Source organism: Notechis scutatus, chromosome 2 (genome assembly GCF_049901735.1).
Source record: "Notechis scutatus isolate UNSWTSFEM ecotype Mainland chromosome 2, rNotScu1.2, whole genome shotgun sequence".
Lineage (NCBI taxonomy): Eukaryota > Metazoa > Chordata > Lepidosauria > Squamata > Elapidae > Notechis > Notechis scutatus.
This window is the reverse complement of record NC_142010.1, coordinates 115,429,076-115,571,967: the sequence shown is the minus strand read 5'-3', so window position 1 is coordinate 115,571,967 and position 142,892 is coordinate 115,429,076. Positions and strand designations below refer to the sequence as shown.

At 40.5% G+C, this 142,892-nt stretch overlaps 6 protein-coding genes and 1 long non-coding RNA gene across 22 annotated transcripts in view; 5 read left to right on the top strand and 2 right to left on the bottom strand.

The window, feature by feature from the left end:
- The window catches only part of TMC6 (transmembrane channel like 6), a 34,079-nt gene extending 11,674 nt beyond the window's left edge, over positions 1-22,405 (top strand). For all 6 annotated transcript variants that reach the window (XM_026667302.2, XM_087953972.1, XM_087953968.1 and 3 more), the window contains 16 exons: positions 129-234; positions 393-486; positions 1,353-1,607; positions 3,919-4,112; positions 5,003-5,147; positions 6,457-6,609; positions 8,049-8,221; positions 8,735-8,816; positions 11,285-11,382; positions 14,061-14,156; positions 14,583-14,658; positions 15,249-15,382; positions 16,386-16,562; positions 18,941-19,019; positions 20,303-20,382; positions 21,616-22,405. In XM_026667302.2, the coding sequence (XP_026523087.2) occupies positions 129-234; positions 393-486; positions 1,353-1,607; positions 3,919-4,112; positions 5,003-5,147; positions 6,457-6,609; positions 8,049-8,221; positions 8,735-8,816; positions 11,285-11,382; positions 14,061-14,156; positions 14,583-14,658; positions 15,249-15,382; positions 16,386-16,562; positions 18,941-19,019; positions 20,303-20,359 (1,919 nt within the window). In that variant the 3' untranslated portion in view covers positions 20,360-20,382; positions 21,616-22,405. The remainder of the gene's footprint in view (positions 1-128; positions 235-392; positions 487-1,352; positions 1,608-3,918; positions 4,113-5,002; positions 5,148-6,456; positions 6,610-8,048; positions 8,222-8,734; positions 8,817-11,284; positions 11,383-14,060; positions 14,157-14,582; positions 14,659-15,248; positions 15,383-16,385; positions 16,563-18,940; positions 19,020-20,302; positions 20,383-21,615) is intronic.
- A 2,888-nt stretch (positions 22,406-25,293) lies between these two features.
- Positions 25,294-35,019, bottom strand: ARL16 (ARF like GTPase 16). 3 transcript variants are annotated; one of them, XM_026667313.2, is made up of 5 exons: positions 34,838-35,019; positions 33,975-34,033; positions 31,346-31,459; positions 27,130-27,245; positions 25,294-27,011 (listed from the first exon to the last, which is right to left on the bottom strand). In XM_026667313.2, the coding sequence occupies exons 1-5, from the start codon at positions 34,929-34,931 to the stop codon at positions 26,846-26,848; spliced, it is 549 nt and encodes a 182-aa protein (XP_026523098.1). In that variant the 5' UTR covers positions 34,932-35,019; the 3' UTR covers positions 25,294-26,845. The 3 variants fall into 3 exon arrangements, with proteins under 3 accessions (XP_026523098.1, XP_087810092.1, XP_087810093.1); XM_087953966.1 differs by having other exon boundaries at positions 33,975-34,040; positions 34,839-35,019; XM_087953967.1 differs by lacking the exon at positions 33,975-34,033 and having other exon boundaries at positions 34,872-35,019.
- Positions 35,020-35,049: 30 nt separating this feature from the next.
- Positions 35,050-46,646, top strand: HGS (hepatocyte growth factor-regulated tyrosine kinase substrate). 4 transcript variants are annotated; one of them, XM_026667305.2, is made up of 21 exons: positions 35,050-35,195; positions 36,570-36,654; positions 37,693-37,768; positions 37,920-38,012; positions 39,333-39,456; positions 40,060-40,112; positions 40,632-40,700; positions 40,856-40,980; positions 41,261-41,339; positions 41,436-41,534; positions 42,194-42,289; positions 42,701-42,739; positions 42,858-43,001; positions 43,336-43,546; positions 43,792-43,964; positions 44,076-44,216; positions 44,318-44,495; positions 44,609-44,742; positions 45,180-45,308; positions 45,512-45,607; positions 45,812-46,646. In XM_026667305.2, the coding sequence occupies exons 1-21, from the start codon at positions 35,159-35,161 to the stop codon at positions 45,923-45,925; spliced, it is 2,295 nt and encodes a 764-aa protein (XP_026523090.1). In that variant the 5' UTR covers positions 35,050-35,158; the 3' UTR covers positions 45,926-46,646. The 4 variants fall into 4 exon arrangements, with proteins under 4 accessions (XP_026523090.1, XP_026523089.1, XP_087810091.1 ...); XM_026667304.2 differs by having other exon boundaries at positions 43,333-43,546; XM_087953965.1 differs by having other exon boundaries at positions 35,058-35,195; positions 40,075-40,112.
- Positions 46,647-48,621: 1,975 nt separating this feature from the next.
- Positions 48,622-55,958, top strand: MRPL12 (mitochondrial ribosomal protein L12). The gene is made up of 5 exons (XM_026667314.2): positions 48,622-48,858; positions 49,869-50,055; positions 50,227-50,301; positions 54,320-54,454; positions 55,584-55,958. The coding sequence occupies exons 1-5, from the start codon at positions 48,806-48,808 to the stop codon at positions 55,698-55,700; spliced, it is 567 nt and encodes a 188-aa protein (XP_026523099.1). The 5' UTR covers positions 48,622-48,805; the 3' UTR covers positions 55,701-55,958.
- Positions 55,959-58,959: 3,001 nt separating this feature from the next.
- SLC25A10 (solute carrier family 25 member 10) lies at positions 58,960-77,120 on the top strand. The gene is made up of 11 exons (XM_026667311.2): positions 58,960-59,215; positions 63,477-63,596; positions 64,812-64,926; positions 65,017-65,065; positions 65,329-65,370; positions 65,724-65,767; positions 67,935-68,005; positions 72,970-73,062; positions 74,495-74,572; positions 74,815-74,871; positions 75,492-77,120. Exons 1-11 carry the CDS (start codon positions 59,126-59,128, stop codon positions 75,591-75,593), a joined length of 861 nt encoding a protein of 286 aa, XP_026523096.1. The 5' UTR covers positions 58,960-59,125; the 3' UTR covers positions 75,594-77,120.
- A 4,756-nt stretch (positions 77,121-81,876) lies between these two features.
- Positions 81,877-96,498, bottom strand: LOC113411994 (uncharacterized). Of its 4 annotated transcripts, none has more exons than XR_015747242.1 (5): positions 96,300-96,498; positions 90,677-90,717; positions 89,986-90,152; positions 89,515-89,591; positions 81,877-82,006 (listed from the first exon to the last, which is right to left on the bottom strand). It is a non-coding gene; the product is annotated as an uncharacterized LOC113411994 (long non-coding RNA). The 4 variants fall into 4 exon arrangements; XR_015747243.1 differs by lacking the exon at positions 81,877-82,006 and adding an exon at positions 88,955-88,972; XR_015747241.1 differs by lacking the exon at positions 81,877-82,006 and adding an exon at positions 89,123-89,244.
- Positions 94,757-134,104, top strand: GCGR (glucagon receptor). Of its 3 annotated transcripts, none has more exons than XM_087953959.1 (14): positions 94,757-94,884; positions 120,917-121,058; positions 121,149-121,257; positions 121,868-121,975; positions 122,738-122,853; positions 122,983-123,089; positions 123,741-123,894; positions 125,924-126,083; positions 127,351-127,411; positions 127,665-127,734; positions 130,590-130,678; positions 131,161-131,299; positions 131,409-131,450; positions 131,931-134,104. In XM_087953959.1, exons 2-14 carry the CDS (start codon positions 121,005-121,007, stop codon positions 132,228-132,230), a joined length of 1,509 nt encoding a protein of 502 aa, XP_087810085.1. In that variant the 5' UTR covers positions 94,757-94,884; positions 120,917-121,004; the 3' UTR covers positions 132,231-134,104. The 3 variants fall into 3 exon arrangements, with proteins under 3 accessions (XP_087810085.1, XP_026523095.1, XP_087810084.1); XM_026667310.2 differs by lacking the exon at positions 94,757-94,884 and adding an exon at positions 94,906-95,246; XM_087953958.1 differs by lacking the exon at positions 94,757-94,884 and adding an exon at positions 95,098-95,647.
- Positions 134,105-142,892: the final 8,788 nt, after the last annotated feature.

Here is a 142,892-nt window from a genome sequence, read left to right as displayed (position 1 = left end):
TACCTTTACCTTTAATCAAAAGTGGAGGAAGGAAAGCATCCTTTTTCTTTTCTGTAATCCAAATGTTTGCACTGGAGATGCAGCTGGGCTGCCTGACTTCTGACCTCACCTCTGCACTTCTTCCATAGCCAAGTATATTTTGCTGGTCAAAGAACTCCAGAACCTGCCAGTACATCAACGCAATCACATGCTGCAGATGATGCCGCTAAGCTTGGCTGAGAAGCGCAGACTCAGGTGAGTGCCTTTAATCCTTGTTAGTGTTCTGGCCCTAAGCTGCTTTTGGAGGATAGAATCTTACCTCACTGCTCTCCCTCCCAAAAACAACTTTTGCTATGTTTTAAGTTCACTTCTCCCCCTCCCTCTCCTCCCCTCCCCCCCCACCTCTCTTACAGACAGGATTCAAGTGGGCATTCAGGCACCTTGAGGAAACCCAAGCCAACGGGTCGCTTGTCTTACTGCAGCTGGATTAAATACCACATCCTCATAGTAAGCCATGTACCCCACTTGACTTTTATTGTGGCAGGTGAGAAATAAGTAGACTCGGAGGAGACTACTATGAGAAAGGAAACTTACTGGAGTCTTTCTGTGAAATTTGTGACTCTTCAGAGAGTTGGGAAAAGTATCCTGGAAGGTCTTTTTGTCAACTCTTGATATACTTATCAAGAAGGCATTAGCAAGTTTTAGGAGGATTTTTCTAGGTCACTGCATTGAATATGAAGCAGGGGGTTTGCTGTTTGCCAAATTCTGGTGAACAGGATGGGAAAAGTGGCTTTTGGTTCAAACAGGCTCAGAAAAATAGACTAGAGCTTTTGGGAAAATAGGAAAAGGGGCTGCTGTGGTCTCCTTGCCAAGAAATATAACTTGCCAGGCAAATAGAAATAATTCCTACTTGGAGGCGTGGGATGTTTCTTCACTCCAGTGGATGCAAATCCTTCTGTTCAGCAATCATTTTTATAGCACGAAAAGGAGGCGAAGAAGAAGTATGGCACTCCTTTTACCATCTGAATTCCTGGAAGACTTCTCTATCCACATATTTTAATGATTTTTTGCTAATAGTGTTCTGGGCTTGAAAAAGAGTCAATTAGCACACTTTTCCATTGTGCTAAATGTTGTTTCCGACATTTAATTTTTTGCAATGCTCCCTTCAAGGAGGTAATTGCCATCCCTATTTCTGCACAATAAGACTTGAGAGAGTTTCTCGTAATGAAGTCTGGGGTGACATGTTTTCTGATACATGTTGGACTACGCTATTATTTTCTGTCAGATAAAAGGGATTGGATAATTACTCCCAAGTCGTCCTCCTGCCATGTTTTCATCTGAAGTTGACTCTACTGTATCCATTTTTCTTGCAGGGCTTCCGGAATTTTTGGTACAATCTGCTGTCCTTCGTTCCTATTCTCCAGCCCTGGCATTATTCCCTCAAGGAGATCAGTGGCCGCTTTGGCTCTAGCATCCTCTCCTATTTCCTATTCCTCAGGACATTGCTCTTCTTCAATCTCTTTATGTTCCTCATCCTGCTGGTCTTTGTAGTTGTTGTGCAGGCTGCTTTCCCTTCTGCCATACCCAACAGCGTGGCTTTCACAGGATCGGATCTCTTAACTGGAGCAGTGAGTATTCCTGAAATCCGATAGCTTTCCTTTACTAACAGAACTACTCAACAGAGTGTATCACTAGCAGTTGTGAATACTTAGAGTGACATATTTTCCTCTAATCCATCCCGTTGCACAGCAGAAATGTTTGCTTTGCCCATGAAAAGATAGTTAAAAAATCCAGATAAAGCCTGATTCCTGCACTATGAGACAAAATGGGAAATATATAAGCTATTGGTGTCTATCAATTTTGCCTTTGACTTTCAGTCCATAACCTTCTACCAGGGTCAAACTTATGCTTGCCAATCTAACAGATTAAATTGCCATAGTGAACTACACACCTATTTACTTTTAGTCTGTCGCAACATGTCTGGATGGTTGGTAGATACCTGTTCACTACTAGTGCTTCTACTTGTAGTCTATATTCTGGAAATGTGAACTTGTCCAGAAACAAAAGAATACAGGAAATCCCCAGATTACAAGCATACCTTTAGCGAATGTTTGAAATTACGCAATAAGCGCTCCCTAGTGTTTACGAACAAGTCCCGAAACTACAAATCTTATAGCATCACGGCAGTTGTTTGCCCTTATGAACAACTGCAAAGGCTCTGCAACATTTGTCCTGAATGTTGCAGGCAGAAATGGAGACCTCTGGAGGTCTCGTCCAGCATGTTGCAGGCCAAAATAAAGGTTCGGAGGGGCCCCTCCGAAGCTCCATTTCAGCCTGGAAAGTGGCAGAGGAGACCTGCGGAGGCTCAAATGGAGCTGCAGAGGGGTGCACACAACTGAGAGCCTGGAGAGGAGACTGCTTACTAGATCTTCGCATTATAAGAGACCCAGTGTGGCAGTTTGGGTGGGGGGAAAGCAATTGTGGGGAGCATGAGATATTTCAATGGTTCGGGGAGGCCTTGGGTAGTCTTAGTCAGGCGGCCTATTCCATCACTACCCCCACCCCCCAGCCTTCTGCACCCTCATGTGCACTTAACGAGGCTTGCATTTGATTAACAAATGTGCGGCCGAAAGGAGGGAGTGATCCCTTTCAAGGTATGTGATTCACTCCCATGAATCCTTGGGTTATGAATAGAATGGGCTCCATTACGTAGAATAGAATAGAATAGAATAGAATAGAATAGAATAGAATAGAATAGAATAGAATAGAATAGAATAGAATAGAATACTTTATTGACCAAGTGTGATTGGACACACAAGGAATTTGTCTTGGTATAAATACTCTTAGTATACATAAAGAAAAGGTACATTCATTAAGAATCAAGAATCATAACATATAACACTTAATGATAGTCATAGGGTACAATCAACAATCAAATCATACTAGGAAACAGTCAATATAAATCGTAAGGATACAAGCAACAAAGTTACAGTCCTACAATCACAAGTGGGAGGGGATGGGTGATAAGGAGTGATGAGAAGATTAACAGTAATAGTACATTTTGTAAATAGTTGAACAGTGTTGAGGGAATTATTTGTTTAGCAGAGTGATGGCTTTTGGGAAAAAACTGTTCTTGTGTCTAGTTGTTCTGGTATGCAGTGCTCTATAGCGTCGTTTTGAGGGAAGGAGTTGAAACAATTTATGTCCGGGATGTGAGGGGTCTGTAAATATTTTCACAGCCCTCTTTTTGACTCGTGCAGTATACAGGTCCTCAATTGAAGGCAGGTGGGTAGTAATTGTTTCTTCTGCAGTCCTAATTATCCTCTGTAGTCTGTGTCTGTCCTGTTGGGTTGCAGAACCAAACCAGACAGTTATAGAGGTGCAGATGATAGACTTAATAATTCCTCTGTAGAACTGTATCAGCAGCTCCTTGGGCAGTTCGAACTTCCTGAGTTAGCGCAGAAAGAATATTCTTTGTTGTGCTTTTTTGACGATGTTTTTGATGTTAGGTGTCCATTTTAGGTCATGTGATATAGTAGAACCTAGAAATTTGAAGGTCTCTACTGTTGATACTGTGTTGTTTAGTATTGTAAGAGGTGGTAGAATGGGAGGGTTTCTTCTAAAGTCTACCGCCATTTCTACGGTTTTGAGTGTGTTCAGTTCCAGATTGTTCCGGTTACACCACAAGGCAAGTTGTATAACCTCCTGTCTGTGCATTTGTAACTCGAGGACTACCTGAAGTGTTTGGAATAGCCCAAGGGGTATAGTTACTTCTATGTGATGTTGGCATCTCTGTAAGACCACTTCCATGAATAATCTGTGGCTGTGATTTTAATAAAGAGTGAAATATTTCAGTATGGTTTCAGCCAGGGCCATCTTCAGGAAAGGATAACCCTCCAAAGGATCCAAAGGATTGACAATAATGTATTTTCTTCACAGGGCTACTTCAGTCACACTCTGATGTATTATGGTTACTACAGTAATTTCACACTGAATGCCCCTGATGCTTCTGAGGCTAATAGCACCCATTACAGGCAACACACGCGCAGCCAGATGTCCTACAATATGCCTTTGGCTTACCTCTTTGTTACTGGAAGCGCCTTCTTTGGAATCTGCTTTCTCTTGATCTACAGGTGAGATGAGATGCCTACTATCTTCCCTTTGCCTAAGAGCCCAGCTGATCCTTTCCTTTCTGCCTGGGATAAGACTCGCCTTCCTAAATGCATTTAATGTGTACTTGCACCCCTTTCAGGTAGGATTTAAATAAACATGACTTTCATCATTACCCCAAGTGGTTTCCTCCTACCTATCCATATTTATTTTTCTTGGCTGTGATTCTCAGCACCAGGGAGAGGAAGCTCTGCTGCTCACCCAGACTTTCGTATTTCAAGAGCCCTGCCCATCTGGACCAAGAGCAAAGGATTGTGGGACAGCTTAGTGGAACCAGAATATGGGATCGCCACTAAGAAAATAAAAGAAATGGTTTCCCAGAAATTAGCCTCACTGAATTTGTGAGGGATCTTATTTCTACAACGTAGGATTATACTTGCAAATCTTGTGTAATTTACACATACGTTATTTGAACATAAATATTGTCGATTGCTTCAAAACAATTTCAGACTTCTTAATGTGATCATTTAAAAGAGGGTTTAAATAATTAAATAACTTGATATTCATCATTTTCAAAATGCCATTTTCCCCCCCAAGAAATTGATATCAAATACTTTAACATTTCTGTTACAGGAATAGGTAACGATATTCCTATTATAGCTTTTCCAATGTTCTTAGCAATCTTGCCTCAGGCAATTACTCAAATTTATAATATGAAGCTTACTACAATCTTACGCAGGCATACCTGCCTATTAAATACAGTGAAATTTGCCTATAGCCCTGCCAGTCTTTCCACCAGACAGTTAATTCCATGTTTGAGTGACCACAAAGGCTCTTCCTTGGAGAACAGTTTAAAATTGATGCTTGTCTAACCAGCAAGATACTGATGGCTTTTCCCCCCCCCTCCTCATAGCGTGTCTCACTCCTTTGGGGAAAGTTACCGTGTAGGCAGTGCATCAAGTAACCTGGCAGTCAAAGTCTTCTGTTCCTGGGATTACAAAGTGACTCAGAAACGCTCAGTCCAACTCCAGAGTGAGAACATTCGCACCCATCTGAAGGTAAGTGCTGAACAGAGCTGTGCAGTCTGTGAAAATGGAAGAACTAAATTAACTGGGAAATAAAATCTCTAGGGTTAGTGGAACAAGAGAATAGAAATGAGACATCAGAGATTTATTTGAGAGTACATTTGAAAGATAGGGTGCAGTGTCTTTTAATGCTGAATACACCCAAATCTTCATTTTCACCAAAGTTTCTGCAAGTAGGTTAGCTATCAATTCAGGCTGCCATCCTGCCTGTTGCTACAGCCCTAGTGTGCAAAGGAAGGGGAGTAATCCCAAACTTCCCATTATACCCTTTGGCTGAATGCTTACAGTGTTTCAAGTTAAGTTCTAATCTAATTGGATGCTTGAGCTATTTTCTTCTTCCTTTTATGGCTAACTAACTCAACCATGCTAGCGATAGTACCATCCTGTGTGGTGCCAAAAATGTTTATTGCCCTTCATAATACAGGGCATTTTACTGAACAAGAATCAAACCTACTGCCCTGAACCTATGACATTCCCTGTCTCAACTACAGTGAGGACAAAGGAATTCTACCTGCAAGTAATAAATAGTCTTAGTGCATTTTACAGGGGGGACAAGAGAAAAACGGAGCGGCTTGTATGTACCAGTGTGCCTCTTCATTCTGAATCTGTAGGCGGAGAGAGCAATTTGCAGCTTTTGGCCTCTGCAAGCAGTCAGATCAGTCCTTCGGCAAGAAGCTATCTGCCCCTTACTTGGCAGGTCGAGTAGGGGAGAAGGGTGCAACTGCTAGTGATATGTCACTGACTAGATTATACTGCGTGGAAATTTGATCTTCATACCAACAACAGCAACAACAAAAATTTCCCACCCTGTCTGTTTAGCAACAGAGAGGACATGGGCAGAATAGGAAACCTGGCTTATTCATACTCAGTGGCGAAGCCTTCTCAGAGTCGTAGTACTGAGCATTAATAGAGAAATGTAGATTGCCTCCAAGGTAAGACGTTACATTCCCTAGAGGTTTCAATATAATTCGCCTGAAGCTTGTCTTTTCCTGTAATTGCCTATTTTTGTTTGCAACACATTCCCACTTAAAGCCCACAGTTCACTTTTGAAGCTCTAGTCCCTCTCCAGAGGTTTCCTTTACGAAAAATCAGTGCTGACTTCTCATTCATTGAGAATCTTCTTATGTTTAAGACGTAATTGTACTGTTATACTTTCATGATTGAGTCACGTGCTTAATCCCTTTTAATCATAAACTGAGCTCTCTCCCCCCTTCTCTCTCTCTCCCCCCCACCCACACTCTCTCTGTGTATGCATCCTGTTTTTCTTCTCTCTTTTTTTCAGGAGTGTCTGGCTGAGCAGAGGCTGGAATCCTGTTTAAGCTTTTCTAAGAAACTGCAGGAACTCGTAATCTTGCTGGTGGCCTGGACTGTATCCCTGAGCACTGTTGCAGGCACTGCCATTGGTATATACTACTTTTCTGAATACGTACACAAGGTATGTGGTATATGGTTCCCTGATCAGATACCTGCTCCTGCTTCCTGGGAGAGATTCATGAGAATGAGGTCATTTTCTGCAGCCTCTGAGAAAGGCAAGTCAAAACAGGCAAGATGGCGGTTGCAGCAGGAACATACAAAGGGGCAGGAATTCAGCTGCATAGCTGCAAATGCTGTCTTGCCTGTTTCTATCCTTCCTGGGAGATGCCACTGCTCAGGACACTTATACCAATAGCAGTAAGTCTTGAATTCATGCATTTACAGTACATATTGCCATAAGCACCTATCACAAAATCTTGCCGCCCCCCCCATCCCCAAAAATCTGCACAGGTTTGTCCAGGCAATCTCTGAAAATAAGACACAATTAAACTGAAGAAAAAAAATTAACAACAATGTTCATGGTCGGAAAGCTATTATTGGACAGATTAAAATGTAATTTTTACATCAATGAAGAAAATAAATGCATGTAATAGAGCATAGGTCAGGGTTGTAATAGAGTGATCTTTCCCGACGTTGCATTCTCCAGCCATATTGTTTTCTTGTTCCCATCGTCCTCAGCCAACATTTCATGCTTGCTTTGGCTGATGGGAGTTGTAACTATAGAGAACAAACACACTGTGGTTATACCTGGCTTCTATAAAATAACAATTATTGCGAATGAAATTAAACTCTTAGTTTCAACAGAAACATAATTGGGGCCAAGAGCATTGAGCTACCATCAGCCATCTCAACTGCAGTGAAAGAAGCTCCTTTTCTAAGATGACTGTATCAAATAATCAGTAGTTCTTCAGTCATCATGGAATTATGGCACATGCTCTGCTAACTTATTACGGCCCTATAGGGATTTGAGCAAAAGTTCCATTTGAGGGGAAATCTCCATGTTCCATATTGACAGTTCCATTTGTACTGAATGTGGACATTTTCCTGGTGGTTTCATGCATTCTTTGGGCATGTAATGCAATCGAGTAGCCAGGCAGCATAGTGCACTGATTAAGATGTTGGACATGGACCAGGGTAACCATATCTCAAAAGTCTGCTCAATCATGGAGCTCATTGCATGACATAGAGCCAATCACCTTAGCCTATCCCGATTGGCTTACAGTATGGTGTGGGGAAGCTAGTTTGGTCTAATGGTTAACACACCAGGCTAGAAAGCAAGAGATTGTGAGTTCAAGTCCCACCTTAGCCATGAACGCTATCTAGCTGATCTTGGATCAATCAATCTCTCTCAGCCCAACTCACCTCACAGGGTTGTTGTGGTAGGGAAAATAGGAGGAAGAAGGTGAGCTGCATATGTTTGCTGCCTCGAGTTATTTGTAAAAATAATAAAGATGGGATGCAGATAAAGAATAATAGCAGCAGGGAGGACTCTTTCTATGCTGTCTTGGTTTCCTAGTGAAAAAGTGGAATATAAATGCATGTGAATGATTTCCTCCTCAGGTTCTGCATGAAGAGTTTTTGAAAAACAGCCATGCTGGGAAAGAATTGTTGCTCCTGGCCCTGCCTCTGGTTGTGTCTCTCATTAACTTGCTTATGCCATATTTGTACAACTTCCTGGCTGCGTGGGAGAAACAGGAATCTCCAGTCCTGAAGGTGTACGTTGCCATTAGCAGGTAATACAAAATCTCACAGCTGAAATGCAGGGTGGACGGGGCTCAACTGCATCCCATTGTTGCAATATTATTAATCGTTTATAAAAAGGGAATTAAAAACCCATTTTCACCAGCAGCATTACCCAGGAAAAGCTCAGCCCTCGGTGCCTTTCTTTTTCATTCCCCATAAAACAATCTGTGCAATCCAGTCAGAAGCATGTGATAGGACAAGAGGCAGAAGTGAGCTAATTCATGGCATACATAATTTTGTAATAGAAAGGGCCATTTGTACCTTTGTTTGTACTGTGTAGCTAGAAAAGAGGAGGGACTTGGGGCTCAATCTGCTTCCTTCTTCTTGTTCTGTTCACATTTTGCCTCCTTGCACAAGTGCAGGATAAAAGAGGCCTTCCTTGCTCCAGGTGTCAGCTGGAGGGAGGCAAGAGAAGCAGGGCGAGAGAATACCCGATGATGATTCCTGTGATCTGAAAGTAAACTTTTTCTTAGGCAATGCTTCTATTTCTTTCCCCCCCACAGGAATTTAATTCTCAAAATGGTCATCTTGGGCCTGCTGTCCTACCGTTGGCTAAGTTGGAAAGTGACATCTTCAGAGATTCAGGTCAGTGCAGATCTGAAGTAATTGGGGACTGTTCCTGGAATGGTTCAAAAAGGGTTAGTGCAGGGGTGTTCAACCTTGGCAACTTTAAGACTTGTGGACTTCAAATCCCAGAGTTCCTCAGCCAGCTTTGCTGGCTGAGGAACTCTGGGATTTGAAGTCCACAAGTCTTAAAGTTGCCAAGGTTGGACACCCCTGGGTTAGTGGCTCTGCCCCTCTGGTTCAACCACGAATCAATGGTTTTAGGGGTTGAAGAACAAAGGAGCTTTTCTCTTGGTCAATCTAGTGTGCGTAGTTATGCCAGAATGACAACCCGTGACTGCCAGTTATGAAGAGAGAAAGGGCCTTTAGAACGTGAAGGAGTTCTGCAGTGAGTAGCTTTTCCCATTGAATAAGACTGGTCATCCAGACTAAGTGTGGCTTTTCTCTTGGGTCATAGGCTGTGGTGAGTGGGTTGAGGATATGAAATGAGCAAGCACACACACACACACACCCAATATGGGAAGAAGCAGACGGTTCCTTTTTCTTTGTGGGCACTTTTTGATAAAACTTGGCTAAGCTTATCTGGGAACTGAGAATACAATTTTCCGTGTTTCACTCGTTTTTGGTAATCAGGCTTTCCCAAATTGGCAGTGCATCTGGAGAGAGTAACAAAGAGATTGGGAGATTGCCAAACACCCGCCTTTAATGCAGCCAATTCTGTAGTATTATTAAACTAAATTATGCTTCCTTTTTATGGAGGAAAAAGACTCTTTGAGCTTTAGACTACAACCCAGATTCACTGGTACGGTATTCCAAAAGGAGTTCCTGCTCTTTCCAAGGCAAGACATTTCTTCCCAAGCCAATAAAATTCTTTCCGCATGGCAGGGAGGGATGGCTCTGATAGGCTTGGTGAGCGCAATACTTCCGATAAGGGAGAAGCTGGTGGGCTCAGAGCTCTGGAAAGATTCAGCAGGAGCATATTCAGCATCGCATCATGGGGTTCAAGTCCTTTTTTACTAGGCTTGTGAAGATTTGCATGCCAGGGAGAGGTATCTGAGCATTCCTGTGATATTGCAGTTAAGAGGACAGAAAAGGCGTAGTCCCCGGATTTGAGGGCTTGGGCTCCCGACCCGCTTCTTGCAGGAGCATCATTACCTAGCATCGATCATGGGGTTCAAGTCCTTTTTTATTAGGCATTGTGACAAGATTTGCATGCCAGGGAAAGAAGGGTACTCTAAAGAAAAAAAAAAGAAGAAAAGAGACAGGGGGGTTCCTGTGAGTTTATCGCCCCAGTTAAGGGGGAGGACAAAGTAGAGTTAAATTATAAGTGCTGTATTAATAGATATCCGCTGGTATAGTGTTGCCACTGAGACTTCCCATCTGAGGGATCCTTGGTGCTCCCTGAGCTCGCTTGTTTCTTGCAGACGTTTCATTACCCTAACTAGGTAACATCATCAATGCTAGTAACGAGTGCTGTTTCTCGTCAGTCTATATTCTGGTGTCTTGTCTGTCTGTGTGGGTGGGGGCAGTCTTAAGAGATTCTTTGATCGGGCTGTTTACTGATGGCTCTTTGGCAGTTTGTTGATTGTTGCTCTGAAGTTAACCTTGGAGTTAATCTGTGCTGACCTGAATGCTGATTACTGGTGGAGACGGACTGGAGTCTTTTTGTTCTCTTTTGGGCTGGTTGATTATCTCTTTTACATAGTCTGTAGATGCTGTTAATGTCTATGTGCCTCTTGATGGTTGATTTGTCAGAGTACCAGGCTTCTAGAAATTCCCTGGCATTTTTGGATTTAGCCTGATCTAGGATTGTCACATTTTCCCCATTGAAACTATGGTTATATCTGTCTATATGTTGTGAAATTAAAGAATGTTCATCATGTCTTCGGACTGCAGTTGGTGTTCGTGGATGCCTTCTGCTATGGATGCGTTCTGCCACTTCCCCTATGGCTGCAGTACATTCCAAGTTACAGTGCGCTTCCCTGCCTTTTCATTTGTATTACAGGCTCCTCAGTCTCTTCCTTTTGAATCAAAACTCTGGCCCAGGCCTTTTTAATGTTTCCTTCTCTTATGAACTCAGCAGCTTGCTCCTATATGCAAGCCAAGATGACACAGACAAAGAACATAAAGGGACAGCTCCTTAAGATCTATTAGGATTCACTTCTTTTTGTGGGAACCCAGAAGCACCTTCAAGCTTTGTTCTGTTCAAAAGGTAGTTTCTGCTCCAAATAAGCTGTGAGTTTTATAGAATGGTGGGACTTTGGCCTGAAGGACTACAGTCACTAGATGTTGAAAGAGATCCTACATTAAGCATTGTTAGCTTCCTCCAGGAGTAACCAGGTATCAAAGAACTGAGCACTACATCTTTGAGAGTTTGGTTTAGCCTGCTATTTGGTGTTCGTTTGACTTCCATAAAGGTGGTAGGGAAGGCTGAATGGAGAGAAGCTCACCTGCCTGCTCTGATGCAAATGGTGCTTACCTTTCCACAGTGCTGGGAAACCTTTGTGGGGCAGGAGCTGTACCGTTTGATGATGATGGATTTGATTTTCATTCTCCTGGATGTCATCTTTGGAGAGCTGATATGGAGGTAATAATTATAATGGAGGTAATGTGGATGCAATCAGGTGTTCTCCACCTGACTCTATCAAGTGGTGGGGCACGTACTTATTTAATGTAGACAACATACATAACTGTGATGACCCGGAGTGTAACACAAACGTAATAAAATCCAAAACGTAAATAAATGTCCTTTAATGCCTCCAACTTGGCCCCACTGTTCAATAATTCTCAGTTGGAGATAAAACTTACTCAAAAATAGTCTTTAAAAGAAAGCAATACAGTCCGAACTTAATGAGCAGACAGAGGTGAAATAAAAAAAAACCCAAAACAAACTACAATGAAGGAAATTCCACAGCAGACCAGGATAAGTAATTACCAATTTCAAGGAAATAACAAGGCACAGTCTGTTGGAAGAACTCCAATCAAGATAACTTCAGCCCAAAATAAAGCACGCTTTGCTTCTGGCAATCCTGTGTTGTAACCATCTCCTTTATATACTATTCTCCCTAGCTACAACCAATGAGGAGAATCATGGCCACTTCCTCTCTCGTAAGCCAAGTTGTTTCCTTCTCCGTTCCTCCCTGTGTGTCCTAGGATGAAGAGGGGATGGCCCCGGTTCTTCCTCTGACTGCCCAGCTGGGCTCTGCCCTTCCCCAGCCTTCTCTACAACCTCCGGAGCCACACCTCCACTCCCTATCGGCTGTTTCTCCTCTCCTTCAGAGTCTGACTCTACCAAGGGCATGACAAATACATAAATCTTAATACACAGATAATAAAAGAAATATGCAGTCCAGGTAGTCTCAACTTAACAACTGCAATTGAGCCAAAATTTCGCTTGCTAAGCAAGACATTTGTGAATCCTGCTGTTGTTAAGCGAATCTGGCTTCCACCTTAATTTTACTTATCGGAAGTCAACTGGGAAGGTTGAAAATGGGGATCACGTGACCCTTGGGGGACAGTGCAACTTCCATGCAGGCATGCCGATTACCAAGCAGGCAAATTTGGATCATGTGACTCTGGGGATGCTCCAACGGTCGTAAGTGTGAAAACTGGTCGTAACCCACTTTTTTCAGTGCCGTTGTAACTTCAAATGGTGCCTAAACAAATGATGGTTAAGTCAAAGACTGCCTGTACCACTCTGCTTATGCATGTTTATGAATAAGATTAAGGATATAGGATACATAGCTGTGAAAGAGCATAGGATGCTATCTTCAGGCATTAAAAATAAGCAAGAGATTTATCCTTTATTGCAATGGGAAGAAAAAGTTGATCCATATATTATACAGGTAGTTCTCATTTAATTACCACAATTGGGACCAACAACTTGGTCATTAAGTAAAACAGTAAAAAAAAAAAAATCACTTGACAGTGGCTACCATTTTACTTCTACTTTCCCTTGCTTTACAGCATCAGAAGGATATGACCACAAATGCCAGGTGAACCCAAATGGGTAGGGAAAGTTTCAAGCATTTTGAGTTATGAGGAAGCCAGGTAAAAGGGCAAATCTTATAGCCTTTTTACCCCCCCACTCCCCGCCCTTTAGAGGGCTCACCCAGGCGCTGGGATAGTTAGCAAGAAGAGAATTGATGTTTGTACTTACATTCATTGGAGAGGAAGAAATTACAAGAGAGTAAGCAGGCACAAAAGGTGGAAGACGCACCAAAAGGAATATGCGCCACAGGTAGTCATTGCTTAGTGAACCTCATTGGGACTGGAATTTCCATCACTAAGCAATGAGGTCATTAGGCGAAACATCATGTGACCGCACTGCTTAGTGACAGCAGTTTCAGTAATCCCACTTGTGGTTCTTAGATAAGGATCTTGTGCTTCTGCCCTTCCAAGCTGGCCTCTGCTTCAGCTCTCCCACCCACCCACTCCGTCTTCCCCATCTCTGCCCTTTTGATCCTATGAACAATGAGGCTCTGCAATAGCCATACTTTTGAAGACGCATAAATATCATTTGTTCAATCATAATTTCGAACGGTTGCTGAATGAATGGTTGTTAAAGGGGGATTACTGTAGCTGAAGTGCCAGCCGTAAGAGGCAAAGGAGGCAAACAAAAAACTTTAGTGTGAAACTGATTAAATTCAGGCAAGCTGATTAATTAAGGTCACAGAGCTGACCTTGTTGACATTCCATTAGCATTTTCTAAGGTGGGTGGCACTGCCTAGAAAAGCAGCTGTGGAAAAGAGAGCTTGTTTGGGCAATCTCTGCTGTGTGAAGGGAAGGGGTAGAAGAAGAAAAAACAAGTCACGCACAGGATAATCTTTACTGGCTGATCGTACTGATCAATAGAGACATGTAGCAAGAGAGACATGTAGCAAACATTGCAAAGTTGCTTTTTCATCACCATGTATCCCCAGCCTGTTGCTATCCAAGGCAGTTGTTAAAAAAGAACTACCTGCCATCCTAAATATAATTCTAATTATTGGACTTGTTTCAGAGTAAGCTCCAATAGAATTGTGTTGTTAACCCCTTATGAAGATGCTACTCCAGGTAAATAAATACCAACAAAAAGGGCCAACTCCTAAAGTGGAAGCTTTGAGGGTCTAAAAAATGTATCTTTTTTACTTAATAGACAAGTATTCCAGAAATGAAATAACTTGTTTGATATTTTGAATAAAAATAGAGGATTATATATAAATTATAGCAACACCAAAATTGATTTTTGAATTTGTAAGCTCGGCCTCTTCCCTCTTCTTTCAGGATCATATTGGAAAAGAAGTTGCAAAGTAAACAGAGGCCTGAATTTGACATTGCTAGAAATGTGCTAGATTTGATTTATGGACAAACCCTAACTTGGTGAGACTCTTTCTTTTCCTTCTGTTGGTTGTTTCCTGTTTTGTTCCTTATACAAAAAAACCCAATTACAAGCTTCAAAGTATGTTGATCTTTAGAAGCCTTGTGTGCATGTTATTTAAAATAATTTTACCCTGCCTTTGTCAAAGTTTTCGAAATACTTCCCAACACATTTATATATTTTAGTTTAAAAAATACATTAGATTAACCTCATGGAGACATGTATGAGAGAGAGAGAGACCCTTGGTATTCATTATAATGCATTATCATTGGCTTCTGTGGTCCATCCATCTCCATCTCTAAATCAAAGCTTTTGATTGCTTAAGCAAATGGGGTGAAGTGCAGAATTGTATCATTGTATTGCATCTTAATGAAATAACAGCTACGCAATATAATAACATTTCTTCATCTTCTTAATTTTTTTCCTAGGCTTGGCGTCTTCTTTGCCCCACTTCTTCCTGTGGTCCAAATCCTCAAATTGCTCCTGTTGTTCTATGTTAAGAAGGTAATTTAGTTGCCATTTTTCTTAGTTCTGAGGCACATGGCTTTACCTGGCAGCATACATGGACAAAGGACAGGAGTGTGGAAGTGGGTGCAATATTAGAGCCCTCCCCCCCTCCCCCGGTCAGGATAGAAAAGTTAGCAAATCACATTTAATTGGAGGAGCTATGTTGACCAGAAGACCATTTACAGAAATGGAAATCCATCAGGAGTTCTGGGCCAAGAGGAAGATGTTTATTTAAACACCCAGACACATTCAACAACATTCAGAAGCCGCAGTGAATGAAAGGCACTGTTACTTTGAGATGTAAATTAGAGTGTTTTTTTGTAAAATAATTTTTTAAAAATGCTTTGGGAGGTTACATTTACAGGAGAAAATATTTTGGCCATGGTTTATTTTCCCTTCCTTAAAATCACCCTACATTATTTATTCCTTTGTAGAGTTTAAGTTACCCTTAAAGCAGAGCAGAAGCATTTATTGTCTAGAGTTCACCTGTTTCAACATACGTATATACTGCATGTAAGTTTTACTCAAAAATTACAGCTCTTAGGAATAAGTAAAAATCCATGAATTTTCCTATGAATCTATCTTAGGTCAGCTTGATGAGAAATTGTCAATGTCCCAGTAAACCCTGGCGTGCATCTCACATGAGCACCATCTTCATCTCTTTGCTATGCTTCCCTTCATTCCTGGGTGCCTCCATATTCCTCTCCTATACTATCTGGGCGTAAGTAAATTTTCCGTGCAATATAACCTTGCGTTTACATTCCAGATGTGAAATATTTCAGACCAAATAATCATAACTTCCTCCTTCACATTTCTGTAATCTCCATACTGTCATCCTTTGTCTGATACAAAATAGATCCAGTTTTGGTGCTTTTAGGGAGAAAGGAGCTCTTACCGGCACTGTGTTGTAGAACTTGTATCTCCATCCCATATACAAGTTACCATGGCACCAAAAAAAAGTGTTCCTTTCCTCCTAAGAGGCCAGTCTTCTACCAATGCTAGTTCATTGGTACTCACAGCAGAACCATTTTAACACAATCTGTTGTCAGGTCAGGAAACTATAGACTGCACTTCTGATAAAGTGACCCTGGGATTATTCTGTCATTGCAATTTTTAGTATGATGTTATTTTAACAAAGCACTTATTTTTCTTTTGAAAAATGTATCTTAAGCTGCTGCAAATCGCTCTTTCCATTAGTGGAGATGTCACAATTAGATCTGTTTTATTTTCCATTCTCAGAACTCCAATTCACACATAGTTGCATATGCTGCATCTTTTATATATGTCTATGGAGATTCTCAGTCATCCAGGTCATGGTTATCCCAAAGGTGCTTTTTCAAAAGGCAACTGGACTTTGTTTTTTCGTTGAAGAGGTTTCACTTCTCATCCAAGTAGCTTCTTCAGTTCTGACTGTCAGAACTGAAGAAGCTTCTTGGATGAGAAGTGAAAAGTTTAAGAAAAAATGAAATCCTGTTACCTTTAGAAAAAGCACCTTTGGCACATCTTTTATACATTGTTAAATAAAGAAGGAACATATGTTAAGAGGGAAATTGCTTCTTATACGTTGATGCTATAAATTGTGTTTAATGAATACTGAAAACACTGGATTTATAATAAGCAATATAGATTACATATAAATCTATAAAATGAAGAATTAAATGTGGTAGTTACATGAGATATTTTTGCTTGACATTTTGATACTCAGCCTCTCTTTCCTCATACAGAATAAAACCATCAGAAATGTGTGGACCTTTTCAAACTTTTGATACCATCTATGATTCTTGGAAGGTATGGGTACTAAAACTGGAAGAATCCAATCCAAATATCACTTGGTTTACCTGGATCCATCAAAACCTCTTCCAAACTTCCTATTTCCTGTTGTTAATCATTGCAATGTTGATGTAAGTTGAAATGATAAATTTATTTATGTAAGCCTAGAAAATCATAAACACTTGTTAGCCATGGTGCATAGAATATTTTTGCGGATGTATGTATCATGCAATAGAGTGATTGAATACTATGTATAAGTTGATTGCATGCCATTTTTCAACCTAATGTAGCATTAGGATATATCAGAAGTTGTTGATGGTTTCTGCTGCTGGGTATGCAAATCAAACAGGTATAATTTGCCGTAGATTTTAGTTTAATATAATGTTTAGTTTGGTTTTATATGAACTTCTAGGAAGTTCATGAAAAAGTGTTAATTTGTCTTCTTCCAATCAATGTAAAAAGCCTTAAAAAGTTGACTGGAAATATTTAATAGAAAATTATTAATGATTTGGAAAAGTAAAATGGAGACTATATTATAGGAAGATGTATAAAATACGATTGATATTTTAAAAACTGCAAATTATGTACAGTATTAGTAAAGAGTTATAGAATGAACTGTCAGTTTACTTATTAGTTTACTTATTAGAAAGCTTTTAATAAAAAAATAAATTAATAAATATAATATGTATAACTTTAAGAGCCATGGTGGCACAGTGGTTAGAATGCAGCGCTGCAGGCTACTTCTGCTGATTGCTAGCTGCCTGCAGTTTGGCAGTTCGAGTCTCACCGGCTGAAGGTTGACTCAGCCTTCCATCCTTCCGAGGTCGGTAAAATGAGGACTCAGATTGTGGTGGCAGTGTGCTGACTCTGTAAAACCGCTTAGAGAGGGATGTAAAGCACTGTGAAGCGGCATATAAGTCTAAGTGCTATTGCTATTTTTATACATCTTTAATTTACATATTTGTAATTGTGGTAAATGTTAAATTAGTAATTCCTGATTCACAGTGTGATTCAGAATTAAACTAATTACTCAACATGAAATCCAGAGTTTTGAATTTATTACGGTAAAAAGAATAAATATTCTAAGGCTAATAAAGCAGCACGGTTACATAGAAAATTATGAATATGAGGTGATCTCTGCAGTAAAAAATAGTACAAGTATAATTATATTTAGTATTAAGTAAGTTTTTTTTAACATTAAGAAGCCCTGTTTGTTGAATAGTTTATGCAAAGCTAAGTAAAATACTTGAAATTTAGTTGAGATCATTTTTAATGTTAAAATGTATGATGTAAGATACAATTTATCAGGGGTGTCAAACTTAAGGTGCTTAGATTTGGCTCACTGGGACACCCTGGAAACAGGGAGGGACCAGTCCGCAGTGCCTCTGACAGCAGAAACAGGGCTCAGGGAGGCCCTGCAAGGCACACCCAGGCTCTGTTTTTGGCTGCAACGGCCTCCTGCATCCCTCTGCCAGCAAAAACGGAGGCCCAAGGAGGCTGCACGCTCTGTTTTCGCTGGCAGAGAGCTGTAGGAGGCCATTGCGGTCAAAAATGGAGCCTTGACAAGTGACATCAAGCTGGCCATAGTCTCTGGCCATGCACCCGCCCAACCCCCCAAGATCAAACACAACCCTGATGTGGCCCTAAATGAAATCGAGTTTGACACCCCTACATTATACTATTAAGATCTTAACATTTGCTGTTGCTTTTAACATTTACAATTTTATGTTTTGTTTGTTGAGAGTTTATATTTTTAATGAAAATTCAGGAACTAGAAAAAAGTTTATTTTTGCTGAACCGTTGATGTTTTGTTCACAAAGTAACTACTATATAATTACACACATAGCGAGGTGGCATATTTTATATACCTGCGTCTCACAATGTCAGCCCTATAAGATAGACCATAGTAAGAAATCATGCCATGTAGGTCAGTACTATTTTGATTGTGATAGCTACAGTAACAGATTCTTGCAAGTCTAAATGTGCTTCCTCACTTTATCTTAGTGTGAAGGAGCCTGTCTGAGATATGTGGGACGGGGGGGGGGGGGGGGGGGGGGGTGGGGGGGGGGGGGGGGGCCCCCCCCCCCCCGGGGGGGGGGGGGGGGGGGGGGGGGGGGGGGGGGGGGGGGGGCTTGTGGGTTTTCTTGTCAAACTCGTTCCTTGCAGTGGGCTCAAACTGGGCTTGTCTGATCATTGCCTTAGTATTGGCTCTTCCTCCTGTCCTTGAAGGCCACTCTAAATGCTCTCTACAAGCAGTGGGTAGAGGTCTCAAGATACTCACCAAAAGATATACGTATTTTAGATGTGCTGACTTATCTGGTCATAGATAACTGATTCCTCTTGTTCTTCTAAAGGACTGTGTTTTCTGTTCTACGACTGAAAATACTGGGCAAAGCCATTTCCCCTTGCCAATTCTCTTAGCCTTTTTGGAGCACGCATTGTTCTTTTCCTTATGTGTTAATTAATTTGTCAGCATAAATATCACACTATCCAACCTTGTGTTTTACAGTGCTGTGATCTACTTCACCATTGAGATGATAAAGGGTCTACGGAGTATCATTTCAATACTAAAGAGCCAGATTGCCAATGTGAGTACTAAAGGAGAGTGGTTCCCCTTTTTAAACAATCTTAATTTAAACATAGAGTAAAAAATAAACATTAGTAATTAAAAGGATGACAACAAAAACCCTATCAGAAATATAGAAGGTACCATAGCCTAAAGCAAATATTTAAAACTTGCATAAACTGAGATTATGTATGCACTCGTTTGAAACAAACAAATATAATGATCTGGATTTATTTTTATTGATTTTATTTATTAAATTGTTATGCAGTCCATCTCCCCTACAAGGTGGGGAAGCATGATGAGCAGAATTTATATCATCATTTACACAATTCCACATTTCCAGTGCCCTTATTTCCTCCAGTCCCAAAGCTACTACCAGTGTCCTTAGCTTTTCCCCTTTCTTATCTTCTCCCCTGAAACATTTCTATCTAAAACAAGTCCAGTGTATTCTATTTCCAGAGGAAACATACTTGGACACAACCTCCCCCCTCCAAAAAAAACAACAACCAAAACCCTAGCATTTGTAGGCATTTTGTATATCCTTATCCATTTTTAGTATTTCTATCTAAACAGACAATTTTAGGCAGGAATAATCTATTATGAGTTACATGATTACCCTGGCTAAAAAATGGAGACTAAATCTGATTTAAAATATTTTTAAACAAAAAAAAATCTTAAAGATATTTTACTGTGTTTATTCTCAGGCAATACTGTTTCCTACATTTGTAACAATCTCTAATTTTAAAAAAAGTTTGTTTGGTTTTCTGTTGTACTTTGTTATATGGCAGCTAACAAAAATATTCATTTCTAATGTTGCAACATTTTATTTGTCCTGAAAAAAAGAACAGAATTATACAGTTAATTATTAACTTACTGATTTCCTCAAAAATGTTCAGCCAAAATCGGTAACTAAATAGCAACTGCCAAAGTTGGTAATATTCACCAATTTAATTACAGTCCCTCAATTCAGCTTTACCTTGTGACTTTTTTAAGAAAAAAGAGCTTGTCTTCCTGCATGGCACAACTTACACTAGTTGTAGCTAGGTAGTTGAAAGGAGAGGGCTGCAAACTGTCTGGTGCCCAAAGCTCTACAGATAAAATGGACCTCCTACTCTAGGTACCTGAACTGCAATATGACATTTCCGTTCATACCTATTTTGCCAATCCTAAACTTTTAGCAATCAACTCTAGCATAAAAAACAATTAGCATTCCTATATTGTATTTTTTTCAGCGTTCATAATTTTCACATTCTGTTAAGAAAGTCAGTTTCCTACTGCTCATCTTAAATGTGTCTCTTATTCCAGGAAAGAGAAGACAAGAAGTTTCTCATTCAAAGACTTCATATTATATATGAAAAATGAAAGTACAACAGGGTGAAAATGAGGTAAGGCTATTTGGAACTAATACGGACAAGATAGGACAGGACAGCGATATGCCAAACAAGGGGACCAAGCAGTTGGCTAAAAGCTTTGCTCAAACTAGCAGAAGCCTATGCTAAATTCACAGTTAGTAGCCTCATATGTTACAGTTTTGTTTTGGGATTCTGCAATAGTTGCTTTCTGTTTTCTCTCTTTCAGTAGACCAAAATACCAAGTGCAGTTATGGGTTTTTCTAAGCCCCTTCAGTGTACAATACTATAACAAATTACCAAATTTTGGGCAGAAAATTACAAGCTCTGAAGCAAATAGATTTCAGAGGAAGGCACATTGGTCTTGTTTTTGTCATAAACACACACTCATGAGACTATCCCCAATATCCACCTTAAGATATTGTGCTGCCGATTGCAGGAACTTTCTCTGGAAGGAACATGACCTAAGCAACAACATGAACAAGTGGATGCTGAATTCTTGCTATGACTAACAACATTTTTCCTAATAACATTTTTCTTCCATTTAGGCTCAAGACTGAAAGTACTCCCTTCCATCAGAAGTATGGCAGGCATGGAAAAAAAGGATGGGAGTCTGGGAGAGGGGGAACACATTATAGCAGAAGTTTAGGCTAGGTTAAAGTTGAGGTTGAGGTATTCCTCAACTTACGACCACCATTGAGCCCGAAGTTTATGTTGTTAAGTGAGTTTTGCCCCATTTTACTACTTTCTTTGCCACAATTCTTAAGTGAATCACTGTGGTTGATAACTTAGTAACCTGGTTGCTAAGTGAATCTGGCTTCTCTTTGCTTGTCAGAAGGTCACAAAAGGGGATCACCTGACCCTGATACACTGCAACATTCATAAGTATGAACCATCTGAATTTTGATCACATGATCATGGGAATGCTACAAAGGTAACTGAAAAATAATCGTGTCACTTTTTTCAGTGGCATTGTTAACTTGGAATGATCACTGAATGAAGTTGAGGACTATCTGTATTTGTTTACTCTTGAGAACCAAGTCTTTAGATCCTCTATTCAACACATAGGATGCTAGAGGACATTATACAGTCATTCAAGTATTGTATATGCCTGGGATTTTATGAGGTTGGACTGTATTTTGCAAATTGGTATTTTGAGAACAAATGTAAAAAGGCAAGGTAAGCGTTGAAAAATGTGTTGTCAATAGGAAATGTATTGTTCATTACATTGACTCTAAAATCATCACTAATTTTCTTATTACATTACAGATCCATTTTCCCTTAGCATCTTTACCAGTGAATGTACCAAGTGAACCTTTCGCTGAAGGATTTCTTAGGAAAAGGAAAATAGATATGGGACTATCCAGAAAAGGTTTGATGAACATGTTCATGCTGCTAAAGACATCTGACGTTGACTCCCTTCACTTCCTGTATGTGAATGTCATCTACCTTTAGTTGAAGAAGTTATATTCTGTTTGCTGGCCATTCCAGTTTGTCTTCAGCCAAATGGTAACCTTACCTGAACCAGACTAAGAGCTTCCAGACTTCCTGAAGATTTTTACAGACAATTTTTATAACAGAGAAGTCAGATTTATATTTTATAATGAGCAATGGTCTAAGTACTTTGTTTTGCCAGGATTATGAAATCTGTGACCTCACATGGAAAGTGTAGAGTTACTGGAAAGAAATCTTTCTTACACAGGACATCATGGCTTAATATTATTAAAAATGACTGTCTTTAAAAAGTTCTCTAGTTGTAAATTATATTCCCTTTTAATTCATTTGCTACTAATTACCTAAATAGTGGTGAATAGTTGTCATTTGTTAAGTTCTCATAGTGTGCAGTTACTCCAACATGGCTGTGCATGCCTACGTTTTAACTCATATCCTTTGAATGGATTTTCACTTCAGGTTGAGCACTAATCTGTAGAGGAAATCTTAACTCTTTGCTACCTCATCTTTTATTTTCTTTATGGAACTAAGGTATACAGTTACGGGCCATTTTTCACAATTTCTATGTTCCAGGCAGTAAATAAAATCTGAAACTTTCTTTTTAGAATTGTCTGAGCCATAAGAGTCAGGTGAGTGAAAGGAGGTATGAGAGTGTGTGTCATGGTGAAACCAAAGGATGTTTTTTTTTAAATAAAAGTGTTGCAATCTAAGCCATGTGCTGAAAACTCATTGAAAAATTCTAGCTGCTCTAATGCCTTATGGAAATTAAGAAATTAAGAAAAGGAGTCTCACTAGATGGTACACGTATGTTATCCCACAATAAAATATCATGCCCTTTAGTCCAGCTGTGGAAAATATTTTCCCAAACGTGTTAACTGGCAGTGGAGCATCAGAACTAATCTCATTTCTGGATTTTTTTCCGGTTTGTCGGCTTTGCGAGTGGTAGGGATTCGCGAAGCTGCGCGATCCCTGCCGCACTAGCCATTTTTGGGGCTCCGATCCGAAAGGGTGCGGAGCAAGGCTGCCCTGCAGGGGCAGCTGAAGGTAGGGGGGATCCGGGAAAGGGTTTGGGGGTGCTGCAGACCCCCTCCCTAGCCGGCAGAACCTCCTTTTACCAAGACGGTGCAGCGGCGGTCCGTAATGGCCGCCACAAAGAAGCCGGCAGCTGGGCAAGTATGCGCTGGAGGAAGAGGAGAAAGTTTTTAAAAGTGAAAGTCTTCTTGGTCGACCCAGGACTCTAAGATATATTTAATTTAATTCCTGAAAATGATGGCTTTTTGGATGATTCTTTCCACAAGAGAAAATAAGCGGCAATTTTGAGGTGCTGAAAGGAAAGTTTACTCTCCCCCCCGACGGAATTAATAAATGGATATTGAGAAACCTGTTTTTTTTTCCAGGTAAAACTAGCTTTTTGGGATAAGTCGGAAGGGAGAGGACAAAAAATATATTTATCTGGTTGGATTTTGTTGGAGGAGATGCCTTAAGGATTTGAAAACAGAAATAAAATCTTAATAAGGCTTCAAAACACAGATTTGAATTTTCTTTTTTCCTTTGTCTGATACTACCCCTGGAAGAGAAAGGGGGAATTTTGGCTTGGCTTGGATTGTTTGAGGATTGTGGACTTTGGGATTGTCTTATTTTTCTTTTGGAATATTTTGGTTGGTGTGAGAAGAAAGAGGGAAAAAGAAAAGAAAAGATCTATAATGGCTTTTTCTTTTGAGGAACTGAGGGATGAATATGAGCAAACAAAAGCAGCCTGTAAAGATGGTATGGAAAAAGCTTTTCTTTTTTTAGAAATGGCATTGGTTAACTATGAACAGACAATACAGATGGAAGCTGAAGAACAACAAGAAGAAGATGAAGACGCCATCTTCAATGAATCCCAAAATTCATCTAAGAAAGAAGGAAGGAAGAAAGCGAGGAAAATGAAGGATTTAAGATCTAAAAAAACATTTAAGAAAGAGAAAAATATGATGCAAAATAAATACAATGATAGCAAACAAGAGAAAAAGGGAATACAACAGAGAAGGGATGCTGGCAAGACAGAGGTTAGACGAAGGGGGGGTAGGAAGATTTGGTGGGGGAAGAAAGAAAGGGGAAAGGCGGAGAAAAGCCACAAAGTTTTAAAATTAGATGGGAAAAGAGGAATCTTTTTTAGGGATAATGGGTAAAGCATATTTTTTTTTAAAAAAGATTCTGCAAGGTACACAAGATGGTATTGTAACATTTGTATTAGAAATAGAAAATTAGAATGGCTTAAGAGTTAATAAGAAATTAAAATGTTGAAATGTTTAATAATGATTGATTTTTAAAATGTAATAAAATATTGAAGGGAAAGGCAATGAGAATGCTATAAGATTTATTATTTAGATTTATTATTTAACTACGTATTTAGGAGGATATTATGTATTTAAACATTTTTGATTTTTTATTCTGTTTTTATTGTTACTAAAAGTAAAAATTAGTAGATAGAATGTACCAAGCAGAATCAAATTGGGTATTAGGTGTTATTTTAAATGTTAATCTAATTAATTTAGGGAGAGGATAGAAAGGCATCATACTCTGATTAGTGATTTCAGGAGAAATTCCTTTTTTTTTTTCATTATAAGGAATGAGATAGAGGGATAATAAAGGATGGGCAAAAGATACAAATATAATGATTTAAATTAAGATGGATTGAATAAGATAGAATTATGAAGAGTGAAATGTGTGGAGAAGTTTATATAGAAGATACAGAATGGTAAATAAAATAAGTAATGATCTGTAAGATGAGCAGGAATATAATTAAAGCCCATATAAAGAGAGGTACCTGGGGCCAAGTTACTTTACTAAAAGATTTTTTATATGTATGTTTGTGTCTGTTTATGTCTTTGAGAGTATTGGTGAAACCTTGTAGAAACATAGAAAGAGAGTGACGATAATCAAGTCAGAAAGAAATAGATGAAATAATATAGAAATGTATTGTATAAGATAAGGTTTTATCTGACTTGTTAAATCTATAATGGAAAAAGGTTCAAATATGTAATGGTTGATGATGATTTGTTTGTTTTTTGAAATTAATAAAACTTGCTTAAAAAAAAAAAAAAAAAGAACTAATCTCATTTCTGGACATGTCATATCTCCAATCTATCCATGTTGAATATTAAGGACAGTCTGTGCTTGCTTGAATTGATACAATTGGAAATGCTACTTTAACAATCAATTATGAAAGATGTTTCTGAATCAGAGGTTCAGAAAGCAATGTAACAGGACTAACATCAGCTCTACTTCTTGGAGGTCAGTGGCTGTCCCTTACCAGCCCTTTTTTGCTTATTCTCTGAGCCCAAGCTAATTCCTCAGGGAGACTATAATTTTGGCCTGCAAACTAAATATCTTCTAAACTTTAAAGAACAAATTACTAGAACAAAGTTACTAGTAAATTTCAATAAAATGAAAGTAATGATGAGCCTTGTACAGAGTGATGCTGTAAGAGCGGCTTAATCATTGACACAGTAGTTTTTATTCTATGAAATATTTATTTCAGATAAATATTTAAGTGTCTAATTTAGAGCATTGTCATAAAAACCCCAGTAAGAAAATATGGCAGCATAAAATAGGTTTGTTCATAGCATTCAGATACATTGAGTTCATAATTGACTGGCTTTTGGTATTGGGAATTCAGTGCAATTAAAGCTCCCATTAAACTGGGTGTTTATGGAGGGTGAACACAGAGGGATATAGCATGATGAGATAGGAGAGTCAGTTCTACTGGGTTGAATCTACCCATTTTGTGAGACAGGACGAGAATGTCACCTGTGTTCACCTCTAGTAAAACCATCTTTGTGATTGTCCAGCAGTAGGTGCAACCGAACTGAATGCCAGCATTCATTCTGTAAGTATTCTTTATTATACTTTTAACCCTAGTATATATTTGGTTTCTTATAAACCATTCAAAGACTTGAGAGTTACTGAATTGGAATAAGTAAATAAATGCATTCAAATAACTGGTTAGTGGCTCTGATGGAGGCCACTGATATCACAAGAGAATAACATGGAAAGCTGAGAAGATAAAAGTTTTAGTGAAAAGAGTGATAGAAGAGCTGAGGTTTAAACAGATAAACATCCAATATTGATAAGGCTCTCATCTCATTACATCTTAAACTTAATTGGTTGAGAGAACTAATTAGTTGTGCAGAACTGTAGAATTGCTACATTGCATATCCATTTTGTAATTCAACTATAATCTACTGATGTTTTTGCTGGTGATTCATGACTCAGCTAATCTGGCTCACATGATGGTATGAGCTCACCAAAAAGCTGAAATCCTAGAATGTGAGATTCTTGTGAGAAGAAATCAAAGTCAAGGAAACACAACAGAATAAACACATTTCTAATGTATCTCACAGAAAACCAATAGTATACAATACAGCAAACATTGTATATGGCATTTAATACAGTAGGTCAATGTTGCCCCTGCACACTGGTCTAGATGGGATTTCTAGCTGAGGAACAGCAGAGACTGCATCATTGGCAAAAGCTATCTGCCAAACCCCATCCAGTTAATACTTCTTAGGTTTGAATTTTTGGTTAGATCATTGTAGAAAACTACTGACAACTAAAACACAAGAGACTATGCACACAAAAAGGTACTCAGACTTGAACAATCTGGATTTCTAGTGTGTTATAGAACAGGATTTTGTTTGCTTTGTACTTCCATCAAATCTGACTTCATACAAAACACAGAAACATGAGTGAAATTAAATTTCATGCTGCCTACAAACCTGATTGGTACCTCTGTTAGAGCATATTTTACTAGTCATTATCTCAACTCTACAAATGTTCATCTAGAGAAAATGATACAATACTTTGTATATCATTACTGGGCTTACCATTAGAAGCTGCATTCCCTTTCAATGCATCTGCATGCAGTAGCAACAATCCAATTTGCCAGTTAAGAGGCAATCCACTGAATAATTTAAATGACATATTTCTACATCAAAGATTGTAATAGCAAAGTTGATCCGCTGCTTGCAGGAAACACTTCAGCTGGCGTTTCCAGATTCCAGCTTCAATCACGCAGGGTGGATTGAAACCACTTCATTACATCAGATAAGCCCCTGCCATCTCGTGCACTGATCTCAACCACAGTGATAACCTGTTTGGCACAAGCAATGATATCTTGGATTCGGAATAATGACTTCATCTCCATCAGGGACATGTAGCATGGTAAGTCTCTAGGATTCAGAATAGTGAGAAAAAAAATAGTTACACACCCATTTCTATTTGCCTGCTGAGCTGATAAAAGCCACTAATGTAAGTCTTCTGTGTGGAAATTCAGCTTAATTGTCTTACATTTTGTTGAAAATGAGGAGGACAGGAACTGATGTTAGCTGTTCAGCAGAAAGGACGGACAGAAGCTGGACACAGGATGCGGAAATCTGGGTAGGGTTGGCAGCATCAATCATATACTGCAGGAGACAGGGAGACAGATACTTAAACAATATCCTAAAGTACTTTATAAGCTTGTTTGTTCATTTCACTATTTGTGCCGTTTGCCATGGCAAAACTAGAAATACACAAAAATTTAGTACAATCTGAAATTTCCCCAAATAGACAATTTCATAGACAATAGGCTGTAAGACTACATTTTTACAACTCTTTAATCCTTTTATTCGGGGTGGAGTTGGGGCAATTGAATGGAGCTGACCGGATGCCCTTCCTGACACCTATGCAGAATTCTCATAGGTGTCAGGAAGGGTATCCGGCTATTAAACACATTAAACACTCAGCTCCATTCAGTCACCCAACTCCACCCCAAATAAATGGATTAAAGAGTGAATGCTAAATATAATATATGCATACCTAAGTATAAGAAATTTGTTTACCCTATATATATAACACATTACATACAGGTTTAGAATTACATTTTCTTATAAAGGAATGCCAATAGTCCCACCAAATCTGGCAGAAGGGATATTCCCCAAGTCCCATTGATTAAAGAGCATCACCTGGCAGGACCTAAGAGATGTGTCATCTTGTAGCATTGCCTGTCCTTTTGGAGCACCATTCCTCCCAATATTAGATCAGCCCCAAACCCAGCTAGTTTCTGCTGAGTCCTTAAGACCTGGCTTTTCTTTCACATGTGTGGCTGGGAAGTAGTTGTGATCATGAGCTGGGCAAATTTGTTACTGATTGGTTTAGCCTTTGCCATTTTTCGTTTTTGCTTTCCTCATGTGTTTTTATGTACTGAATTTTGTGTTGCACAAAAACAATCTGAAAGACAGTATTAGGGAATGATCATCCTGGAGACAATTTGAATCTATGTGGTTGCTGAGAGTCGAGAATCAACACTGACTTGATGGCACATAATCATTTTTATTATGTTGACGTTTTCATTGGATTGGTTGGCTATCTAGAGTCTTTTTATGTGAGACGGCACCATATAAATCTAATACATAAAACACTCTAGCCTAAGAAATAAGAGTCGGGAATTTATTAGCAACAATAGCCTGGAACATTTAGATACATACAATATATTAAATATAAGTTGAGATTATAAATCCAATTGACATGTCCCAAAACATCTAGAATAGTTTAAAAAATATATATACTGTAGTTGTAAAGTTAGTAACAGAGTTGTTAAAAGAATCTGGCTTCCCCATTGACTTTGTCAGAAGTTTGCAAAAAGTCATCACATGACCCCATAATATGAGCAACTGTCATAAATATGAGTCACTTGCCAGGCATCTGAATTTTGATCATATGACCATGGGGATGCTGCAACAGTCGTAAGTTTGAAAAATGATCAAGTCACTTAGAGTGGTCATGAAATAAAGAGTTGTAAATCAAGGACTACGTGTATTTATTTGACATTTTTTCCCACTTATAGCAAAAAAACTTTCAGCAGGTTAAAATCTTAATTGTAACAAAGTACCCATGGTGCCATTATAAATTTAAAATAAACAATACGCCAAAGTTAAAAAAATAACGTGAAGAACAGAAGAACCAGCAAACAGAAACAGTAAATAAATTGCAACAAATCAAAAACTTTCTTGAATAATGCTATATTCAGTAGTTACTAAAAGCTTAATAAAGTGGGAACTGAACAAATTTTAGGGGCAAGATATTCTAGAGCAATTTAATATGGTTGGGGCTTCATTTGGGGGTATTGTGGGTTGCATCCAGCCCTTGGGTTTGGCACCTCTGCTCTAGAGCTGCACTCTGTAGCTGCCCACCAACCACACTTTCAATAACCATGCCCCTCCCCACAAAAGGAAGAATAGAGACAAAGTGGTAGTGTCAAATGCAAATGGGTCCAGGGAGAGCCTCTTGAGGAGACACTCCACAGCCACTTTCAAGGCAGCTGACCTTAATTTCCTCTCTCACCCAATCTGTTCCCTCTCTTCCAGATACCAGAAGGAACCAAGAGGGATGAAGCACACAAGGGACAACCAAAAGAGCACCCTATCAATTTCATTAAAGTTCAAAGGATAGAACCCATTCCGGGTAACATGGCTAGATGGACCCACAAAGAACCAAGATTTTGATGAATCAGAGTAGCCTTCACAAAAAATTGTGTTAAATAGTCATAGGAGCAGCATACAGATAGCCCTTAACTTACAACTGGTCATTTAACACTGTTCAAAGTTATGACAGACTTCAAAAAAATCTACTCATGACCCATCTTCGAAATTACGACTGCCACTCCCCCTCACCTAGCGGTTGTGTGATTGGATTTCAGGTGCTTGGCAATCAGCTCATCCTCAGCATTCTCTGGTCATGTGATCTTGATTTATAATGTTTTTGCTATTTTCTGGGGAAAAAATGGCAAAAAACACCCATGGATATGCCGGATTTGCTTAATGACCATGTAGCTCACATAACAAGCATGTGTTTCACTTAACAACAGTGATGACTCACTTTGCAATAAAACAATCACAAAATCGAGTTAGGTCACGAGGTTTATGTTGTTTATATGACAGCAACAACTTGCAACCAATATTCTGGGTTCCACTGAGGTCCTAAGTTGAGGACTACCTGTATAGATCTTTCTGCCTTCCGTTCCCTAAATGTCTGTGCCAGTGCAAGAGGTCAGACTGAAAGGGGTCAGAGGTTTTATGGAAGCTATAAATCTTACAACAGTACAGGAATGTGAAAGCCCACAAAAAATAAACAAGGAGCCTTGTTTCCATGCAGACAAATCCAAGTTCCAGGAATCAGAGCTAAGTATACTCTTGTACAAATCCAAAGTTCAATCAGGGAATCAAAAACACTGACGAAAGTCAGGCCTAAGAATGAGAAGTTGCTCACCAACAGAAATCCGATCCCCAAGCCCTTCTTTTATAACATGATTCAGGTTTGTCTGTTTTCAAAGTCAAATGTCTTTTGAGGGCCCTTACGAAGCATTCGCCACCCTGAGAAGGCGAGAGTCCCCGATCACAAGGTGCCATTTAAGATTAATATTATACTACCATTGCCTGGGTCTTTAACCCAGAGAGCAGATTTCTGAGAGAGCAATGTCACCACCCTTGCACAACCAGGTTTTGGAAATATACAGTTCACTAGAGAGGCATGTTCATCAAGTTGTGGACAAGAAGTGTTTTACAAGGACTGCATTACAGCCGACAAACCTTTGCACTGATACATGTACAGTACCAGTAGGCCAGCTAAAGATCTGGACACCCTCTAGCCCAGTAAGTAGCTGCTCTACTTCCTCCCTTTTTCTGTCAAGCATCTGCCATTTATCTGCTCACTTATCTTCACCATCCTTCCGATTTATAACACTGCACTTTTTTTTTTGCCAACTCCAATATTACAGGATAAGCATGACCATAATCACCCAGAATCTTCAACTCTACCAAAAATAATTCTAAATAGTATTCTTCCAATCTGACCCAATTCTCCCTTTCAAAAAAACATTCCTTGTTTAGCACCATCTCTCAGTCCTTTGCGTCCATAATAAGCAGAAAAAACTGCTGTATCATTGACGGAAGTTAAAAGGCCTCTGTTCTGCGCCCCCCTCCCTTTAGCAGTCCTCTGAACTTTTAACTGCTGGCCAGCCCCAGAATAACCATACAGTCCTAACACTTAGACAAGCATTTCCCTGACTCCTTAAAAGAGCAGGAATCCCCCCCAGGATAAAAGGAGACACCATATATAGATATGAAATCCACATATCTGAGGATGATCTTCCTTTACGGATTTCACACAGGATCAAAACCCAAATTAGGAGCATCTGCACATCTGCACAGGAAGGACATGTGTTAAAACCAGCATGTTCACAAACCCCTTAGCACGCATCAAGGACTAGTGCCCCTATAAAACCAAGCCTCTGGACCCCATTTCTTATGCAGTCTACCCCCAAAAGCAAATCTCTTTGTTCTTGGGAATAAAATTGGATCTCTTTTCTCACAGTATGTCTGGATTTCATTTTTTCATTTGTTCGTGTGCCACCATGGCTTGCAGGACCTCAAACTATTATTCTAACATCATAAAAACTGGTTATAATCTTGTACATTTATTATAAAAATACCACTGAATTATACATAATGCATTGATGAACGCTCACCAAGACAGCATGGCAGTCGCTATAGTAACTGGACCAGATAGGACCCATGCATCCTCCTAGCTCTCGAATTGTGATCTTCTTTCCTATTGGGAGATCCGTAAGATTTGTGCCTACCTGCAAAAACACAATCATATATATACACAGATGTGCAAATGAATTAATGTGTAACATACCATAAACTACAATAGGTTTTATTCCCAAGAATGGGTGCACAAAACTGTAGATACTGTCTATTCTGTTAATAAGGTTCTTATCAGGGTATAGTAATCTAACTCTCCCAATTCTAATGAGAAAGAGCAAAATCTGAATATTTTTACATTAAAAGTTTTGGTATGCAATATCATAAAGTTGTTTTCAGGATCCTCAGATACCCGAGCCCTATCTTCAGTTCAAGTTCTGATATAATTCAGTAGTACCAGAAGGCCTTCTGCCTTCATTGTTGGTATGTTTTTCAGGATTTAAATATCCAAAAATATCCATGTCATATACATACTATTGAGCTATGACAAGCCTGACTAACATTTCCTCAGGTACTTGCCTTTTCCAAGACTGGAAAAAAACAGCAGCTGAAAAATCATGTTGGAGGGAACATGATAATAATTCAATTCATTTATTTATTTTTCACATTTTTAAACTGCCTATCTCCCTGAGAGATGGATATTATTGGTTAACTACATAATAACAAGCCATCAGTGGACGCATCCTATATCAACATACATTACAAAATATAATGGAAGGAAAATAATAACAATTGCAGAGGAGGTAGCAAAGGTAGCAAAGTTTGTCCCAGAAGAATTAATCCTGAGGGCCACCTACTGGCTTTAATTACATGAGGCTTTAAAACCTGCTTGGAATGAAGACATTATGAAAACAAGCATGAACATTGCAATAACATTGCAATAGTTACAATCAACTATAAAATTACAGTTAGAGCAACAAAAAAGTTATTTTTTAGAAGTAGCTGTAACCCTATAGTACAAGGATCTTCAAACTTGGCAATGACTTGTGGACTTCAATTCCCAGAATTCCTGAGCTAACATGACTGGAGGAGGAATTCTGGGAGTTGAAGTCCACAGGTCTTAAACTTGCCAAGTTTGAAGATTCCTGCTATAGTATTATGATGCACAATGTGAACTGAGCTTCATTTAAATCCTACTAGTAGATTAAGAGATTCTGGTAAAGAAACAACACATAAAATGGTATAGTGTGTACTGTCTAGTGAACACACTAAGCCAGGATTCACTATCTTTATTAGAAAATTTGTAAAGATTTAAAGTACTAACAAAGTAATTGGTGTTACTTCTTTTAGCAAGGACAACTTCCAACAAATGTTTTCTCTTTACAGAATTACAACTAATATATGATTGTGCTGTCTTACACAAACTTAAGGTGATGCCACATAGTATTTCAACTGAGTTCATGTCACAGCTTTAACTTGGATATTCCAAAATTCAGTTTCCCCTGCTTCAGTCATTTTGATGTAGATTTATAAATATTTTACTATTATTTCGTTGCATGATCCACATTCATTTAAGCATCAGCTCATGGACAGATACCCTGTCATTTTCCTGATGAATTTGCTGATACAGCTCAAAATTTGGTTTTTTCAATTATTGCAAGGTGAAAGCAGTCCTATTCTTTATGCACTCTTCTGTTAGAATGCAGTATGAAATCCACAAAAATCTGTCGAGCTCATAATTCACTTCTACAAACCTGTGTCATAGAGGGAAAGTTCCAAAAGAGGCAATCAACTTTTTACTTAATTGAGAAGAGTCCCTCAAACTCATACCTGGATTGTCATCAAATTAATTGAAATATCTAATTCAACTAGAATTTGATTATCTTAGGCTTCACATATTTTCCCCAGCAGAGATATTAAATACTGACTCAATGTCAGTAGACATGACACAGTGTGCAGTTTTCAGTATTGTTGTAAGTATAAAGGTATTAGGCTAGAAATCATGAAATCTAGTCTTGCCTTAGATATGAAGCCAACTCGGTGCCTTTAGGCAATTATTTGCTTAGACCTGGGAAGAAGGCAAGGATAAACCACTTCTGAAAATCTTGCCCAAAAAAACCCAGGGATTAGTTTAGGCAATTGCCAGGAGAGAAGGCTGACCTGAAGGTATAGAAAGAGAGCTTTCTCTATTATTTACTGAAAAATACAAACAAATCTAAGCATACAGCATGTGGTATCCTACACTGCGTCTACTATTAATCCACTAGCCTAGCAAAATATATTCAATACCTAAACAGCACACCATAGCCATTCCCTCAGCAGTTTGTACAGTTTGACTAACAATACTCAGCCACCAGATACACTGTGAGGAAAAGAGCCTAATGCAGAAGGCATATACCTCCCTCTTGCCCTATAATACTGAGAAAAGGGAAGGGAGAACAGAAAAGGCTGTTTAAGGGTATGTATATAAGAATGTTTGGATGAACCTGAGTCTCCTAATCCTATTTTCCACTGTCTCATATATTGTACTTGCCAGCTCCAACTATTTAGGTGGGCTCAATTCTAGAAACCAATCAACCCTGATCTATTCAAGCAACAGTAGTCAAAGAATTCCTTTCACTGGATTTCTTTTCACCAAAACCAGTGAACCAAACATAATAAAAGCCATACCGTTGGCAAAGTAGCTGGTGGGTCTCCAAGGTCCTTGGCACCATCTTTGGAGCTCAGCTGTATTTTTGAGCCATTAAGGAAGATGATAGGAAAGAATAACATTCAATACAGTAAGATACAGGTCGGATTCAAATTTTCCAGAATAGCCTTTCTCAAACCAATGCTCTCAGATGTCTTCCACTGCCTAGGTTTATCTGGGAATTACGGAAATATTTCTCAAAGATCACTATCTGGAAGATAGCAGGATATGAGTAGGAAAGGCTGCTCAAGAAGGAGATCCCATCTACACCCTTACCCAATACAGCAAGGACTAAATATTCTGGGTCAAAAAAACCTACGTTCCAAACGTCAAGCAGGCTTTTTTTTTAATTCCATCCCTCTCTCTGACACTTAACTCCACATGTTAGTCCCAAGATGGCACAAGAGGCCAACCCTTATAATTTTTTTTCCAGGGTGTGCATTTAACGATTTAATATTGTATTGCATGCTGCACTTGAAAAAGTAATGGCACCGGACAGAAAGCCATATTCCAAGTCTTCCTTTTGCATTTAAGCTTCATTAAAATTAAATAGAATCCATTACGGGTTTTTTTTTTCACTCTTACATTTAATGGATGACCTCTTCGGTCCCAGTTAAAATTACAATTTAGTAATCACAATTTAGTAATCACTTTCTGAAATCTCTAGAGGCCACCCACAGTCTGTGCATCTCTGCCCTGGCAGACAGGCAAGGCGCACCCACCACCTCCTTGGGCAAAAGCGTCTCCTCGCTCCTTTTCCCTTCCTCGCTAGGCACTCCTCTATTTCGTCCGCCTTTGACCCACGAGCCCCGCTTCCCCCTTCCTCGTCGGGACTCGAGGATATTCTGCAGCCGCTTCACCAGCAACGTCTTTCCCACCCCGGTCGCCCCAAGAAGCAGGCAGCAGAGAGAAGCACCACAGCTTCCCGCCATTCCCATAGCAACCAAGGCCAGACCGTCCGGTCGCCAACGTTTTTCGCAGCGTTCATTGCTTCGGAGCGACAGTTTGCTTCGTTCACGCTTCACCCAATCGCTAAGGCTTACCGCCGGAAAGCCCGCCTCTCCGCTGACTGGAAGGCGGAAGCGGGGCCTAAATTGCGGAGACGTCGGAAGGGGAAGAGCGGCGGCGGCGGGTCGGTCTAGCCTGATCTTCAGCGGGGAGCACAATGGGGCGAGGAGGTGGCACCTTCGAGCGCCTTTTAGGTACCGAGGAGGGAAAAGGGGACCTTTGGCCTAACCCTGCCTCAGAGCTTCGGCCTTCATTTTAACGCTCGTTCGGAGCAATAGGGCTGGGTTTCCTTGCTTCGACCTCCCTTTCTTCAGCTCTTGTGTGCAAAACACCTTTCTGTAAATCGCGCCTTCCTTTTCTGGGGTCTTTCGTGGCTCCCGAAAACCAATCAGGATTGTGAAGCATTTTCCCTTTCGGGTCTTTTATCTCTCTTTTCCCCCACCCCCCTCATGTACACCCATATTGATTGTCCTGTATTTATTGGTAGGATCATTGTCCTCGCTCCACCGATTGCCAGGTTGTACTTCATCGACAAAGAGGTCGACTGGAGTGATTAATAATGAGATATTGCCTAGTGTCATGTGATGGGATTGCAGAATGACAGTATTACACACTCTCTTTTCCTTTGCGCTTGATCCATTTTAAATGTACGGAATGATATAAATGTGTAATGAGAAAAAAAAAACCAGTCTCCGTCCTGTATTTGTAATTGTACAATGCTGCTGACCTCAACACTAACCTAGAATCAGGTTCTACAAGGTGACTCTGATTGTACCAGGAAATAACAGGCTAAGTACTGATGTGTTGCATTAGGACAAATATCAATGGAAAGAAAATCTACATCACCCCCTATCAATAGTTGACAAATTAACTGGTGTTTTTGCGTTGATGGGAAAAAGGCAATGATCAGTTATTCGTTTCCCTTTAAATATAACACTCTATTTGAATTTGGAGTGTTAGAATATACCACAGTATACCATTCCAAAATATACTTAAATAAATTCCTTCAAGAAATTGATAACATGACAGGGAAGGAGAAATTAAAGGTGAGCGGGTGATATGCCGAAAGTTTAAATATGTACAAAAGCAGTTACATGTAAGTAGGACTTATTCTACGTAAATGTGAAAAAGTATCAAAGTTTATGACAAAAGGAAGTTTGGAGAAAGAATTGGAAAGAAAAGGAAGTGAAGAGGTTATGATCTAAACTTGTTGATGGAGATGCTAGAGTGGCCTAATTAAAGAAGTCTATTTATTGGGGACAATAAAAATGAAGTAATTACAGGAAATATAAGATAACCGGGCAAATGATAAATGATATGGTTGGAGGAGCAAACGTTTATAGCTAGAGTTAGATTCGACAGCCAAGTTTTGCTGAGAAAAACTCTGTATAAATGCTTGCTAATAGCATATAGTAAATATCTGTAATAGCTGTAATTGTTTGTGATCTGAAGTTCTCATTCATCTCTAATAATTCTCATCAGAAGAAAAATCCTTTTGTCCATCAATTCTCTAATAGTGAATATAAATTTTAATTTGTGCTTGAATGACTTATCTTATTATCTTGCAGATAAGGCTACAAGTCAGCTTCTGCTGGAGACAGACTGGGAATCTATTCTACAGATCTGTGATATGATCCGTCAGGGAGATACCCAGTACGTGCTGAACTCTACCATCTTATAATTTCCCCTATTTTTATGCACTTTATTGACAAAAGAAGCATTATTTCATTTCAATTAAACTTTAAGCAAAGTATGAGTGGAAAGAAACATGCTGCTAACACAGGTATTTGAATCTAAGTTGATCCATTTTTCTAAAGCCAGAATTTCTGGTATTGGCTACATTGTATCTCTAAAGACTTTGTTGTTCTATAGACACTCTTAGGCCATTCAAACAAACCATCAGCTAGCACAGCGCTACATAGTGTGAGATCTCTGTATAACTCACCAAATCCTTGGCAGTCTCTAGATTGTTGATAAATTGTAAATTTTAATATCAAAAAGAAAAAAAAATACATAAGAAAGAATCATGTCAATGATAGTGCAGTGTTAATCTTAATATTTTAATATTAATTGTAATTTCATTTTTTTCTTGGGCCTTGCTCATTTCTGAAGTATGGATTTCAGGATGCTATTCAAAGCTGAGGGCTGCCATCACTCAAAAAAAAAAAAAAGATTGGTTGCTACCCTCCAGATATCATGGACTTCAGCTCCCATCAATGCTCCCCTTTCTCAGCCTGTTTTTGGCCTGTTTTTTTTTTTGGCCCATTTATTGGCCCGGATTTTGGCCTAGTTTGGGCCCAGTTTCAGCTGGCAGAGTGCTGCAGGAGGCCATGGAGGATGAAAATGAGGCACAGGGAGCCCGCATGCAGCCCATTTTAGCCACCAGGCACAGCGGGCTGGTCCCTTTATATTTCCAGGCTGGCCCCGTGGACCGGATTTAAGCACCCCGCAGGCCAAATCCAGCCCGTTCTAGGAGATAGCCATTTGGGATTTTTTTTTTTGTCTAGTCTAGTCATAATATGACTTTTTTTTTTTTGTCTTGACATACACACAGTCTCCTTCATCAAGTGTTTGCATTTTGTGGGTGATTATATTATGTTTCATGAGAGAAAAAATGTTCTCTGGCTTCAGTGTTTCTTGCACCTTTCATTAGACTGAACTGCTTCTCCTTCTTCCCCTATGATTTCCCAGGGCTAAGTATGCTGTGGGTGCAATTAAGAAAAAAGTCAATGACAAGAATCCTCATGTGGCGCTCTATGCACTAGAGGTAAGCAGAAGTATAATCAGGCTCCCAGGTGACTAGAGAGGTGTTCCTCATTTGGACCTGGGTGGTATGCATTGTACAGGAGATCCAAACTATTTCTTTGGAAGTCTCCTAACTTTATTTGGGAACCAACTTTTGTATATTTTTGATGCAGGTTTTGGAATCTGTAGTAAAGAATTGTGGTCAGACAGTCCATGATGAGGTGGCTAACAAGCAGACCATGGAGGAATTGAAGGAATTGTTCAAGGTAATAGCACTTAGGCCGTTTTTCTTTACAGTAAGCTAAACTACAGAAAAGCCTTATACTAGAGTGGGGTAGAATAGATTGACTTTGCTGTTCTTTTTCCCCTGAAGCTTTGTATTAATATTACATGACAAAAACTATCTTATATGACCTTTTTAAAAAAGTAAACAACACAGAAAAAATGCCAAAGTCCTAAAGTTTTATTTAAAAAAAAATCTGTTTAGACATTAAAAACTGTAATGACCTTATTCAAGTGTAGCATGTTTATGCATTTATATATACATATACCACCTCTAACATATTTCAATTACCTTGAAATAGTTTTAGAGCACAATCGTTTCCACGTCTGCACATGTATTTGTATAGCAAAGATTTCACCCTGAGTAGTTGTGCATACTTATATCAATGTATGTGTTACTGATGCTTTCATTGCTTGAATACACTATTGGATTGTTTTCTTATTATCATCACATTTTCTAATGCGTGGATTTTATCTACTAGTATGCCAAATGAAACTTAAACTTTCTGTGCTTCCACTGTATCTCTGAAAAAAAATCAGTGAAGAAAAATAAATGTTGGATAACAGTGCAGGTCTTGTACTCTGATTTGCTAGTTCTTAAAAATATATAGATTTAATAAGTATATAGTATACACAAGTGTAGTAATGTTCCTGTAGCTAAGTGGTGGAACAAATCTTTTTCCTAGAAGAACATTCCAAATTTAAATCCCGGTTTCTTTTGCACTATAGAGTAACATGACTTCTCCCACAAGGTCCGTTGTTATTGTTGCTCTCTTAACCCTAACCCTATCCAATTTAGATCTTGTCCTCATGATCTTTCCTGCCTTACAGTATTTCAGCCTCATTCCATCAATGATTCTTGATGGAGCAATATACCATTGTACAAAGTGAGAATGTGCTTGACTGCATCTTCAGTAATCCTAGTGTTCAGGGAAGAGTATTTTTCTACAGGAGCCTTTCTGTACCTTTGGTTTTTTTTTTAACTTGTTGCAGCAGGAAGAGCCTTACATGATTTTATGTTTGTGAGGTAAGAACAGTCGTTTGTGTACCAAAACACCTCTTAAAATTAGATATAAATGTCTTCAGCGAGAATACATTTTTAGGAAGAAATTGTTTTGGGTCCCTAGTCATATTGTACACATTTATAAGCAATGACTAAACAAGGGGAACAGTTGGCTTTAGCTTTTGCTGCTCTGAGGGATGATGCATTGTGTATCAGTATCATAACTCAAACAATGGAAGATTGCGAGCTCAGTTCTGCTGGCTACACAGTGCCTGATCTTGACCCTTCCTATTATCTGCAGAGACAAGTTGAAGCAAATGTTCGCAACAAGATCCTGTACCTGGTCCAAGCATGGGCCCATGCCTTCCGCAATGAGCCCAAATACAAGGTGGTCCAAGATACCTACCAGATCATGAAGGTAGAAGGTAAGGAAAGGCAAGTAGCCTTCCATTGTGGTATTAAGGCCATTTGTGTGGGTAATATGTCTGCAGCTGGGAATTTGGAGAAAAATCGGAACTTTCCATTTATTTATCAAATTTATATGGCCTGAAAACCACCTCATAAATTTACTGACACTACTGAAGTGCTGGTGGCAATTGCTCAGTGAGTTTCAAATACTGTTCATAGTTATTTCACTTCTTGGGCTTATCTCAGTCTTCTAATTCTGGAGCCATCAGATAAATCGGCTTTCAAATTCTGTCATTCTAATCCCTTCTGACTCCACAATTCTGGACATAGTGACAATCAAAAATCCCTTTGCCCTTGTTCATTGTCACACTGACATTCATGGGATTTACTGGTCAAGTGATTATCTGGAAAGATTCTGAAGAGTTCTTGCAAATAAATCATGCCCTGTAGCTCCCTATCTTTGAATGGTAAAAAAAGAGACTTTGGGGCTTTGCCCACATGAGGCAGAGCATAGGGAAACATGGAGACAGTTGCTCGTGTCCATCGTGTAGTCCTCAGTCCAAGATCCAGGGCCCAAGGTTTGGCATGCAAATGGCATGACGGTGTTAATTTACCTACAGGTCATGTTTTTCCAGAATTCAAAGAAAGTGATGCGATGTTCGCCGCAGAAAGGGTAAGTATCCCAGCTGGGAAAGTGGCTCACCATATTGGGGGAAATAATTTTGACTTTTCTGTAGTAATTACATCTTGAATGTGTAGCATATATTTGTTTTGTCTCTGGTTTGATACTGTTTCTAATGCTGAATGAATCAATCACTAGCATAACAGTTGGTTGAGGCAGGTGGTAAAACACAGCCTCTCCTTTTTTTTTTTTTTGCTGTCCATATATTAGGAATTTTCCTAATTCCTTTCTTCACCATTCATTACTTTACATCTGAGAGTGATTTGTGATTGCAGTTATATTCAGACAGACAGCTAATCTTTTTTCAACTTGCAAGTCAACAAAAAGATTAGTTCACACTGAGCTTTTACTGACCATTAACGACACATTATATCACTGGATGCATTTCCTTTATCTGTAATGTATTCTAGCATAGCAGTACTTTTGGAAAACTGCACATTTAGGATCAAGGCAAGGTGTTATAGTGGCCTTTTTTTGGTACTCATAACTGCTGTGCTTCTGTGCGATTAGGCTCCTGATTGGGTGGATGCAGAAGAATGCCACCGGTGCCGTGTTCAATTTGGGGTGATGACTCGCAAGGTGAGTACTACTGCATCCTCTGATCCTGGGATCATATGCTGAATGTGACACAGGGGTTTTGTTAGAGATACTGGGAGAGAAGAGGGCATTGGCATTTATGTTTTCCTACTATATGTTTATCTTGGATAATCGTGATTGTACTGGTATGTTCACAGCATCATTGTCGGGCCTGTGGGCAGATCTTTTGTGGAAAATGCTCATCCAAATATTCCACCATCCCCAAGTTTGGCATAGAGAAGGAAGTACGAGTATGTGAGCCTTGCTATGAACATCTCAACAAGTAAGAGCTTAGCTGTGGAAGAGGCTACTACATTGAGATTCTGAAAACAATAGCTGTCTGGGCACCTCTGCTTTCTGTTTGTGTGGATTCTGCGGTGTGGGATTTATAAAAATGGCCTACCTTCTATCCTACAGAAAGCTGTTTCCGGGAAAATTGCTAGTTGGTTCTTTGCAGATTATCGTTTAGTTGCCGCTGGGCCCCTCTGCTTCCTTTTCCCCATTCAGTTTAGCAAGAGGGTAGTTCAGCAGCAGTCATGACCTTGTCCTTTCTATCCATATAGGAAGGGAGAAGGAAAAGGATCTACTAGCACAGAACTTCCTCCGGAATACCTGACCAGCCCTCTTTCACAACAGTCCCAGGTTAGTCCATGCCTCTTTTAGCTCTCTACTCATCTTTAATTTAATTCATCAGTTCCACATAGTAGGTACGGTGATTGCTGTTTATTCTGCCCATAGCTGCCCCCAAAGCGTGATGAAACTGCCCTGCAGGAGGAGGAAGAGCTACAGCTGGCAATTGCACTTTCCCAGTCTGAAGCAGAGGAAAAGGAAAGGATGGTTTGTGTATTGATCGTGATTCTTGCAAGTTGTCATAACTTTCATTAGTCATAACTAATCTTCCTATGAATTCCTCATGCTTGGTTGCTTTGTGCCATTTGCAGAATTTATTTAGCAACTCAGGCTTCTTCTTGTGACAGCCTGTTGTCCAGTTATGAGAAATTGGTGCTAATGTCACTCTTGTCTCTAAGCCAATGGAAGCCCCTTAATTTCCAGATAGAAGTCTTTCTGATATCCTCTCTCACCTAATCTTCTGTTCACAAATTATCCAAAAATTGAATTCCTCAAGCCTTTTCAAACTGTGTTGTATTCAGAACATTATAATGTCATATTTCATTTTCTGCCATCTAGTTATCACAGATGTACTGTATTTTAATGAAATACCCTCATATATAAGATACTGTAGTTCTGGCCGTCAAAAGGATGCTCAACACTTCCTTGTAAAACTGTAATAATCCAGATTTGAAAGGAGAAACATGATTTGGAGTGTGCAGGGACACTTTTACATGTTGATAACTCCTTAAAAATGTGGTGTCTTCCTAGACTTTTGTGCAATCCCAGGTTTGATTTAAGAGAGTACCAAAGTGTGGTCTGAATTATTAGACAGCAAAAGGTAATTAAAGGTGGTAGTCTTATATCCTTTTACTTTTCCTCTGCAGAGGCAGAAAAGCACATACTCTACCTACCCCAAGGCTGAACCCACACCAATCACCTCTTCAGCACCTCCAGGCGGTACCCTCTATTCCTCTCCTGTGGTAAGAACACGCAGCCTTTGGCAGAGAAGAGCCAGCAGAGAAAGCTTTTGGACCCTTGCAGGATAAATACTTTTTAATTGGTTTCTTGTATGGGAGTCAGAGTCAGAGTCAGGTTTGTGAGATGGGCAGCTATATAAATCTGATCAGTCAATCCCAGGAATCAGTTTCAGAGCTTTCGGTGACTCTTACGCCACTTCATTTCTCATTTACCATGACAATTCAGTAGTATCTTGATCAGGCTAATGAAGGATATTTGGAGGATGTTTTTGTTCTCATCTGCCTTGCTTGAGCAGCTAATTTGCAATCTATTCTCAAGCATTTGATACATATTTCTAAAGGATAATTAGATTGTGGGATATTTTCATGATGTTAACCTTACTAAGAGTAAACAAAAAAATATGTCTTTTTCAGAATTCCTCTGCACCTCTAGCTGAGGACATTGATCCTGAGGTGAGACTCCAACCTTTCTAAGCTAATGAGCTGATCTAAATGATATCTGACAATAATTTGCTGGTTTGAATAATGTACTGACAATAAGTTGCTTTCATTTCTCAATATTTCTTGGCAGTTGGCTCGATACCTGAATCGCAACTTTTGGGAAAAGAAGCAGGAGGAAGTGCGCAAGAGCCCCACCCCTTCAGCCCCACTGTCTATGGGGGAGCCAGCAACCCAAGCTACTGAAGTCCCACCTGCCCCACTTACTGTTGTGGAGGTAGGAACAAAACCCTTCTGCGTTAGTACAGGGTCACTCTTTAAGCATCACTCAGATTCATCCACATCACTGTACGGTTTGGGGAATATTTATTTATGAACTGGGAGTAGCAGTGCTTTACGAATGAGTGCTAAGCTTTCTTTTTGGGAGTTGTGAGTTTGTTTCCTTGTGGGTGCATCTATTGTGGTGTGGGGATTATGTGGACAAACAGATATCGGTAGCCACCTTGAAGAACAAAATTCACTTTTAAAGAAGCCGTGCCAGGATTCTTAAGGTGGGAGAAGGAAGAACCTGGGACTTCTGGTCAGCGGTTTCCCATCTCTTTCCCCAGCAGCAATATCAGAACGGTGAGACAGATGAGAGCCATGAGCAGTTTCTGAAAGCTCTGCAGAATGCGGTCACCACCTTTGTCAACCGTATGAAGAGCAACCACCTGCGAGGGCGGAGCATTACCAATGATTCGGCAGTTCTTTCTGTCTTCCAGTCCATCAACAGCATGCACCCCCAGCTCTTGGAGCTACTGAACCAATTGGATGAGCGTCGCTGTATGTTATCAGAAGCTGTGTCCCTGATTTGATTGAAAATAGATTTAGGGTTCCCTCACCCCCTGTTGAATCTTAGCAACCTAAGTGACTGCTGCTACTTTTGGATTGGTGTGGGGTTAAAACAATCCGGTGCTTCCCAATCCTTCTGACAGCTTCGCTTCTGTTTTCCTCTTTAAGAGACTTGGGGAGGTGTGACTAGAGTGGGGGCAGCGATGAGATTCCAGCCTTGTCCTTCTTTTCCACAGTATATTATGAGGGACTTCAAGATAAACTTGCCCAGATCCGGGATGCACGTGGAGCCTTAAATGCCCTGAGAGAAGAGCACAGAGAAAAGCTGCGCCGAGCTGCAGAGGAGGCAGAGCGTCAACGTCAGATCCAGCTAGCTCAAAAACTGGAGATCATGCGGCAGAAGAAGCAGGTGAGGCTTGGGCCGTGATGTCCCATGCTTGTTTGGAGCAAGTATTCCTCTGCTATCTGAAAACATAATGACCACAGAGCCTAACATATCCTGTGCTGTTCCAACCTTTAGGAATATTTGGAGATGCAACGGCAGTTAGCCATCCAGCGCCTTCAAGAGCAGGAAAAGGAACGCCAGTTACGGTTGGAGCAACAGAAGCAAACAATCCAGATGAGGGCACAAATGCCTGCTTTCTCCTTGCCGTATGCGCAGGTATTTGAGTGGAAGAAGACTGGAGAGGCCAAGAATTTCTTTTGCGCTTCCCTTCCCTGCCTGTAAAGCTTACAGGAACTAATCTTGCTTTCTGTGTGTAGCTACAGGCCATGCCTCCTGCCAGCGGAGTGATCTACCAACCATCAGGACCCACAAGCTTCCCAGGCACCTTCAGCCCAGCCAGCTCTGTGGAGGGCTCACCCATGCACACTGTCTACATGAGCCAGTCCACCCAGGGCAGTACAGGACCCTACACTGCGATGCCTGTGGCAGGAGCAGGTAACGGAAGTAGAAGAAAGAAAAGGAGGGGGTGTGGATTTAGCCCAGCCCTTCACTGATAGACTACAAAGCTCAGCTCAGGATGATCTTCATCTCTTGTATGTGTGTTTCAGACCCCGGCATGGTGAGCACCTACATGTACACCACAGGCAATAATAATGCACAACCAGCTCCACAGGGACAGGCAGCGCCCACGACAAATCCTGCTTATTCTTCCTATCAGCCCACACCTACGCAGGGCTACCAGGTATGCTTAATTTTGAATAGCCCCCCTCCCTCACTTCACCCGAAGTCAGAAGATCAGTTCCTAGTGTTCTACTGGTTGGGTGAAGACTATAAGCCAGTGTAGTGCATTAACTCTGGGAGTTAACTGGGAAAATCCAGATTCAGATCCCTATTCAGACATGAAGATCATGGTGTCCTCCAGGGCTGGTCAAGTTCTCAGTTTAATTAAGGGGGATTTCTTGGCAGGATTAAATAAGGTTGAGATCCACATATTTTCTCTTCACTTACATGTGGAAAAAGCAGGTATTCCCAGCTTTTTAGAAGCAAAAGGCATCATATTTTGATTGTATGTTGAAGCTCATCTAGACTTTCTTTGTAAGTTTCTGGGTATCAAAATTTTCTGCTCAAAAGTTGCTATGTAGGGGGCATCTTGTTCCAGCTATCTTCTTTACCTTGCAGAATGCAGCTGCCCCTTCCCAAACGCAGACAATGCCTGCCATGACACAAGCGGCTCCCCAGTCTGGGGGTACTATGGGTTACATGGGCAGTCAGTCAGTGTCAATGGGATACCAGCCCTACAATATGCAGGTGAGGAAGCTGTTTCAATCACTGTGCTGTTTCCTTTGCTGAATACCATAAACAAGAAGGTTATCAACAGGAAGATTTATAGGGATTGTGTAATTATGTTTATAGAGATAAGAAAATTCATTTCTAAAGCCCAAGTGGCTGCATTTCAAGAAGGGCCGCTTGTTCTGGTGCAAAGTTTGACACCCTCTTTTTTTTTTTGCTAGAACCTTATGCCAACTCTCCCTGGCCAGGAATCTGGTCTGAGTAGCCTGCCACCCCAGCAGCCTTACCTGTCAGGACAACAGCCTATGTATCAACAGGTAAGTCTTTGACCAAATTTTCAATGTATTTTGTCCTCCCCTTTCCGACATACTAATGGATTCCTTGACTTTATTAGCATTAAGATGGTGACTCTACCAACCCTTGGGCTAAGGGAGCAAGTGCTGTTAATTCTTTTCTATAGGAATTTAACTGGAAGAAATGCTGTCTTTTTTTCGATGCTCACTTTCATTTATCTTTTGCAGATGGCACCCTCCGGAGGGCCTCCACAACAACAGCCTCCTCCCCAGCAGACACCTCCCCATGTGCAGCAAGTGCAAGGGGGAAGTGGAGAGGCTCAGCTTATTTCTTTTGACTAATCTTTTGGGTTACAAGGCAAGGGAGGGATGGGTTTCTAAAACATTGTAAAGCTATATCATTTCTTGGTCACTGCTGTACTTGCTACACCATTGCTGTTCCTTTGTGCTGTTCCTACAATGGGGAGAGAGGAGAGGAGAGTTGAGCCCTTGGTGTTGGGTAATTTCCCACTGTCTGCATTTTTCCATCCCACCTGTCTAAAATGCTGCTAGGATCAAGAATCTGTAACACCCTATATGCTGCTACTCAGCTGTGGAGAGATAGTGGCCCACAGCCCAACTCACCTAGCTTTTCATTACTTGGATAGCAGAGCTTAGTTCTCAAGCAGTCACTGGTATGTAGATCATTCAAGAAACTGTTCTCTTGTGGGGAAAATAGCATTTAAGCATGCTCAAGTCAGAATTTATGAGATCCAGTGTATGGCATCGCCCTGAGCCCGTATTCTCTCTCTGTCTCAGTGGTCACATCTAGCCAAACAAGTGACCTTCACTTTCCCCAGCACATTCTACTTCTTTCCTCACTAATTTTTGATATTTCTCCACCACTTCCTTCCATGTCCTCTGAGAAAACCCCCATCTTGAACACAGCCTATCCCAGTCAGTATGTTTTTTTAGTCTTCACCCCATCCAACATATCCATTACAACTTAGAAGATTTGTGTCTCATACTTAGTGGCTGGTGTAGACAGAATGGAATCAGTGACAATAAAAATAAGTATTTAAAACTTTCCAGTCTCTGCTTCTGTGACAGCCCTGTGCTGGTGTTTTAGTCTTTGCATAAATGTGCGTTCTACCAAATATGTCACTGGGTTGTGATTATTGAGGTTGCTCCCACAAGATATGCTATGTTCCAGGACTCAGGGAATTTTCACATATTTACCAACTGAAGAATTTGTAGAACTATCTAGCTTTATATTCAAAAGTTTTGTATCCAAACACAAGGGCCAGGGAGGTGCAGAGTCCTGCACAAATCCTTCCACTGGCCCACCAGGCCAATTGGAACCAGCAGTTTTCTGACCTTCAGAGGCTTCTTTTCATCTCCAGTTGGAGAAACATGACTTTCATGCTCTTAACATCTTGGACGATCTTCAGCCTGCATCAGCAATAGTTCATCTAGGAAAGGGAGCGTTGTTTTGAGAACATGTCTTCAACAATACTAAGCAGACTTGAGTCCTTGATGAGTTCATAAAATTGGATTCCCTATGTTTGGTTTTCTATTCCATGATATTCCAGGAAGTTCAGCATCTAACCATTGACTTTGGTATATTTCTGTTGAAAAGCTGCATTGATCTCTAAAGTAATAACAATAAAAGCCTTGGCAGTTAGGCCTTAACCTAACTGCACACGCTTTTGTGACTGCATTATGGTCTGCCTATCTGTTTCATGCATCTTATGATCTAAACATAGGTTGTCCTGAAAAGAATAATTCCTCAATCAATTTTTGATGGGAGCTATATAAAACACACTTAGAAAGGTTTTTTTTTTTCCAATTCAGTGATATTTAGTACTTCTGTGACAGGACTTGTATTTTGAATGCTACCATTACTATGAGAAAGTCAAAAAAATTCCTTCAGCCAATTTCATGTGATTCTTGACAGTAATACAGAAGTGGTTTGCCATTGCCTTTCTCAACTTTCCAGTGTAGCCTACACTACAGCTTTAATCTATCCAAGTGCTAACTAGGTCCAACCTTTCATTTTTTTCAAAGTCAGGGTTAGCTCCATACTGTCGCAACAAAGAATCATTAGGTGAAACTAAAAAGTTCTGCTATGGAAAATAATTTGGTTTTTTTATTTTTTTTAATGCTGTAATGAATGGACAGTGGCCATTAGTGCAATATTCTTACAAATCCCAACATATCAGTATATTAAAGAACAGGATATAAGGCAAAACTAGTATTTATTTTGTACCAGGTTGGTGATTAGATAATAAAATTGCCCTGTTTTTTTTTCTTTGGTCTTCACCCAAAAAGTGTTTTGTATACAAAACAGAAACCTCTCTACACAACTTTTTTATCAATATGTGCCAACAAGTACAGTACAGTAACTCAAATGCAATGTTTCCTGAAATAACCCTTTGTTCCAAGAAGACTGAAATTGACGTGCGGAAAAAAACTGCAAAAAAAAAACTGCTATAAGATGAACCGCAGGTAAAATGTGTGTCCACTTTCTCAAGGTCCTGTAATGGGTTTACTGCTAAAGAAATAAAATATAATAAAAATAACATTTCCATCTACTTCACTACCTTATGTCTGATCTATTGACTTCACTCCCTCGGGCAAAATTTTAAATTAGTCCTCCCTTGCGGAGCTGTTAAGAAGCTCACACAGTAAATCGTAAATTATAGTCTTCCAACCAGGGGTCTCCAACCTTGGCCACTTTAAGACTGGGAGTTGAAGTCCACAAGTCTTAAAAGTGGCCAAGGTTGGGGACCCCTGCTGTAAACCCTACAGGGAGCCTCATTCGTCCACCTGCGCACTGAAACCCCAGCTTGGAGTTTTTTTCCGCTTAAGCCTCCGAATTGCGAAATATTCTTTAGTTGCAAATATTACTTCGTTTCACTTTGTTCCCCGAGCGTCGCAATGGCAGCCGGGTAACAGAGTTTGGTACTGTGAAAAACGGACTTCCTGTTCCCATAGTTTTCATTTCTAACATGGTACGCTAGACGGGCCATTTGAATCGTCACATCCGCTTTACCATCGAGATGCAAGGCTGTGTAACGCTCTGTACATCACGGAGAGTCGAACTCGGCGGAGATTGGACGTTTCGTATAACCATAGAGAGATGCTCGGAGGGAGCGTCCCCGGCGCCCTTTGCGGTGTGCACGCTGCAGAAAGAGGGGGACCGTCGGTGTTTCCTTCCTGCCGCCTTTTGGAGCCGCCGGTATGGCCATGTTTCCCGCGGCCGGACTCGGTACCGCTCTCCGCCTGTTGCTGCGGTACGTAGGCCTAGGCGACCGATGTCCCAAACGAAGGGGAAGCGGGTGGGGACGAACTAGAGGCCTGAACGGCCAAATAAAGGTCATACGCCAGCCCCGCTTCTGCAGACTGAGCCCTTGCTTGTTGACGCGCGTATAATTGCAGGTGGGGCAGCGGAGATTTCTTTGGCTCCCTTTTAAACAAGCCCTCTCGATGTGTGGAGGGAAAATTTACTTTTCGATAAGTCCCGAAGCATCCCTGAAAGATCGGCTCTGGTTACCCCCAACTTGCTATGGGGGAAGAACCTGATGATGGGTGGACTCCTGTAAGCTGGGGTGAGGTCTGAACCAGCAACTTCGTAACTTAGGGCTCTGGCCGTTAGAGAATGGAAGCATCCAGGTAACATCCATAAATAAGTTATAATAGATCATATAGTACTTGTTGCTATTACTGCAAAAAAAATACTGATTTAAAGCAGGCCTATTTTATCGGAGGAATCTCTTATGAATAAAAATGCACATTTAAAATAAATTTACCCACATTAATCCCCAATTATTAAAAACAGCCTGTCCTTTGTCATGTTGAAGCATGCTAGCAAAGCAGATTAAGTTTTGTTAAAAAAAAATAATAATTATGCAAAATTAAAACATTAGACCCAGCTTAACTTTTGATAGGCTGTTTTAAATTACTTGAACTGCATCTTTTGCCATATGAAAACTAGTCATTATAAAGCTCCTACCATGTCATATTTCAGGCTATTGAACATATTTCTGAAACGACTATTCAGAATATTCCACTATTTCTGAAATGACTATTTCTAAAATGGAATTTGTCAAATTTTGCTAATAAAATGGCCGGGGAAGATTGGTGCATATGCACCAATCCATTCTGTTGTTCTCCCCCAGCCATCTTGGTTGGTCTTGCCTTGTTATCCCTCCTTTCTTCATCTGTTCAACAGATATTTTTCATTTGCATGTACCTGTGTGTTGGGAAACGTGAATGATAACTATTGTTATCTGATTTTCTACAGGCAGCATCGATCACAAGCTTGTGCTATCCGGATGCTGAAGACTACATGTTCAAAGTGTAGTGAAGTCTTAGCAAGTCCACATATGGATGATGCCCCAAAAGAATATTCACCCAAAATTCAGCAGCTAGTTCAGGACATTGCTAACCTGACTCTTCTGGAGATCTCTGACCTCAATGAGTTGCTAAAGGTACCATTTTTACATTGGGAACTGGGTGATCAAAGATTAAAAAGTTGTAGTAGATGCTTCCTGTTGTTTGTAGCTTCTTTTTCCTTATAGAGATGGATTGGGTTATAATCTCTGCTTCAGTATTACAAGTGATGTAAAAGATGGATAAAAAGATGTTTTCTATGTTTACAGAAAACTCTCAAGATCCAAGATATTGGACTTATGCCAATGGCCGGGATGATGCCAGCAACACAGTTGGCAGCACCAGTAAGCAATCAGCTTTATATCTTGTCATTTACCTGAATCAAATGGTAATTGTTTTTGGACAAGGGTCTGAATGTATCTGGTCAACAAATATACATTGTTCTTGAAGAGATAGGTATGAAACTTGCAAGCATGAAGGTAAAAGCTGCAGACAGGCTGCTTTCTTTATTTGGTATTTAAAAGAACTGCTGCATGATATAATGAAAATAATAGCACAGTTAGTATTTGTAATGATATGCAAACTGTAATAAACTCCTAAACAATTGGCAGTATAGAATAGGGCAAAAAGATTTATAAAGGATGTTCACGAGTTAAAGTTAGCTACTTCTCTATGCAGCTTTGTTTTAGTTAGCTGGATACTTTTCAGTCCTGAGGGTGATCCTAAGTTAAGCGGGATAACACATATTTATTATACTGGACTTAGCAGCCATTTTTTTCAGCTGTCCCTTTTAAATATTACCATATCTCTATTGCTCACTTAATAGTTTCCTACATATTCTTGTATATCATGCTTTTCTATTAAAGCTAAGCTTTGCATAATTAAATATGGAATGGATATCTTTGTAGTGCCCCAATTATTCTGAGATTTGCTTCCTGACTAAAAGATTGTCTGGATTTGAGTAAATCAAGTGAAAATATTTCTAAAACTTTAAGAAATCTCTCAAACTTAACTATTCCAAGTGGTTGCTTAATTTTACTCTAAAGGAGTTCCCAAAACAATCTCCTTTTAGCAGTTCTGGAAATCTGCCAAATTCAGTGGGATATCTATAGTAATTGTGGAGAGATGCCTTTTAGAGACTACTCCATTCTCCCTGCTGCTGCATATTATCCACATCAAGGTTGTTGTCTGATCTTCTCTCCATTTACTAAACAAAAAGGCACTAGCAGCACTTCTTTTCCTTTTATTTTTTCTTTTACATTTTGAAAGTATTTGGACTTTTACTGGGGTGGAATGGTGATAAAAATTTCAAAATGTGAAGATGCAATAAAAATTTGCCAAATATTAGTTTACCCAGGAACATTAAACCTGGATAAAACTATGGACTACAAAGTCTGCAGCATACTTAGCATACATAAGAAGGAGCCCACACTAGCTCCTGAATGAAATAATTCATTAGCAATTTTTGGAAATATTTTAACCAGCTCCATAGAGAAGAAAGAAAGAAACGGTCCTTAAAGTAAGGGGATTTTTCCAGATAAAATAGCGCATAGGACATCAACTTCTCAAAAAGGAAAATATATGTTTGGAATGTCTAGGTTAAGAAATTAAGAAAACAAGCTTTTTCAAGGATGGGGTTTTCTAATTCTATCCTCTCTTCTGTGACCTGATTCACGAAGACAAATCAATGAGTTTACTCTGTTTGGGGGGGAAACTTATTTCTTGCTAGTCAAAATTAATTTTTTAGCTCTTGTGATTATTCCTATTGCCTGGGGAAGATGTGAGTTGTCATTTGTGATTGGATTTAGGCAGCTTGGTTGCAGAGTGTAAAGTCACTGATCAGGCAAACAAAAAACCAGGATGAGATTTATTTCTTAATGTGGATGGGCAAATATGTTTTATTAGGTTTATCAGTGAAACGTGTATATCAAAGTTCTGGAGGAATGACAAAAGAAACAGAAATAATAAAGACTTGCATTACTTGTTTAAAATATCCATTCCCACTTAGAAATTCAGAGGGATGTACTTGATATACTGTGAGAGAACATTTGATTAAAACAAGTCACAGAAGAATAAATAATATTATTGTTGTCAATACATTCAAAATTTTAAAAAAGAATCCATATACGTTGCTAAGTGAAAAAGGCAAAACACTAACAAGTTGTGACCAGGAGGGCCTTTGCACAACTGCAGGTTGTGCACCAGTTACGCCCTTTCCTGGATCAGCGGTCCCTACTCACAGTCACTCACTCCCTGGTCACTTCCCGTCTTGATTATTGCAATGTGCTCTACATGGGGCTGCCCTTGAAGAGCATCCGAAGCGCCAGTTGGTGAAAATGCAGCGACCCACATGGTTTTATGCAGACCCCGGTTTGCACATGTGTCACCTCTCCTGCAGGAGCTGCATTGGTTGCCAATTTGCTTCCAGGTGCAATTCAAGGTGCTGGTTATCACCTTTAAAGCCCTTCATGGCTTGGGTCCGGGTTATCTAAGGAAACATCTCTTGTCAATCACATCCACCCGAACCATTAGAGCGAGGAGGCAGGGAATGTTGCAAGTCCCACCTCTGAGGGAGATACACCTGGTGGGACCCAGAAAAAGGGCCTTTTCCATGGTGGCTCCGTCTCAGGAACATCATTCCTCCAGAGATTAGAATAGCCCCCACTCTAGCTCTCTTCCGAAAGGCACTGAAGACCTGGTTTTGCCAGCAGGCCTGGGGAACCCAGAGAGGGATGGAGCCCATCAAATGGCTGGTGTGATCTGCTGTCGTCAGGGAGGGGGATGGGAGTTGGTTTTTGATTTTATGGGGTTTTTTGTTTTGTTTTTGCTTTTCCCAAATTTTGTTCTATTGTACTTTACTAATTTATTTGATTCTTTTTGTTAGTTTTTATTGTTTTTATTTTCATTTTTTTGTTTTAAATATGGTCTTACATTGTGTAAGTCGCCTCAAGTCGCCATGGGCAAATAGGCGGCAATATAAATTAAATAAATAAATATATAAAGTAACTAAGAAAAGATGATGATTAGTCAGCACTTATTTTGGCTCTCTTATCAGTGAAATGATGGATGGACAGGATTGCATTATAGGAAATTGGCTATTAACTTTGAATGAGTTTAAATCTATACAATCAGAGAAATTCCATCTTAGGGTATTGGTAGCTAATGGTCTGGGCTGAACATTATACTAGCTTTAAAAATCTTGGAGAATAAGCCATATAACTAGAACAAAGCAAATATTTTCTCTATGTTGAAAAAAATGAATGAGCAAATTATGGACCAGTTAGTCTGAATACAATTCCGATATTTGGGAAGATACATTTTATTGGATAATAGTGTAATGGCACGTAGGGATGACCTTTGGGGAGGACATGTACTTTCAAACTTGCAAGATTGATGTCAGCTCTGCAAGATTGTCCAGACAGGAAGCATACCAGCTGAATTAATTTTACGATAAGTGTGAGATGATGTTAGAAGAAGAGAGCCAATTTGACACAGTGGGTAAGATAACAGGCTAAAACCTAGACATGAACCCAACTGGGTGACCTTAAAACAGTCACTTTTCTCAGCCCTGGGAAGAAAGCAAGAAGGAAGGTAGGAAGAAGGCAAGCTATTTCTAAAAATCTTGCTTAAAAAATGCAGAGTAATCTAGGCAGTCGACAGAAGTCAAAAGGCACCCAATACACACACAGATGAATCTTGCAGATCTGAAGGTAGATTTCCCCCACCCACCCCCAGAAATCAACCTTAGAGGCCAAAAAACTAGACAGAATTCCTTCTGAGATATTTGCCATGTCCACATTTGTTCTGCAGGTTAACCTCTCTTATCCAACTGTGCCCTTGGTTGTGGCTCTTTCCTGTTTCTCAAGATCATTCCCACATACCATACATATAATTGACATAATGCTATACTTTGGTTATTTTTATTAAATAGGTTGGATGAAGAACTGAAAATAATGCTTAATACACTTTCAAAAAATGAAAAAATGGGGCAGATAGCTAACACCCTAAAAGACAGAAATAAAAATGTCCCCTTTTGATTCTATGATCATTAAGAAGAGATTATTGCATATAGTCTGGTACTCTTTTCTATAATGGAAAGCTAAAAAATTCTAAGAAGTCCCCATGTAGAATTTGAAAATAGTAACCATCAATTTCCTATTTGTGCCTTTAGTAGTGTCAGTTTATAATAACAAACAACAGTGTTATAGTTCAGTGCTAGCTTTGGGCCCTCCCCCATCTAAATAAGCCAAATGAAGTGCCAAAATAGTTGGATCCTTCTTTTACTGCTACCTTCTTAGAGACAAAGGGGCAGGCACTACCTACTGATTGTCAATTTGTTTTTCTTTCCTCTTCATTTACTAGGCAGAAGAAGAAGAAGTGGTTGAAAAAGTAGAAAAGGTCAATTTTACAGTGCGATTGACTGGGTTTAAAGCTGAAGACAAGGTGAAAGTTATCAAAGAAATAAAGAACCACATGGAGAACATAAACCTTGTCCAGGTAAAATGATTCTTTCCTATACTTGTTCAGATTTATACTATTGAGATTATACTACTATATGCATTTAATAGAAATATATGTGCTGCTTTTTGGAACCTGCCTTAAAGTGGTTTGTGCTAATAATACAAATCCACTAAAACAACAAAATAAACAAATGGTGATCAGCAAAGTTAACATTGGATGGACATATGCTTTATGCCTGCTTAAAAAACATCAATGAAGGGAGTGAGTTATACATCTTGTTCCACAGTTAAGTTCTGACACTAAAAATGCCATACCTTATGCTATTGATTTCCTTGGTGACATAAACTAGTGGAAACTTTAGTGATTACAGTTGATTTCTTAGCAAGGTCTTGCAGGAAGGCACTTTCCTTCAGATACTGTGGTCCCAAAAGATATAAAGCTTTATAGATAGAAATCAACATCTTACATTGTGCCTGAGAATAAATAAAGCTAATCTCAAGAAACGGAGTTAGTATAATATGGTCCATAAGAGGGATATTCTAAAATATGTTCCTTCCCTGAGCTGCCTTAGTTCATTTTTAAACTTAATTTCCATAGAACTCTTATTGTAATTTTTTGATGTTGCCAGTTGGGGGCAGAAATTGTAAGATTTGATGGAGAGTTCAAAAAAAAAAAGAAAAAGATTATGTGGAATGAGTAAAAGTAAAATTAGGATCCTCTGATATAGTGGCAACATGTCTGTCATGAATCATTAACTCAGTGGCATTTATTGAGAAAGCAGGGCTTAAAAAATGGCAGGATGGCAGAAAAGTCACAGCAATGCGAACCTGCACCCCTTGGGTGTGAATGTATACAAAGGCACTTGCATTTCAACATCACTTTCCCCTTCCTGCTCTTTTGCATGCATCTGCACCTTTCCTCCATGCAAATGAAGCTGGTAAAGCTCCAAAGACAATTTCCTCAAATCTTTGAATTCTGTTTACTAAACCCTAGAACCATAATTTAGGAAATGTTTCTTTGGGAAAGATTTTGGGGCTGCGCTGTCTCCTCAACTTCAAGAGGTAAGTAGAAAGTATATAGAGACCAAGACTAAGATTAGCTGAGGTTTCTTTCGAATGTTGTGCTATCCTTTTCATGTTCTGATTAGAGCCTCTCTGTCTCGCAGGCAAAGAAGTTGGTGGAATCTCTTCCTCAAGATATCAAAGTAAATGTTCGTAAAGAAGAAGCAGAAAAGATCAAATCGGCTCTAGAGGCAGTTGGAGGCACAGTAGTTGTGGATTAAAGAATCTGCCTACCTGCCAAAGGACTTGAAGCAGAGCGGGGGGAAGGACCCTCTGACTTGTATCAGCCACTCCTGCTGACTGGTGGTGGGGTACTGTGCGGTTCCAGGAAAGTTGCACTGCCCCGTTTTTTTTCTGCTGTGCAGTTTCCCATGGGGATGGCTCAGTGTGTAACAATTCTTTAGCACACCTTGCAGTCTGCTATGTGGTTAAAAACCTGTATTCATAACGAATATACATGATGGATAACACCTGTAAAACATGTGTGGTGATCCTTTCTTGCATGTTATTGGATTTTTCCCCATCCAGCAGGTTTCTCAAGTTTGTGCGGGTATTTGGACCGGTGTCTCTTACTGGCAAATTTAATCACTTTGTGGGAGGAGATGGGTGGGATCTTTGTAGATTTTGGGTCATAACTCTAAAATTGTCTTTCCAATAGGAGGTATAAGTGAAATTGATTCTCTTTTAATAAAGAAGGATAGCAGCTTGGAAATGTTAGCTTTCCCTGTTGTGATTTACTAAATTTAGTAGGAAAAAAAAAATTCCCCTCCCTGAAACGTTTCCAAATTTGAGCAAGTTAAACTTAGGTAGGGATAGTATATTCTGCAAGTTCCTTTGTATATCCAATACCAGGGAAGAGGGCTAGACCCACACCTTAGCCCCTGATTGATGTCTGTTCTCTTCTGTGGGTGGCCCTTTTCCTCTCCCCTGCCCTTAGTCCCTTTTGGTATGATTTATATCAGCACAGCCTACAACTATCTTTTCTTTGGCACTTGCTGGGTCTTGTGATATGGTGGTTTGCTCAACCTTGGCTCCCATTTGAAGTTTTAATATAAGTCATTGTTCAGGTCTAAATGAATATTCTTAGTTTGTTTTAGATCGTTCATTCAATGGAACAAGATGTGGTTTTAGTCCAATGTCCATGTAGTATTTTCATTTAAAGCCAAGCTAACGGGAACCTTGGCAGGCAAGAGATTGCCTAAAGGCAGCTTTTAAGGCACACTGTTAAGACTGATAGTTACAATGCTGCTTTTTCAGCTTTAACTATATTTTCTCCAGCACCTAAGAATTCATAGAGGATTTAAAATATGCAAATTTACATGACGGTTTAAAGGCAGGAAGAATTTGAGACTTTTTTTTCACTGTCATCTTTTTATGCTTTTCTTGAAGATAGCGTGGTAGTGGCTAATTTTTAGAGTTGGGAAACATGTTTTACTGACCAATAAATTTATTGGGCATTTTCCACTATAGTAATACAATAAACAATGCCAAATATTATACCTCCTCCAAAATGTACCTACACAAATGTATCTTCTGTGCTTACACACCTCAAATATTTTCAAGATTGCTGAAGCCCTGTAAATAATATTGCCCTTTTACAGATGCAACTATGGAGACCTAGAACGAATTTCAGCAAATGAGCACATTTTTAGCAATTATTCTGTCACAGATATTGCTAGCTAAGGTCTGGAACAATTATTGGAAAGCAGCAAATACATCCTTCAAGACTAGAATGATGATGATGATAAAAGAGTATGGATGGAATGTTTCATCCTAAATATATATTTTTTCTGTTGTCTTATGATCAAGGCAGTAAGTTTACTCAGAACATGTAAAACTATCCATTTTTCTTAATGCATTTGTGGATGCTCTTAAAGCAATTTGGAATGGTGTGCCTTCAGAAGTTATGGGTGGTCCATCACTAAAGGTTTTTAAGAAGAGATGGGACAACCAGTTCTCTGAAATAGTATAGGATCTGCTTGAGAAGGGGGTTGGACTAGACTTCCAAGTTCCTTCCAACTCTTATTCTATTAATTGAGAGAGTGAGCAAGTTTTTTTTTTACATAGAAGATAAAATTATAAATGGCATCCCTGGTTAAGTTGAAGAATTAACACCCTGCTACTGGAAAAAAAAATAGAGCAATTGTGTGCAAAATGTTTCCAATGTGTATTCCTTCAAGTTTGAAACAGGCTGTTAACATTTTGGGAGCATTTTGCACTTGAAACAGTTCTGAAATGATTGAGCCCATTTCAAAATTGTTTCAGATGCAAAACGGTACAACTGTGGAAGTTTTGCACAGCTTTATTCAACACCAACAGGAAATTATGCAATATGAATGCCCTCTTAGGAGCCTTAAAGATGACTTTGCTGCAGGATATATGATGTTCAGATTGCTATGCCAAAGGCAATGCAGTAGGCGTTAAAAAAGCTATAGCCAGATGATCTGCAGAACATCTGCCAAAGGAAGACTGATGTATACAGTATAACTATAACTATCTAAAGAGAACCAGCTTTGCAAGATGGAATTGCAGGAAGATGCTTTAAATTCAATAGTTTGGTGAAACAGCAATGCAATGCAAACTAATGCTGAATTTTTAATTTCCTACCAAACATTGCCAGTAAAAGGAGGGGGGAAGAAGACAGCAAGACTTGCTCCAAAACATACAGATTTTATGGTACCATAAATACATTTACTGGGGCATAAACATTTTAAGATTACAAGTCCTCTAACAAATGAAGAATGATCTTCAACAGGAATGAAAAAATTGAAATGGAGAAGCAATAATGCCTATATATTACCAGAAGATTAACCCCAAGTCAGCAATAACACTGATTTTTTTTCTGATCAATTGGATCAAGCAAAATGAACCCTGAAATGCCAGTTATTTGTTGATCACTGTGTTGTCCCAAGGGCCTAGCCTGCTACCTTGCACTGTAAAGCCTAATACCAACAAAGCGAAATAAAAACTGCACAATCGACTTAAATGTTAATTTCAAAAAGCGCTAATTCCATGGGCCTATTCCATGATCTCAAGTGTGCCTCCCTGTATGAAATTGAGCATAGGACAGCTCGCAGATTTGTGTAAAAGGCCATGCCAACTCCAAGAAAAGTGTTTATTTATTTAATTTCCACACTGCCCATCTCACCTAAGTGGGAGGTTTACAACCACAGATGAACTGGTGTGGAGAGTCTTTTTTTTGCCTTTTAGGGCTATTTGAAAAAACAAAAATCAATGCGGTCGCTCAGACTCGACACTTTCTTAATCTATCCCATAATGTCACAAAATAGTCTTTAGGCGGCCTTCTTACAAACGTGCATAGGAAAATGAGCTTGGCGATTTGGTCAAAACGTCTTCGGAGCCGCCTTAGACTTTAATGCCAGTCATCCTGGAAGCACGAGTCCCTCTCGCGAAAGAAAAGCCCTGGCGGGAACCTGCCCAGCCCTGGAAACACCTTGACCCCCTCCTGGAAGCTGCGCGCCTTTGGCCTCCCGGTTGTTCTTTTAAGCTCTCCCTCCTCCGTCGCTCTCGGCGTTGCCCGTTTAAGGCCGCCTCGGTAGGGCGTGCGGGGCGGAGGCTGGGCTTGCCGGATCCGAAAGACAGAGGGGAGGGGAGGGATCGACGAAGGCAACGTCTCGCCGGCAGGATGGCGGAGAAACGCGTGTCCCGCTGGTACTTCGGGGGCCTGGCCTCTTGCGGGGCGGCGTGCTGCACGCACCCGCTGGATTTAATCAAGGTGCGTCCGGCCAAAGGAGGGAAGCAAGGAAAGGAGGACTCTGACTTATTTGGTCGCTTGCTTGTCCCGCAGCCGATGTACAGCAGGCTGCGGTAGGGCTAACGAAGGTCTTCCCTGCAGTTGCGGTACTTCCTTGATCAGTTCAGGAGGCGGATGGCCGGAGGCGGATCCCCAACTGTTACCATGGCTGTAATGGTTGCGCAGCTGACATTTTGGCGCCCTTTAGTCGAATATTTGTAGCTGGGGTTGACATGAGAGGTCCTTGGGGCTCCCTGAGCTTGCTTGTTTTCTTGCAGATGTTTTTCGACTAGGTAAAAGTCATCAGTGTTAGTAAGGGGGTGCTGTTTTCTGTCAACTCCATCAATTCTGCTGACTAGCTTGTCAGCGCTGCCTGCTTCCATTCATCTCTTTGCTGTTGAGAAATGTACAGAAATCCCCAGTTTGCCTATGTGAGAGGCCAACAACAACAAGGAGAGCTGAACTCTTACCCGTGGCTGTGGTGCGATGCTGGGGCTCCCTCTTATTTGGCGATACGAGCTTTTCTTCCAGAAAGTCTTGGCCGAGGAGCTTTAGCGAGGAATTTGAAAGTGCCTTCAAGTTGTGGCAACGCCAAAATCGAGAGCATTAAGGCAAAGAAATATGTTCCTCTCCTTTTTAACATTTGTGTAGCTTTTCTACTTCCCACAATGCTTTAATAGTGATAAAATTGGGCAATACTTTCTTGCTTCAACTGCCAGAGAGTTGTTGGACTAGGTCATTGACTAAGGACTTCTGAAAGAACTTTTCAACTTTTCTGATCTAATTAATGTACTAAATTATTTCTTCACAAAGCAACAGATCTTGGTACTACCTGTAGTTTTAATGACTGCAACTTAATAACTGCAATTGAGCCCAAAATTTCTGTTGCTAAGCGAGACATTTGTAAAGTGAGTTTTACCCCATTTTACAACCTTTCTTGCCACAGTTGTTAAGTGAATCACTGCAGTTGTTAAGTTAGTAACATGGTTGTTAAGTGAATCTGGCTTCCCTATAGACTTTGCTTGTCAGAAAATCACAAAAGTGGATCAGGTAACATTGTCATAAATATGAGCCAATTTCCAAGCGTTTGAATTTTTATCATGTAACCATGGGAATGCTGCAACAGTTGTAAGTGTGAAAAATGGTCAAGTCCTTTTTTCAGTGCCATTGTAATTTTGAACAGTCACTAAACAAACTGTCATAAATTGAGGACGACTGGGATTTTTAGTAGTCCTCGGTCATTTTTTTTGGCTTGGAAACTTTATTGCATGATTGTGAGAGTCATCTTCCTGTCTTTGCATACAAGCCTCAGTTTAGTCGATATACCAGAATTGCACCTATAGCATTTCCCCTTGAAATACAGGTAGTCCTCGACTTACACAGTTCATTTAGTGACTGTTCGGCACTGAGAAATATGTCTTATGAACATGTTTCACAGTCACGACCTTTGCAGCATCCCCATGGTCATATGATCCAAATTCAGATGCTTGGCAACTGACTCATAGTTATGACCATTACTGTGTTCCAAGGCCCCCGTGATCCACCTTTTGAAACCTTCTGACAAGCAAAGTCAATGGGGAAGCCAGATTCACGTAACAACCAGGTTATTAACTTATCAACTGTGGTGATACGCTTAACAACTGTGGTCATAAAATGGGGCAAAACTCACTTAACAAATGTCTCAAGAACAGAAAATTTGGGCTCAGTTGTGGTTGTAAGTCAAGGACTGCCTGTAAAAGCAAATTAAGAGGATACAGTTAGGAAATATGTAACTTGTATGGGGAGGAAGTTCTTTGAATTGTAGATTTATTAATCATGTTTTTTAGGAGTTGGTGTTTAAACCATCTGAAGAGTAACAAATTGCTGCTCTTCAGGTTGCTTATATGATAAAATTTTATCTTTAGAAGATGAGGTGAATTTCAGAGCATGATAGTTTGTAGCCCTGTCTACGTGGCATTCTAAGAATGGTTGTTCTTAAGGCTGCCTGTTGTTGGGTTTTTTGGCCATGCTTGCCAGAAATTCAGGTACTTGTAACCCCAAAGCCTATGGAGGGCAACAGGCTGCAGAAGACTGAGTGAACAACAGTGGTATCCATAGCAGAACATTAACCATGCTGGTAATAGCTCTAGTATATTCTTGGGACACTGATCAAGGTCAACCCATAGAAAAGAATAGAGATGGCATAAATTGGCCAGGCTGTTCAATCTGTTCAAGGCAGTTTGCTTTGGAACAGGTGCTTTGAGGGCTTTGCACTTTCCATCTCTAGCCTCCAGAGCGTTTCCAGATCAAACCTGTTCTATAATCTCACTCATGCTTTCCTCTTCTCAGACATTTGGCACACTCAAATGTGGTCTGTGTGGAGGAAAGTTCCATTTGCTTGTCATTGCCAGGCTGTTGGCACCTTCAAGTCAGCACAAAGGTGCTAACTCCTGCAAAATTCCTCTTCTTCCTACATGTGTTCTCTCTGGCTAGCTGCTTGAGGAGCAAATTCCAATGTCATGCTTTACAATAGATACTTGAACTATCATTAAAAAAAATTAGTACAATGTCCATCTTAGTCAGAGCTAACTTTTCATTGCCCTCTCCTGACAGCTGATACTTCTGTAGCTTCATCTAATAACAGGGGTCTTCAAACTTGACAGCTTTAAGACTTGTGGACTTCAACTCCCAGAATTCCTTCTCCAGTCATGACGGCTCAGGAATTTTGGGAGTTGAAGTCCACAAGTCTTAAACTTGCCAAGTTTGAAGACCCTTGATCTGATATATATTCTCAGTACAGGCTACTTCAAGACATTGATTAGTTAAAAGTGGTTGTACTAGATATTACTCTTAATTGATGAACCAAAACTGATAAATGTCTCAGGGTTGCATCCGAGTGCCGCTTCCCAGCTACTCATTGGGCTTTCTGTCCTTAGGACTCCTCTTATACTGGGTGGAATGGAAGAACGTTTGTGCTGCTAGACTGAGAGTGCGTTTTCTCCTGGCATCTCACAGTACATACCATATATTCACCTCCTTGTCTTGTCCAACTCTTCTCCTTCTTCAGCAGGGTTTTCCAACCCCTGGGCCATGGCCCACTACCAGGCCGCTGTTCGAAACTAGGGCGTGGGGAAGATTGGGCAAGTGCTAAGGCAAGAAGCTTCACTCACGTGAGGGGTGGGCAAGTGCGTGCATGGGCGAAGCTCTGCTCGCACACATGGAGTTGTTTGTGCATGTGCGACACACACACACACACACACACACAATCGTGCCACTCCGCCAAGCTGGAAAGGTTGGGAACTGCTATTCTACAGGAGGAAGAGTAATCAGCAAGCCAAACAGCCCTGCTATGTTGTTTGATTAACTTTTGGGGCCTTTCACCTAGAACTTCTGTATGGTTGTATTATTAACTTGAGTTGTTCCATAGCAGCACAGGATATAATAATTATCTGGGAGCAACTTTTAAGTTCCCTGCTGCAGAACTGGATAGCTTAACAAGCTCTCCTGTGCAAACCTTGGGGTCCTTTGCACTGGCTGAAAGATGTGCTGTTAGCTTTTCACTATTAAAACATCCAAAGTTAACTGCTAATTAGATATGCAGTGAGGAATGCAGGACAGAGCTCTGTTAAAAGAAGAAGAAAGGTGAAATTGGAATGGTTGTGGCTGAGAGTTAAACCTTGGTGCTTCTGGCTAGATCGGGCATGTCCAACCCACAGGCTGCATGCAGCCCTGGAGAGCTAGGAATATGGCCCTACAAGGTAGTAAACCTTTAACACTATTATGTAAGTTATAACTATAATATATATTTTAAATGTGGTCCAAGACAATCCCTCACTCAATGCTGTCTAGACAACCCAAAAGGTTGGAAACCCATGGGATAGATATTTCCATTTGAACAGTCAACAAACCCTGTTAGAGAGGAAGGAAAGGAATCCAAATGTTTTTATCATAAATTTCTAGATCAAAGGTATTAGTTGTTATGTGAAACTGGAAAGACCAGTCATAGCTTCTGGGAATCTTTTGTCTTTAGGGCCAGGGCAAAATGTCCTCTTTAAGCACGAGCGAGTGGAATGCAAGCCCTGTTAATCCTTTGAGTACAAAGTTCAAAGTGAATGTTAATATGAGCTTGTGGGACCTTGTGATAGAGGCAGTCTTATGGGCTTCTTGCATCCAGAGTGTTTCAGTGCCTTATTTGGCCTGGGATGCCCCTCAGCAAATGAGATCCAGAAAACGTCAACTTGACCTATCTGCCACTTCTCCTTAGGTTCATCTGCAAACTCAGCAGGAAGTGAAGATGCGCATGACGGGGATGGCGTTACGTGTGATTCGCAATGATGGCTTTCTAGCTCTCTACAACGGGCTCAGTGCCTCGCTTTGCCGACAAGTGAGTGTTTTGGCTGCTGCTAAAATGGCTTGCCTCATCACCTGCCATCCTACTCGTTGTGTCCTGTGCCAGTTTGTTGCTTTCATCATCGGCAATGAGAATTCTGCACTTCCGTCCTGCATTCTCTCCCAAAAATCCACGTTGAGCATTCCGATGACATTCAAACTCCCAACCAGGCACTTATGAATTTTATGCACCCCCTGAAATTGTAACAAAATGTCAGTAAAATACTAATGATGGAAAATAGAATAGTGTTGACTACTCAAAACCATATTGGTAAACCAGGCAAACTAGGTATGGAAATTTCTGAAACAAACCCGCGTGTTTCCACAGTTTAGTAGAATATGTGCAGATGGGAAATCTGTGTGGTTTCAGAGTTTAGTAGGTAATACGTGTAGATGGGAATGAACTAGGAGCTGCTGCAATTAATTGTTTCCACTTCATAATATTTTGAGAGTGACAGCTTTTTCCTTCTGCACCTTAAGATCTTGGTTGGTTTTTTTTTTTTTTTTTTTTCACATACTACATAAACATCCTGCAGAGGGTGATTCTGCAGCCTAAATCAGTCATTCTGTATGATGCCAGTTGTAATGCTGGTGTTTGTGATTTTTGTCATTAAGCAAGATCTGAGGGGGAAAGGTAGGTTCACTTGCAGTCACACTTGCCCTATATTTTTACACACGTGACAAACGTAGCCGGGGTGACTTTTTTTAAAACAACATTAATACAAAAAACTGCAGGCAACTCTGTTTTTTTTCATCTTTTCACTCGGTTTTTTTTCCATCTTTTGGTGGGAAGGATGTTATGGTACAGAAGTAGAATAGGCATGTCACACTTGCTTAATAAACTTAATTTGCTTGTGCTTCTATTTACAAATAGCTAAATGTTATTGCTGCCCAATTTGAGCCCTGCAGTTAGGAGGACAGGTAAAGGAGGAGAGGGAAGAGATTGCGTGTGGCCTGTGAACAATGCGTATTTGTGATTCTGATGAGCAGTTATCCCAAAGGTGCTTTTTCAGGAGTCCACTGGACTTTCTTGTTTTTTCTTTGAAGACGTTTCGCTTCTCATCCAACATCTTAAAAGGAAAAAAACAAGAAAGTGCAGTGGACTCCTGAAAAAGCACCTTTGGGACAACCATGACCTGGATTACTGAGAATCTCCATAGACTGATAAAGCAGTTGCCGCTTCCTGTTGTGACTCTTTCTGCTTCCTCAGATGACGTACTCTCTCACCCGCTTTGCCATCTATGAGACGGTGCGAGACAGCTTGAGCCAAGGGGCCCAGGGGCCAATGCCCTTCTACCAGAAGGTGCTGCTCGGTGCAGTAGGAGGTGAGCTGGGCCTTGGCAAGTACAGAAACAAGGGTGAGGTCCTATCCGTCTGGGCAGCCCTTTTTCATCGGCTGTCTCCTTTGGTTGCAGGATTTACCGGTGGATTCGTGGGGACCCCGGCTGACATGGTGAATGTCAGGTCGGTTTTTCCTTCTTCTCCCCCAGAACTCAGTGGATTAATCTTCAAGAGTGTCCCAAATTGGAGGGAGAGAAAGGGATTTTATTTTGCCAAGAGCAAGGTTACAATTTGGGTGAAATATGAACTCTTAGCATTCTGTATACTGGTGTCTCTACTTCTTAACATCGTTTGGAGCAAACAGAGCTATACTTGGTGGGGTGTTTGAAGAGAGAGTGGTTCCCCCCCTCCCCACGCCTCAATACTGTTCTCATGTTCTTTTCCAGGATGCAGAATGACATTAAGCAGCCGGCACATCTGCGACGCAAGTGAGTATCGGGGCTGTAGTCAGATGCAAAAAGTGAACAAATATGGGAAGGCAAAGAAGAGCACTGGGGGAAGAAAGGGCTATGAGGCCTGTCTCCATTTAAAAAAAAACTCTCTTGAATATGCAGGACCACAGAGGGACAAAATTGATCTTCAGATGTCCATTCCCACAAAGCTAAGATCTCTTTTAAATTGGTGGCAATCTCACTACAAATGCCCAAGTCCCATCTGTCAGAGCCGTCAGGCAGAAAATGGGATTAAAAGTCTTTGATAGTAGCCAGCTGAGGTAGTGAGCGCTTGTCAGAATTACATGGATATTGATGAAAGCTGTTGATTATCTCGTCGTGTTTTCCAGCTACTCCCATGCCTTGGATGGCCTGTATCAGGTGTTTCATAAAGGTAAGAATGTAGTCAGTATAGCCGAAATATATTGTGACTCTCGGAGACCCTTTGTTGAATTAAGTTTACCTGAGGGGGGAAAGAATCCATTGAGCAGAACACTATAGTAGAACTTGTGGGCAAGTAGTCGTCCCCCCCCCCCCATGGAGGGCTACATTATGACTTATGTGGGTCTTAGGCACTTTTCTCTTTGCCCCTTTCTCTAGAATAGGGGTGGGGAACTATGGCCCTTTTACGATTTGTGGACCCCCAGAATTCCTGAGTCAGACAAACTGTTCAGTTCAATTCAATGTGTGGAGTGTGAAGGATGTGTGTTTGTGTTTATTTTCCTGGTCATGATGTGCACTGAAGATGGTGTTTGATTTCGTTGTACGAGGTGCAATGACAATAAAGTAAACTAACTAACTGTCTCAGGAATTCTGGGAGTCGAAGTCCACAACTCACAGAAGGGGCCATAGTTCCCTACCTCTGCTGTAGAAAAATAATGCAGATAGCCCTCACTCTGATAATTGGGACCAGCAACTCTGTCGCTGAGTGATGTGAGTGTAAAGCATGATGTCATGTGACTACGTCAAGTTACAGCAGCAGTTGCGGCAGTTCTGTTTGCAACTGTTAAGCGAATCCTGCATGGTTGTGAAGCATGACACCATGTGATCGTCATCTGAGACCTCCTGCCACTTTTCCCACTGACTTTGCTTTTGGGAAGCCAGCAGTGAAGGTCACCAATGGTGATCACCTGACCACAGGGCACTGCAACGGTTATCATTGCACACTGGTTGCCAAGAGTCTGAATCATGATCATGTGACTGTGGGGATGCTGTGATGGCCACAGCAATGAGGAATGGTGGTAAGTGTTCCTTGTTCAACTCCATCAAATGATGGCTGAACAAGCGATTGTTTGTTAAACAAGGACTACATATTTCATGTGATTTTTAATATTTTATGGTATACTTTCCTCTTATAACTTCTGATGATTTAATGTAACAAACCTGTGAGAATTAAATTTTCTTGGTAGCATTTAATGTATGATTAAGCTTTTCATTTGCATTCTATTATATATTTATACTATGTATATCTTCAAGAGTGAAAGGCGAGATAGGAAATTTCTACTTCACTTTTATTCTTTCTGCGTTAAAAAGAATTATTAATTTTTTGTGAACCTTAGGCACTGTGCCTCTTGTGCCTAATGGGTGATCAGTTCCACTGGCTACAATTTTCAGTAATCCAGCCAGTGGAGGTGGGTGCAGGAGCCCAGTATGTGATTGTTGGGGTTGCCCCATCTTGGTGGTCTTATATCTTCTCTCTTTTCAATTGGAGGTTGATCCTTAAGGATCAGTGATGCTTCTAGTTATAGGTAGTCCTCAAATTACAACCACAATGGAGTCCCAAATTTATGTTGCTAAGCAAGGCAATTGCTAATTGAGTTTTGCCCCCATTTTATGACCTATTTTGCCACAGTCATTGAGTGAATCATACAGTTGTTGAGTGAATCATGTGGTCGTCAGGTTTCTCCTTGCCAGGTGCAGAAGGTAAAGATCAAAGCTCTTCTTAAGGTCCAGATTGTGGTTCTTCAGGACGGAACAATCTTTCTCCAAACACCTTCCAGGTGTTTGATTTGAATTGTCTGATTTATAGCCTGTGTAGTCCTAGATGACAGCTGGTATCCCATTCAAATCTCACTTTGAAGCCAGAAGTGAGAATAGCTTGTTTTGCTCACGGATATTAGCTCTCAGTTGGAGCGCGATGAACGTGAAATTTGTCAGGGTTATTTTTGAAACTGAACTCATGGCAGAGCATCTAAAATGCTCTTGTATTAGCCTTTGCTAATCTTTGCTATGGTTAGATTTCACCCGCAGGCATCTTATAGGATCTTCTCTTGATCTTCATCAGCAGATGTACTTCATTGTGGCTACGTTCACTGAGGCATCTTTCTTTTCAAACACAGCTGTCTAACCCTTTTTATAGCCATTATATCTGGCCTGGGATGAGTATTGCTGATGGGTTTATTCTGCTCTCCAAGTGTTTTCATAAACATAAAATGGGAGTAATAGAAGGTACCTGTTCTTGAGGGATGCCTTGTGGGGTGGGGGAGTTGCACAGGATAAGCAGAAAACACAGTTAAAATGGAATCCCTATTCTGTAAATTCCAGGCTTTTTGTCTTTGCAGAGGGTGTGAAGAAGCTGTTCTCGGGAGGAACAATGGCATCCAGCAGAGGAGCCTTGGTTACCGTTGGACAGGTAGGAATCCAGAGTCAGTGTTGCCTGTGATCCACCGCTGAATATAATAAATAAGTGTGTCCATGTAAACCAGGGATGTCAAACTAGTGGCCTGCGGGCTGAATGCGTCATGCACAGGCCACACCCACCCCAGCTCCACGAAGGGGGAAAACGTCACGAAACATCACGTGACGGCAATGTCTCACTGCGGGTTTAACACCCGTAATCTAGGCCAAAAACATACAGGTAGTCCTCAACTTACAACAGTTCATTTAGTGACCATTCAAAGTTACAATGGCACCGGAAAAAGGGACTTATGACCCTTTTTCATAGTTACAACTTTTGCAGCATCCCTATGATCATGTGATCAAAATTTGGATGCTCGGTAACTGCCTCATATTTATGACGGGTGTAGTGTTCCAGGGATCATGTGATAACCTTTTGCGATCGTCTGACAAGAAAGTCAGTGGAGATTCACTTAACAACCATAAGTTTTTAACATAAGTTAAAAACTGCAGTGATTCACTTAACAACAGTGGCAAGAAAGGTCATAAAATGGGGCCAAAACTCATTTAACAACTGTCTTGCTTAAGAACAGTAATTTGGGGCTCAGTTGTGGCTGTAAGTTGAAGACTAATTGTAGATACACGTGCACACATTCATAAACACAAAGAGTGTGCAAAGTTCAGGGACCTGGAACAGAATATTTGAGGGAACCCCAGAATACCCTGGTCCCCAGAATACTCGTGCCAATCCAGGGGCAAGATCCACTTTGGTCTAATCATAGTTAAGGCACCAGGCTAGATACCAGGAAACTGTGAGTTCTAGTCCTGCCTTATGCATCAAAGCGGGTTGGGTGATCCTGGGCCAATCCTGCTCTCGACCCAATCAAGGGTGGTAGTTGTGGGGAAAATAGGAGGTGGCAGGAGTATTAGGTATGCTCATCAGCTTAAGTTACTTATAAAAAATAATAAAGGTGGGATAAATATTGATGGTTTCCGGAAATAAATTTCCTGGGAGTGGTTCAAGATCCTCTGAGTATGGCATTAGGGCTGCTGGGACACTTTGAACATGGGATTGAGTCAGAAAACTATGAAGTTGCTTTCAGAATAGCTCAGTTGACAAGTGCTGAATATTCCACGGTTTCCATGCTGCCAAACCGCTTAATTGTACATATCTTAGCAAATGTACCTCTAGATTCATTCATGTGTGTCTTATGAATTTTTGCCACTTTCCTGTAACAATCTTGGCTACATTAAGATCACGGGGTGGTGGGGGGGGGGGGGGAAGTTTTATTAATTTTCTTGATGTAATTGCTGCAGTTGGGGTTAAAAGTTAAAGCCCTCCACACTCCGCCTGCCCCCTCTGGCCTTAGCATGGTTACAGCAGGAGCTAGGTCAGTGGTTCCCAAACTTTTTGGGTCCACTGCCCCCTTAGTGCTACAAACTCATCCTCGGTGCCCCCCACCCAGGGGTGGGATTCAAATTTCTGTGGGTGTGGCTTAATTTGAGGGTGTGGTTTGCTGGTCACATGACTGGATGGGTGTGGCTTGCTGGTGGGCGTGGCCAGGTGACTGGCAAACCAAATACAAATGGTCCTCACTTAATGACCGGTTGTTTAGCAAGTGTTCTAATTTATGACTGGCCTCCCCAGAGTTATTTGACCAGTTTTTGGAGTTTTGACAGCTTTAGATCAGGGGTCTAAATCCCACCCCTGCCTGTGTGTGTGAGAGAGAGGGAGAGAGAGGGTTGGATCAGATCTCTCTCTCTCTCTCTCTCTCACCAACGCCAGAAAGCCACCATCAGTCAAAATTCATATTAGTGGTCTCTGGGATTTAAAATTATGAGTTTGGTGGTCCCTGAGGTCCAAAGGTTTGGCGACCCCTGATCTTAAGGGGTGAGCCTGAGAGAGGGAAAGAGAGAGAGAAAAGAAAGAGAGAGAGGAGAGAAAGAAAGAAAAAAGAAAAGGGACAAAGAAAGGGTGGGTGGGTGGAAGGAAGGGACAGAAAGAAACAGAAATGAGGAAGGAGGGAGGGGAGGAGAAAGATAATGAGATATCTATTCTAGTGCAATCACCTGCTCCAGCAGGGTTAGAAGGGAGTTGGTGTGGGTTTGTGTGTGTTCTCCTTGTAATTTACCAGTACATTTTGGTTTTGCCTTCTTCAGAATTGGCACTGTAATACATTGGGGAAAAGTAATTTTTAGGGTGGAGATCTGGTCCAATGGATCCTGTTTAAAGCCTCAACAAAATGTGGGAGCTTCCTGGTAGTCTTGGCCATGTTTCATCCACAAAACCTTTAATAGAAGCCAAAGAGGTTTCAATGTGCTGGCAAAGATGTTTCAGTGTGGAAAAGGGCCTCAGTCTAAACTAGGCCTCATTCAATCTGATGCATCAGGTCTCTTTCTTTCTCTCCCTCCCTCCCTCCCTCCCTCTCAGACTGGCTTTGCTCTACTTTCCCAATGTGCCTGCGGGGCTGGCGCTTCGAACCTGGATGGATGGATGGATGGATGGATGGATAGAGAGAGAGAGAGAGAGACAGACAGGCAGGTAGGCAGGAAGGCAGGCAGGCAGGCAAACAGACAGACCTTTTGGATGGATGGATGGATGGATGGATGGATGGATGGATGGATGGATGGACGGACAGACAGACAGAATGCGACAGCGGCGGCACTTTGGGAAAACGGTGGCAGCAGCTTTTCCCAATGTGGCCGCATTCGAGGCACCGGTTCTGGAGCATTACTACAGTCAATGGGTGAACCTGCAGGGCCGGCGCCTCGAACGCCCCCCTGCCGCCTCTTAGCGCCCCTCTGCCGGCCCCCTTGGGGACACTAAGAGGTGGCAGGGGGATGGTGCATTGAACGCTGCCACGGCGGCACATAACAAGCCACCGCTTCCGCATTGGAGGCATTGGTGGGCTGTATAGGTGATGGCCCTTTTCTGCTATGGTGTCTGCCTATGCAGTCTTCTCTACCCTGAGGTAAGGTTGAGCTTCTTGAGGTCCCTCAAAACTTGGTTATGCCAGCAGCTTTGGGGATCCTAGGGGACTACTGGGGTGGCTCCACCTTTCTAAACAACTCATCTACTATTTTTTTATATTAGCTTTTATACTTTTTAATGTATTTAACATATGAACCATCATTGCGCAGTGGTTAAAATGCAGTTGTTGAGGTAATTCCCCATTAGGAGAATGAGCGCATACAGGGAGACGTATTTGAGAGGAGTATTTGAATAATACACATACAGCACACAGATACACCGTACAGTAAATGTACGGTTTTACTTTCAATAAAGGTTTAAGCAAAGTTCAAAATAGGCAGTCCAAAGTCATTCACAGGTTAAATCAGTCAGTTTTTCAATCCAGGGATGATCCAAATATCAAAGTCCAGTGTCAAAAACAGTTCAGTATCAGACTTACATTAAATCCAGTAATATCAGTCAATTAGAAGAAATGGAGCAACGGCAATACTTTCCAACAGAAGGAAACAGAGATTGAGACACACTCTCTTCTGAGATTAAGACTAAGACTAAAACAACCCAGGTTTCTGGCTCCATTTAATGGCCGTTTGAGTAACCACACCCAATTGCAGTTTTTAGCATGCTCTTAAAGAGACTATTAAAATGTCTATCCTGGTTTATATATTTCTAACCCAAATTAACAGCAGTACTGCAGGGCTATCTCACTGCTCACTCCAGGAGTTCAATTCTGACCGGCTCAAGGTTGACTCAGTCTTCCATCCTTCCATGGTCGGTAAAATGAGAACCCAGATTGTTGGGGGCAATAGGCTGACTCTGTAAACCACTTAGAGAGGGCTATACAGCACTGTGAAGTGGCATATAAGTATAATAGGTATATAAATCTCAGTGCCATTGCTGTTTATTAACTGTTTTTAGTTCTGTTGTACGCTGCCCAGAGTCGCTTGTTTGTGAGATGGGTAGCTATATATAATTTGGTTTAATTAATAAATAAAATAAATACTCAATATTTCTGTTCTCCTTCCGGATTTTAAATTGGCAACTGGTCAGCCATTATGGAAATTTTGGAGCCACTTTTGATCAAGCAAAGCTCTTTCTTAGATTCTTATATTGTACAGCAATAGCACTCAGACTTATATACTGCTTATATTTATATTTATATACTGCTTCACAGTGCTTTACATCCCTCTCTAAGCGGTTTTATAGAGTCAGCATATTGCCTCCAACAATCTGGGTCCTCATTTTACCGACCTTGGAAGGATGGAAGGCTGAGTCAACTTTGAGCCTGGTGACATTTGAGCTGCCAAATTGCGGGCAGTCGGCAGTCAACAGAAGTAGCCTGCAGTACTGTTCTCTAACCACTGCACCACCAGGGCTCCGTGTTCTTATTAAATTCTGAGAGGATGGTATCCCATAGTGGCCAGAAATGAGTAGCCATATAACTCTGGCTTTCCTACTTAGGATATTTAAAGTATCTTAAGCTTCTTTCTTCTTTTCTCTGTTTCTCATCCAATAAGACAACATTTCACCAACTAGCCAAAATCCTTTGTATTCTGTCTGCGTTTCTGGGACTGCAAAAAAAAAAAAGTGGAAACTGGAGAAGGTTACAGGAGGAGAAAGGTTATCCTTTGAGGAGGATATGTACTACTCCTTTTCTGTGGGGAATTATCTCTGTATGATGACATCACCCTGGGGAAATTGTGAGGCCACAAAAGGGTTAGGGAATGTAATCTCAACGGCTCAGTCACCTCTTGGTGTGATGTTTAGATTTTTAACAACTGCAGACCTCTGGCACCTTTGTTTTTATGGTAGTTCCACTGCAAAAGGAGAGGCTCTTCACAGATCCATTAAGGGCTCCAAACCAAAAACCCATAAATTCATAATGGGGGTGCTTGGTGTCCTCATTCTACCTGATCCCTTGGGGTTTAGCTGAAGTTTGAGCCCAACTTCTTAGTTTCCAAATCTGCTCATGATGCTCACAAACAGCCTTATTATTTTTCATTTCTTTGCAGCTCGCTTGCTATGACCAGGCAAAGCAGTTGGTTCTTGGGACCGGTTTACTCGCTGACAATATTTTTACTCATTTCCTGGCCAGTTTTATTGCCGTATGTATATATTTGTGTTGGTGCAAAGTCAGCTAGGGTGTGTATTTGTGTGCCTTTGTAAGAGTTCTTGCTAGTTAGGCTAACGTTCAAGGGTTGCTCTGTTCCAGTTCCTTAGAAAGGTGGAGTACAGCTTATGTCCTGGAACTGGCAAGGCTGGGAGTAGGCTGGATTGCTGCATACATGATACATCCAGGTCTTTTTTGCATGTTCTGTGCACTTTGTTCCCGCATTCCATTTTTAAGGGGAAAATGTCTGCCGATTAAGTAAAATCACATTGTAAGGTTAAGGTGGTAGATGAATATCTGCACACAGGTGGTGGCTCACCAAAGCAAATAAAACACAGAAGCATTGCTATTTTCCCCTTATCTGATGCTTTAAAAGTATGCAAGGTCTAAATGTCATACTTGATGGGATACTTTGACATAACTATGGATCAAAAGCATAGACCCAAATCTTCCTTATTTTAAACAGCTGCTAAAGTTCACCTGCGATATCCACATAGTTTGCAAAGCTATGTTTTGTTTAACCAAGCTTTATTAAATGAACTATTGTCTGGAGTAACATTATGCTCTAAGGCTAGACAAGAAATTGGCAATTAACGTCCCATTTTTTTCAGGCTTTGGAGCCCCCCTCCCCCCAAAAAAAATCTGGATTTCTGAAAACAAGGGATGTTTTTTGCCATTTTAACTAGAAAACAGGTGAAAATTAAGAGCAGTTTAACTATGGTCCTTCTCCACCCAAAAGTGCTCATCTGTATCAGAATTCATGGTTTATTTGCAAATTGATAAAGGCAAAAGAAAGGTCATTGAAAGGGAAGGGTAACTTCTAGAGACAGTGCCACATACTTTACATAAGAAATGGGGTTTCCAGATGACTTCAAAGACAAAAAGATTAGCTGTCAGGGTGGCTGTCCCAGGCAATGAGCTCAGACTACCAGGAGGCTCTAGAGCAGAGATTATTCAAACTTGGCAATTTGAAAACGTGTAGACTTCAACTCCCAGAATTCCCTAGTCAGCATGGTTGTCTGGGGAAATCTGGGAGATGTCAAGTTGCCAAGTTTGAAAGACCCTGCTCCAGAGGGCAACAGCATTTCTGATTCTTCTATAAAAGATCATGCAATAACTCCAGAAGCTCTAACTTGCTTGGGATGATGTGAGTTGTAATTGAACACATCTGAAGGGGGTGAAGTCAGAGAAGACTTTTTTTCCATTTTAAGCCTGTCTAACCGATTGTCTTTTAGTTTCATGCAACTGGATGGCTGTAATGGCCTACCTAAGTGAAAAGACTTTTCCCATTTCCAATGGGGCAGGAGAGATGTGGCGCATTGGGCATACCCATTTGGTATAAACTTGGCACAAGCCATTTCTCCCCCATGCAAAGTCTCAGATCAATCTGAATCTGTTTTGTCATCCTTCTTTTTTATGAACTGCAGGGAGGATGTGCTACATTCCTGTGTCAGCCCTTGGATGTGCTAAAAACGCGACTTATGAATTCCCAAGGCGAATATCGGGTGAGTGATTGGTTTGCCATGACTGCCAGCTTTCTGATTCGTTAGAGAGCAGGTGCTCAGACTAAACACCAGTGGCTAGCTGTTGCTGTCTTTGCCACTCAGCATCACAGCCCTGTGATTTCAGCATTGGTCTGTTCTTGAATTTCATTAAACAGCTAGAGATGAAACCTTGTGAGGATCTGGGTGGGTTCTGGAGATGGAGTCAAATCAGCATGCACTGAGTTCTTCCCGTTTTGTTTCAGGGTGTCATGCACTGTGCAGTGGAGACGGCCAAGCTTGGGCCATTGGCTTTTTATAAGGTAATACAGGAAAGATGGGAGCCACAGTCAGTAATCATGGCATATAGATCAAACAGGAGCAAAGGAATTTGCTCAGAATTTCTGATATCCCTGTGCATTCCTGTCCTAGCAAGTGTGGCCTCCATATTGTTTCTGTCTGATTGTTTACCTTTATCAAAACATGCAAGGTGGCCTCCCTCTTTTCTCTCCAGCGCTTAGCCATTGGTGGCAACTAGCCTGAGGCTAAGACCTCCGATTATTGGTTTAGGGCTGCTACCCAGTTATAGACAAGACACAGGGGAGCAAAATATGCAATAAGTAGAATAACAAGAGTTGGAAGGGACTTTGGAGGTCATCTAGTCCAACCCCCTGCTCGAGCAGGAGAGTCTACTCCAGATATCAGCCTCTATCTAGGATCGAACTCACAGCCTCCTGATTGTGAGGCAAGAGCTCCACCTCTGGGCCACCATAGTTTGTCTTAGCAAGGAGTCCTCGTGTGTCATATGCCTTTTGATTCCTAGTCCTACCTTGCCTTCTTATGTCAGTGTGAATTGGAGAAGGCGTGACCTACTGTATGCAGCTGAAACTCCACCGTGGGACAAAAGTTGATTCCCCCTCCCCTTTTTTTTCCCCTCTTCCAGGGCCTTGTTCCTGCCGGCATTCGCTTGGTCCCTCATACTGTGCTCACCTTTGTCTTCCTGGAGCAACTTCGCAAATACTTTGGGATTAAAGTATTAACCTAAGGGAGAAGAGACCTGTTAGAGTAAAAAAAGATGGGGAACAGGGACTACAGACTCCCAGAATGGCTGGGTGTCATATTCTTTCCCTCCTTGAGGAGCAGGTATCCCCTTCGATGCCAGGGCACTGTCTGACATCTCATAGAAAGTCCTTGTTTGGCATCTGCTCTTGGCCAGCTCTTCAATAGGGTTGGGTGCCTACTAGTGGAGTAGCCCACTAGGATTTTCATTGACCAATCCCAAATGCCTCTCTTCTCTGCCCATCAGCACCCAGGACCTTTTCAGTGTTGATGGCTTGCTGATACCACAGCATTCCTCATCAACCTCCAACCTCTCCTTGCCATAATAGCCAGCATTCCAATAGCCATGTCTGATTTTTTTTCTTACTAACATGCTTTCCTTTTGTGCTGTCAACAGGCATGTGCCTCATTCAGAAGCCTCCCCGCCCCCCACCGCACACTTTTCATTGCTCTCCTAGTCTCCTGCCATACCCTTCCCATCTGTGTGGGGATTCCTTTCTCCCCAAGCGGAAGGGTGTTGGCCCTTATGTGGGAGGGAAATATTTCATCACAAGTTTGTCTCAGTTCTAAATGTTACAATAAGGGGCTGGAAAAGGGTTCTGGTGGCTGCTGTGGGCAGTTGATAGCAATATCAGGCAGGCAGGGGCCTTGACATTGCAGGGTCTCCAATTATTATTCAATAATGTGGACAGGACAATGCTTTTCTCACTCTGTCTTGCCTGCTCCCATTCTCCTACCTCAGTCTTCTTTTACTCTTAGGGCTGTAGTCCAAGGAACAAGCAGTCCTCTGTCTTTATTTCCTGGGATTGTGGTATTGGGCAAGTAATGTCCTTCCACACACCCCAGTCCGTAGCCAGTCTAATATCACTCTTCTCCTTCAATTGCCTCCTTAAGCTTCTTCAACCAAAACCTTCTGAAACCAAAGGGCCTTATGCTGATGAGAGACTGCCTGGAAACTCCTATCTAAGAGGGAACAGGTTTCCTGAATGCATATATATATCTTCTCCCATCCTGTGAATGGGCAGTGCAGCTGCCCACTTACATTCAGAGATGGGAGGTAAAACTGGAGAGGCCTTGTGAGGTCCTTGGAACAATTAAAAAAAAGAATAGCCTAGCAAATGGGCTCCTTATTGTCCCTGTGGGATAGAGGCTTTGGTGTTAAATCAGAAGGGCACCAATTTTTTAGAGTAACCACAATATATTTGTTTGTCAAGCTTTTATCCTGAGCCTTTTTGGTACCACTGGAAGAAGCATCAAAGGCTGTGAAATCTTCCCAGATTGCCTTGCTCTTACTGTGACATCATCCAGATCCTACTGTAACATTGATGTATTCTTTGTTTAATGAAATAATTTGTGGGCATCTATTGATTTTATCCTCCACCAGTCTGTGGAAGGGCTCCTGGCCACATTCAGCGTGTCATTTTGGGGGAGGGGGGGGGTTACCTTGACAATTGTAGAATCAGAGCCAGTGATCAGCACTTTAGGAATCATGAAAATAAAGTGATCATGCAAAGCAGGTGTTATTTATTTCTGGATCAGCGAACAATCTTATATACTGCCATGTCACATTCCAGAATTGAAGCTGTAAATACTTGGAGCAATAATTGTACAATTGTAGAGAGAAGTGGGTGGTGCAACTGGATTGGCAACATGGATTAATTTTCCACAGGAATTAGTTTTCAAAACTGCAGGCATGTTTTGAGAATTTATCTTTCTATGTGATTTTTAATATTTGGATCATAATTTCACTGAAATTTCACTGTAGTTGTAAGAGGTGGCCTGACAGTAGTGTTACTAATTAAGAACTGGGATATGTGGAATCGTATGATTCATGAAATGTCCCTTTTGACAAATGACCAGTTAGCCAATAATTGAGAAAGGCAGTACAAAAATTTACCCAAGCAGTTAAAGCAATTGTTTTACATGGAAAATAAAAAGAAATAGAAGGGAAGAGCTTATTATGAATGGTATGGCAAAACCTTACAAGATCCTGATAGCATTTAGCCATTTCTCTTATTGGGACAATTGAACGGATCTGGTTTATCTCTTTATCTCTAAGCTTTCCTTCTCAGAATTTTTCTGTAATTAAAGGAGAAGTTGCTGAAATCTCTACATTGGGTAAGACAAAGTTTAATTCTTCAGGCTGAGAGAATCACCAATCTTGGCTTTGAATTTGAGCTGCTAGCTCTGCTCTGTGACAGACAGAGGTCAGGATTACTGAGCAGTCCCTTAAATGAGTCCTGAAAAGATAGGGTCGTGGGTACTTCTAATACCCAAGCTGTGCTCCTCAGTCATGGCATCCATGCCCGAACACTGTACAGTCCACAGCTACCACATTGCTGGAAACTTTTGCCATGCCATGGCCACCTCCTGTGTGGCCTGCCTCACAGATGAGTCCAGCAGGCGCTGCCAATTAAACCTGGAGTGAAAGCTCATGTTGGTGAAGTTTAATGATCCTTGGCATAGCATTGTGTTCGAAGTGTGACTGCTTTGAGCAATGATCCAGTGTCAAGGGGTAGAAATATCCTGTAGGACAATGTTTTCAAATCCTGGCAACTTTCAATTCTGGAGTTGAAGTCCAGACATTTAAAGTTACCGTTGTAGGATCTGTTACTGACTGAGGCATCCTAAGGAATAGAAAGGGATCTAGGGAATCAAATTTCCTTTGCAACCATCACGGAATAAGCCCCTGAGTTTTTGGGGAGAATCAGAAAGTACTTTGGTTGCATTGGTTCTGTCACTTTGAATGTTTGGCTCCTCTGAGTACAAAGGAGGATACAAAGGAAAACATGAATATTGTATTCACAAAAGAGGGAAGAAGGGCTTCCTTACCCTGCCCAGCTTTGCACTCCAGTACCGAATTGATGAATGATGCCTCTTTAACACTGGAGTCTTTGAGGTGGTGCAGGCACCCTTGCCACTCAGCAGATGGAGCTCAAACATTGACGGATCCCTCCAGGGGTTAGCACCGGAGAGGAAATGTGCAGCTCCTGGTTTTGTTTTCGATTTTCAAGCATTTTTTTGCACATACGTATTGTGGTCTGGATCAGGACAACTCTGCTTGCAACATGATGACAGAGGGAAACTTTCACAGTTCCATGTTCCCTGCAGAAGTTTAGCTCTACAGGGAAGCATGAAGGGATTGTAGCCATCGCCAAGTGTACATGGTACGGCTTTTTTCCCCCCGAGAATTTGGATCATTGCTGTATAGTGTAAATGAATCCTGCTTTAATCTAGCATTTTGTGAGAACTTCTTGTTAGTTTCTGGTCAGTGTGTTTTGAATTCAGAACATTTGAGCTGAGGAAACTGGTTTTGATATGGGTAAAACCCTAGGTTATTCTGTAGATAAATTATGGTTAAATCATGGGTAAGTGCATCATGCAAACACAGCCTACATGCAGCTGTGGTGTGGTGGGTAAATGTATACAGCTGGCCCCTACATACAATTCTGCACTGAACACTCTCCATTGTTGCTAAAAGCTGAGCCCTGTTTGGCTCAGGAGTCCACTCTACCTAAAGCATATGATATGACAATAGAGGGTTTCTGCCTCAGCATAAGATGAGCTCTCAGTTCTTAAGATGGGCTAAGCAATGTGCTGTCTTCAAGGGACAGAACCAGGGAAAGTTGATCCTGCTCACCCCACCCACCCGCATTGGTGGCCACAGCTCTTGGATATTCTAAATCTGGAATGAAACATCACTTCAGTTTTTGAAGTCTTTCACTTTGGCACCGAAATATCTTTTGAGATATTCCTTAAGGGGCTTTCTATTAATTATTAATATTATGGGATTAATATGGATCTGATCCTTTGCGGGTGTTTAAGTTGGATTTTAGATTCTGCTCACTGCTGAAATCCCATTTTAAATTAAGCTGAAAGAAAAAAACACTCACTACCTAGTTCACATACAGTACCTATTATAGCTAAACTACAAGTACTTGTTTAACAACCATTCAAAGTTAAGGTTTGAATGGCACTGAAAAAAAAGTGACTTCTATGGTCCTCACACAACCCTTGCAGCATTCCCACAGTCACTTGATTGAAATTCAGGCACTTCGCAACCACTATGTAGCTACGATGGCTCCAGTTTCCAGAGTCATATTTGTGATAGTTATTTTGCAACCTTCCCAGTTGGCTTCTGACAAAGTAAATGCGGGGGAGCTGGATTTGTTTAACATTTGCAAGATTCCCTTAACCACTTGACAACAGTGGTGGGTTTCAGTTTTTTTACCACCGGTTCTGTGGGTGTGGCTTGGTGGGCATACTTTGTGCGCACACATGCATTTTGCATGCATGCATGCCAAACACGTGCTTCACGCATGCACAAAAGGTTTGCTACTAACCTGCAATCCTGCACTCTCCCTGTGTCTTCAACAGCTGACACGTAGCAATCCGCTGTGCTTGCGCGAAGCAGCCGAGCTTCAAAACCAGGAAATAAAAATCAGTATTGAGCAGGGGTGGGCGGAAGGGCCCAGCAGCTGATTGTTGGAGCGAACCGGTTTGCTCAGATGATCCTCAGAGCTCCCAGTTTGGCTGAACCGGGCCAAACCGGTAAAATATCACCACTGCTTGACAACCATGGCAAAAAAGGTCATAAAATTGGGTGCGACCCAGTTAACAACCTCCTTGCTTAGCAATAGAAATTCTGGTCCCAATTGTGGTTGTAAGTTGAGGACTACCTTTATGGTGCAAACATGCTGACTAAAGAATTTGAATCTAGCTCTAAGGGATCAAGTGGCAAAAAAAAAAAGTCAAATTCCAACTCCTCTCAAAATACCTCTGCTTTCATGGCCATTTCAGTGTGGATTTAATTCAGAAACCGCCATGTAAAGACCTTGGCAGAGAAAGGGATTTTCTGTCACATTCAGATGGCCATTATGGACATTTCTTCCAGGTCACTGTAACTATAAGAAATAGCCTTACGGAGGAGATGCACCTCATACAACTAATTTAATTTCTGAATTTATTGTGGACGGGGTGATAGTGGAATGCATGTTGAAAGCAGAGATGGGGGAGACTTAATGTGTGTTACTATGAAAGGTTGAAGGATGAGACATTTTTTTGAGTCCTGATTTTCAAACTCTCCTACGGTGGAGAAACGGATATGCAAGTTCCCTTGGCTAAAAGGTATTTCAGATCCGGATCTTGCTTCATGTTGACACTCCATAAGAATTGCAGAAGATACACACACTATGCGTGACTGTTAATACAATGACATCTCTGGGAACTATTCAACATTTTTGGGTGGGATAAAGTGGCTGCATTAAGCTTTGGTGCTGGTCACAATTGGCAATTTTGTCTGCTCTTTGGTGAGCACTGCCTGGATATGATATTGAGACTAAAAAACTAGATCTGCTGGGAGGGGGGCTCCCCAGTACAGCTCTTGTTCTGTCATCCCAACATTCAACTTGATTTTGTTTCAGGTTAGTAGAGGTGTGCCTAAATAACATAAATGAAGGCATCCGACTTTGTTGCAAACTGCCCCAGATTTTTCCAACATGGGCACTTATTCCTATTTCAAGCTAGCTTATGTACTTAGTTAAATCTGATTGTAAAACTTTCAACTTGATATAAAGAACAGTGTTTCTTCCTAATCCATTATAACAAATGTTCCTTCATGTACAAACATATAAGGGAATTGTTAAAATGTACAATATTTATGATCGGCTTTTCAATATAAATAGTAAAGTTTGTGTGTCTGCCTGCCTGCCTGTCTGTCTGTCTGTCTGTCTGTCTCTCTTTTTCTTTCATATAAAACCAGCTGCCATCCACATTGCAGGGTACATGGTAATGTCATACTGCCAGGCACTAATGGACAGGACCCAAATCATCTCTCTTCCTAATTTGGCCCACAGAGGTATAGCAAGACTAATCACCTGAAGTTTTCTGAGAAAAATATTAATAAATATAAACTTATATTAATTGGATTGGCATGAAACATGCCCCAGAGTTCATGCATCTCTTTTAAATTTGAATAAGTGTACAGTGTCAAGTTTTGTTTCCTTTTTTCAAACAGTGGGATCGGTTTTCCAAGTGAGGAATGAAGACACAGATGTTACTGTTTTGTTGTTATATTCCTTAGATTTATTGCTCAGTTCTTCACCAAAGTGGCTCCCAAAGCAGATATCAGCTTGCTGGAAAGTTTTGTGAGTGCACCAAACCAGACAGTGTGATGCCCTTTTAGAGTTTCTTTTGCTTCAAGCCGGCACCCCAACACAGTAGGAGAGAGAAACTGGACAAGATGTCACTGGCCAGTGACTGCTAATTGGGTGATAGCAGCCAGCCATGTTCTTCAAAGCAGAACACAACTCATTTCTGTGAGCTATTGCCACTGGGCCCTTAAGCTCTCCTCCTCTTGGTTTCAGGAGATTTTAAGCACAAACTGTTGCTTATTTGTTTCTAGAAAAAGAAAAAAACAAGGAGAAGGTGGAGGAAAAACACAACAAGGCTTTTTAAAACTGAATAAATGGTCTGTCTCTTGTGACCCTTATGGTGGGCTTTGGAAAATTTTCTTTCTGATGTCTTGGGAGGTGAGTTGGTTAACTACCAATGGTACAGTACCTTTTCTGTGCCTGCACTTAAAGATATCTTTCTCAAGATATTTCTGCAGAACCAGCTTTTGGGCATGAGGGCAATTATTCCTGCTTCTGTGGTTTATAAACTGCAATACTATACTTACCTAACCAGTTGAGTTCAGTGGAAGGTAAAAGTTTAAAGGATTTGATGAGCTTGGATCTTTCTAATTTATGAAATCTTGATCTTTGGTTCACTAAAGAAAACCTGCTAAAATATTTTATACTTTTATAATGTTTCCCCTTGTACAGAATGTTATTATTGTATTGTAAGCACAATACATACTTTTAAAAACTCCTAAATTACTGGAATTCTGATTTGTCGGGTGAAATGGCACATTGAACAGTGACAGAAATACCTCAGAATAATGATTCAGTGTGTGCTTAACTCTGTACATTGAACTCGGTAGGGTTTTTGTTTTTGTTTTAGAAGACTTACATAAGATTCACTGATTGAGAAATTCGGGTGATAGTCAATAGGTCCAATGACTTTTAGAAGTCCGTATTATATCTTCTGAGATTTAATATTGAGGGAAGAGATTGATAGACAATTGCTACCCATAATATTTTAAATGGATCCTAAAAATAATATCCAATTGACTATGGACAAAAAGAAAAAAAATACTCTTATGGTACATTAAAAACACATAATTTAGTTGGGGTAGAATATGAGTGAGGATTGATACATGGCCACAGAAAAAGGCAGATACATTTGGATGTATATTGTTTTCAAATGACAAGAAATAATAGTACTGTGTACTATGTTTTCCTTTAATCAAGTCCTAGCTTGAATACTGGGACCATGTCAGCGCTACAAAGGAAACCAAATCAGGAAATCAAGTACAGAAGACTAGAATTATATTTCATTGCAATAGGCTATAATACCAGAATCTACCAGAATCTGCCTGGGATTCTCCTCCCCTCCATCTTATACTCTAGGGCAGGGGTAGGGAAACTTGGCTCTTTTATCACTTATGGACTTCAACTCCCAGAATTCCTTAGTGAGCCATAAAAGTTTCCCCATCCCTGGCCTACATTTGTATATTAAACAGTCCCATTCAAGTCAAAAATTGATTTCCCCCACAACTGAAAAACCAGTAGGCCAGGGATGGGGAAACTTTTATGGCTCACTCAGGAATTCTGGGAGTTGAAGTCCATAAGTGATAAAAGAGCCAAGTTTCCCTACCCCTGCTCTAGGGAGTCGGGGGGGCAAATCTGAGTCTCTCTATAATACTCTCCAGCTTCTCAGGGCTGAACTCTACTTCTTCTTCATCTGATGGCTTCCAGATTCCTTCTCCAACCAGGGAGCCTCCCTAATTCCCTATTCTCCAGTTCCAGGTACTGCCATTCAAGAGGGATTGAGACAAATTAGATCAGGTTGAAAGAAGAACCGAATGATCAGGAAATGGAAACTGCCTTCTGAAGAGCCATGAGGAAACAGGAGATAGAGTTGAAAAGATGAGAGGGGATATTATTCAGGTACTTTTAAATACCTGAAGACTGTCACAGGGAAGAAAATGTAGTATATTGTTCCAGAGTGCAGGATACAAAATAATAGATCTAGGCTCCAGGAAGACAGATCCTGTTCAAATACCAAGGAGAAAAATAACTAATGCTAAATTAAAGAGTAGAACCACCACCCAAAAAGATCCTGGGCTCCCCTTGAGTGGATGTGTTATATAAATTAATAGCCACCAGTGAATTATGTTGTAATTTGGATTCCTACACTGAGCAAAGGGTTGGACTTGATGGCTAAACGGCCTCTTCCAAATCTATAATTCTGTGATTTGAAATTTGTCATGACAGAAACTTTCATGAAATAATGCTCACTTCATCAGATAAAACCAAAGAAGAGAAGCCTCATCCATAAAATATGATGCCATAATGGTCTTCAAGGAACCATAAGGCTTTTGTGTGGTAATGTCATCCCTGCCTCAAATTAACATATGCTTTAAAATGCTGTGTTTCCAGCCTGTCTCATTTTGGAGCCTCTCGGGGCTTCTGGGTGACCACATCTGGAAATGGACAGCTGAACTGATGAACCTTTGATCCAGCAAAGCAGTTGACTTAAATGTAACTTAAATATAAATAAAAGAGAGCAAAGCTTGCCAGCTACCTCATTGAAAGGAGATCCCAGTGAGTGGCTTTCCCTAACATTTTACTAAGAGGAAGCATTCAACTAGTTTTGTTAGATGATCACAGAACTTATTAGGCTTCCATATAAAATGTTCAGCTGCAGAACCAGGAGAATGTCTGCCCAACATCTCCATTTACTCAAAGTTCAAGAATGCAACAGCAGAAATTAGGGTTGCTTAGACTGCCACTGCCATTAAGTGGAAAGGCTATTCTTTAATATAACTGAATGTCATGAGACCCCTTCTAGTTCAGCATCATGGAAAAAGTAAGCATCTTCTCTGTATCATCACCCTGTCTGCCTTAATGCTTTTTGGATAAATAAAAGGTAGTGCCACTACCTACTAAATGAAAGAAGTGGAGGGGGAGGAGGAACAGGATTAGAGGGAGAAATCAAAATGGTACTGGAGCCTCTTTCAGGCCTCTTGAATCTGGTAGTACTGTTGGATTAGCCCCAAACATAATAACAACCCGGATACTACTGCAATAACAGGAATTGTTGCCATCCATGGTCACAGCCTAGCAATATCTAGTCCTCAAAGATAAGAAGAGAGCCCAGCAGGAATAGGCCAAGGACTTCAAATCTATCAAATCCAATTGATATGAAATAGATATGCAAAAGCAAACTGATAGTTCATTTATTGCAGAAGCCTGTCAAAGAAAATTTAAAAAAATGCATCCCACATTTGATCCTGCATTCCCCAGTAGTGCAGGTAGAGTACTGAGGTGATACCCCTCTGATGAGAGCAAATCATCTATACATCCTTAATGCAGAAATTTCCTACAGTTGTATTCAATTGTCAAATTCAGATCCCTATGAAAGTTTACTAGATTAGAGTTACTTAACATAACATCTAACTCATGGAATCAATTATTAACCAATCCATCATCCTCCACTTAGAGACAAACAACCTACTCTCCAATAAACAATTTGGTTTCAGAAAAAAACTATCCTGTAATCTGCAACTCTTACACTGCAAAAACATATGGACGACACAACTCGACCAGGGCAAAGCAATAGACGCAATCTACATAGACTTCTGTAAAGCCTTTGATTCAGTGGTACACGACAAACTACTCCTAAAAATAAATCCTATGGTATCTCTGGACAACTGAATAACTGGATAGAAGCATTCCTGGCAAACAGACAACAAATGGTCAAAATTGGGAGCGTCCTAAATTCTGTACCTGTCAATAGTGGTGTCCCCCAAGGCAGTGTTCTAGGACCAACTCTCTTCATACTCTACATAAATGACCTCTGTGATCATATTAAGAGCAATTGCGTTCTTTTCGCTGATGATGTAAAGCTGTTCAATACCACAGACAATACTGCTACCCTACAAAAGATCTTGACTATGTATCAGAATGGTCAAACAAATGGCAACTTCAAATCTCAACAAATAAATGCTCTGTCTTACATATTGGCAAAAAAATCAGAAAATAAAATACAAGCTGAATAGTCAAGATCTTGTTGATGACCCAAGCTCTGTAAAGGACGTTGGAATACTCACCTCTAATGATCTAAGTGCTAGAGCCCACTGCAACTACATAGCCAAAAGGCATTAAGAGTTGTTAACCTAATCCTACGTAGCTTTTTCTCTGGTAATATCACACTACTAACCAGAGCATACAAAACATTTGCTAGACCAATACTCGAATACAGTTCATCAGTCTGGAACCCACATTACGTATCCGATATTAGCACAATTGAGAAAGTCCAGAAATATTTCACAAGAAGAGTTCTCCACTCCTCTACTCGTTGTAGAATACCTTATGCCACCAGACTTGAAATTCTAGAACTAGAAAACCTTGAATTACGCCGTCTTCGGTCTGATTTAAGCATGGTATATAAAATCATACATTGCAATGTCCTACCTGTCAATGAATACTTCAGCTTCAACCATAACAACACAAGAGCACACAATAGATACAAACTCAAAGTTAACCGCACCAAACTTGATTGCAGGAAATACGACTTCAGCAATAGAGTGGTCAATGTCTGGAATACTCTACCCGACTCTGTAGTTTCTTCCCCAAACCCCAAAAACTTTAACCTTAGACTGTCTACTATCACCCCTTTCCTAAGAGGTCTGTAGGGGGCGTGCATAAGCGCACCAACGTGCCTACCATCCCTGTCCTATTGTTTCTCTTATTCTTCTTTTATTTTTCTTATATGTACCCATTTCATGTATTCACAACTATGTATACACTTATACTTATTATCTTGTAAACAATTGGCAAATCAAATAAATTAATAAAAATAAATAAATAAATATCATAAGGTTATTGTAAGGATATACAAAGGATCCACATGAAAGAAGACCTGAGCTTTGTAATGAAGCGTTGGAAAGATAGTTAGGTAGGTTGCTAGGTAGGTATGTAATCAGATGGATATATAGATGGAGAGAGGGCTTCTGTGCAGTGGTCATTCCAGATCCAAGATAAAAACGTACTGCATGCAACCCAGCCACTTATTCTTTCTTATCTATTACATCCAGCATGACATTCCCCAAATTTAGTAGTAATTATTATTTGCTGTAGATACACATTGATACAATCTTGGGTTGCAATATACTTATTTACCTTATTTGTAGATCCCTTCAGTCAGGTTTTCCCAGTCTGATGCTCTCCAGATGTGTTGGGATTCAGTTTTTAGCATTCTCCTTCTCCATCTAGGCTGGCTAGGAATTTTCGGAGTTGCAATTCCCAAATTATTAGAACAACTGGGGAAGGTGGGTTTGGATTAATCTTCCTCAACTGGCACACTCCAGATAAGAATAATTCTTCCCCTCCCCTTTTTTATACTGATTTTATGCCTTTCAAAAATCACAATTCTTACCACCAAAATACCAAAACAAATAGGTAACATTAAATATCCTTTATAAGGTAAAATACTATCAGAAAACAGCATTTGAAGCATGATATTTGATGGCATCTATGGTGTACTTCGCTTCCATCTGATTCAGAGGGAGATCACAAACAGTGGCACATATTATTTTTCTAAAGTATCCCTGCAAAGCTTTCAGAGAATTCAGAATTTGATGTTTACACCCAAGCACAGAGCCCAGCCTTCAACACGTTACATTTGACATATATTTTCTTCTCCATGCCTTAATCTGTGTGAAGGCTCAGCAGAAACACTTAAAACATGACCACAATGACAACATTATGATTCTTGGTCATGGTGCGACACCTCTGACCTGTTGGCCAGGAAGCCAGACTTTGTCCCTGCGGCCTTCCCCTCTCGGCTGTGCAGGGCAGCCCGGCAGGTGCTTTAAATCCCAGCTCAGGGCTCCTTTGCCACTGAAATCTAAGATCTAATCAGCTGATGTAGCACCACAGTTAATGTATCTTCTCTTCCTCAAAGGCTACTAGAGAAAAGAGCAGCTCTTGAAAACATGCATTTTAAAAAGGTCTTAATTAGCTTCCTTTTGCAAGGGAGGGGAAAGGAAAGAGCTGGAACCTAGCCTTGAATAGTGTGAGTTGTCAGCATAGAACACAGAATTATAGGGCTGGAAGAGATCTCAGTTCAAGGCAGCAGACCTTCCATCATCCTGGTGAAATGGTTGTCCAGTCTGTTTTTGAAAACCACCAGTGATGGAACACCTACAACTCCTAGAAGCAAGCTATTCCACTTATTGTTCTTACCGTCAGAAAATTTCTCCTTCCTTCTAGCTTGGATCTCTCTTTAACCAGCTTCCACTCACTAACTTCTTGTCCTCAGACTTATTTGGAAAATAAGTCAATCTCCTCCTCTCTCTGACAGCCTCTCAAGTACTGGGAGACAGTTATCATGTCCTCCCCAAGCCATCTCTTCAAGAGGCTAGCTGGACATATCTAGCTCCCTCAAATGTCCCTCATAGGATTTAGTTTCCAGACTTTTTATCTTGTTCGTCACTCTTCTCTCCACACTTTCTCCCTTAACAATTACAGTGATTCACTTAAGAACTGTTGGCAAAAAAATGGTCATAAAGTGACGTGAAACTCACTTAACAACTGCCTTGCTTAGCAATAGAAATTTTGGGCTCGTATGTGGTTGTAAGTCAAGAATTACCTGTATGGCTGCTGGCAATACAATTTCTCATCATTGTGCAGCAGTTATTAAAAACATACTGGAAATGCTACTGCAGGCCTTAACAGCATTTAAAAACTAAGGAGCTACCAATATTTCCTCCCAAAACTAAGGGGAAAAAACCATTTTTTACCATGATGCCTCCTTCCCTGCCCACAATGGACTTCAGGCTCCCAAAATGTTAAGTGCAGCATCTAGCCATCAAAAAGTCCTTTCAGCTAACTTTCATTATTTTTCCCTTGGGCTAAAATAGTAAAAGCCACAATTTGGCCAGAGAAGCAGCCTAGCTGCTTTGCACAATTCTGGTAAGTCATTGGCACAATGCTTCTACATCCAGCACTTTGGGATAAAAACAACATAAGGATGGGATATGAGACGAACTAGAGAATAATGTCCGTATTAGCCCAAACTGGCAAAAAAAAATGCCCCTGTGGTTATTATCCAACATAATGAATGTTACTGCAACATTATGAAACATAACAGGTTTTACCATTTGCATCTACTGCTGGGTGCTGTCTGTTTCAGAGGGGAAACACCACTTATAAATCTGGTACAGTTTAGGATTATTAAAGCTGGCTCACTCATGGGCTGGAGTTGCCGTGAAGGTAATATCATGGGTCAGGGTAAAAAAAAGAGAGAGAGAGAGAGAGAAGGTGCTGCCAAGCATGTTTATTTCATGGTTTGGTAGAAGTGGGAAAGACCCTAAGCCTGATTAGATTAGCCTCTAATTTAGCTACTGTACCAACTAAGACCCTGTTTGGTGTAAGATGTCAAATTAGAACCAGGAGACTGTGAGTTCTAGTCCCATCTTAGGCATGAAGTCATCTTGGTGTCCTTGGGCTAGTTATTCTCTCTCAGTCCTAGGAAAGAGGCAAGAGCAAACGACTTCTGAAATCTTGCCAAGAAAATTGCAGGGTCTGGTCCAGGAAGTTTCCAGGAGTGAAAATTGACTTAAATACACACAGAAAGAGAGAGAGAGAAAGAGAAAGACAGACAGACAAACAGATAGACAGAGGCAGACAGAGGCAGAGAGAGAGAGAGAGAGAGAGAGACTAAGACTAAGACTAAGACTAAGACTAATTGGACTATAAAAATGAAGAAGGAAAAGATGCAGTAGGAAGAGTTCTTACATTTGAGTCTGGTCTCTACATTTCTGGTGTATGGCCCTCAACACAAGCTGTATCCTTTGACAGAAGACAGGTGTCATCTGATAAGAAGACAAGAAACTCAAGATAAGAAACCCAAGATAAGAAACTCAAGTACACCCTCCCTCATTTTATCTATATACCATTGGCCATTAAATAATTTCTATTCTGGGTTCTTTCAATTTCCATTCACTCTTAGAAGCATTTTTAAGCATTTTTTTTTCTTTTAAGGCTCATTAGTTTGCCATAAAGAAGACTATGAAGGAAGACAATTCACTGCAACCATATTCAAACAGCTGAAAGTTCACTTAGACATGTCAAGAATATTTTAAAACTTCTGCTCAATATGGAAATATCTCTAAATATCTCCACAGCATTGGGCTATGAATGATCCCAGAGGCCTGACCTCAATAACAGTGAGAGCTGACTACCCTGTTTTAGTTGCTTGTAGCATACCTGGAGGTTGATTTCTGGGACTGATTCAATGAGGAGCTGGCTTCCTTTTGGTGTAGTGGTTAAGGCACCAGGTGATGGTGCGTTGAAATCCTGCCTTAGCCATAAAAGCCATCTGGGTGACCTTGGGCCAGTCACTCTCTTTCAACCCAACTCACTTCATGGTGATGCTGTTGTGGGAAAAATAAGAGGAAGAAGGAGTATTAAGTATATTTGTTGCCTTGAATTATCTGTAAAAATAATAAAGGGGATACGAATAAATAAAAAAATTGGCAGTTTTGTTGGTCCGTTCCCATCAGTAGTTGCTAGTGGTTTCTTAGAGCCATTTGCAGACAATGTAGCAGTTTTGAATAGGAACAGAAAGAAAAACCACCTCAAAGAGCATATTCTTCAATCAAGTACAAAGAGAAGACAAGAAAGCAAAAAACAGACAACTGAATGCATCCTTGGAATTTAAGTGTGATTGCAATAGGTTGCTGTTTAGCAATTAGTGTAATTGCAGAATTACTGGTCTGGAACCAAGGCAGAATATATTGTGACCTTGCTCAAAATCTATCACATAGATTTAACTTCTAGCCTAAATATTCTAGTAACAACACAGTCCCTCATGCCATATCAACGGTCAACATTGGCATCAGTGCACCAAATATATTAGAACACGAGTCTTATTAGATCAAGCTTAAGGGTGGCCTACCAGATGTTTTCCATAACAGCCAACCAGATGGTTTGAGAAGCCTAAAAAACAAAACATGAAGATAATAGCTCTTCTTTTGCATTTACCTCCTTTCCCTCTAACCCCAGCATTTATATGGGTGATTTCAGGAAGCTGTTGTTTTTTAAAGGTTCTTATTCTTTTAAAGGCATTGATGATAATACCATATTCAAACCTTGTGAACATTTCCGTAATTGTTCTGTGTGTTTTTGAGTGAAACAGTTTTCATTATTCTGAATACTGACAATTTAACTGGATTGCACTGAGCTACACTCTTTAGAGAATTTTATATAAACACTCTCGAAGTCAATCTCCTTTATATACATTCCAATTTCTTAATAATGTTGGATACCTTTTTCTGTGCCTTTTCCAGAAACACACAGAATTCAAAAATATTCATATCACACATTTATTATTTAATATTGTTTATTTATAGCAAGTCCTTTTAAGTTGTGAGCATACATAACAAATTATTTATACAATGCACAACTTTACCTCAAAACAAACGAATCTGTGCTTCTCCGGAATATGATACAATAATAGATTTTTGCCTACCTCAGCAATATCTGAAACTTTTAAGAAATTAATCCTTACTTGGAAGAACTGGAATAGAAGAGTAATCAGTCAAAACTGCTTTCCTTAAAAGATTACCAGTATTTCCTTAAAAGATTACTTACTAAGCTTGCAACTTTCAACTCTTCTGTCTCAAAACTTTAAAAAGTATAGTAAGACTCAAATTTTAATATTTAACCTCTTACCCTTGGGTTAATCCTACTAACTTGAATATAAAGCTGAAAGACCAACAATGCCATCAAATATGAAGGTATCTTACCTTTTTTTGTTAATATTTCATTAGCATTTATTTTGATAGTGTACTGTAGTATGTGAGAAATCACATAACCTGAGAGGACCATTACATTACATTCTGAGACTGTCTGTTTACAGCAGCTAAAGGATCTCAAAAAGCTAAACAGAATCTACGTAGGTAGAACCTGAATGACAACCCCTACAAAATGCCAGGGTTACTGAAGTTAAGAAAACATCCTGGAAGAATATAATAACAAATGACATGCACATTGTTGCCATGTAAGTTATGCAAGTATAAAGTAACTAAACATTGAGCTTGACTTGAGGGCTTCTACCTTATCATTCCTTTTTTTACTTTCTGTGTTGGATTATTTTACCAGTACTGTACATTGTTTTGGTATTCCTTGCTTATTCATGGGCAAATTATCTGGGAGACTTTTTATAATTTTTTTCAGATGTGCATGAAATTTATCCTTTTCATTACTGTTGCTCAGAACTGATTTGTTCAATAACACTCCAATATATCATTCCTGTTAATCACTATCAGTTCAATTCTTGTTAGTAACATCATTTTCTGCATAACCTAATATGCATTACTTTGATATTAACAGTACTTATCTGACCACATTTTTCACTTCATTGTATGTATAACTTTCCTGGAGCATAATCTGTTGATTTCTGTTTTAGCAGTCTAGAAATGCAAAATGATTGGATCTTGCCCCAAAGAATTTATAATCCTTAATTCAACACAATGGAGACATCAAACAAAAGAGAACCAGAATTTAATAGACAGGAGCCACAAGAGAAGAATATATGCAGTATATTTCTATTAATTCTGACGCAGTACCATTACTCAGTTTTTTAAATGTAACAACCAAGGTTGTTTTAAATTGAAGAGACTGACAGTCATTTCAAAAATTAAATAGTCCCAAAAGATTATTAACAGGAAAGTTCCCTAGATATTATAGAAAAATAAATGAGTAACTTCCATGTTGCCAGGAAGAGCAATATGCTACAGCTGTAAACCAGATTATAGACATTTGGGTTTTTAAAAATATTTTGATCAGTTGATATAGATTTGGTCAATATATTCCTTTACATGCTTATTCCTTTTTTCTCATTTATTTTAATTCTTCTGATTCCTTCTTCCATAAAGCAAAGGAAACAATTTCTGGATTTAATATCAAAGCATATAGTATTGTTGGTTCAATTTTTAAAAATTATGCATTTTTCCTTTCCTTTATTACAGTTTATACAGAGAAACACTATAAATGTCTTGCTTGGAAATATTGGCACTTGGAGAGCTAACGCCTCTTACAGGTCTAGCTAACTTTCCTGTATTTAAACAGATTGGCAATTTAAAACATTTCTTCAAGAGAACCTCTTCCAGTTTGTGAACCTGGTCTTTCATAGATAGAATAATCCTATCCAGAACAGACCAATTTATAACATCACCTCAAACTTTGTTTTGACAAACACCTTCAAGTTCTCTGAATATAAACTTAATTAATCTACATACACCATGATTGAACTAAGGCAATATTCATAAAGAGTACTGTATAAGCAGTTTCCTTGGTGTCTGAGGACCAAGAATGAGTGATCTTGTCATTTTCTACCTCAGTGCTCTATGTATTCTTTGACACACAGCTACCGATATGTTTAGAACTATCATTGACTCCTCTGTTTCGGATTGTACTGGCCTGTAAAAGTCCTATTCTCAAATTTCTTGATTGTTATGCTAGCTTTATTATGCTAGCTTTCACGTGTCATACTTTCCCCCCCCCTTTCATTCAATGTGTCCATTGAGACTGCCTGCATTATTATTATTATTGGTGATTGATGTAACATACAATGGTTTATGTAACCTTCCATAAAAAAGACTTTGAGAATTCAAAGTATAACCTGATTAAAAAATTAAATATTTTTAAAGAAAAGATTTTGAAGGGGTAGTAAATTGCAGAACTAAAATATTACCAAAGGGTTGATGAGGCAGATTTCCCTTTTAAAAAGCCATGCTGATTCTTCCTTGTCTGAATTTTTCTTTCTTCTATATATATTTACTTATTCTTGCTTTAGTTATATTTTCTAAAAGTTTAACCAGGGCAAACCTTAATTTAACTTGCCTGTAAAGTGTTGGCTCACCCACTCCTATTACTTTATAAACAGCTGGGTTATGCAAATTTATCTTCCTTTAATTGACTGGATTTCAAGGGAGATATGTCTTTGCATTATAATCATAAACAAATAGTATATACCAGGACTCTCTAAGGTTGGCAACTTTAAGCTTGGAGGACTACAACTCCCAGAATTCCCCAGCTAGCAACACCAGGGGTCTCCAAACTTGCCAACTTTCAGACTCCCCGAATTCTTCAGCCAGCCATTAAAGTTGCCAAGTTTGGAGATCCCTGTACAAGACCAGAGATCATGGGGGGGGGAAATTCTGAAGTCAACAAGGAGGCACTAACCAATACAGGTAGTCCTCATATAGCAATTGCCTCATACAGGGTCCACTTGCAGTTATGCTGATGAAAAAGTAGCTTGGTGACCAATTTTTGCATTTACAATCTTCACAGGTCTTTAAAGCAAAGGAAAGCTGAAATACTGTAAGCAGTCAAAGTGTCACCTAGCAACCAATTTGCTTAATGACCAAAGTGTTGGTTCCAATTGTGATCGCTAAGTGAGACTACCTGTATGGGGATTATTTGCATGCACAATAAAACATTGCAAAACAATGCATCCTCAAATAGGCCTTTTTTTAAAAAAAAAGAGAGAAATCTGAAATTCACATAATGAATCACACACAAATGATATCCAGTTATTGGAAATTCAAATATTGATCATGCATGTAAACAAAGTTGGATATGATGCTGAACAGAGCTGGGGGCCGAGTTAATGGTTTTTCTCCAAGTATGCAAACCACATTCTTGGTCTTCTAAGCTTGGATTTATGACAGGGCTTCTTCCTATAGGTAGTGTATCTGACAGGGGAACGGATTCTTCCATTACTTCCCACGTACTATTCATCCATTGAAAGGGGAGTTATTGCTTTAACTGACTTGCCCCCCCGGAACCAGTCTTCTCCAAGGCCTTTTTTTTTTACTATTCCCGTGTCAACGGGTTCACTCACACGGGTTAGAAAGTTGAAACACGCCACGACTTGTGGTTCTTGATCAGACAGAACCGAACGAGGCGGGGATCCTCGGCTTGCCCCCGTTACTCATCGGGAGTGTTTACCCCCCCCCCCCCTCCTCAGTCGGACGAGGCGGATCAGGTGAGAGGCCCCCTTCGTAGTCTCGGCGCCTCCAACCTCGCTTCTCCCTTAACGGCCGAGGGGGGCTCCGGCGCCGCAGAGCAGCAGGAGGAGGAGTTGAAAGACCTCGAGGGGTGAGCTATAACTTGTGGGGCGGGAGGCAGAGAGGCGAGGGAGCCGCTGAACCAGCCGCGGGGGGTGTTTGCCCGGCGTCCGGAGGAGGGCTTGGAGTCTCTCCGGCTCCCTTCCCACACCTGCCCGTCCAAGAAGCAGCGCGATCTTTGCTGCCTGCCCCGCCTCTCTCCGGTTCCCCCGAGGAGTCCCCTCCCCCGACCCGCTCAGGGGCTGCTGCGGCGAGTCGCGGCTCTGATAAAAGTTTTTGAGAGAAACCGAGCTTCACAATCGACGGCGAGTGCGCGGGGGGAAGCAGAGCGAAGCTTGCCGGCTCTTTGCCTCACGATGCGCCTCAGAGGCGCCGAGAACCGACGCCAGCCCGGTAGGTCCGCGCCGGGAGACGGAGGAAACGGGGGCGTCCTCCTTGGGTCAAGAATTGGAGGTCGCCCGTTGGAGCGCGGCCGGCTCGAAGGTCCCTGAGCCTCCCGGGGTGAGGGTGGGGTGGGGACAAAAGTCCCGAGGTGAGTTCTCCGGGGGGGGGGCTCGTCGTGGCGGTTCGTGGAAGGGAGCCTTCGCGGCTGCATTTGGGAGTCCCCGGGCTAAGAAGGAGCGAGCTATGCACACGCGCGCGGCCGGCAGCCTCTTCTCGCCTCCATCCCTAACTCGGATAGTTTATGCGCTCTCCGGTTGGAGGGTCGCTGTGGGGAGCAAAGGGAGTCCGGCCTCATCCGGATCACCCACGCGGAGCAAAACATAACGGGACAATCCCGCCGCGTGCAGAGGGTAAGTATGATTGAGGGATAAACATTCGGTAAACTTTCAACGAGGCAGCAGCGAGGGAGCAACCAGGGAGCTCCCTAATATTCCACGCTTCAAAGGCGCTCCCATTTCGGGGACCGACGCAGATAGAAAATTCCCCACCCAACGCCGAATATGTCTATATAGAGTCGGGGGCTCAGTAGTCGGTATCTTTAGTCAACCCCCTGCCAGGAATCGTAGCTCCTCTCTTAGTAAGAGGGAGCGGGCTTCCCCTCAACCTCGCGCCGGATAAGACAGTTCTCCCAGCATGATGAATCTGTCACTATTTTGCTGTTGACAATTTGGAGGGGGGGGGGCAGGTATCCATCTATGAGATTGGTTTTATTTATGCCTTAAATTTATATGGCTCTATCAACAGGTATTGTGGAACAGTATACCCAATAGAAACAATTTGGATTCTTTTTTAAATTAGGATGGACATATCTAGTGGATATATAGACATAATTACATTTGATGTACAGAGAGAGAAGGAATGAGCCTCCACTGTAAATTCAGCTCAGAACTTTATGGCTTTTAAAATCTAACAGATGGATACAGTCTGACTTTTGATGAGCTGCAACTCACTGCACCCAGTGCTTTCGCTGCTGCAATTTCTGCACCTGTTTTCTATCCTCACCTCATATTGTTTCTGCAGGCTCTGCTGGGTCTTGTTACTTTAGTAGTGCTCCAGCGCTGGCTGCCTTCAGCCTTTGGTCCCCAATCCCTGGCCTGGCTTGGCTTAGTTCATTAATTACCTAACACTTGGCAGAACTTCCACTTAATTAATACTAATGACAATCTGCTACATGTGCAAAAGAAAAGGTGGCTGCGGGAAGAGCGTGCCCAGTGCTTGAGCAAACAATATTTAGCAAAGAGTGTGTCCCATGTGAACTCTTATACAAAGATGGGAGTAGGGAAAGTGGGGGAGGGGGGATTAACCATCTCCCTTCTAATCAAGGAGCAACATCCAGTTTACGTTGCGGCAAAGTGGGAGTGCAGTGGACACTGTTATCGTCCATTCAGGCGATTTGGTCTAAAATTTCTAGATGTATAATATAATCTCACAACATCCTCTGGTAAAATTAAGAAGGATCCTAGGATAGTATCCTTGAGGTGTTTGAGTTCACATTCAAATTAGAGATGTTAGAAATGATTTTGCAGTGGGAATGAATTCCTGGCCCATCTAAATATTGATGTTTGAGAGTGGACCCTGTCATGGCTGGGTTTACTGTCAATATTATTCTTATCAATATACCATTTCATACAAAACTTTCTAATGTGTCAGGAGTATCAGATAATAACCTTTGGTGCTCTTTGTAGCAGGATAATGGAGTGACAGCAAAATCCTAACCAAGTTGGTAGCTGATGTTTTTTTTGGCACTGTTGAGTGAGCTGTTCCATTGACATCCTTAGTGAGAGCAAGGCTGGAGTTTATAAGGATCTGATCATAGGGATATTTCAATGTATCCTTTCTTCATTGTCAGGTAAAGTCCAGATTTACAGCAATTTTATCAATTTTTTTAGCCATACATGAAGAACAGATTTTGTTTTGTTTGGTTTGGTTTCTAGAAGTAGTTCTGACCTCTGAACTTTAGTCCTGACAAGAATGAGAAGGTTTAGGTCATAAGCCCATATTTTTGCTAAACTTGTTTTCTTCTTTTCAGCTGTGACAACATTTTGGTTCTTTTTAGCAAATTCTTAGAAAAGCTGCCTTTGAGCCAATAGTTCCCTTTTAATTTATTATTTGGTTTTCTAATATGAAATGGAGCACTGACATGACCTTAAAATTCCTTGAAAGACTTTTTCCTGTTTCTCAAAAATCGAGTCCCTGCCCCTCTGTCCCATTGTAGCATGGACTGGAAATTTTGTATATGTATTTATGTTATACACCAATGTCTTTCAAAAGGGAAAAAGTGGAACAAAATTATGGAAAGGTCTAGACTGGTTTTAATACTAAAGCTGTACAGTAATACATAGTAAATAAATTATACAGAAATATAAGTATTCATATTATTTGTGAAAAATAGTATATTAGTTATTATCTGATAGGTATGCCACTTTTTAAAGGACTTTTAATTATTTGAACAGTTAGCATCAGGGATTCCATGTCTGGGACGTAACATTAGCACACTCTCTCTCCTTCTCCCTCCCTTCCCCCCTCTATATCTGTCTCTGTCTGTCTGTCTGTCTGTCTATCTATCTATCTATCTATCTATCTATCTCTATCTATCTATCTATCTATCTATCTATATCTATATCTATATCTATATCTATATCTATCTATCTATCTATCTATCTATCTATCTATCTATCTATCTATATATCTATATCTATATCTATATCTATATCTATATCTATATCTATATCTATATCTATATCTATATCTATATCTATCTATCTATATCTATATCTATATCTATATCTATATCTATATCTATATCTATATCTATATCTATATCTATCTATCTATCTATCTATCTATCTATCTATATATATATATATACCTACACACACACACACACACACACACACAAATGCACACATGTGTCTAGTAGCATCTGGATTTTACAGCCCATATCAGTAGCCCTAATAGCCCAAAGAATATATCTGTACTGTATTAACATTATTTCCCAGTCTGGTGCCTTGCCAGTACACTAGACTACAACTCCCATTCTCCGTAGCCAGTTTTGCATTCTAGCTCTCCCTGCCTCAAAGCTTTAAATGGGTAAGAGGAGATGCATGTATCAAATCTGAAGAAAAACAGGCTGCAGAAGACGATTACAGATTCCAAGCTGCATGTTGCCACTGAAATTATAAACATTTTCAGAGACCTCTCTCTTCTCTATCTTGAACTGTTCTATCTCTGCTTTATATGCTCCTTTTTTAACTGAAAGTTGTCTAATATGGTTTGTAGATTTCCCATAATCTTTGCTTTCTTTATCTTGAGTATAATTCATTAAAACCTCCATGACTTGGAAAAGATCACCACTGTTATGGTTGCAAACATAGCAAAGAATCTGTTCTGTGCACGTACCAAATGATCCCGGTTGTAATAGAGAAAGGTCATGAGGCCATCCATGTTCTCATCTAATGTAACTGAACTCATATTGGAACATTGTTGATATCATACTTCCTCATGTCACAATTAGCATGAACCTGAGAGTAAACCCTGGGAATTAGGGATGAAGCAGAATTAGCTTTTCTGTTCTCTGTCTGACTCTTTCCCAGTATTTAATTTATATATAATTACATTTATATTTTTTATAATTAAATACTGAATTTAATCAGATCTGGAAGCTTTCACTGATTCTTTCTGTATGTACTTAGTGATAAAGTTTTCTTTAGATAACTAGAATTTTTAAAAAGCACGAACCCCATCTATTGAAGTATATATGAGATATGATACACTATCTGCTTATTAGAGGGAGTTTATTGCATCTGTGCTGAGTTTTAGAGCTAGTTAAATGGTTGTGCAGCTGCTCCACTGTGTGGCCAAATCAAAGATTATTAATCCCCCAATATTTTTCACAGTACTCTTGATATTTTACCATGCCATTGAAAATGCTTGATCACTAGTCTTATACCATCGTGGTAAAATCTTAGCTTGGGCTGGAAAACTTTGACTTAGCTTGCGTTAAAAGCATAGTTACCTGACTTCATCACTGTTCCGTTACACAAGAAGGAACAGATTCATTCAATTCAGAAACTTCCCAACTTTGCATTAGAATCTGTGGCCTGATCAGAACAAGTTGCAATTCAAATGAAGCATTGGACAATCTTTTATATGTTTACTTAGAATAAGTAACCCTTTGTGCAGTGGGGCTTCCAGTAAAGCATGCCTGTGATTCCAGATGAGCAGAGCAATTCTATATTCAGAGCATTTTGTGATTCCACAGAGTGGCTGCTTTGCTTGCACACCTGCAGAACTTAATAAGTGTGGTAGGAACACCAGGGGATGTCCTTCTTGTATCTTTCCTGTTGTTGTTTTCCCTCAAGAGGAAAAAAAAAGTTTCATTTGGTTTGGCACATTGTGAAAGGTTAGAGGTCTTTGGCTGCATCCCTAACCAAAGCCTATTTTGTGCTTTTACTAAGGTCGGGATTTCCTAACCTCAGGAGAGCCAGCTATGAAGTCTAGTGGGGAGTAGGGGAACTATGAAATTGAGGATAGAAACAAAATACCCTGTGCCACTAAGAACAGCACTTAAAGTCCTAACTCTGTTCTTCAGTTGGGTAGGCTGTGATTATAGCAACTCTAGTTAAGCAGATAAGGAGTGTTCAGTACTCCAGACACAAGAGACAGAGAGCAATTCCACTTTTGTGTTTGTATATGGAGATCCAAACATAATGATGAAAGAGAGGAAGGAGGGGAGGTAATCCATCGCCTGTTCATGTTCATTTTTTATTCTTACCCTTTTTATACTATCATTACAAGTAAAGAGCAATTTATACATCAATTCCAAAACTGGCATTAATTACCCTTAATTAGGAAGCATTTCATGAGAATGCAGATGTTACCATACTTGCAAATCCAAGCTTGAATCTTCCTTGAATGCTGATGCCTCTAAGACATCACAGCCTTGTTGTCAGAGAATCAAAGGGGTTCTGTAGTGATTGGGAAGAGAATTGTGACTTCAACTTCTCCCCCCTTCAGAGAAAGATCTGGCGGTCCTATAGGATATCATTTGAGAAGGCTTTTCATGGCTAATTGTTTCTTGAAAATGTTCCAGTATTTGGGGGAGCAACATTTTTACTGCTGAGGTTCACTTTCCTTTGTGACTCATCTGCAGAAAATTGCATGAAAGGCATTTGGGGAGGGGCATATTTCCCTGGACCCTAGAAAAGAGGAGCCCCATCCAAGTTATAGCCTACTACTTGCAATGATCCTCCTGATCAATACTTTTCATTCAGGGCAGTAACACTAACCAATAAAACAGTTAATCCTAAGTGTTATTTGGAGTTCCTCACAAAATCTGATCAGGAGCTGTTGTTTTCAATGTCCCACAAGAAGAAAAAAATCACCCTCTTCCCAAATTACATTGACCCAGGATGCAGCAAGAAGAAAGTTGCAAGGGGGAGGAGAGAAAATCCAGTGAACATTCTGTCCCACTGCAGCTTCTGAAAAGTTTGGCTTTGTGCCACAATTGACTGGGCTTAAAAAATAGATGGGGTTGTGGCTACCCAGTTCTTGCTTCCTGTCTGCCTGTCTGTCTACCTGTCTCATTCAATCTGTTTTATGTAGCAAACTAGGAGAGACTAATTTTATCAGAGGTTTCATTTGTTTGCTTAGACCAAGGGTCACACAAGATTTGAAGTTACCAAATGTCCCACTCTCTAACAGTTAGTTTTTTTCCCTTTGACAGAAGGTATGAATGAATTAATTTTGACAAGTATTTATTTTTTATATTTCTACTTCTTCGAGTAGAACTAAGAAGTACAGTACATACGATTCATCTCTCTCTTTTATATACCTAACACCTGTGATGCAAACTACAAGTAATTCTTGTTTAAGGATTGCCTTACTTAGCAGTCATTCACAACAGTGATAAAAATATAACTTTATACCAATCCTCACATTTATGATCTTCAGAGGTTTGTAAATCAAAGGAAGGCTGAAGTAAGTTCATAAACACAGTTGTGGTTACATGTTTATGTAAATTCTGAGGCATCCAGGCCAAAGGTGCTTTTTCCAAAAACGCTGCACTTTGTTTTTCCTTGAAGACGCTTTGCTTCTCATCCAAGAAGCTTCTTCAGTTTTGACTTTTGGAAAAAGCACCTTTGGGACAATTGCAGTTACATTTAGCAACCCTCTTTGCTTAACAACCAAGTTGTTGTTCCCAATTTTGGTCACTAAACAAGAATTAACTGTAGGTTGAAAGAGAATTAACTGCGCAAGTAAGCTTCCTGACTGGGTATTTTTGTACCAGAATATTCCAGGCTGCATCCTTACTTTTGGCTGTGCTTCTTATAGATGTGGCAGATGAACTTTAGCCCCAAATTGTCTACTTTTGTGCAGTGAATAACAACCCAACATACTTTAGGATTTGAGCCCTAATATTGACAAATTTACTCTAGAGCTAACTTGCAACAAACAAACCCACCCGCTTTGGATGTGTATTTCTCCTCCATCGGTGTGGATAGCCAACTGGTTACTTTCGATTGCTATCCCTTTCTTTGTCAAAGGCCGAAGGAGTGATTGCTGAGCTACTGCCACAGGGCTACATGGTTTCCTGAAAAGCCTTGGAGCGATGGGAGGCCCCAAGCCAGGGTCCTTTGGATCCCATCTCATCCTCTCCCTGTTGCCCTTTGTGCCTAGGTTCCAGGCTGGGTTGTGTCAACAGAGTGATTGCAAAGAGTTCTGTTTGAACAGGCCTTACTCACCATGAGACTTTGCAGCTTGGGAAGCAGCCTCAGAATAACAACTCCTGTTGTGTCACCAATCCCTGACCTACCCGGTTGGATGAGAGCCATCATCAGCACTTCCTCCAATAAAGTCAAACTGACGGGGCTAGTTTTACATTGGAATGACAGAGCTGTGACTTCCCCTTCCCATCTCTGATGGTTTCTTCCCATCTTATAAGATTACAATGAAGGTTGTAAGATTACTGCTTTGGTTTAGAAAAAGATTAGGTAGCGGTCTTTGAACACGAGCATGTACAAATGTGTCACCTCCCTACCCCACTCCCATGAGTGCTAGTGACTATAGCTCTTCTTCCCAATAGTACTGTCTTGCCTAGGCAAAATAGCAGTGGACCTTGTTTTCATGCCCCCGAGTTGTTGATTTTGAGGGGGGGTGGTGGAAAGAGTAAAGCAAAGGGAACTGGAGTGCAATGGAATATTCAGACAAAAGCTATGTGACCCATGAGCTCAGGGAACTGCCAAGATGCACGCCATCCAGGCCTCCTTCTGTAACTCATGACGTTGGAGCCAGTGCTCACTACAGGATACCTGGCTGGGATAACTGGCCAGGCCTTGGCACGCGAACTCTCGTTAACCAGCTCTTCACCAGCTGTGCTGGCCAGTCAACCCGTGTTCTTCCGTCTCAGCAAGCTGTCTTGTTGGAAAGTGCAGCTGGTTCTTCAGCAGCTGAATCAATCATTGATCCTGAATTCATGGAATTGGAAGGGCCCCAAAAAACTCAAATCAGAATCGGCAGGCCTTCAGCGATGTTCCAAATCTTGATCTTAAATTTGGACGTTTTCCTTCCTGAATTGATTTAGGGACAAGATTCCCACAGTATATAAGATCAGAAGAAAAGTTATTTGTGCTCTAAGGCAGGCAAACAAAACTGGAATTGGAGACCAAAACTGTGGTAGTACCAAGCCCTATTCAGATGAGAAGTTACTGTAGAAACCTCCCCCACTTTAACATTTTCCGTATGCATGGATTTCAATTCATAGCATGCCTTCCAGCAAAATGGCCATTACTATGAATTCAGGGAGTTAAAGCCTACGTATCTGGAGGAGCCTGGATTGGGGGAAAATACTCCCAGATTGTAAACCGTGTACAAAGAGTCTCCCCTCTGACCGTTCATTACAGTGACCAATGTGGGCAAATTCCAAACTCAATTACTTCTTATTCTTGGATTCCCATCATATATCCAGAGAAGGTACTCTTGGTTTGCATAGGAGGGATAAAATAGCAGAGCAGAAGAGCTAGAATCTTGGAAGAGCATCTCTTCTGTACAATATCCTAGTATCGCTGTTTCAATGCCTGCCTATTCTCGGTAATTGCTAAAGCAACGTCAGCCATTTGTGCTACCGTTTAAAGATGCAGGCCTATGAGAAGTTTGTTTCTCCATCCCAAAATAGATACTATTATCTATCTGCATTTGCTCTCTATCCAGACTGTCTTTTTTTTATCCTATTCTGCTTCCAGCCGAGCGCCAGCTTTTCCTATCTTCCACAGTCAGGCAGTTTTCCATCATTGTATTACAATATAAGGTAGGGACTGATAAGTTATTATGAAGAAGCTCCTCCCCCCACCCCCATTACCTTCCAAATAACATAGCCCATTGGAATGAGCTATTAAAAATCAGAACATTTCAGCCAACCCTAAAGAGCTCCTATGAAAGCTATGAAATACCATTAGCATTATGGTAAAAATTATTGCAAAAAAAGATTGCCGAGTGTCTCTCTTCTTTGGGCTAATCATTCCTGCATCCTGACAACCGGGTAATACCGAAAAATGAAACCATCAGATTTTCTGTTGCTATTTTACACACAGATATAGAAAAGGACTGGGTCGAAGGGATTACCCATCTGGCCATGGGGTTGTAGAGCTGTGTCAATTGATCCACTGTCATTTTTTCAGCCTGTTGTTTATATCCAGCAACCTGCCCGCAAGGCTAGTGAAGGAGAATGAAAATCAGAATTAAGGAGCAAGAGCTGAGGTGGAAAAGCAAGTGAGAAGAGCAGAGAGGCCAGCTGTTGAACACCTGCCAATGATGGATCTAATGAGCTTCCCCTTAAGGGGGTTAGCTAAAGCTATTGGATCTCTATGGTTGGGAAAAAGCCAACCCCACACACGCCATCGCATCAATTCTTCCTCAGAGCTTCCCTTCACTCGCAGCCAAGCAAGGAAGCCCCTGCTGGGTTGGATTGTAGCTTCCATGCCAACCCAGCCATGGAGCTTGTGCCATTAACGCACTAGGGGCTAATCCCGTAGCGTCTTAACAAGAGAGGACACCCCACTTTCTTCCTATTCCTACAACCTTTATCTTGAGCACTGAAGATCAAGCATTAGTGAAATGTGCTGGCGCCTGTGTGTTGTTGCAGGTGTGATGGCGTATATGTGAGAAAGTAAGAGAAGAATCAAAAGTGGGAAGCAGCTCTGATCTTGCTTGTCTGCGAATGCCAGCATCCTTCCATAGCACGGGCAAGGGTGGATGGTGCGGTACAGGTAGTCCTCGACTTACAATAGTTCTTTTAGTGACTGCTCAAAGATACAGCATCACTGAAAAAGGTGACTTATGACAATTTTCCATACTTACAACTAGTGGCGGGATTCAGCTGGTTCACACCGCTTCGGTAGAACCGATACCTATTTTTTTGCTGAGTTTGGCGAACTGGTTAGACATGTTCCGGAAAATCTGTGTTTTCCGGAACACATCTGGTTTTTGTTCAACTTTCTTCCATGATGGTGGTGGAGGAAACCTTTCCCAAAAGCTCAAGAGAGGACAACAGAAACCTTCGATCACGTCGCTCAGGCGAAAACTGTCTCAGGTGGCGTGGCCTGCGCATAAGGCAACAGCCCAGAGCCAAAGCACTGGTGAAGCACCAGAGGGGTTGGGGAGGGTGCTGGAATGAGCAGGCATCCTGCCTGCAACGCCCATGTTGGCTGCCCCTTCCTAGCCAGAGCTGGAATGCCACTGTGTTTAAGTGCCGGTAGATGCCAGCCTTCTCTCTGGTGGGCCTGGGCAATTCCTGGAGACAGATGAGCCCATTTCACCTAGATGCCCTTGCTTCCTCCAAGCATTTCTTTGCCTACTTGATTTCCAGCTGTGTTGCATTTCTCTGTCGCGTTTCTCACCGTTGTGTGCAGGGAAACAGAAGTTCGTGGGACTAAAAAGAAAGTTCAATTCAATTCCAAATTCACAAGATCTTGTTTTTGTTTGTTTGTTTGTGAGAAATCGGAATTGATTGATTGAACTTTTTTTTTTTTTAGTCCCACAAACTTCTGTTTCCCTGCACACAATGACGAGAAACGTGAAGGAGAAATGCGATGGAGCTGGAAATGAGGTAGGCAAAGAAATGCTTGAGGGAAGCGAGGGCATCTGGGCAGTGGTGGGTGAGAGAAGCTCTGTGGCGCGGCACTGCAATGGAGAAACGGGCAACAGAGCGGCCGGCGCAAGGGAACAAGGAGGCCACTTCCCTTTTTTCTTCTTCCTGCTTCTCCCCCCCCCCCCTCATGCCGGCTGCTCCATTTCCTGTTTCTCCATTGCAGTGCAGCACCCAGGATCCACTTTGATAGTGGGGAGGTAATTTAACAACTGGTTCGCCCAGGGTCAGGCTGGCCATCACGGGAGGCCTGTCCTGCATGTGTGGCAAGCTGGAATATGGGGATGGGCCACCCCTCCCACGATGGCCAACCTGACCCTAGGCGAACCAGTTGTTAAATTATTTGAATGCCACCACTGCTTACAACCGTTATAGTGTCCCCATGGTCACATGATTTAAATTTGGATGCTTGACAACTGGCTTACAATTATGACAGTTGCAGTGTCCAAGAGTCATATAATTGCCTTTTGTGGCCTTCTGACAAGCAAGGACAGGGGGGGAACCAGAGTCACTTAAGAACCATATTATTAATTTAACAATTTCAGATTCACTTATCAAACGTGGCAAGAAAAGTCGTAACATGGGTCAAAACTCACTTAACAAAATTTCTCACTTAACAACTTAAATAATTTTGGGCTCCATAGTGGTCGTAAACTGAGAACTATCTGTGGTTCATTCAGTAACCAAAGTTAGGACTTTTTTCCCCCCACACTTGCATCTGTTGCAGCATCCCCACAGTCAGGGGGTCAAAATTCAGACACTTGAAATTGACTCATACATATGATGGCTGCAGTGTCCCAGGGTCGTATGATCACCTTTTGAGACCTTCTGACAAGCAAAGACCACCCTAACCTCTCCCTGTAGCACTCTGCCAGCCAAAACAGGGCATGCCCCCCCCTGCGCCCCGTTTTTGACCTGGATGGCCTCCTGCAGCACTAATGCAGGAGGCGTCTGTCCTGTCACCCTTCCCCCACTTTCCGGCTGGCCTGCAGAGGAGAACTACAGTGCTGATCCGGCCTTCGAAGAAATCCAGTTTGGCACCCCTGCTGTAGGCTTTTTATAAAAACATGGAAGACTGTATGCCCGGGTTTGGGGCCCCAAGTGTGTTAAGAGGCCCATTTCCTGACTAACATCCATAGTAACCGTTTTACTTGGTGCCGTGGATATTTATTCTGTACTGTTTTCATAGTTTTAATAGTTTTTACGTCATACGATGCATGCTGCCCTTGATTAGAGGGGAATCTATAGAAATCAAGTAAATAAATATGTACTCAGAGTAGGGCTATATGATGAAAATCTGTATTTTTCCCGTTATCTCTTTGCAAAGGTCCGTTCCAAAAGAATTGACTAGAATTGTTCTTCTGTATACACCTATGTTTAAGTAAGCAACATTGATATTCAGAGTAAACATGCATGGGACCAAGCTGTACTTGTGTTACTGAAAGAGGGGAGAGGGATAGCCTCTGAAATCAGGGCCACACTTTTTTTAAAAAAAATCTTTATTGGTCATATTTGCACAATTAAAAACATATTTTCACTCATTGCAGAGTGTTTGTAACCATGTTCACTCACATTGACATATTCCTAACTATGTAAATTGTTACTATGTATTATTACAATTATGTTTACATTCAATTTGTAACATATATTCATATATTTACATAATTATTTACATAGTTATGCACAATATTATTTCATCTTACTATAACCTTTCTTTCATTTATCTACTTTACGTCTACCTTCTAGCCAGTTGTACCATAGGTTCCAAATTTCATGGTACTCTGTTTCTTCCCTCTCTTTTATTTCCATAGAAAGCCTGTCCATTTCTGCGCATTCTAGAATCTTTTTTATTATCATGGTCTCGGAATATTATCACATTTCTAATTCTGGGTGTAGGTACCACACTTCTTAATAAAATAAATAGGAACCCTACAAACATCAAAGAGAGCAGATCCTGAAATTGAAGCATCCAGCAAAGAAGATCTGTCTATTCTGTCTGTCTGTCTCACTGACTGTATCTCTCTCCCTCTCCCTCCTCCCTCCTCACTTTCTGTCTCATTGGTCTATCTGTCTATCTATCCTATCTACCTTTTATCTATCTATCTACCATCTATCTATATCCATCTATCTATCTATCTATCTATCTATCTATCTATCTATCTATCTATCTATCTATCTATCTGTATCTTTTATATATCTATCCTATCTACCTTCTGCCTGTCTGTCCATATCCATCCTATCTATCTTTTATCTCTATCCTATTCTTTATGTCATGCAAAGGTGACAAAACATTAAAAGTTTAATTCAACTGACAGTCACAAGAACCAATGGCATTTACTGGAGAGTTCTTCAAAAACCCAAATGAGAAGCCGATAATATTTAAGATAAGTGTAATTAAAACTAGTCTGTAATCATAAGATTAATAATTAATTTGATAACTTTGCAGAAAGATCCTATAGGATGTGAAACCCCGCATCCAAAATAATAACAACGGCATAACATTTTGCCACAAACAGAAAAACTTATTAAAACAGAAATTATGAAATTATAGAATAAATTACAGAAACAGCATTAAATCAGTGATAAACCCTTTTTAAGCTTGGTAAAAAGTTACTTCTCAGAAGTCATGTGAAGTCATGTACTATTTCTGATTGCCTTTCTACATTCTCTTGCTATTGAGCATGGACCTAATTTGGAGTTTTACTCCATTTCTTCTGTTATTGTTTTTTTTAATAATTATTTTTCCTAGATCTTAAGGTCTCCTTTTGTTATTAGTGATGGAGTTCACTCTCTGTCCAAAGAAGTGCAGAGGTTACATTTTTATCACTGTAGTGGACATCACTCTCTTCTTCTCCATAGAAAAATCTAGTAATACAAAGTATATTAAATAATGATACTAACTCACATTCCAGGTTGTATCACTCTAGCAGGCAGCAGCCAATAGACTGAGAATAGAAAAAGTTGAGTGTAATAACATACCATTACACCATTTTTGTTTTATTAAAAGGTTATGGGGTAATGAAAGAAGATATATAAAATAGCCACAGATTTCTTGCTCTAGCCTTATTTCTGCATTACTCTTGGATAGTTCTGAAAAATACTATAAGGTGCTTAATGGAGGAAAAATCTCTCCTTGACTATTAAACCAGCTAACTAAAATGGAACTTCCATGTAACACAATAATAGCACCATGTATTTGTCCACAAAATGTTTTAAGTCAGGACTGGACTGCCATTTTCAGGGTCAGAGCTGCACTTTAGTGTCTTCAAAATCTTTGGAGTCCTGAAAATTGCAGGAGGGGTCATACAGATGCTGTGATCAGGTCATTTTTTTTTCCAAGAAGAAATTAAGGCAGAAAAAATAGTGTTAACGTGCTTATATTTCCCCATAATAAACATGTTTATTATGCTCTTCCCTCCAATTAAAAATATGATAGCACTACCAAAAATCAATGGCTTCGATGTCAAGGTTTGGCCAGGGTAATTTGGTGATACTCCAAGGAGTGCAAATTGGGATTCACACACCATGCTCCATTTGTGTGGCTTTGAAATGCTGTGCTAAGCCAAGAATGAGAAACCCAGCAGCTTGAAGCGAGAGATTTCAGCTACCCCAAAATATGTTCTTGGTATGCAGAATCTCTTCCAGGAGAGAGGAATACTGCCTAACTTTCCTTTGTTTCTTTCCTGTAACAAAATCTATGTAAATGCCATGGGTGCTAAATTGTTCAGGGATTCCTGCTTGGTGCTCCTGTTAAGTTTGATTCTGGGGACTTATTTCTGGAACTGTAAATGGATCCGGGCAAAGATGGGAATTGAGAGACATTTTGGAGGGACATGGCTTGGCTTGGTGGGAGTGGCTTGGTGGGCGTGGCAGGGGAAGGATACTGCAAAATCTCCATTTCCACTATATATATGTTTTCTTAAGTTTTTGCGGGTACTTCCATGTATAGTATTCAGCCTTGTTTGGGTATTTTCCCAGGTCATTGTAGTTGTGCTTTTAAAGTTGTAGCAACGTTTCGGCAGAATCTCATCTGCCATCATCAGGCTTCTGTATAGTGTTCATCTGTGAGTCAGACTTTTACAGTGGTTTCAGATTTGAATTTGGGGCTGCCCAAATTTACTGTAAAAGACTTAAATTTGGCAGCCCCAAATTTAAATCTGAAACCACTGTAAAAGTCTGACTCACAGACGAACACTATACAGAAGCCTGATGATGGCAGATGAGATTCTGCAAACGCTGCTACAACTTTAAAAGCACAACTACAATGACCTGGGAAAATACCCAAACAAGGCTGAATACCATACATGTAAGTACCCGCAAAAACTTAAGAAAACATATATATATATAATTTGTTTTCGTAGATTTTCACGGGTACAGGTGTGTAGGTCTAGGTGTGTTCGGGTATTTTCCCATGTAAGATTAAGAGTATCTTGGCTCCAAATCCTTAAGGCATCTCCTCCAACAAAATCCAGCCAGATAGATATATTTTTTGTCCTCTCCCTTCCGACTTATCCCATAAAGCTAGTTTTACCTGAAAAAAAAAACAGGTTTCTCAATATCCGTTTGTTAATTCCGTCGGGAGGGAGAGTAAACTTTCCTTTCAGCACCTCAGAATTGCCGCTTACTTTCTCTTATGGAAAGAATCATCCAAAAAGCCATCACTTCCAGGAATTAAATTAAATATATCTCAGAGTCCTGGATCGACCAAGAAGACTTTCACTTTTAAAAACTTTCTCCTCTTCCTCCAGCGCATACTTGCCCAGCTGCCGGCTTCTTTGTGGCGGCCATTACAGACCGCCGCTACGCCGTCTTGGTAAAAGGAGGTTCTGCCGGCCAGGGAGGGGGTCTGCAATACCCCCAAACCCTTTTCCGGATCCCCCCTACCTTCAGCTGCCCCTGCAGGGCAGCCTTGCTCCGCACCCTTTCGGATCGGAGCCCCAAAAACGGCTAGCGCGGCAGGGATCGCGCAGCTTCGCGAATCCCTACCGCTCGCAAAGCCGACAAACCGGAAACCCCCCTAATAATCTAATATTTAGGGAGAGGATAGAAAGGCATCATACTCTGATTAGAGATTTCAGGAGAAATTCTTTTTTTTTCAGTATAAGAAATGAGATAGAGTGATAAGCTCCTAAGCATGTAAAAGTACACTGACTTCCTTTGGTTTTCATTTATGACACAACCTAGCAGGTTGTGGTTTATTCAACAAACCATGGCTAAAATGATGTACAAACCTAGTAACAGCCCGATTCACTTATCATGTTAAAATATGTGATTTGTTTGTATGTTTGTGGTTTAAGACCAATGCAATTTGGAAAATTCCTTTGACAAGGACACTATAAATAAAAAAATAAAAAATAAAAATAAAAATAATAAAGGATGGGCAAATGATACAAATTTAATGATTTAAATTAAGATGGATTGAATAAAATAGAATTATGAAGAGTGAAATGTGTGGAGAAGTATATATAGAAGATACAGAATGGTAAATAAAATAGGTAATGATCTGTAAGATGAGCATGAATATAATTAAAGCCCATATAAAGAGAGGTACCGGGGGCCAAGTTACTTTACTAAAAGATTTTTTATATGTTTGTTTGTGTCTGTTTATGTTTTTGAGAAGTATTGGTGAAACCTTTTAGAAGTATAGAAAGAAAATGACGATAATCAAGTCAGAAAGAAATAGAGGACAAGAGATGTTTTTATGTTCATTTAGAAATGGTTTAAAATAGAATTGTATTGTATAAGATAAGGTTTTATCTGACTTGTAAAATTTATAATGGAAAAAGGTTCAAATATGTAATGGTTGATGATGATTTGTTTGTTTTTGAAATTAATAAAACTTGTTTTAAAAAAAAAAGAGTATCTTGGCGACATTTCGGCGAGGTCCCACTCGCCATCCTCAGGCTGGTGCTTTCGGCTTCGTACCTGCTTGCACTGGCACGAAGCCAAAAGCACCAGCCTGAGGATGGCAAGTGGGACCTCACCGAAATGTCGCCAAGATACTCTTAATCTTACACGGGAAAAGACCCGAACACACCTAGACCTACATACATACATACATACATACATACATACATACATACATACATATATACATGTATATATATATGCCGTGACCATCATTTTCTTTTGATGGTCTTCTTTTGATCATTTCCTTTTGAGTACAGGGTTCCCCCTGTCTCCATCCTCTGAGACAATGGCAGAAATCAGTAGGCTTATTGTAAGAAATTTTATCCTGGCTAGGATTAACAGAGAGGTTCTATTTTTCACAGTTAGGTTCTAACTTTATTATTAGCATTGAAAAACAAATTTCTTCAAGATCATCCCGGATGATGAGGTTTCACCCAGTGATATACCCAGAGCTCACTTAATCTTGTTTTTGATTTCTAATCCTTGTCCTATGCACACTCCTGTCTTGCGATACATTGCTAAAATGTACAATGGGGCTAATTCCTTATATAATCATCACCAAACACCATCTCTTTGGGATGCTCTAATAATGAATTCCTGCCGTGGGCGGTGGGGTCAGAGCAAGGTCTCTTCCAGCACTTCCATTCCCATGGCGTTATAATTTATTCAGAAAGGAATCCCAGAGTAACTAAGGGTGTTCTCAAATGGAGGGTTGTTAGTATTGCCAACCGTAGTTGTTCTATTTTAAAGTAAAACTCACCCCATACATTTCAGAAGGGTAAAAAAGGGAGTCCCTGCAGATCTTATTCTGCTAGACACTGCTGACTGTAGCGGGCAGTGCTCATCCATTAAGCCAGTGCTGTCCAAAGCCGTTTCCACAGTCATGTGGCCAGCATGATGTCAATATTTCAGAAATATAGTGATTTATTTGTTTGCATGTTGACTATCAGAGATGGGAAAACTGTATAATACAGGCCCTGGATAGCATCCATTTTTAATGCCACCAAGTGGTTCATCCATACTGCACCAAAATTGGTAGATAAAACTTTCAACAGGAAGTGTTAATTTTTTTTAAAAAGGGAACAAAATAGAGGTGTAGTGCACTATCAAAATTTAGTGCATTGATTTGGTCCATTAATCACCTAGCCAAGTCTGAAAGTCTCAGTTCTGGCTTTAGGAATCACTCACTAGGACCTTGTAAGCCATGGGTTCCACTCCATCTCCAAATTTTGAAAAGTAAAATTAGAGCTTCTCTGGCCATGAGGGTTGCCTGCTTTTTGTTATACATCATCCAGATGTTTAGTATAGTGAGCAGTGCTATTCTTGTCCTTTCCTTCATTCTTTAGTCATGGCCTCATGTATTCTCCTGGAACTATGAATCAAAAACCTTCTCAAGATCATTTAGCCTAGTGCTATGATGATCTGTGCAAAGGCAGCTGTACAGTGATACATTTTAGTCTGTGCGTAAAAATAACATTTCAACCAGTGCATCTCCGGTCTCTTGAATGGATAGAATCCAGAGCTCTCTGTCTGATAGGAACCACCAGACATGTAGGTCAAGCCTCCCTCCAGATGGTTCATCAAATTAAATGAGGCTAAAAGTGAAGATAAGACATCAAAAGCAAAGGTAACTGAAACTGTGTTGCAGGATAAGTCACACATTTAAATCTGGACCATGAAGTAATCCCAAAGATACGCATGCAGTTCTCTTTCTTGAACTCTGCAATTCTCTGGATCTAATATGGGCACCTGTAGTTCAGAATCTTGCACAGAGGTCTGACAAATAGGCAGAAAAGAGTTGCTCCTAAAATAAATTTCATTTCCATAACCTCTTTATTTTTCTCCCCTAAAAGTTACTGTTCTACTCTCCTTCCCTTTCAGTAAAGTTGTAGAATGGCACTGACCCATTTCAAACCACATAAACATTTATTTAAGGGGCTTTCTTTCATTTCAACTCCCCCATCCCCAATTTGTGCCTTTAAGCTCTTCCACATGTTCAAAGATGCCCCACTTACTATGTTTGGAAGAGGTCTCAGGATGCAGCATTGGCTTATTCCCAGACCACCTTGGAGATAGTTTTTTTGTCTGTAGCTGTTCCAATTTTAATGTTTTCTGTCTTTCTGCAGCATAAGTCTTGGCATACAAATGATTTATGACCTCTCATTCATGATCTCTGGGAGCAACGTAATAACATTTGTAAACTGCTCAGAGAGTTCTGGAAAGCACTATGGAGCAGTATATAAATCTAAGTGCTATTGCTATCTCAACCAGTGAGAAGATAGGGATTAGCATCTGCTACATTCCTCTTGGCTATTTGAGGCTGCTAAGATGCATCTCTCCTTCTCCATCATTAATTACAACCCTCGATGGCCCTTTTGGCTTGGCTGTAAAAACAAAACAAAACAAAACCCAAGAGAAATATACAAGTGCATTTGCCACGATGATTTCTGCATTTATGCAGCCCAAATAGGGATAACCCAAGAACCCAAGTGATAGCACTCTTCATATACTGTAAAGGATGTCATAATGAAAAAAAAAAGATTGAGACCTATTTAAGGCACACAATAATGCAATTGCCTTCCAGGTGTTTGAGTGTTAAGGGGGTAAAATTCATAATAAGGAATATTTTAACAGTGGAACCAGTTACCAAGAGAGGTGGTGGGCACTCATTCACTGGATGTATTCAAGCAGAAAATAGATAGCCATCTGTCGAGAAATTGTAATTAGGACTCTTGTGCTCAGCAGAGGATCGGATTTGATGGACTAAATGGTCTCTTCCAACTCTGTAATTCTGTGATTCTGAGCTTGTCATGGCAGAAACTTTCATGGACTGGCTTTCACTTCATCAAATGAAACTGAGGAAGTGGACTCTTATCTATTATGCCCTAAATGTGTCAGTCTACAAGGGCCCATAAGACTTCTTTTTGTTTTTGTTTGTTGCAACAGGGCAGCAGAGCTATCTATAACTCTCTGGATAGGTTCAAACAGAGAGAAGAGAACCACCTCTCAAGGATGCACTCATCTGAATGTCTGCATAGAGCAGGGGATTGTGTTTGGTGGCCAAAATAATTCTGTGAGGAGCAATAACCCACCGTGTTAGTCACTAGCAATCTTTGCTGGAAAGTTACACTGGATAACTTGAGATTTTACATGAAGTTTCCTGTCTCCAAATATCTCGTTTAGGCAGGAATGTAGTTGTGATTGTCAAATATTATCAGTTTTGTCACGAGCTTATATAAAACCTGGTCTGGAAGGAGAAAGCCTATTAGGAATTATTGCCTATTATTGTGCTTTCATTTAAATTATACTCTTTATACTTTAATTACTGCCATTAAAGTTTTTTTCTGGAATATCAAGGTTTTGCTGCATTCTTGCAGTTTATAGAATATTAGTTGATGGAAGGAAAAGGCCTAATTTAAAACGTTAAAGAGTTTAAGATTCAAGGATCCAATAATTGGCTAATTTGCTGAAGCAAATACATAGAAAAGATGGAAACAAATGGAAAGAAAGCCTTTGTGATTCATGTTATGTATTGTTTCATAGGTGGATACATTATGATAATGAAGCCTTATGATGCACTAAATAATTTAAATGGGTTTAATCTGTTAAACGTTTTGCTTATTAAGGATGAAATTGGAATGCTCATCTAGTGTAGTTCAATTTATGGAGAATCTGTTTTCAGTGGAATTTTCCAGCGTTTATGGAGTAATGCAGGGTTGTTGTTTTTCCTTCCTTGAGCGTCCTTTCCCATTTTAATTGATAAGCAAAAAGTAATTGTAGTTTTACAATTGCATTTTATAATCTTGCAAGATAGATTGAACTTTGATAACATGAGTTTTCCTTTCCTAACCCCGCTATGCTCATTTCATGAATCAGTAAATTTGGGTGCTGCAGAGGAATCAGTTTTAGGAAGTCCTTGATACTTTCTTCCCGGGGGGCCAGGGTCATTAGCCTGCACAACAGGGTCATTAGTCATTAGAGCACGTTCACCAAGCATGGAGAAGAGAGGCCACTCCAGCAGGGAGAACACATTTCCAATTATTGTGGTTGAGCTGAGCACAATCAACGGGTGTGTCTTCCTTTCCCTCTTCCCAAGGCAGACTCCAAAAACCATTAGGAGGGCCTGAGCAGTAATACAGCTTGGGTTAGACTACTTGGATGTGTCTGGTACAAAGAAACTGGCTTCTGTCCAGAAAATCCCTGCCCAACAGGACTGAGCTGGAGCAGGAAGAGGCCCTTTCAGTTCAGGGACTGGGCCAGGAAAGTAGCATGTCCAGCTGGGCTAAGGGACATCAAGAAGCACAAACTGAATTATTTCTAGGAAGGGCAGATTTAGAGCAAGGGTTTTCTTTTGCTGGAAGAATCTGCAGCTCCCAGGATAGCGTGTGACTGGGATTCCTTAGAGGGTACTTCTCTGCCAGCAAATACAGTAAAAAAAAAAAAAAAACACCTCTTCCAGTGGAAAGCTAATGCAGAATAAAATTAGGCTGTCCTCCCAATGCATGCATATACCAATATCTCTGCAAATTCCAGCAACCCCAAAGGCTCTTAAATTCTCCTGGGTGTGGAATTTGAGACCATCTCCAGATGTTGCAAGGTGTTGAAAAAGGGCTTCTTCTTCTTCTTCCTTCACAACAAGGAAATCTGCATTAAAGTTTGATAGGGGTACCAAAGGGGCAGTTTCCAGTAGTGAAGGGAGTGGCTCTTTCTTATCATTTTGGCTTTGGACTGGAGATATAATTGCCAGAGGGGGGAATTTGCCTGGGCCGAGGAACCTGAGCCAAGGTGAGCAGGGGCTGTACAGGCTCTATCCAATTAAGGGACACATGTATTTGTCTATCTTATTTTAATATGGAGAAAGCTCATCCCAACAGAATGGACAGCTCTCAATGCTGCTAGCTTCCTCCAGCCTCTCTGATTAATGAGCTTTCTAGCTCTCAGGCAGCAGCAGTTAGACGCTATTCAGAGGAAACATGATTTTTTCCCAAGGATAAGAAAAATTAATTTGACGAATAAATAAATAAAAAATAAAGTACTGGGAGCAGGATAGAACAGGGGGTAGGGGTGGTATTTTTGCTGTGGATTTAATGGAGAATTTTAAAGTACACTGTGAAGACAGAGAGCTGGACACAAACTACCCAGTCCTGATCCGTAAGACTCTGGTCCTGCCTTCAGTGTGTTGTATTTAGATGTAGAGCATCAAATCAGGGAGTTCAAGGCTTTATTTCCAAGGCTGAGCCCAGCAGGGCAGACTTCATCTAGAGAAGATATTGACAGTATATCCAGAAATTCAGTAATAAATATATCAAAATATTAGGGCTTATTTTAGGCCAATAAATGCTATTTTTTTTCTGTTTGTAGTGCATCATTCTTTTCTGGCAAAATCATAGTCATCCCTTTTTCTGTTGCCTCCCAGCTAAAAAAAAACCTCAATCATTTTGTGACCTTTGTTGGCCTAATTAAAATGGGACCCTAATAAACATGTTGTACGTAGACACCCAGAGCTGCCTTGGCCGAAATGGGTAACTGTAGAAATTTGTTAAATAAGTAAATAATATGGACTTTTCAACTCCTTCACTTGCTATCTCGGTCTTAGAAGCACCACGCAGAGATCTTCTGCACATTATGTAGCCCATGGAGGAGGGCTAGTTACTTATAAAACACCTCAGAGGCATGCATGTTTCCCTGCAGCTCATCAGAGGAAGCTTCTTTCATGAAGACATGAAAATTAGAAACAGCTTGATCAAAGTCACTTGTGGACCCGGGAGAAGAAGGAAACAGTGTGGCATTACATGGTAGAAAGGCAGGTATCCCATGCCACGTCCAAACTAGAGAAGACAATAAATTTATGTCAATGCATCCCTAAACACTTTGCTCTATTATTGTAATGGAAGTTCTGAAACAAGGAAGCAAAACTCAAGGCTTTACGTCTATTTGGCTCCATGAAGCTTTTAGCTAATAATACCAAACGTTAAAATCTGACTATCCTCCACTTGTGAATCTATTTATCTCTTTTTTTTAAAAAAAGTATTCCACAGTAACTTTATCTTAATCCTCAAGAATCACTTTTCACAGCTCTTTAAATAATCGTTTCACTCACCTGCCACAAATGTTTACATGCATTACTATATTCTTTATATAACATGTGCTTATACGCATTTGTATGATGCAGGCCTGTGTTACATTCCTAAAAAAATATTCTTGCACAACACTGTGTAGTTGTTAAAAGTGTTACCTAGTTGAAGTGGAATTTCCTTATTCCTGTGAAAATGGAGTAGGGGACACATGTTAATTATGAAACACTCCAAAGTAGAGAGACAGCCAAAAAGAAAATAACCAAGTGCCATGTTCTACCCTCTAATTGTTTTTCCCTGGGAAAAACAACCAATTCTGATATGCATATTTCTACATAATGTGGAAAGCCCTTGATTTAAACCTCATCTTGGATAATACTGATCTAATATCCTGGACTCTGCAAAAAATTTGGAGGATGTTATATATGCAGTGCTCTGATTTTCAACAAACAGTTCTCAGTAATCATTAAATAGAAGGACTATTTTTAGTTACTAAAACCGACAACTAATTCACACATCATCTCCCTCCTAATCCATGGGTCTAAAATCTCCACAGCTCTTTTTGTTTGACACAATTATGTCTTACTTTCACCCTAGTTGCAAAAGTGGATTGTAATGAACAATAACGTTCTCAAAATCAAATTGAATCAAACTTTATTATGGTCATAAACCAGCATAAGGAATGGGAAGGTAATATAATTAATACAAGAAGGTGTACGAGCAAAAAGGTTGTGAAAAGTGTAGGAGGCATAAAAGATGACATCAAAAAGAAAATAAACTAAATATTCAGAAGCGGCTATTCCATTAAATGTTCTGTGGTGCCAGACCTTATAGCTGAGTGCTAATGGGGAGCCAGAAGTCATTGCTCTGCTGCCCAGAGCCTAACAAGATTGCATGCTGTGCTTGGATTGATGCCTGAAAGCAGCAGGCAGTTTATCCATAGAATATTATATATCACACCAAAGCACACAAGAATAGAAAGCCCTTGTTTTCAAAGAGGAAAAGCTGAGCCTGCGGTGCAACTACTGAGAAGGCTCTGGCATCTTCTAATCAAATGCAGACCGGCCATAGAGCATGGCCTTCAATTTTAAATCACTTTGGGTTCAAGCTGAAGAGGGCAAAAAGAAAAATAGAAAGCATATGTAGGAGGAAAAAAAATGTAAAACATCAGCAAATCAGTAGCTTTCATGTGTGGAAGAGAAAAATGCATCAAGGTATAGACAGTATTGCATTACAGACTCAAAGGGTTTGTGCTTTGGAAGTTGGTTTGTGAAACGGCCACGCAGGTATTCACACACAGAATGCTCAGGTCAAACCGTTGAGTTAGACTTTCTACGGCTGAAAAAAATTGTATTTATGCATTGCCATTTAATCATATCAGAGAAGGCCCAGTTATTTCTATAGTGACTGAAGGATCACCAAGTGCTCTGGATTTACACTATTCTTGCCTGTATCAGTGGGTGCTGGTTTCACTATAGGTTCAAATTATTGTGACTCACTTAGTGGATTCATTGTGATCAATAGTGATCTACAAATGCCTTAAATTAATTTACTGGATGAGTACGTTGTTTCCATGAGCTGTGAAGGGGAAGGAGCAAGAATTATTAGTCACAGGTACTCCTTTTCTTACTAAAACCGAACTGGATTAATCACATCCTGACAATTTTGGAAAGGTGCTGTTGCCTTCTAGGACAAGGGGATGTTTTGCGTGCTCCCAGCTTTCTGCTTGTCCTTTTCCATCTCTCAGAGAATACTGGAGAATGGGAAATTCTGGTGTCTGGCAGGAAGTTGCTTCCTCCAAGGCACCAACTCTAAGCCAAGGGCTTTTTGCTTCACGGGGTAAGTGGAGCAGCCCCCTCTTAATCCAAGCAGAGCTCTGGCAGTATCTGGTGCCAAAAGTTTGGCCTGTTGTTGCAAGGTACCCAGCAAAGAATAGCTTGTTTGTCTGGAGCACTGCAGTCCCATTCAGAAGCCCTTTAACCAGATTAGAGAAGGATTGAAGGCATTAGTTCATGAGTGTCTTGGAGTTTATTCTGGATGAACACAGGGCATTGCCCAACAGCCCATGGGAACCCAGCATAGCTTTCCAGCCAGGAAGTCTGATTCTGGGCACATGGGGGATTTTGTCAGCCACGGGAAGGGGGCTCTTGGGTTAGGAGACAACAAGGCCTGAAAAGCCAGGGATCCCTGGAGGGTGTTAATGATTAACTGCCTTTTGAGTCCTGACTGGACCGTGCCAGGAGCTGTAAACAAGCCAGAGCAGTGCTGGCACATTCTCCCTCATCCCTCCCTATATTCTTGGACAGGGACTGGGGGGAAGGGGGGGTGGGGGAGAGATACCAGCTGAATCAGGAGGAGAGAGAGTAGCTGCTTCTGGCTTGAATGCAAGGCCTGTCAGTGGGATGGAATGCAGAGAACAGTGTCCACGAGATCAGGCCATCCAGTCCCCTGTGCTCAGCAGACCTCAGCCCCTCCGTCTTGGTAGCCCAAGGAACATAACCTTGCTTTCCCATGCACGCTGTTACGTTTGACCTTACTAACATGCATGGACGCACTCACATGGGCTTTGGGTGTCATCCTCTTATTGCTAGCGTACCCAGAGATTGCATAGCTATACTACCCTCTGCTGGTTCCCCCAAGCAGCACAGTTCCTGTATATCCCTCACATAACTTCCTTTTTAATCCCCAGACCTGTCTCTAATGCATTTTATTTTCTATGCCCTCTGTCCATAGACAGAGAATTTACCATGCACACATCACACAACTAACTTACCGTCCAGAGCACTGCAATTCTTCCACTCCCTGGCAAGGGGAATGTGTCAGTCAATACTGCAGGCCAAGGTGCCTTTCCAGGAAAATGAGGTGGCCGTCCTGGTTCCAGATGTGCTTTTAGTCATGGGGTCCATTGCTGGATCCTCTGTAAAGAAAACTTCCAGCTTTATTTGTTTATATGTACTCTTTTACTTGGCTGCACATTATTCTTTGGCAAACGTGCGCTCGTCTGTGAGTGAGGTATGTAAGTCTCTGCAAGGCGAGACCACACTATGGTTCTGAGGCAACATAGTCCTTGTGCTCGCAACTCTAAGCACTCCGCGGTGGAACCAAATCCAGCTCAGAAATAACTCCCCTTCCCCCAACGGGCTCCAATTGCAATGGCTGGCATCCGAAGCAGCCCCCTAAGTTGGGTGTCCTCCACTCCCTCTGGCTCCAGTGTGGGAGGCCCCAGCACCAACCAGAGAGAGTCAAAACACTAGTAAGTCCTTAATATCTAACCTGGGAGGAGGCTCAGCAGCCATGTTTATTCCTGACAGGTTCCTTTCAATCCATGATTTGCTGGCACTAGACTGACTATCTGGATGTAGCCCAGCAAACCCTGTCTCCGCCTGCGTCATCAACCTTGGAGACACGCTCCTGAAGCTTGGAACTAACACTTGAGCAGCGAGGAGCATGCAAGCATAAGTAACTTTGCTTTCCCCCTTCCTATTTCTTTGCAGGACACTTGATAAAACAGCAGTAGGACATCTTGTAGGATACCAACAGCTCCAGGAGCATCCCTGTGCAGTTTTGCAGCCCTCCAGAGGGATGTCCCAGTCACACCTTCTCGGAATCCTACTTGCACTGGTGCTCTGCCTTCAGGTAAGGATTCCTCCTTCTTTTCTGGCTGTTTCAGATCAAATACACAAACATCAAGCAGGCCAGTCCACCTTTTTTTTTTCTTTTCCTCAGGGAGCTTCTGCCCAGGTTATGGAATATGTATATGAATATGTATATGAAAGCTGGAAGGCCTACAGTGAAGAATGTCATCGCAATATGAGCCTTTGGCCACCATCTACTGGTGAGACAAGGTCCCCCTGGAGATTGACTATCAGTGACAATTTATCTGAACAAGGACAGTGAAATAGGGGCAAGCATTGACAGTTTGTCAGAGTGTTTACTGATTTTCTTCCAGCTTATTCTGTTAGAATCATATGCTTTTGAAAGCTGGGATCCTATGCTTTTTTATAACATCCTGAAAACTATTATGCAAGAATTTTGAAAACTGGAAGAATGGGGAAAGACATCCTAGAAATAGTATAATGCAACTTAACAGACTACTTTTTCCTTGAGAGTGATGCATTCATGAATGTACAGACACACACAAATGGTTTCAAGGCTGAGTTTTATGAATGAAGTACAAGGCAGGAACTACTAGGCAAGCATATAGGTTTCACACATGAATAAAGCAGGGGGAATGATCTCACAGATATATCTTCAGTACAGCTTATTTGAGTCAAGTCTAGTGAAATCCCCCAAAGAGTTTATTGGATAAAATATTTTAGGTCCACAAGATAGATGCAAGACAAAAGATATAATCATGGAAATAGAATAAAATATAAAAATAAGGGGAAAAAACCCCCATACATATAATTGCTGTACCCATCTTTGTATTTTCTTCTCTTCTCTAGACTTGGTTTGTAACCGAACCTTTGATAAGTATTCATGCTGGCCTGATGCACAACTCAACAGCACTGTCAACGTTTCCTGCCCCTGGTACCTGCCCTGGTATGATCAAGGTACAGTATTTGTACTAAGGAGATGATGGCATTGCAGCATATCTTTAGCAGGGAAAATGGACAGTGTGTATCTAGACAATGTGTGTGGTGATTATAATGTCTCAGGACTGGGGAGACCCTTTCACTTCCACCTGCAGCCAAGAAAGCTCATTGGGTAATTGAAATAAACCAACCTACTATCCTACCTTGACTAACACAGAGAGATACAATAAGAAGATATGATGTACTGTATTCTTCTATTATATAAGCCTGTAAGGTAGTAAAAAATTCAATGATATATGTCAACTTTCAGCCTTAGAGATGGCCATATATTATTCAATATGCTTACATATTGTCTATAATTCACAGTGGGGAAAATGAATGATAGATTATGCCATTATTATTTCAAAGCTCTAGAAAGTCTTTTACTGTTTTATTTATTTAGTTTTTGTTACCTATTATTTGAGATACTTCCATAAAATTTAGTAGAATTAATGTAGTTTATCAATTTTAAAATATAATTTAAATGCTTACACGCACAGTGTTTTGATTCTGAATGAAAAGAGGATCATAAAACTAATAGAAAATAAGGGAAATGGTAAGTGAATGCGTAAAAGATTAGCCTAATTTTCTGGGGAAAGGTGAAATGAAAGTCAAAGGGTGCCAGAATTTAAATTTAGAACAGACATTAGAACCAACAATGGATGATTAAAGCTCAGAACAGGTAGACATTCTCTGTGAAGTCAGATATATTTATAATAATGTTCCTCTTTATTCCTGTAGTGAAGCATGGCTATGTATTCAAGAAATGTGGTCCAGATGGACAGTGGGTGTCTGGTCCTGGAGGGAAGTCACTGCGCAATGCTGATCAATGTATGATAGACAACAAGGAAGACCAGGTTAGCAGAGATCTAATTAAGTTCTATTAATTTCTACAAGATCATCTTTTTTTGGCTTCCAATAGACAAAGGATCTGAATTGGTTTTGTGCATTCAGACGAACTCTTTTCCTCTTCTCCCTCCCCACAGGAGTGGTTTGATAGCATCTACGGAAGCTTCAGAGTGATGTACACGGTGGGCTACTCAGTGTCCCTCTGCGCTCTGCTTCTGGCCTTGGCTGTGTTGCTAGGCTTCAGGTAATTTGGAAACTGGATCGGGCCTGGAGATGGTGGGGTGGTTGGCCCTTGCAGAGTTGGAATGAGGTGGATTCCTTCATAGTGGGAGGAGAAAAGAAAGAGGAGGGGATTAGTAGAGGTCACAGGCCTACTATTAGACCTCACTCGGCATGAGCAAAAGGGGCCCTCAAGCAAAACAAGTGTGGATTGTCTTATTCTGAAATATATATTATCCTCTACTGAGGGAAGCCCTAGTCTTTAAGTCCAACCTCTAAAATTGTCTAGCTTAATCGCTACTGATTAAAACACTGATGGGGAGTTGAGATCAAGACATCTTAAAGTTGCCAAGATTGAGAAAGTCATGATTAAAAGGACATTTAACCCTAGTCCATCTCATCCCACTTTGGGCACAACTTGGGAGAAGATGCACTGGAGTAGACACACCTAGCTAGTCTGGAGAGACTGGGTTTTCTTCAGAGCTGTTAATGTGAGAGGTTTCTGCAAGGGGTTGAAGAGAATGATAAAATTTCAAAACTGATGAATGGAGTGAAGGGGCAAAAAAAAGGGAATGGGAGTAGCAGTGGCCCAGTGGGGGTGAAGTTTTGGGCAGAGAAGTGCAGCATGACCTGAGCCAGATAGACAGGCATTTTTGACACGCTCCCTGCTCTCCAGCAAGCTGCACTGCATGCGCAACTACATCCACATGAACCTCTTCGCCTCCTTCATCCTGAAGGGTGTCTCAGTGCTCACCATCGACACGCTGCTCCACACTCGCTACAGTGAGAAGGTTGATGACTACAACGTGAGCCTTTGGCAGAATGACAAGGTAACAGCACCCTCTTTTATAGTCCCTTGTTCATTTTATTTTCTCCTGTTTCCTGTTTCCAGCTACACTGTAAGGCTTCCACCCAACCAACACCCACCTGTATATGTACAGATCCAATAAACGGGTTTCTGAACATTGTGATAATGCAACCCCCTCAAGTGATAAATGAACTTATGTGACACCCCTGCCATCATGAATTAGGATGGACAAGTAATTAATATGTCTAAATAATTTATGTACATGGAATTACATGTTTTTATAAGTAGACTTGGTGGTTCCTCCGTATCACTAGAAGTTCTCAGGTTTCAAGAACCATAGGGGCCCACTGCAGGCTCACATAGTCACAATGGGGGATAAAAGCCTGGCTGAGTTTTGACAGTGCTGCTACCCCTTCAGTTTTTAAATAAATTGTGACATTCTACCTCCCCTCCACACTTCCTGAAGATCCTTGTGTGTCTCTGAGAGGTCCCAACCTCCAGTCTAAGAATCTCCATTTTATGCCCATTCTTCTGCTATTTTACAGTCTCGGCTTTTCCGTTCCCATGCCCAAACAACCAAGGACCATTGAAAAGTTTGGGGATGGTTTAGAATAACTTACGGGGAAAGAACATTTTTAGGCCAGCTGAAACTTACATTCAGTTTCTCTACCGCATAGTGCTGCATGTCATAACCTTCACATCAGGATGCTGTATTGTGTTTTACATATGTAACTGCTAAAGATAAGATCCTTGTGAAAGCTCATCCTGGAGCTAGACTTTGATTCAAAGTGAGCCATGCTATAAAATCTCCATTCAACGATTTAGTGTTTGTACTTCCTACATTTATTCAGTGAGGAACACCTGATCCTCCGGGAGATTCTGAACTACATTTCCCAGCAGCTCCTGTCAGCGATTCTGCTTTGGCAACATCTGGAAAGTCACACATTACCCATTTTGTAATCCTGGATATAGGAAATAGCATTGTTAGCTCTCTTCAAACGATTTCTATCAACTAACAACTGCAACCCACAATTCAAGGAAAGGCTGCTGATACATTGCCCAGAAAGCTCTGAACCTTGTAAAAGTGACAAAAGAGTGTTTCATCCGTTTCTTTTTTCCTCCAAGACTCCCCCAGGCTGCCCCACTGCTAGTTTTTAACCATAAGCCAATGTTCCTCAGTCTTAGTGACTTTAAGATGTGTGGACTTCAACCCCAAGATCTAAGACCACCCCCATCCACATAGACAGGCAAGCCACCACCAGAATATAAACTGACAGCACTCCTTACTAGCACTGATGATGTTATGTAGTTAGGATAATGAAATGCCTGCAAGAAAACAAGCAAGCTCAGGCGGCTATGGAGATTCTCAAGCACTGATGAAGTTTCTTGGACGAGAAGCGAAACGTCTTCAAAGAAAAATCAGAAAGTCCAGTTACCTCTTGAAAAAGCACCTTTGGAACAACTATGTCCTGGATGACTGAGAATCTCCATAGACGTTTAGTGATTCGCTTTGGCAGAACTGAAGAAACTTCTTAGATGAGAAGCGAAACGTCTTCAAAGAAAAATGGGAAAGTCCAGTTGCCTCTTGAAAAAGCATCTGGGACAAGCAAGCTCAGAGTGCACCAAGGACCCCTAACTTCAAGATTTCCCAGCCCACATGTATGAAGTCCATACATTATAAAATTTCCAAGGTTGAGAAACTCTGCCTTCAGAGTCTGCCACAAGAGCTACTTGGCTTGGACAAAAATGCTTCCCAACCCAGAAACCTGTCATTTACAGCAACATTTTATTTTTATTTTATTTATTTTGATTTGTCAATCGCTTACAAGATAATAGATATAAGTAAAAACATAGTTATGAATACATGGATACATATAAGAAAAATAAAAATATATATATAAAAGAAACAATAGGACAGGGACGGTAGGCACGTTGGTGTACTTATGCATGCCCACTACAGACCTCTTAGGAAAGGGGTGAGGTCAATAGTAGAGAGTTTAAGGTTAAAGTTTTAGGGATTATCCTTCTTCCTGACTCCTTCCTTTCTCCAGGTAGCAGCAGGGTGCCAGGCAGCCACAGTGTTTATGCAGTATGGTATTGTGGCCAACTATTGCTGGCTGCTCGTCGAGGGGATTTATCTGTACAACTTGCTGGTGTTGACTGTCTTCTCTGAACGCAGCTATTTCACCCTCTATCTCTGCATTGGCTGGGGTGAGTACAGGATGGGGAGTTGAGTGTTTGGCATAGAGCGAGTGCAACAGTTAGGATTATGAGAATAGCCAGGCTGTATGGATTTATGGACCCAGACTGCTCCTTTGGTTCCACTGGCAATTAGGTTTAGATCCAGCGGTATCTTCCTCAGGACAAACGAAGAGGGGCGGTGGTTTCTATTGATAATAACAACTGCAGTCAGTAACCTCCAGAAGTTCACACATTGCCTTCTCATTGCAGTCTCCCACTTACCATTTCCCACACTGTTCAGGAGGGTCCAGTTACTCTCCAGAACACCTCTTCTGAGGAAAGGAAGCATTGTGGAAAATCTCTTCCTGTGTCTTCTTTTTGTGGGAATGTCCTGTGTTCTGTCCATGTGGAGTCTCTGGATCCAAGGCTGAATGTGTTTTTGTAGGTTCAGTTCAGCTCAGCCCTCTTACCTGCAAGTGGGAAAGATGCTGTCATTCTGCTCTGTAAATGAAAAATTGGTGCTCTTTGCAAGCTTTCCAAAATATCAAGAAGTTTAGTTGTGTAGCAGAGGTGTTTTAAAAACAATTGAATAAGTATTGCTTGATTTAAAAAAATGCATATATTTGAATCATCGACATCCTACCTGAAATTCTAACTTTTGTTCCTGTCCTTCTAAGTCTCATCTAAATAGCTTGTGCTTTTACAATGCTATCCCTCTTTATTGACCATGTCAACTGTGACTAAGAAGAATTGGAGTTCTGTGATACTTGGAGAACCTTACATTGCCCACATCTGATTTGAAGCATATATAATGAGCAAGTCAGGAAAAGTTAGATGGTCTCAATAAAAACAGAATCTGAGAAACATGAGAACAAATTAGTTGTGATCCCAATCGTACAAGCAGAAATTCTGCATTGGCTTTTAACTTGTTAATTGCCTGCATGAAGGCCTAACTCAGATCAGAGATTAGGACTTGAAGGTTATGACCCCTGCAGATCAGGATTAGGACTTGAAGGTTAGGGAGTTTGATCACTATGTACCTATAGAGGCCCCAATCCAAATGTTATTTGTACTGGGACAATTGCCATTGAAACGGATAAGTATCTGTGACTTCAACAAACTGAATGAGAAAACCTAAAAGTTTGACAACTTGCCTCCCTCACATCTATATTTTAGGAATTACAGGCGATATATATTGGGTGGAATCTAGAATATTAACTCCTTCTGCACTGACTTTTTGGCTGTGTTGAAAAGATGATCATTTCTTGCATAAATCTGTTCCCCTTTTTCCTTCCAGGAGCCCCAGTCCTCTTCATTGTGCCATGGGTGGTGGTCAAATATCTTTACGAAAATATTCAGTAAGTTGCAAAAAAAAAAAAAGCCACAAAAATGCAGTATCGCACATGTAGATGGTGCACAAGCTGGCTACGGTTTTTCTGTAGCCCCAGTATTACCAGGTGCTTTAGGAAGTGCCACTCACATGAGATTTGGAAATGTATGGTCAAGGAAATCGTACCATACAATATATGAGCAGCAGGAAAGATTGCTGAAGAATAAGAATATGTTCCCATTTTCTTTCTTTCTTTCTTTCTTTCTTCATCCCTCCCCCAGTTGTTGGAGTACCAATAATAACATGGGCTTCTGGTGGATCCTGCGTTTCCCTGTATTCTTAGCCATTTTGGTAAGCCCCCCTTTTTTTCTTTTCTTTGTTGAAACCTTGGGAGCTAAATGCTCTGTTCAAAACTGCATTATTTTCTTGTTTTCAGCTGTGTTCTTTATATGTTCTTTTAACCAATTAAGGGCAGCAGTGGGGGGGACTGTGTACAATATTTACCTGTGAGCTGTGAAGATGTTTCATTTTTCCCTCCTGTCTTTAGTTACATTTTAAAAAATTATGCATCTCAGGATGGCTTCCAATAATCAATCAATCAACAAATAGAGTTAGATTAATTTTATTGTCACTTTGAATGTATACTAATCGGCATATATTAAAATGAAATTTTGTTGCATACAGCTCTCAAAGGATTACCACCTCCAATATACACAACATAAACATGACAAAATAAATACTGATAGATACAAAATTATGCATATACCCACATGTATTATATGACACGGAGAAACAACACAGTCTAGTTCGGATGTAATACAGTATTGTGAAGCTCAAATCACTGCTTATTACAAATAAATAGCTGAAATTTCAAATATTCCCCCCCCCAAAAAAACAAAAAACAAAACCCAGTTTAGGCCTTCAAAAAATTGTGTTATATTCTAAAACTCTTCTTTCAGGATAGAAAAAAAGCCCGTTTAAAAGATGTCCCCATCTTGTGCTGTAATTGCGCTAAGGGAGGGGATAGATGAGCCACAGCCTGCCAAATGCATGTGACCCACATTGACCTCAATGGATAGGCACATAAAGAAGGAAACATAAGGGGTATGCTGATGGAATGAACCTCCTGGCCCATCTGTAGGTAGTCCTCCACTTACAGCCGTTCATTTAGCAACCGTTCAAAGTTACAACAGTACTGAAAAAAAGTGACTGGCAACTGGACCTCCTGCTTGTAATTGTCAGGGGCAGTAGGCTGCCATTTGTAAACCACTCAGAGTGCCATAAACTAAAGCACTTATGTAAGTCTAAATGCTATCGTTACTGCTACAATGACCTTTACAAGATCTCCACAATCATGTAATCACGATTCCAGCACTTGGCAACCATCATCTATTTACTCTGGTTGCAGCATCATGGGATCACCATTTGTGATCTTCCCAGCCAGCTTCCAACCAGTGAAGTCAATGAGGCCAGATTTGCTTACTGACTGCATAGTTCACTTTCGCAACTGGAGTGATTTGCTTAACAACCGTCATAAAATTAGGCGCAACTCATTCAACTCATTGCCTTGCTTAGCAATGGAAATTCAGGTCCTACTGGTAGTTGTGGTCATAAGTTGAGGACTATCTTTAGTCCTGCAGTTACTTTTCACAGACTTTTCTGCAAAAAGAAAGCTCCGTGGTTTTGCAGCAGATGGCCTTCCAAGGGAACCACACGGCCATCAAGCCTTTGATCCCATGACTTCCATAAATTGGTCCAATCCTTATTTGAAACCAACCCAGCTGATAGCCAGCTGCCCACCTCAGAACTGAATTGGCTGAGTTCCTCCTGCCAGCAGAGTGATATGCATAAAGTGACCCCTGGGGGTTCCCCTCCATTTATACATTGTATACTGGATTCGTGGGTTTTATTCTATCCATTTTGATCATATGGTCTTCAAATGTTCAGATTGCAATCAAGTTGATTTTTGTACTGAGCAGACTTTTTCTCATTTTATTTTCTGTGTATAATAATAATGCCCAGTGTACATATAAGCATGTATATTTGGAAATGGGGTGGGGGAATAACTTGATCCCAATTGTTTACTTGTAAAGGGAATATAACTAGGGCTGTATAACACTTTGGATTAGAATGGAACAATGCATTGCAGGGGAATAGATGAACCTTTTTTGGGAATCACACAACTGCCCTCCAGAAGTGGTATTCAGCCAGTTCGGACCGGTTCTGGTGTACCAGTATCGGAAATTTTTGACTAGTTTTAGAGAACTGGCAAATACCACCTCTGACTGGCCCCGCTCACCTGCACCTGCTGTTACCTCTCCTATATTCCCTTGTTTTTTAGCTCAGCTGATTCACGTGGCAGAGTGGATTGCCGCACCTCAGCTGAGCTAAGAAACAGCTCAGTTCACCAGCGTTTGGACAGAAGTTGGTCTTTGAGCCCGGCACGCCTGTGCGTGTATAGAGCCACTCGTAGAACTGGTAGGAAAACATTTGGAAACCCACCATGTTGCCCTCCATAACTGCAATGTGATCCTGCAAAAAGATACAATAGTTTAAGATATTTTGATTTAAGAGGCTAGCAGCTGGTATTACATGAGCAGCTCTGCATACTCCAAAAGGCTGAAACTGAAACCAATTAGGAAACATAGTCCTGCGATCCTGGAACTATACTGTGGTCTGAGCACCAGGTCCTCGTCCACATTTGAGTGACCACTTATGTGAAGCAGCTGAAGATTTTGACTTGTCTGATGTGATAACTTAACAAGAGTTATTATTTTATAAGTGCCACACTAGCACACAACTTATTTTTGAAAAAATACCAGAGGTTCTCCTGGAAGGAACATACATTTTCTTGTGAGTTGCAGAATCAAGTGTTTCTATAGCACTTTTCTTAAATGCTTATGTCCCAACATATGATTAATAAAAGACTTCTCTGCCTGACAGCGTGTCAGTCTGTCTACCTATGAACGGTCAGTGAAATATTTTCTCTAGGAAATCTTACAGCACTAATTAAGGATAGAAATGATCAGTATCAGGACAGAAGCTACAAAACAGTCATTGTAAATTTGGGAAGAGTGAGAAAATAAATCAAAACTATGACACTATTTAAGAATCCTCTAGATCTTTACTACGCATGGTTCTCTGGTCAACTCATGCAATGCTATCCCTTCCTGCCACTCAGTCACTCTGCTTTTTCTTTCTTTCAGATTAATTTCTTCATTTTCATCCGTATAATTCAGATCTTGGTCTCTAAGCTCCGTGCCCACCAGATGCGATACACAGACTACAAGTTTCGGTACTGGCTCTTGGTATTTCTCTCTTGAAAAAAGAACATTTTTTTCACCCTCCCTATTATATCTTTGGCTTTCTAGGTCAGGGCAATTCCTTCTGCTGGGTAGGGTTTGGAGTCTGCACCATGAACTATATGTTTCTAAAATAGCTATCATATACATTAAGACTATAGCCCTTGCCAACTTTTGGTTGACTGCCCATAAAAGTTTACTCTGAGTGTAAACTTGCATGTAAAAATGTTTAATGTGACAAAAAGAAGAAACTATTAAATGAATGGGAAGCGATCTCAGTAACGATACTAAATTCACATCATGTCAAATTCAAATTCCGTTTTGAATCTGCATAGTTTCTGGGAGTGCAATCCCTGAAGCACTTCAATAAGACCGAATGTAGTGCTTGTCTCCACCGCAAACAATGATGCGCCTCTTTCCTACATATCTGTTTTTCCTTACGATGATGAACCCTAATCACCTGCTGTTCATTTAGGCTGGCGAAATCAACCCTGACTCTGATTCCCTTGCTGGGCATCCATGAGATGGTTTTTGCCTTTGTTATTGATGAGCAAGCCCAGGGCACTCTGCGCTTTGTCAAGCTCTTCTTCGACCTCTTTCTTGGCTCTTTTCAGGTGAGACACAAGAACTGTACTAATATATGGGCTCTTCCATATCTTCCATATAATTTTATTATTGGAAATTATTATTACAATGTTGGTAACTACCCTTCTGTATCCCTAGGGAATGCTTGTGGCCATTCTCTACTGCTTTGTGAACAAAGAGGTGAGTCTTAAACAAAGAAATATGGGACCCAGGCTTTGCCCCTTGTGGCTAAATTATGAGCGGTCCAGAATTTCACGCTGCAATCATTTGAATGATGGTGGAGCTAAGTACAATGTCCTTTTGAGTTTCAGTGGTCTACTCATCAAGAAGCAATTAAGGGCAGCTATAACTATAGTTTTCAGTTCACACATCCATATGTGGTTGTATCACAGAACTGGTATTTTAGTTGCCAAATCTAACATACTGTTTGGATTTAAAATGTTACTTGTAGTTGTAGATGCCTTATACTGTACATCAAATTATCTGAAGTCATTTTTTTCATTGGCAAGAGCCAGCATCCTTTTCCCCCTTTTACACTTCCATACTCTGTCCTATGCTGGAAATAGAGGTGTAGGGTTGTACAAGGAAATCAGGATGCTACAAATAATGGTACCAAAAGGGCAACAAAGCCAACTTTTTTGTGGTGTGTCCTCCCTATAGGTACAGTCAGAACTCACCAAAAAATGGTCACGCTGGAAACTTGGTCGGGACATAGAAGAAGAGTATAAACACACATACAGCAACACCCCCAACGCCCGTAACGGGAGGAGCAGCAGCACCTGCGAGAAGCACAAACTGGTTGGCAAATACGTCAATGGTCTCAGCTGCAGCCAAGCAACTATACATACTAGCACGCAGTATTTGGAGAGGACCCGCTGCAGCATCAGTGAAAATCCAGTTGTGCATGAACTACCTCCTTGCTATGAATTTCCTGGCATGAGGGGAGAGAGCAACATCTAAAGTCGTCCAGTCCATTGCCTCCAGCAGATTGGGCCCATCGATTCTTTTCTCATCAGACAGCCGTATTGCAACGCAAGGATGACACAGCTGAGAGTCCAGGAGACACTGTGTGGGATGTGTGATTGGAAACTGACCAATGGACTGAAATCTCAGTGTCTGGTTGTGTCCTCTCTGAGATAGGGAGGCATATCCTGATGAGACTCCTGTCCTCCTCCTCGTCTGCATTCATAGTATTCCATGGATTAACTCCATTGTAGGTGAGCGGAAAGGAACAAGTCAGTGATAGCCCAGGTATGGGTCTGGGGAGAGTTATAGGCTAACGGTGGGAGATGACATTAAGTGGATTTTGGATGGAAAGAGAATCTGTACAGTAGCTAGGACATCTGAAAGTCTACAGTTTAGACATTGCACCTTGATTGGTGCTGATCAAACTGAGAATCTCAGAAACTTTCCTAGCTCTGTTTTTATGAAGAACAAGCTGAAAATGCATCAGCAGTATTTGCTAAAAGATAAACAAATGGAGCAGAAGGGGCTGTGCAATTTTTTAAAGATTAGTCATAAGGGAGTGTATTCAGAATTACTGCCTATTCCCTAACATGCTATATCCTGATGGAAAATTCTGCCAAAAAGGTCTTGGAAACCAAGTCATCAGCAAAGCATGCAAAGTTATATAATTGTTCAGTATGGCTAAATATTTTATTTCCGAGTTTAGTTATTGCAGAATTTGGGTTTGAGCACAAGAGCTCCAAAATCCTTCTTGAAAATCTTTTTGCCTCTGGAGTGGTAGCGCCTTAGGAATAAGGACCATGCTTCTTGAAAAAGATATGGTATTCAACAGAGGTGGTCTCCATCTGTAGAATTAGGGGCATAATTTGTCCTCCTGAGCATCTGGGTGATTTCAGGAAGTCACTTAGTAACGCTGTAATGTCCCTCTTTCTAACTGGACGTTAGAAATGAGAATTAGAGGATTCTGGGCAGCAAAATGCTGTTATCCTACACTTAACCACAACCACAATCCAAAACAGCCTGAACATAAATTTGGCCATTTTGCTGTCAGCTGCTCACTTGGGTTATCAGGTAATTTGCACATTGTTTTGTGGTAGGTGACAGTATGGTACCCAAAGTGTTGCCTGTGATCTTAAGTAGGCAGCATCTGATGATATTATTGATCATCTTTATGGCTGTGCCATTACATCTGTGCTGTGGAAACACTTATTCCATTTGTTCCCAGGATGACTCTGCCCTGAATGATTCTGTAAATTGATTTTTTGCTGAGGGCTGCCTCCGTGTCTGTGATGTCAGTGCCAATGTTCCGGAGATCAAACCCTCAATAAACGGTGTTATGTGTCTTGGCAACTTGGACAGTTTCTCCTGATGCACATCACAGCTCATCTTACTTAAGGACTGGGCTACACAACAGTTACTAACATGGACAGGAACAGCTGTCCTGCACTAGTCACATTAACCTTCATAGGAAAGTTATGTGACAGGTTTAAATTAGAACCATTGCAACAGACAGGTAATTATTGCCCTCTATGATTATGCAATGGCTCCTTCAAAGCCTAAGATTCTGTCTCCCCAGAATAGGCATGGAAGAATTCCTCTGGCATTTCCAGGGGCATTGAAACATTTCGATCCAGATAACCCTAAGAAGAAGCACAGAGATTCTCGAAGTTAGTCATGGAGCACTGCATCATAGTCTGCCTGTCTGTCTTTCTTCTTTTTAAAATTGGTATGTGCACAAAAAAAATGTTGCTTCTGATCATGAACAGCCACAGAATAACTTCATGCATGCCCATCCTTATGATCCCTTAAAAATCCTTCGATTGTAACACAATATGAATAAAACAGACATTCCTGAAGCTGAGCTGCCACAACTCACCAGTCTATTTAATGACTTTGTGCTTGGGGGAAAACCAGCTCAGGTTGTTAGTTTAAGGTTCAGTGTGTTGTGCGAATCTACAGAATTGGGATAATTCCATAAATTGTAACTAACTTGACCATGGCTGCATGTGTTGTATGAATTCAAGACTTCAAATGTGACCTCAAATTTTCCATCACCTACTTCCAATGATTCTCACCTGCGTTTTTTCCTGTATTCCCCTGACCCAAATTTTCCTGCCATGGATGTACCAAAGAGTTTCCTGTCATAGACTTGCTGGTCATTCTTAGAAAAATCAGTTATCTCTGTTGCTAGTAACTAGTTTCAGCAATCTCCATTACAGACATTATTAAACCCACGTTAGCAGAAATATCGTTTTCATACAGGGGAAGTCATTAGTATGTGAGACTTCCAGTAATAGAAGCAGTAGGACTTGTGATGCTCATTGCTGGAGGGCATGAATGGGAAATGCCAGTGTGCTAATGTTCCATTTGCAGAATTCCAATTGCATCTGATAGGAACATTGAACTAAATAGGACTTTTGGTCTGGTGTATCGTATCTCTTCTTACCTACAAGTCTTCTCACAGCAGTGGAAGAAAATAGGAAAAATGAGGGAAGTATTGGAGCAACAAGGAAAAGGTGAATCACATCTACATACATGGAGTTATCCTGGAAAGGAACAGCCGCGTTTCATTCCAGGCCATACATGTACTGTCTGACTTCGGCAAAATAATTCTCATCCAATGACTGCTTTAGGAATCCAACAGTTTTAATACTTGAACCAGGAGGAAAAGCTTATCTAGTAAATGCACCAGTTTTGTAGAGACCATTGTGCTGTTATATGTAAGTGTAACCCAATCATGCCAAAAATGCTCAGAGTAGGGTCTTCAATCTAAAGTATTAGACAATCATATAGGTTGGTTGGTTCAGACTGCACTTGTCCATGTGCGAAACGGTCAAGCCTGGCTGAGTTCCCAATAGTTTTGTTGTGAATCCTTTACCTGCTTGGTCCCCACTCCGTAAGTAAACTTCCCCCAACTTTCCAGATGTGCTACCTACAATTCCCATTATCTCTAGCAAGCACAATCAATCCCCATGACAGCTGGAACTTTATGAGAGTTGCAAATCCAGTCTAGTTTGAGGTTACCAGATTGGAGGAAATTGCCTCTAAGAAAATAATAGCAGGCTGAGGGAAGAGAAGTGAAATAGAAGTAGCTGAAGGTCATCTCCGATTTTCTCTGTAGGTTCGTGACAGGTCATTAGTTTGATTTCATTTGATTTCAGCTTCTACCTCAATACGTAGCCAGAGGCTATTGTTTTGAGTTCAGCATTGCTTCTTGAATAAACTACTGTTAAGGTGAGTGGCTAAAATAAATTCTGAGGCTACATTTTCAGCTGTGACCTTTCTGCCTAGTAATGCCTCTTCTAACAATGTGGTTTTTTTTTCAACTATGCAAGAGATGGAGACTACAAGTCTAGAGACTCAAAGGGAAAGTTAAATGCAAAATAAGGAGGAAGGAAAAAAACAACAACACAGGGCTGTTTACCAGGAAGTTATTGTTTCTCTACCTGCTAACACCCTACAATGTCAAGGGCCATGGAACGTAAGCTCAGAGGCCACAGCAGCCTTTGATAAGTACAGTCAGAGCCGCTGTCTATTCCTCTCCCCCAAGGGAGCTGCTGCCTTTACCAGACGCCTGGGGGCAGCCCAAGATAATGAGCCTAATTGAAGCAAATTGCTGGAACACAAAGGCACTTTATGAGAAGGTAAATATGGCTGACAATCCATGCATATGACTGTGTGTGTCTTTCTAACACTTACAGATATCTCACTTATTTTTACTACCCGATAGCAAAACACACAAGCGCCCCTGTCCTCTGAAAGAGATTTTGCTCTTCTCACGACCCTAGTATTCTATTCCATTTACTCTGTTCCCCCCTCAAATCCTCCCATCAAACTAAAATAACCCCTAATTTCAGCCTTCATTCTTTACTAGTTATGGGTCTATATGTCTTTGGAAAATTAACATTCCTCATGTCAGTGGTCTTAGGGAACATGATGATGCTTAGAATCAGTATGTGTCAAAAATAATAGCTGTTCTTGCTTCATGTTCTGGCTCTATTCAACTTACATTGATGAATCATTAAGTTTAATGAAGGTAGATTTTAAAAAACACAGATGCTTGGAATCATTTGTTTTTCCATATGATTATTTAAAAAAAAAACATGTTTTGTGATCCTATAAACATAAGACATGAAATTTGCCTGCCTTGTCTAATCCATCTGCCTTCCTTCCATGAGTTATGCCATTGTCACAAATCCAGTCATTTTTGTAATTCAAACCACTAAAGATTGCTACGGCTAGTGCAGAGAAAAGGGGCTAGTACAGGGGACTTGTGATGATAAACATTCACTCCTGCATAAGCAGAAACCTTCGGCTTAGTAATTGCCTATTTGGCAAATAAATGATCACATCACCTCATAGCATCACTGTTACTTACAAGCCCATTTCCATAGGGGGCACTCTATTAGCTCCAGAGTGGATTGCTCATGAGCTGGGAAGTGTATGTGTGCAACTACCTAATGCTGCATCTGAAAAATGCTTCCTCTCCAAGATCACAGACTGCTCACCTATGCTTATTCACAATTAATTTGTGCAGATTTTGAATGTTGGTGATAATAGCAATAGCACTCAGACATATACTGCCCCATAGTATTTAACAGTGCACTCTGGGTGGTTTACAATGTCACCATATTGCCCCCAACAATCTAGTTCCTCATTTTACTGACCTTGGAAGGATGGAAGGATGAGTCAACTTTGAGTGTCAGTCAGGATGGAACCTATATTCTAACCACTGCATCACCACGGCTTCAATAGAGCCAGAGTCAAGAGTCAGCCAGAACAGAGTCTTATCTGCTTCCCACCAGGTAACTTGTGCCTGCCAAGGAACTGAGATCCCTGTGTGATCAGCACCATTCCAGTCATCCTGTACATCCTGTGACTATAGAAGTCCCCCCTTTGGCAAATGACACACGGTACTGCCCTTTATTGTGAAAAATAATTGTTACTTATGGACCTCCAACCTTGAGCTAGGGTATAAAGGGCCAAACATCCTGGTGGAGTAAATAGCACAATTGTACCCATGGGCCCTCTATGTGCAGATATTTTCCCCTTTGCACAGTGTAGAACCAATTAAATGGGTCTACAGAGATTCTCCGTCATTCAGGTCATGGTTGTCCCAAAGGTGCTTTTTCAAGAGGCAACTGGACTTTTTGGTTTTTCTTTCACTTCTCAGCCAAGACGTTTCTTGAAAAAGCACCCTTGGGACAATGAAATGGGTCTCTTGTGGCTGGAAAGGCTTGAGTTGTGTGTTTCGGAAGTAACAGGGAGACTCCTTGCTTAAAAATCTGTGCTGACCAATTGGCCCCCATCTTCACCCGAATCTTCAATAGATCACTAGAGATGTGCTATGTTCCTTCTTGCTTCAAACACTCTACTATCATCCCAGTGCCAAAGAAGCCCTCCATCAAGGAACTGAATGACTACAGACCAGTTGCTCTAACATCTGTAGTTATGAAAACCTTTGAAAGGCTAGTGCTGTCCCTCCTGAAAACCATCACGGATCCACTGTTAGATCCCATACAGTTTGCATACCGAGCAAATATAGATTGACAGATGATGCTGTTAATATAGCTCTGCACTACATCCTACAATACCTTGATCTCCAAATACATACGTAAGGGTCCTCTTTGTAGACTTCAGTTCAGCATTCAATACCATCATTCCAGACACTCTTCTAAGTAAATTAAACCAACTAGCGGTACCTGAACACACTTTTAAGTGGATCATAAGCTTCCTAACAGACAGGAAGCAGCAGGTGAAGCTAGGCAGAATCACATCTGATACCTGTACAATTAACACAGCCCCCCCCCCCGCAAGGCTCTGTGCTTTCTCCTCTTCTCCCTATATACCAATGACTGAATCTCAAACGATACATCTGTTAAAATACTGAAGTTTGCAAATGATACAACAGTGATTGGTCTCATTCAAGTAAACGACGAATCCGCATACAGACGGGAGGTTGTACAACTTGCCTCGTGCTGTAACTGGAATTATCTGGAACTGAATACAATCAAAACTGTAGAAATGGTGGTAGACTTTAGAAGAAACCCTCCCATGCTACCATCTCTTACAATACTAGACTACACAGTATCAACAGTAGACACCTTCAAATTTCTAGGTTCTATCATATCAAATGGACACCTAACATCAAAAACATCATCAAAAAAGCACAACAAAGAATGTTCTTTCTAAACCAACTCAGAAAGCTCAAACTGCCCAAGGAGCTGCTGATACAGTTCTACAGAGGAATTATTGAGTCTATCATCTGCACCTCTATAACTGTCTGGTTTCTGCAACCCAACAAGACAGACACAGACTTCAGAGGATAATTAGAATTGCAGAAAAAACAATTACTACCAACCTGCCTTCAATTGAGGGCCTGTATACTGCACGAGTCGAAAAGTGGGCTGTGAAAATATTTATGGACATAAATGGTTTCAACTCCTTCCCTTAAAATGACGCTATAGAGCACTGCACACCAGAACAACTAGACACAAGGACAGTTTTTCCCCAAATGCCATCACTCTGCTAAACAAATAATTCCCTCAATACTGTCAACTATTTACAAAGCCTGCACTACTATTACTATTAATCTTCTCATCACTCCTTATCACCCATCCCCTCCCACTTGTGACTGTATGACTGTAACTTTGTCGCTTGTATCCTTACGATCTATATTGACTGTTTCCTAGTATGATTTGATTGCTTATTGTACCCTATGACTATCATTAAGTGTTGTACCTTATGATTCTTGACTCTTGACAAATGTATCTTTTCTCTTATGTACACTATATATGTATACACAGTATAAAGAGAGGAATAAGCCTGGACTCATTACATTCCCACAAGTGGTTTAAGTCTAACCCTTCTTGAATCCTGTTAACTCTTACCTAGCACCAATATAGTGTTCACTATCTAATTGACTAGATTCTTATGTATAGGCATGAGCAATAAATTAGTTTAACTGGAGCTTATCATGTCCTAATTGTTTGCATCTGGCAGTTTATGGGATATAGAAAGTGTTAAATGAGAGGAGGGAAAGGACCTCAACTTCCATCCTTTCTTTGAGAACCTTTGAGCCACAATCACGATACTCTGACTAAAACTACATATCATGTCTTTTCCTTAAAACAGTTCAAGCAACCTAGCAAAGGGGTAGGACAATATAATCTCTGGGTGCATGATTGCTGCCAAACTGGCATAGCTACCGCAGGATTAAGGCTCTAGGGATCAGCCTTAGATAATAGCACTCTGTTTATTTTTTTTACATTAGCTCCCCTGAATCTTACCCACCTGACTAATCCAAAACTGTATGGATAATACATGTGTGACTTCTCTTGCTCATTTTGAATGGATTTTTTTTTTATAAAGCTGTATAAACCATTAACCCCAATATATTTACAAATATATAAAGACCATATACCTATACCCACCCAAACCCTGAACATTTCAGCACAACCACTCTCATCCATAACATCTCTACTCATTGCCTCCTTCTGACACAAAAATGCGCAACCAAAAGAATAGTTCCCACCTTGGTTTAGAGACCCATAATGTTTACTGGAACACCCAACACACTTCTAGAGGAAGAAATGGCAGACTGAAGATGGGTCCTCAAAAAAATGGAGCTGGCTACAGCAGTGAAGAATGAAGAGCCAGTAAGTGGACCAGCTCTTTGAATCTCTCCAAACAAAAAGAGGACGTGAGATTGCCCACAAGTGCTCCAGACAGTTTCTCTTCATGAGAAGACCACAAAATACTAGTCTTCAATCGGTTTTGATCACTGGGAAAAGAGGAAATAGCTCAAACTGCAGGTGGAGCCTTTAAAAGGACACTGAGCATATATTTCCTTTTCTAATCACATTCTGAAACATGGAATCAAATGTTGATTTCAACAACGTCAATAGCTTCTATGGATGGAAGTTTGTACTTTCAGACCTCCACTTTTTTTTTAATGTAGCCTTACGGTAAAGTAGAATTAGTTAATCTAATTATGTTTCCTGTCTGGTAGAAAAGGGAGGGCTGACATAAACCAAGAGCATAGCCAGTATATATTATCAAATACTCTGCGTTTCTTTGATGACAATGGAAACATGGCAATAGTTCTTTAGGACCATGGGGGAAGGGTTCCTTCTTTTTTCGTCAGCAGTCTACTATCCTCAGTGCTAATATATATATATTAAGATGGTTTAAACATTTTTCTGCAGAAATCGTGGGACTTTTTCTTTTTTAATGCAAAATCTGAGTTATGGAAGACTTCCTCTCATGCTAGCTAATATATCACTGTTTGATTTTCACAGTCTTAAATATGTGAATCTTGAAATTGGTGGAAGTATAAATATTATGGAAAATATTATATATAATAAGTCCTGTACTTAGAAGTTTGCTGTTTCTGACTTTCAGCTTTTTTCTCTAGGACTTTCTACCATTGTGATACTATCAGTAGCCACTAATGGTAGCAAATATTTTTCTGTCCTTTGCAGAAGGAAATGAGTCAGTAAAACAGAATCAAAAGTGCCAAACTCAAATGAATCATTTAAGAAGTAATAAAATCTTTTAAAAAAATAAAAGTCATCTAAACTTATTTTAAAATCCTTTATTCTATAATACAAACTGCAACTGTCATAATATCTATATCTGTACTTCCTTGTCAAAAGATGTTAGAAACTAGTTCAAGCATAATTCAGTTTAAAAGACAAGAAACGAAGGAATAAACATAATGTAAAGTAATGAGGGGAAAACTAACAATGAAGTTGGATATTACAGTATGTGATGTACTCAAACTGATGGCTCAGAGTTTGACATACTGGAAAGCAATTTATATATTTTCGGTATTTTCTGGGAACAGGGAAGAAGTTATCAGTTGCAGCAGAAGTCATCTGACCACTTCAAACCAAAAATCTGCATGTTTGATAATGTGCAAAACTATCTGTCTGTCTGTCTGTCTGTCTGTCTGTCTGTCTGTCTCTGTCTGTCTGTCTGTCTATCTATCTATCTATCTATCTATCTATCTATCTATCTATCTATATCTGTGTGTCTCTCTCTCTCTGTGTACACACACACACACACACACACACACACACATATATATATATATATATATATATATATATATATATGTATGTATATGTATATATATGTATATATATGTATATATATGTATATATATGGCATTCAGCTTTGTTCGGGTATTTTCCCAAGTCATAGCAGTTGTGCTTTTAAAGTTGTAGCGACGTTTCGGCGTTTCATGAACACTATACAGAAGCCTGATGATGGCAGATGAGATTCTGCCAAAACACACACACACACACACACACACACACACACACACACACACACACACATATATATATATATATATATATATATATATATATATATATATATATATATATATATATATATATATATATTCAGCTTTGTTCGGTATTTTCCCACGTCATAGCAGTTGTGCTTTTAAAGTTGTAGCGACGTTTCGACGTTTCATGAACACTATACAGAAGCCTGATGATGGCAGATGAGATTCTGCCAAAACGTCGCTACAACTTCAAAAGCACAACTATAATGACGTGGAAAATACCCAAACAAAGCTGAATACCATACATGTAAGTACCAGCGAAAACTTAAGAATATATATATATATATATATATATATATATATATATATATATATATATATATATATATATATATATATACACACACACACACACACACACACACACACATACATACATCCTTCCTCCCTATTTACCTCCCTCCCCATCTATCTATATATACACACACATACACCAGTATATAGGTCTGTCTGTCTGTCTGTCTGTCTGTCTGTCTGTCTATCTATCTATCTATCTATCATCTATCTATCCATCCATCTATGCTTTCTTCTCCACATTGCAGATGAAGCTTTGTGATCAGAGCTGGCATCTGCCACAGATGAACTGGGTTTTTCTTTTTTCTAGAAAACTGGATGATGTGTCCACTTGTGGAAATCTTGAAAGGAGACACAGGAGAATTAGAGACCTTAGCATCAGGCCTATACCTCATTTGCTAAGATTTGTTAGGACATCTTGAAGAAAAGTTTGCATACCATTGCTCACCACAAATGACAAGTTTAGAACTTCTAGGAATGAAAATGAAGGCAACTGGCAATATGTCATCTTACTTGCACACTGTACAGAGTTGATCTATTCTAGATGAAACTTGTGGTGTCTCCCAACTTCATACTCCTGGTTTTATGTTTCTAAACAAGATGTCTAAAGTCTTACCCATTCATGATGTAGAAGAGTTGATGGGGAATAAAGCATAGTTTATAAAACTGACAATTACAAACTAATCTAACATACTGCAACTTCAAAAAGGATTATGTGATTCTTTAGGCAAATCTCTCAGATTAAACCACTTGATTTTTTTTAAAAAATGCAGTAAAATGCGAAGTTGAAAATAGGGAATGCTGAATTTCCCCATTCCAGATGGAAAAATACCATATAAGAAAGACTTCCAGTAACTCTTGCAGCTCATACAGCTCATTGAAACATCACCTCAAATGGCACAGCCTTTAAAAGAAGCAAACTATTAAAAAAATAAAAAGTTAAAAAAATAAAATACAAGATAATGTATTTTTATCATGTATGTGTCATGTAACTAATTTGAATA

Excerpts from the sequence above, each read along its gene's own strand:
- MRPL12 (XM_026667314.2), top strand. The coding sequence starts at position 48,806 with ATGGCCATGTTTCCCGCGGCCGGACTCGGTACCGCTCTCCGCCTGTTG. Across the intron at positions 48,859-49,868 it reads GCTCTCCGCCTGTTGCTGCG|GCAGCATCGATCACAAGCTT; the intron begins GTACGTAGGCCT and ends GATTTTCTACAG. Across the intron at positions 50,302-54,319 it reads CAACACAGTTGGCAGCACCA|GCAGAAGAAGAAGAAGTGGT; the intron begins GTAAGCAATCAG and ends TTCATTTACTAG.
- SLC25A10 (XM_026667311.2), top strand. The coding sequence starts at position 59,126 with ATGGCGGAGAAACGCGTGTCCCGCTGGTACTTCGGGGGCCTGGCCTCT. Across the intron at positions 64,927-65,016 it reads GCTGCTCGGTGCAGTAGGAG|GATTTACCGGTGGATTCGTG; the intron begins GTGAGCTGGGCC and ends CTTTGGTTGCAG. Across the intron at positions 74,872-75,491 it reads GGCCATTGGCTTTTTATAAG|GGCCTTGTTCCTGCCGGCAT; the intron begins GTAATACAGGAA and ends CCCCTCTTCCAG.
- ARL16 (XM_087953966.1), bottom strand. The coding sequence starts at position 34,931 with ATGGGAATGGCGGGAAGCTGTGGTGCTTCTCTCTGCTGCCTGCTTCTT. Across the intron at positions 34,041-34,838 it reads TGCTGGTGAAGCGGCTGCAG|AAAATACAGCTGAGCTCCAA; the intron begins AATATCCTCGAG and ends CTTAATGGCTCA. Across the intron at positions 31,460-33,974 it reads CACCAGCTACTTTGCCAACG|GTAGGCACAAATCTTACGGA; the intron begins GTATGGCTTTTA and ends GTGTTTTTGCAG.
- HGS (XM_026667304.2), top strand. The coding sequence starts at position 35,159 with ATGGGGCGAGGAGGTGGCACCTTCGAGCGCCTTTTAG. Across the intron at positions 42,740-42,857 it reads CTGAGGACATTGATCCTGAG|TTGGCTCGATACCTGAATCG; the intron begins GTGAGACTCCAA and ends ATTTCTTGGCAG. Across the intron at positions 45,608-45,811 it reads AACAGCCTATGTATCAACAG|ATGGCACCCTCCGGAGGGCC; the intron begins GTAAGTCTTTGA and ends TATCTTTTGCAG.
- GCGR (XM_087953959.1), top strand. The coding sequence starts at position 121,005 with ATGTCCCAGTCACACCTTCTCGGAATCCTACTTGCACTGGTGCTCTGC. Across the intron at positions 123,090-123,740 it reads GCTGTGTTGCTAGGCTTCAG|CAAGCTGCACTGCATGCGCA; the intron begins GTAATTTGGAAA and ends CCTGCTCTCCAG. Across the intron at positions 123,895-125,923 it reads GCCTTTGGCAGAATGACAAG|GTAGCAGCAGGGTGCCAGGC; the intron begins GTAACAGCACCC and ends TCCTTTCTCCAG.